Source organism: Diadema antillarum, unplaced genomic scaffold (genome assembly GCF_040938485.1).
Source record: "Diadema antillarum isolate AM-2024a unplaced genomic scaffold, OU_Dant_1.0 seq00000523_RagTag, whole genome shotgun sequence".
NCBI lineage: Eukaryota > Metazoa > Echinodermata > Echinoidea > Diadematoida > Diadematidae > Diadema > Diadema antillarum.
This window is the reverse complement of record NW_027271475.1, coordinates 1,880,492-2,024,670: the sequence shown is the minus strand read 5'-3', so window position 1 is coordinate 2,024,670 and position 144,179 is coordinate 1,880,492. Positions and strand designations below refer to the sequence as shown.

The 144,179-nt window shown below is 37.5% G+C and overlaps 4 protein-coding genes across 4 annotated transcripts; 3 read left to right on the top strand and 1 right to left on the bottom strand.

Annotated features, from left to right (window-relative positions):
• Window positions 1-92,163: 92,163 nt before the first annotated feature.
• On the top strand, window positions 92,164-93,381 carry LOC139734368 (uncharacterized). Its single transcript, XM_071645160.1, has one exon. The coding sequence runs from the start codon at window positions 92,164-92,166 to the stop codon at window positions 93,379-93,381; it is 1,218 nt and encodes a 405-aa protein (XP_071501261.1).
• Window positions 93,382-102,817: 9,436 nt separating this feature from the next.
• On the bottom strand, window positions 102,818-116,190 carry LOC139734316 (S-adenosylmethionine-dependent methyltransferase Rv2258c-like). The gene is made up of 5 exons (XM_071645109.1): window positions 116,008-116,190; window positions 107,805-108,022; window positions 106,381-106,592; window positions 104,991-105,113; window positions 102,818-103,733 (listed from the first exon to the last, which is right to left on the bottom strand). Exons 2-5 carry the CDS (start codon window positions 107,993-107,995, stop codon window positions 103,159-103,161), a joined length of 1,101 nt encoding a protein of 366 aa, XP_071501210.1. The 5' UTR covers window positions 107,996-108,022; window positions 116,008-116,190; the 3' UTR covers window positions 102,818-103,158.
• A 5,663-nt stretch (window positions 116,191-121,853) lies between these two features.
• On the top strand, window positions 121,854-126,919 carry LOC139734315 (GPN-loop GTPase 2-like). Its single transcript, XM_071645108.1, has 5 exons — window positions 121,854-122,317; window positions 122,661-122,817; window positions 123,107-123,267; window positions 123,834-123,964; window positions 125,258-126,919. The coding sequence occupies exons 1-5, from the start codon at window positions 121,928-121,930 to the stop codon at window positions 125,340-125,342; spliced, it is 924 nt and encodes a 307-aa protein (XP_071501209.1). The 5' UTR covers window positions 121,854-121,927; the 3' UTR covers window positions 125,343-126,919.
• A 7,027-nt stretch (window positions 126,920-133,946) lies between these two features.
• LOC139734314 (probable U3 small nucleolar RNA-associated protein 11) lies at window positions 133,947-143,868 on the top strand. The gene is made up of 8 exons (XM_071645107.1): window positions 133,947-134,006; window positions 135,730-135,791; window positions 138,615-138,717; window positions 140,617-140,730; window positions 141,409-141,508; window positions 142,029-142,186; window positions 142,875-142,985; window positions 143,680-143,868. Exons 1-8 carry the CDS (start codon window positions 133,947-133,949, stop codon window positions 143,761-143,763), a joined length of 792 nt encoding a protein of 263 aa, XP_071501208.1. The 3' UTR covers window positions 143,764-143,868.
• The last annotated feature ends 311 nt before the right edge of the window (window positions 143,869-144,179 follow it).

Here is a 144,179-nt window from a genome sequence, read left to right as displayed (position 1 = left end):
AAAGTGCTTTGGTTAAGTTGTGTATTTTATCTTTCTTTCTCCCACCCCTGCCAATTTAACTTACACTTATCTCGAAATACTTCAAAAACAACTCATTATTCTGGCCAGAATCCTTCAACAAGACATTCTTTGCAGATTCGTTCGATGTAATGAAAGCAAATTCTGAATTATGAATGGAAGTTGAATTTCGTATTCAGCAGTTTAATCTGAGTACTATAAATTATTGTTATCTTGTTGTGTCCTCTCAATCTCTTAACGTTCGATATATTCCCTTTGGTAAATCCATAGTGCAATAATATGCATTGAGTGACTCAACAATGATCGTAACATTGGGACATTTGAAATTAAAATTGAAATTGTAAGATGTTTTATAATAAACAATGGAAATACGAACAACAAACCTCAAGGAACTTTTAATTGTGACTAGAAAACAAAAATGCTTAGTTGTCACTAATGTAACCGTAATGACATGACACATATTGAAAATATGCGTGTATACATTCCGATGGTAGTCTAGAGCATAGTTATCTGTGTATCTTCAGGCACAAATTTCATAAGTTTGCATAACAAACATAATAATAGGTCTGATATAAAACTTGCGGTGTGAAATGCTATCATAATGACGGTATAATGGATAGAGTGGAAAACAGACAGACAGACATAGTATACACACAGATATCACTGCAACTGATTGACAAATTGCTTTACTTCGAACAACAAGAGATACTTTCACATCTACAGATTCAAAGATTGTATGCTACACTGAGTGTTCGATCTTTGATAGATTTTAGATGGCCTGTATCATAGTGACAAATGAATGATAAATCGATATATCGATCACTAGAACTCTAGAACTGATTTCTGCTATCAACAAATTCTTAAAGCAATATAGTAAGGACTGAATAAAGATGCCTATTCTTATTGCATGAGGCTTTTATTGAAATATTCATTTGGCGGCGTAATCCATTTCCTCACTGAAACAATGATTGTTTTAGACTACATACATGATTATCCAGATGGGCTTGTCTTTTTTCTGATGAATAAATCATAAATTGAGTTTCCTCCCAGATTTTTTTTTACAAACAGGCAAGATAATCTAGTCTTCCCATTAATTTTATTACTATGATGAATGAGACGTCGGGCTCTTTTCAAATTATACCAGACCAACAGTATCCATCTTGGCAAAACCTTTTTGAATGGGGTTAATCAGAGGGTGGGAAGTGTGGAAAGCTAATTGAATATAAAGGTCATCACTAATCGATTAGATGTACAAGTGTACTTAATTTTAGTCCAATTACCCATGTTTGCGTGTACAATTACATGGATATGAGGTAAAATTAATAGTATTTTTTTCGCAGTTTTCGACGAGTTTCTTTTCTCCAAAGTAAATGTGCAGTGATCATATCATAACATGATTTGAATATTTCTGGATTTCAACAAGTGTAATGATAGGAGAATTCAAAAACAAACCGATAGAAAACAGGCAGAAAAATCAATAAAATCAAACTGATTATAGTTTTTGAGAAAGAATCGTCCAACTTTTTGTTTATAATCGATTTAAATGGAGCAAAATCTTAGCTCGATATAAAAAGTTTGGTCTGTATAATTTTTCATTTTTATTGCAAGGTAATTTACTGTTTAGTTTGAAATCACCAATATGATTACAAAAATATTATTTAAAATTAGTGCAAAAGTATTACTGCTGCTGTTAATTGTCTATTTTCCATCTCAACACCAAATTAAATTCAACTTAATTACTGACCCATGCCATATAACGGTTTTTATAATTATTAAAACATTTGTTATTTAGATACAGTTATCAAAACAACAATGTGATTGGTCAATACCAGCAACGGTATTGGTGTTTACAGATTTTTGAACGTTCTCGGCGATCGCGTGTGTCGAGGACAAATTTGATATATCGATTAGATGACAAGGGTGTTCACTAAAGAAGACGGGAGATAGACTTACATTTGTTGCTGGAAGCAACCTCTCTCTTAACTTCCGGTTATTATTTCATTACATCTGTACTACTTCTCGTGTAAGAGATTCTGGTCAATACCAGTGGTCAATACCAGTGGTCAATCCCAGTGGTCAGTACTGTCATAACCGGTGAAAGCGTGTTATTGCTTGTTGGTCCAGTGTTGACTACTGAAATACGGTACTCAGCCAAAGTAGCACAAAACACAATGATTCCGGAAATTATAAGCTTTATTTCCGGTCTTTCAATTCCGATGGTGGTACAAGAACCAAAACAACACACAGACACGTCATATACGCCCCATGCACACATCTCAGTCAATGCTTATCATGACACCTCAAATCTCACTCTAACGACGTAATACTTAAGCGCCGGCTTCATGTCAATCTAACTATTCATAGTACGTGTATAGAGAAAACTGAACAAATGCTTCGCAATATGGCCATGAATATTGCCTAAACTTTACCCCGGTTACCGATATGGTTTTACATATACTTCTTTGATAAACTCAACACTCACGTTAACTCATCGGTTTTATACTATCTGTGCGCACAGTTTACAATGGGGTTTGATTATTAACAGTCCAAAGTGTTTCTTTCGGGATAAACAAAACCTGGTATTGTCATGCTGAAGTTGCCTCCGTGGTCGTCAAAGTCAAAAGCGAAACAGTTCGCTGCGAAGACGGAGTGCAAGACCTCGTCGAAGGGACGGTTTCCGACTGGACGTGTAATACACGGCGGGATCCTTCCTTGTCCGAAGTGGCCCGAACACATTGTCACGAGCTGGGGTTATCTTTACACGGCGTGCACGGGTTGTCTACGTACACCCGAATGACTCAAGTAAACGCCATAGTTTGACTGGTGACTAAAAGCTGCCGGTATCCGACAAGTATATTGTCAGTTCAAGACTTTTTTCCAGCAGACCCTGCAGTCTAACTGCTGCCCCTGCAACTGCTGCATAGCCACTGAGGTTGCTTCTATGAAGCCAGTATGACATGTGGTTGTATTGCCCCTATGTATTAAATCAGCAAGCATTGTTCTGTGCAAACATCTGTAGCTTCCCCAGCACAGTGCTGCTCCACACTGGCAGCCAGACACTGTATGATTTCAGCAATGTATTGTTGCTAGGCCAGATTTCTATGCACAGGAATGTTCTGTCCACGTGTTCATAACTCCCTTTTGTCTGTCGGTAGTAGCCCAGATTCTTGAGTATAGAGCGTAACAATAACAATAGGAAAATCAGGGGAGAAATGACTTGTAATAAATACCAGTGGTACGTACTGGTATTCAAAAATTTTGAGCGTTCTCGGCGGTCGTTTGTGTCGAGGACAAGATTATCTCGATTAGAAGACAAGGTGTTCACAAAAGAAGAGGGAAGATATTCTTTAGTTTGTTGCGGGATGCAATATAAATAGTTCTCTAATAAAATACGGTGTACTATTTCTCGTGTAAGAGATTCTGATATCCCAACCAGAACATCTCTTTATTTTCACTCTAGCAGCGTGATTCTTTACTTTGTGCAAAGGCTGTGTTCATAGGCAGTTTTCTTCCTTCTTTCACTTTACGCGTATCCTCCGAGCGGAATACACCTTTAGTTGTTAGTTGTCATGTCAACTTGATACTGAAAAAATATGGTCACCTTGTAGCTCTAGTGGAAACGAGCAACATTCCACCAAAATTGATCGTCATACCAATGACTGAAGACACTTTATGCGTGCATATACTTCAGATGACCTATAGTATCGTGACAAATGAATGATAACTTTATATATCAATGACTATAACGCTAGAACTGATATCTACTCTCAATAAACTTTTCAAGCAAACACAGTAGGGACTAGATGAAGATGTTGAGTCTTATTGCATGTGCCTTTTATTGAAATATTCAATTGGCGGTGTAATCCTTTTTCTCAATGAAACAAAGATTTATTTTTTGTACATGATTAATCAGATGACCTTGTCATTGTTTCTGGAAAATAAATCATAACTTGAGTACATATATATTCAGATCAGCACAATTTCAAAAAGTAGAAAGATTTTACACGTAGTAGACAAGTTCATGAACAACTTTAAATGATTCGATATTGAACAGAAAACCAGGGAAGGTCATCTAGTCTTCCCATTTACTTTATTACATTGATGAATGAGCCTTCAGTCTCTTATCAACTATACCAACAACATTCTTCTGATAACATGATTGAAATATTTGTGGTTTTCAGTTCGCGTAATGATAGGAGAATTCAACAGAAAGAAGCCGGAAAAATCAATAAAACTGAATCGATTAATACAGAATCGTCTAACTTTTGTCTATAATCGATTTAAATGGAGCAAATTCTTGCTCGATACAAAAGTTTTTTTCCATATAATTTTTCAATTTTGTCGCAACGGTAGTAAAATATTTAGTTTCAATTACTAAAATGATCATTGAAATATTAATCTTCATTGTTGAAAAATATTAATGTTGTTTATTTTAACTATCTAGCTCAGCATCAACTTAGATTCAACTAAATTACTGATCAAGATCATATCACCAATCGTATAATTTTATTTATTTTTTTCATTAGTTACAGGCTCGCGTTCACGCGTGAGTTTTGCATTAATTAGTATTTTTAAATTTTGGGCGTTCTCTGCAGCTATCGCTGCTGCTGAGAACCAAATTTACAAATAGTGAACTCATACAAATCAGAAACATAGTACTTCCTTCTAGTGACGTGACAGGTTCACGTTTATCTCAAAATACCCAATACAGATTGCCAATTCCTCTCTTGTATGTAACTTATAAGAGAACTCTGATATCTCATATTTATATATTATCTATTACATTTTTAATTTATTATCATTATTATTATTGTTATTATTAATATTATTATTATTATTATTATGATTAATATTATTATTATTATCATTAATAATAATATTATTATTATTATTATTTTCGGAGGTATAGGAGTAGTGTATCAAAATATTACAAGGAGGTCACGGAAAATTACTGCAGATTTACAGAGTGTGTTTTCTGGACCCTCATATCCATTTAGTTGTGGCGGAGGAAGGAAGGCTGCTGGTAGACATTGCAGTATGTTCACTTTGCCTTATATATATATATATATATATATAAACATATATATACATATGTATAATAGAATAGATATATATACAATTTGTATATATATACTAGGTGTTTCTAAGATCCAAAACAACACACAGACACGTCATAATACGCCCATGCACACATCTCAGTCAATGCTTATCATGACACCTCAAATCTCACTCTAACGACGTAATGCTTAAGCGCCGGCTTCATGTCAATCTAACTATTCATAGTACGTGTATAGAGAAAACTGAACAAATGCTTCGCAATATGGCCATGAATATTGCCTAAACTTTACTCCGGTTACCGATATGGTTTTACATATATACTAGGTGTTTCAAAAAACATTTCCCACTTTTGATCATTAATAATTCAAAAACTATTCATTCGATAAAACTATCATTGATATGAGTAATAGCTGGATAGTGTACAATTTGGTTGGAGGTGATTTGCACGTGAAAGCATAAATCAATTTCAATAAATCTAAGATTGATTTTGAAGTAAGGTTTCAGATTTTGGTCAAATTTTAACCCTCTGTACAAAAATTGAACTTTGCACAGGAACCAATGATGTGTATGTGAGTGTGTGCTGACAATGGCCCTGAACAATGGACATGCCTGAACCACCTGTTGACTAGGCGTCAGTCTCGCGCTCCCTGGCCCATGAATGCTTAATCAATAATTCATGTGGATTGCCCTGGGCACTGCTAGTCTGAATTCATGCACGGGTAAAGTGCTTGCAAACACCACATTTTGTTCCAGCTGACAATCGTTTTCAAATTTTGCTTCACATGTCACTAAATTTTGGACATAAATAAGAATAAATTATCTAAAGTTCCTCATTTTGATACAACTGTCTACTGATTAAATAGTCTGACAAATTTTTCGCCTTTTCGATAAAAAGAGATCATTTTTGGTAAAGAGTTCAGCAGCATTTATCATTGGGGCGATTTGTTTCACAGTAGATTAATTTAAGGCTCCATATACACAAGTGTATACTCTTTGCTTCCTGTCACCATGTTTACGACAGAACAGAAGGTATTCATTGTAATTTCGTTTTTCAGAAGTAGGGAGAGCACTGTCACGACTCAGCGACAGTATCGGCAGGTGTTTGACTTTATACAGATACTGCCAGAGGCTGAATAAAGACTAGTTGTGATAGTGGAATTTCTCATGAATAAATAATGAAGCATTCAAACCCTGGCTATTGTTCAGGACCATCGTCAGGGTGTTAACCACACACTCACATAAACACCCATAGACCCCTGTGCAAAGTGAAATTTTGTACAGAGGGTTGAAAATAGAGCAAAATCTGGAATCTAACTGTGAAATTAATCATGGATTTCATGAAACTGATTTATGCTTTCATATTTAAACCACCTTCAACCAAATTGTACACTATTCAGCTATCACTCATATCAATGACAATGCTATCTGATATAATAGTTTTTTAATTATTAAGAATCAAAAGTGGGAAATGTTTTTTGAAACACCTAGTATATATATATATATATATATATATATATAATATATATATATATATATATATATATATATATATATATATATACCGGGTGTCCCAAAAAAAGCGGAACGGTGGGCTTTCAGCACCTTGCGTTCTAAAAGTGATATATTTTTGACATCATCAAAAAGAGCATCTTCTGCAGAAGACAATGATACCAAAATCATTAAATTTGGTTCAGTACTTTTTATTCTAGGCCAATTTCTGAAAATGCAGCCATTGTCAAATTTCACTGGATTTTCACGACTTATGAAATAACAATTTGAGTGCGACACGCGATCCATACGGTGAACATTGTGTAAGCTCGGTGATCCATGTCAACAAAAGATACAGCAGCTTTCACATTGGGACGGGCCAGGAAAAAACAGTGTGTGTGTGCGTCTGTGTGTGTGTGTGTGCGCCGTTCCGCTTTTTTTGGGACACCCGGTATATATATACCGGGTGTCCCACAAAAAGCGGAACGGTGGATTTTTCAGTACCTTGCGTTCTAAAAGTGATATATTTTTTGACATCATTAGAAAGAGCATCTTCCGCAGAAGACCATGATACCAAAATCATTAAATTTGGTTCAGTACTTTTTATTCTACGCCAATTTCTGTAAATGCAGTCATTTTCAATTTTTTGCAACTTTTATGAGATAATAATTTGGGTGCGAAACGCGTTCCATACGGTGAATTGTGTAAGCTCGTTGATCCATGTCAACAAAAGATAACGCTTTCATATTGGGCGCGCGCACACACACACACACACACACACACACACTCAGACACACACACACACACACACACACACTGTTTATTCCTGGCCCGTGCCCAATGTGAAAGCTGTATCTTTTGTTGACATGGATCACCGAGCTTACACAATGTTCACCGTATGGATCGCGTGTCGCGCTCAAATTATTATCTCATAAGTCGCAAAAATCCGGCGAAATTTGACAATGACTGCATTTTCAGAAATTGGCGTAGAATAAAAAGTACTGAACCAAATTTAATGATTTCGGTATCATAGTCTTCTGCGGAAGATGCTCTTTCTAATGATGACAAAAGATATATAACTTTTAGACCGCAAGGTACTTAAAATCCACTGTTCCGCTTTTTTTTGGGACACCCGGAATATATATGTTTATATAATATATATATATACTAGTGCGATGATACTGATACTCGTACCGTATGCCTCTGTCATCTTAAGAAGAATTATAGTCGAGACAATGTAGATGACAAAAGATGTCGCATGAAGCCGGCATGAAGCTGTTAACTCATGCTGAACTTGTACTTAGTGTATTGTGTTCATGACTCCAGATCTGTTATGTTCAAAACATATATTTCATTTCATAAGCAGATAATAAAGCTGAGGAAGACCAAGGTCGAAAGCTTCGTAACAGCCGGCTTCATGTGACATCTTTTGTCATCTACATTTTCTCGACTATGTTTATATATATATATATATATATATATATAATAGGCCTATATATCAAATTATATATAACTACAAAGAGTTCCTTTACAAAAAGTGTTCAATCTAGCAGGATTAAATCAGAAACAAGACAGGTTAGCTAGAAGAGAACCGCTGGACATTGCTGGATGAGGAGACTACTAGAGGTGGTTATGGCGTCATGAGTGAAGAATGATATAACAGAAAATATTAAGGGAATTCCGCAAAGACTCCTTTCTGATGGCAATTTCACACTCCATCAACTTGATACTGACGTACTGTTAAGGGTATATGTAGCAATTATTCCCCACTGCTTTCATAAAGTGGTTAGTCAAGTGTCTTTCATAATGCTAGAAAAGTGAATCTTTAAGTGAAATTTATCAGACCACTGTCCTGTGGGATAATGTGCCCTTGTTTATTTTGAAGTAATGAGAAAAATGATGGCAACTGACCATTATAAGAGCGGAACACAAAGAGTGAGTTTTGCACCAAAAAAGGTCATTTACCTTGAGTGTTTTTTTTTAAATTCTACATATGAATTCTATAATAAATGCATCGATGACTTGAAAGCTAGAATTGATATCTGTTCTCAACAAACTCTGAAAGCATACACAGTATCTACACTGAAGAAACATGGTCACCTCTGGTGGAAACTAACAATGTTCTGCCTAAATCATCAAACCAATTGGTGAAAGACACTTTATTTGTCAGAAGTGGATTATGAGAGAATGATAAACATAACACATTTCTGCTCAATTTGGAATTATTAGTAGCTCATATAGTATGAGTGTGCATTATACAGACATTTTACATCGCGTGTAATTCAACTGCCTTTGTAGAACATATTTACACATGTTGAGGTACCTGTTTGTTTGTGTGAAAAAAAAAACAATGTGAAGAAAATATGAAGGGAATTAAACAAAAAAAAAAACCTTGCATAATGAAAGAGCACTTCACTAACCGCTTTCACAAAGTAGGGGGAAAAATTGCTACCCTTAGTGTATGTCAGTATCAATTTGATGGAATGTGTAATTTTCGTGAAAAATAAACTTTATGGAATTACCTTTTTACGTCCTTTATAATGTTGTCAACACAGACGTCATAATCTCTAGTATAGTCTCTCATCCAGAGGTTCCAACAGCAAAACTCTAAATATTCACATTGCATCGATTATCCGATTTTCCTCAAAAATGTAATGATGTGTTCTACCTCCTGGGTTCTACTTATGTTGCTGTTTTCACTCAATCCACTTTTCTCTTTAGGTTTGGGTGCCCGTTAAATTGGAATGGATCGATTAAAGACGAATATTGTTCCTACCATAAACTGTAGGTTCTTTACAAGATGTGTCATCGATCGATCACACTGCTTCTTTGATTTCTAAACTACTTTTAAAAAAAATGCTACTTTATTGTGGGATACTAGAATAATTTTTTTCCCTTAATTATTTTCATATCGGATAATTCATGTAAATTTAACTGAATTACTGTCCTGTATAAAATAACAAATCTAATATACATTTTTGTCCATTTAAGTATTCACTCTACACCTGCTTATGACGCATGTTTAAATTGATCTAAATGTGCAGTTAATTTAGAAGTCTGCGGTGGAATTGTTACCTCTGTAGAGAACTTACCATCCTCCCAGAACGAACACATTTTGTTCATAATGAGTGCCTTATAATATGTTATTGTTAATATGTGGTGACCCTTATCAGTACAAATGAAAAGGATTTGGGACACCTTGCAAGAAACGCACGATTGGATCTTTTTCCACTCTTAGGAGAGTAGATCCTAAGGGCTAAAGACTTAGTGAAATTGATCGCAGCACTGTTGAAAGACGATCAATGATTTTTGAGAGAATCATATGAATCTTTTTCTAAAGTATGAAAAGATTTGTTTTTATTGGCAATGAAAATGAAAAACTGATGTTTTGGTAGATTAATTTGATTTTTTTTTCTTTTTTTGACTAGTCAGAATATGCTGACGATAAGTTGTTAACATTTTTGTAGCTTTCGACTTTCATTTTTCATGAATCTATTATGATTATGTTAAGGCGTATCTAATGATTTAATTATCTCTGCTTTCTGTCACGTGTAATGATTAGATAATACAGAAATATAAACATCGACAGAAAAGAAAATCAATTAGGATGGATCGATTAAGAGAGAAAAATAATCGATCATGACCAAAAAATTTTCAATATTGATATTATAATTTTCATTCTGACTTATTGCAATGCTAGTGAATAATTCTGTTGATATTGATAGATCAAAAGTAAGAAAATTAATCTTTATTAGCTTTTATTTATAGAACTTTACATTGTATTGATCATATGTACATTGCTTCCTAAATTCTTATTTAAAAATCAGTGCACTACAACCAATGTTACAATTATGTATTTATTATATACAATACGAAAGAAACAAATTAAGGTAAAAACGTTTGAAATTTCAATTTTAAATTTTGAGAGTTCTTAGCGATCGCGTTGAGAACAGATGTGCTAACAAGGAAAAGTACAAATGTCATAAGAACATTGAATTATTGGAAGGTATAAAGGAGGTATGATTCTTACTTCTCGGATGGTATGTCACTGCCCACCGAGTTTGCCGGCATTCCTGGTCATAAAAGAAGTCTGCTCCAACATGATTACATGCGCCAATGACGCTGCAGTTTCTCTTGCTTGGAAAAGCTACTGTGCAGGGCTTATAGGACAGTGCAAGTGATGCACGTTATAATTTTGGTGCAGGCTTTCTTTGTGACCAACAGGTAATGTAATTAAATTCATATTCTATATCTGCAGCTATTCACATTTTTGCCAAACTTTATTTACTGATTTTTAAATTTTTTTTTCATTTATTTTAGTATCTTTGGAACGATTTGGAGATGCGGTCAGGGACATTCATTTTATTTACAGGTGTGAACCCTGTAAATGGGCTCGCAAAGAGATATTAAGGTGCTCCCGTGTGTCCTTCGTGCTGGCGTATACGCAGGAGTACAGACGATCCGTACCAGTTCCACCGTACACACACACACACACACACACACCACAGACACACACACATACTAGGTGTTACTAGTATTACTGACTCGAATTGAACAACTATGAAGAACTGAAAGAACTGTAAGAATCAGCTTCGGTAAGAACCAAAGAGCACTTCACACACATAATCCTTTACACCCAAGGCTAAGCGGCTTGGGGTGCTAGATTCACTGGCATTCACTTCCACATGTGTGTGTACCTACCATGCATAGCTTTCAGTGCAGGGGATTTTGTACTGTCTGCTGCCCTCTATGGCCAATGACCAATTTTGTTTTATTATTGTTCCTATTTTATTGCGTTGCGAGTAAATTCAGTTTGCAATTTATGATCAACAGTCAAAATTTAATTAAAGTTAATTTTTCTTTTAATAGCACAATTTTGATTTGATCCACTTATGATTTGAACTAAATGCTTAGTCATCGCAATATCACCAATTTCATAATTATGTAATTATTATATGTTAATCAAAAACAATTTCTTCATATATTATCCAGTTATGCTCTCTTCAAAGCTGGAATATTTTGGATGTTCTCGGTGACAACCTAACACATCGAGAACAAAATAGTTATAAGGTTAAAGGAAGTTTTGTGGTAAGATATATAACATATTATATACCAAAGAGCATAGAAGCTCCGCGGAGTGGGCATACTCCCTTGAGCTCGATTTCGCGTACTAGTATACTAGCTATAGTACCCTCATGGCATGGGCGAAATACAGACGCCCTTTTCTGCCAAACCGATAGAAGGTGTATACTACATGATCATAACCCTAATTATATAGTAGTGGCCTTACGCAGGCTCCTAATTCAACTCATGCATTGCCTACAGGGAAGGCAGTACAAAGATGAGGTAATGGTATTTTTACCCCCCCCCCCCCCCCCCAAAAAAAAAAATAAAAATAAAAAATAAATAAATAAATGAATAAATAATAATAATAATAAAATAAAAAATGAAATAAAAATCAGTAGATATATGATGTAATTTGCAATTCTTATTGTTCTTGAGAGTGACTGGATGACTAGTCTCGTATGGAGGCTATTAACTCTTCTTAGAGTTGGAGAACATCCCAGAATATGTTGTTTGCTTGAAAGATGAGAAAATTTCGTTTCATCTGCTTCAACTAAATATATATATATGATTATATGATTTTGTATGATTTATGGAATATGCTGCATTTAACACAGGTTTCTATGGGAGCCCGGAAAAGGAGTGTGAGGCCTAGTGCTGTATGTCTGCCTTTCATTTTTCCCCTTTTTAGGGGGCATACAGGGGAAATTAAGACTTCGTTTAAGACTTCGAGTACGCCCTCTTAGCCTAGCTTCTATACTCAAACCTGCATTCGTACAAGCTATTCTGTTGAATACTCCAAAATATAGGAAATATTTTACTCTACATCCTAGTGTTATGTTTGGGTTTCCTTTAATCTCCCCCTACTGTAATATTAGTATAGTGAACACTTCGATGGAATTTAACTATTAATGAAGATTATGTACTAGGGGTCCCCCCCCCAAAAAAAAACAAAAAAAACACAAAAAAAAAAACGGGAAAAACATTTTTATCCTCAATAGTTTAAAACTATCAGATATTACTGCCATTGATACGAACAATAACTGAAAATTGTGTTCACATTAATAGCGTGCTATTTTGCTATCGGGATAATTTCTCAAGTCAGAAAATAGTGCGCTATTTCGAAACATCGGGCTGATGTGAAAACGCCTACTGAACAAGGACGATGGCATAGGGGGTTCACATATTTCAGAAATGTAGCAGTGTAATAACATTCCAGAACAATACCGCTTGCTTGAGAGTTCACCTGTGCATAATCTATGCATACCTTCTTCTTTTGTTCTGCTTCCTTGAGTCCAGCTCATGCATTCTTATGGTGACTCGGCCATGTCATTATCCTTGTTCATTGCAATTTATTCTAAATTTTTAAAATATTCTTATTCTTCATCCCAATTATCACAAATTCTGAAACTTTGTCCTCAGTATAAGTAATTCATAGTTGGTCAAAAAATGTAAAAAATCTAAAAATCATCCAGAGGTCTCCTTTAAGGAGTTGGCGTTCCATGCCAAAGACCTGGGTCCGATTCCCAGCGGAGACCAATTTTTGCAACTCTTGCGCTTTTCCGAAAAGGAGGAACAGTAAGAGGAATAATGATGTCAAAGCCACGCACCAATTTCTCCTTCCTTTCTCATATCTCACATATGCAAAATTATTCAGGAGAAGCCAAAAAGCTGTTTTAGCGGTGATTTCTTTCTCAAATATATATATATATATATATATATATATATAAATATATATATATATAAATATATATATATATATATATATAATATAATATATATATATATATATATATATATATACATATATATTCATGTTGAGAATTCACGTAATGGCTCCACGAAGAAATGAAGAAATAAACTGGAAATGGATTTTTTTTTTCAATAAAGAATGAGTCAAGACTCCCGAAGAAGGCGGAGGTCGTTGAAATTCGAGTCAAATAAACTCAATCTTTGTTGGCCAAAAAAAGAAGAAAAAAGAATGCATTACCAGTTTAATTCTTCATTTACTAACACGCCCATCTTTTTCAACAAATTATTGTGACAGCACTTCTTGACAATGGCTTGATCGTTTTCCACGCCAATTGATAATAATAATGATAATAATAATAATAGTGGCTACTCGTATAGCGCACAGGTCCACTTTTCAGTGCTCATGGCGCTTAAAAAATGAAAAGATATCATATATTTACATGCATATACATATTCAATCATTTCAACAAATAAGAAAATGGTAAACAAATAAAGAATAATAATAAATGATGATAGTGAGACTCCTATAAAGCGCACATTCCTACCTAAAAAAAGATACTCAAGGCGCTATAGAACAGAGTACATATTGTGTCACGTTACCACAGTATCACAAAAAATAATAAGACAACAAACCAACAAACACGTACATACATTACATACAGGTATACAATATTGTCAATTCAAATTAAAAATAAAATATATACAACATATACCAATTAATAATACAATATTGATCCAATATTAATGACATACAGCAATTACAGTCCTCAGTATGAGAGGAACAGATAAGTTTTAAGTTTGGATTTGAATGACTCTGTCGATGACAGTTCCCTTAACTGAAGAGGTAACTGATTCCACAATTTTGGTCCCATAACGGAAAAAGCACGATCACCATACCCATGTTTTACTTTGGGTGTTTGGAGTAAGAATGCATCTGATGATGAACGTAGCCTTCGTGTCGGATTGTATTTTTGAACAGAATTACTTATGTATATTGGGGAAAAAGAATGAACTGAATGATGTACTAATAACAGAATCTTGAAAATAATCCTTTTTTCTACAGGTAACCAATGTAAGGAACGGAGAACTGGTGACATAGAATCAAACTTATTAGTAAAAGTTAACAATCGGGCAGCAGAATTTTGCAACCGTCGAAGTTTTGTGACATCTTTTTTTGAAAGATTACACAACAATGAATTCGAAAAATCCAACCGAGAAGAAATCAAAGCATGAATAAGTATCTCAGCTGCAGATTTTGTAGACAAATATTTCCTTATGAAACTTGAATTACGCAACTGATATCGAACATTCCGCTGAATATGAGTTACATGACTTCGAAATGACATTTCCTGATCAAATATGACACCTAAATTACGGGCTGTTTCCGACGGAATAATGCAAGTGCTACCAATGTTGACATGACATGACTGATAATCAATTTCGCTCAACATATGCTTTGATCCCAATAACAGAAACTCAGATTTATCATCATTTAGTTTGAGGCCATTGGATGTAAGCCAGATTTTCAGGTCTTGCAAACATGCTTCGAGTTTTGCAATGGCGGATGACAATGAAGACACAGTGGGTTTAAAAGACAAATATAGTTGTATATCATCCGCATAACAATGATAACTAATACAATGTTTGCGAAATACTTCACTAATTGGTTGCATATACAGAGAAAAAAGCAGCGGGCCTCCAACAGAACCTTGAGGTACACCAAATTTTGTCAAAGTTTTACAAGAGGTAGAATCACCAATTCTGACATAATGAGATCGATCACATAAGTAGGATATAAACCAATCAAGAACAGTTCCTTTGATGCCCAAATATCTCAGTCGTTGAATCAGAATAGCATGATCGACTGTGTCAAAAGCTGAGCTCATATCAAGCATGATAAGAGCAGTAATGTTACCACTATCTAATTCTTTGAACACAATATCTGATAAGTTAACTAACAGTGTTTCTACACTATGACCAGGTTTGTACGCAGATTGAAATGAATCAAGCAATTCATTATCTTGCAGATACATTGTCAGTTGTGAGAAAACAACCTTTTCAAGCAATTTGCTTAAATAAGGTAAGTTTGAAATTGGGCAGTAATTTTTTAGACACTCCTGATCTAAGCCTGCTTTTTTCAAAGTTGGATGAATAAATGCTTTTTTACACACCTGTGGAACTACACCTAATCTCAGGCTAGCATTTATGATTCTTGTGATAACGGGTGCTAAAACTCTGCCACACTTCTTAACCAAATCTGTTGGGATTGGATCAAGTTCACATGATTTGTTAGGTGAGTTCTTTATAGGCTTTTCTATCTCATTAACAGTGACAGACTGAAACTCACTCAATTCTGACTTGACTTCACGTACAATGTCATTTGGCTGTTCACAACGAGTTGGGAAACTCCGTTGGATTGCCACAATTTTATCAATGAAATATTGGTTAAAACAATTGGCTAACTCAACTTGATCACCATGAGTGAGGTGTTCTGGCAAAGGAGATCGCTGTTTTCGGTAAAGTAAAGCATTAGCAACTTTGTACAACTTCTTTGTATCTTTCCCACAATCCGTAACCTTTTTTGAATGATATTGTAACTTAGCATCTTTAATCAAGGCATTTACACATCGCCTTTACGCATGATACATCTGCTTGTGACTCTCCAGTTTTGTGGACCTTGACTTCCTTTCTAACTGTCTACGAAGCAGTTTTGCTTGAGCTATTTCTGGGGTATACCATTCCGTATTGGGGTGTATTGTGACCTTGATTCGTTTCTCAGGTGCCAACTTATCAAGGGTGGCAGTGAGTAAGGTGTTATACAAATTCACTTTATCATCAACATTATTAACTTGAGATTCAGCTGATGAAAGAGACTTAACATGAGTATCAGCAACAAACTCTTGTGGGTTTACAGATTTCAAATTCTGTGTCACAACAAATGTTTTTTTGATACAACGTTTAGGTTCAATTCACACATTATTGCTAAATGATCTGATATACCTTCCACAACACAGGTATTACAAAGTTGTACAGTGTTACCTTTATGAGTTATAAGCAGATCTAATACATGGCCTCGATTATGAGTTGGCTCATTAATATGTTGAATCATATTAAAGGCTGACAATAATTCAGAGAACAACTTCGAATTCGAAGTTGATGAGTCCACAGGTATATTGAAATCACCTGCAATCAACAAGTCAGACGAGCAGAGAAGCTGTCTATCAAGAACATTAGAAAACTCATCCAAGAAAATCTGAAACTGTACTGAACTAGGTGGACGATATACATTGATGAAATGCAACGATTTCTGCATATAATTCAGAGTCATCTGAATCATTTCAAATGTTGTAACATTTGGGGAATCTACAATTCTGACATCTAATTGACTTTTAAACAACACAGCTATTCCTCCTCCTCGTTTGCCAACTCTGGGAATGTGCTTAAATGTGAAGCCATGTGGTGTCAATTGACCAATCAGAGCAGCATCATTAGGCGTAAGCCATGTTTCACAAATAGCAACAATGTCTTATTCATGATCAAGAATAATTATAATCTACAAATTCAGCGGTCTTGTTCTTCGGCGATCTAGCATTTAACATAGCAAATTTCAAATTCATACATGAAATATCAGAATTCACAAATTTTCTTTCGTGTAAGAACTTCACAGTTTGATCCTTATTTTGTCTTACTACTCTTTTACCTCTGTGAGTCTTTTTCACTCTGTTAATCTGTAGTGCTGTTATTCGTTGCCATGTCACTTCATTAATCCTAAGGCCCTTACAAGAAGGTTTAATGGAGTAAGCATTGTAAGGGTTCAGCTGTAAAAGGTCCGAAATACTATATGCACGTCTTGTATTGTTATCAACAGCATGATCTTTGTTAGCTGACACACTAAATGACGGACCTGGGTTGATTTCAACATCTCCACTGGTAAGCAGTGACATGTGAAAAGTAGAGCTTGCATTCTTATAATACAGAACACATGCTTTTGAGTAGCCTTTTACTCTGATACCGGTACTAGACATGTTCTTATCATTCTTCACAGTTGGTAGTATAGACCTACTAAAGTGCATGTGGCTGTACAACAATACATACATGGCAAAAGAGTCAGTATTAGACTCACAACAAACATATACCTCATTCGTTCCATTATACTGATCATTATCAGGCTATTATCATCACTGCGTTGTGCAAAACGTACATAAAAAATTAAAAAAGCTACAGCTCATTCAAGTACGTACAACAGTTGAGCGCATGAACACATTACGCGTATGACTTCTACGCGCTTAACAGCTCTAGGCTCGCATTAGCGCATAACCACATACCTGAATATGAAGGCTGTAGTGTGGCTCCCGTACAAACGATATCAAACCCAAAATCCAGTTTGCCGATTTTCAGCCAAATCCTCGAATTACTTAACACAAAAATGGTCCAGGAGATTCACAAAGCACATACAATACAGTTGGCACAGTGACACAAAAATAATATCACAAAACAACACAAAAATCATAAACAACTCAGAGCACAGAAAAGAGGCAACCACGCAGGGCGCTCTCTACGCTATAATGTTAACATGAACGTTGGACGACTTGTCTAAGGACTCCTACGAAGCCATCACTGCCAGACTAATCTAGAACGGGGGAAGATTTGATGCACTGCACATATATCGATTCTGTGACGCACTATGTGCATTTTTGGCGCCATAAACGCGGTGTCTTAAGGGCCGTTCACACTGGAGCGGTTTTGCGGCAGCGGCAGCGGCGGCGGTTTGCCGCGCGTAATATGCAAATTAGATTGTTGCCCTTGGGCACCTGCAGTTTGCTTGTAACCAATTACATAATTATCATGCACATGTATACTGTGAATACATTCCCCATGGATCTGAGAATTTACAAAATCACTTTTCCAAAACGAAACAAGGAAATCAAAGATGCGTAACATGCAAGAAGACTATTGGACAATCAGTACTGGAATATCAGCTTTTCAACTTTTTGCAAAAAAGAAAAAAAAAAGAAAAAAAAAACTTTCAACAGACTGTTCGATGAAACTGCAAAATATTCCTTGTGTTACTGATATTGGTATATGCATGCAGAAATTATTGCATCAGACCACTGCCATAAATACTGAGAAGGTGGTACATTAAAATGTGTACATCCCACACCTCAATATCTCAAATATGATCTGCGAATGTCACATTTTCCTTTTTTTTTTAAAAAACAAAATTAATCAGCATCCAAAGTAATGATATCTTATCTTGTTTCGTGTTAATGAGAAAATGACTAGTATTTCTTTTTCTGGTGTCGGCAAAGTAGTCAACTGTATGAAAGATGAGCTCTTAAAAAAAAAAAAAAAAAAAAACAGCAACATACTTCTTTACTTGTCATTCCAATCTTTGCGTGGCTGAAAAAGGGTACCTCACGATCTGCACCCCTTCCCTCCATACATTGTAGGTAATACATGTGAATTTCATAGTCATGCGTTGTTACTGAGTGGATGTGTAATTGAAACGTGTTCAGTTTGTTTTGTTGGCTTGATTTTCGTTTCTTTGTAACTGTTTTCATAGCTATAAAATGGCACTTAATCCCACGCGTACCTATTTGTTCTATACGCAAACAGCCATGATACGCAGGGTGTCGATGTACCCTGCCGATAGCTGGTACCCTTACCATACATTGAAGAAACCATCCAAGTCTATTGATTGTGGGAAATGTGGGCATCTTTGGAAAGGAAATACAAGATAATGCACATGCTTACCAGCTACAGTACAGTTACAGTTAAAGTGATATTTAAAAACATTACCCTTAACTTGGTCAGACTCAGCCTGAGAGGATTTGATTCACTTTCTAACAAGACAAATCAGTCCTACTTCACTGCCTGTCTGATGATGCGAGACTGAACGCGAGTAAATTCAAGTAGATCGTCTTTGTCATGCCAATGCAATGCCAATGGACAAAGTTGTGGTTATGTGTATGCATTTATACCAGTGCGGTGGCGGTATGGCAGTACAAAAACACCTACGTAGTACGTGACCTAGATCTAGGCCTGTACAAACGGCTGTATAGATTAGAAGAGGCAGATCAGTTAATAGTAAATACCCAGAACATACCTTTTAGGGCCTAACGTGCGTTTAGGTCTAGAACTATGTCTAACGTTTAACAGTACTATCAGAGTATCAGGCCTACAGTCTAGGTGTTTCTGTTGTTGTTTTTATTTGAATTTATTTGCCGTTTATCATTGATCATTTTTTCCCCGTATTAATTTATGCCAAATTTTTACTTATGAATTACTTTAATTCCAAAATTTTCCCTAGGCAGGGCCTACATTATTTTAATTGCATTAGAAATAATTCAAAAATACTCTATGATATCAAACATATCTAACGTTAGAGTGTCTAGTCTACTAAGAAGCATATAATAAATACGTTGTATACGCCTACGTAACCAGTACTAACCTTTCTTTCTTTCTTTCTTTCTTTTTTTAAATGAGGCCCTTCCGCCTACCTACCAGTAGTATACAATCGACCATATTGTGGTCCATTGATCATATCAGTTCGGGAAACCCACTCACAAGGGGGGCCCCTCCTTATAAGTAACCCGTCCCCCTTATAAGTAACCCCGTCCCCCTTATAAGTAACCCCCGGGGCACCCCTTATAAGGAGTCTCCACGCTTTTTTGCAATGCAACGCGAAAATGAAAGGACTGCGGCAATTCGCTTGATTATGTCCATAAAGCTTCACAAGTTTCCTAGTTACTCACGAAATTTGAGCAAAATCGGTTTGAGGCATCATATCTAAAATCATGGATTTAAATGCGATGTCAACGACCCATGCGAATGCTGAAATGCGAGCGATTACTGGCGCGAGTGTCGCCAGGCGCGGCGGCGCGGCAATGCTTGAGTGCAGAAGTGGCGACTGAGTACAGAGACCTTTCGTACTCAGTCGCCACTTCTGCACTCAAGCATTGCCGCGCCGCCGTGCCTGGCGACACTCGCGCCAGTAATCGCTCGCATTTCAGCATTCGCATGGGTCGTTTGACATCGCATTTAAATCCATGATTTTAGATATGATGCCTCAAACCGATTTTGCTCAAATTTCGTGAGTAACTAGGAAACTTGTGAAGCTTTATGGACATAATCAAGCGAATTGCCGCAGTCCTTTCATTTTCGCGTTGCATTGCAAAAAAGCGTGGAGACTCCTTATAAGGGGTGCCCCGGGGGTTACTTATAAGGGGGACGGGGTTACTTATAAGGGGGACGGGTTACTTATAAGGAGGGGCCCCCCTTGTGAGTGGGTTTCCCGAACTGATATGAGAAGCTCTTCCCATCTAGAATTCTATGGACCCCATACATTACTGGTAATTAGTAGGTGTGGGACTAGTCGGACAGTAGGAGTGCTCCTACTGCTGGACCTAGTAGATCTCTAGTTCTAGATCTACTCTAGACTTCAAAGGCTTTAGTACCACGTTGGCAGAATACTATATCAGACATAGATAGGCGTATATGGGACTGTGGTATTGATAGACTGCTTTCTTTCGCTGGCGAGTCTGCGTCTATGGCAAAATACGTGGAAAGTTACAATCTGCAATGTAGCCTCTGCAAGAGAGTGACCGCTGTCAAGGGTCGAAACAAATGGCAAAACCTTGAGAAAACCAAACGAGCAACTTACCATTTAGCCCGATTTCATCACCAATGGTCTCCAATTCGATATTTTCCTCAGGAGTGTTTTTGTGAACATAATTGAGTTTATTGTACAAAAGTTGTCTTTTTTGGACGTCTTCGTTCCGCTCTTCGATCGACGTGTTGTACCTTCGCGAGACTCTTTTTCAAGCTAAAGTTTATGACTCCACCCACATAATAACGTCACGAACTATACTCTATTATGATTGGTCAATAGCAACCTCGCCGCAGCGGCAGACTAGAAAAATCGCTCTGCGGAGCGATTCGAGAAAACCGCTTGCGGTTGCCTCTCTGAAAAGTCACCGCTACCGCTCCAGTGTGAACGGTTGTATATGAACAACACGTGAGGGATTTTTGCGGCACGCCGCTGCCGCTGCCGCTGCCGCAAAACCGCTCCAGTGTGAACGGCCCTTTAACCGACCCCCCTCCCCTCTCCCCCACCCCCTTCCGCGCGCGGAATGAAAAACTGATGCATGGTCGTTTTAGCCAATAGGCGTCTCGTACTGAGTGCGCGAATGCTTGCTTAGTGCGCGAAACTTTGTTACAAGTTCGCGGTAAACATGTTGCCCGGGGGTGGGGGAGAGGAGGGGGGGGGGGGGGGAGGTCGGCTAAGACACCTAAAAATGAGCTTATGCGCCCAGTGCCACAAATTGTCTGCTGCCCTCATCGAACCCGAATCGATAATACATATGGAGGAAGAAGACAACATACCGACTCTCTCCAATGGCGTAAATAGTGTGGCTTCACACGCATTTTCCACAAGATCATTGCTGTTCTCGGCAGTATAGTCGCCGGGAACACTGAAAAATTTTGTTGTCAATAATTGGACATACATATTCTGTACGTCTTCAAATTGATTTACAAATATTAGTATCATAGATTCATAAAAATTAATGGTCACATAATGGAAATTGGTTAGATTGCACTAACTAGGTATTTATTCTAAACAACATATGCATTGCATTAAAGCTGTATGATTCTAAAAAAAAAAGATGCCCTACTTTAATTGATAGTTTTATTGGTAATCAAGAATTCCACAATGAATTTGGTAGCATCGCAATAAGAAAGGAATGAAAATCATAATATCAATATTTTTGTTTGAAAGAATAGCTTAAACAAATTCATACAAAACTCTCTGCACTAGTTTCAATATCATTTTCATCAATGGAAACGAAATGTATACCGAAACTTAACATCAATTAACATTTTAATACACTCTTATACATTTTTTCACAATCCATATAGCATCTCTTTAACCATTTTTACACTAACGATACCTCATTCTGTTTTTAATTTCATTCCTTCATTACATTACAAATTTCATTAAATGCATCACTTACTAAAAAATACTTTCTTTTCAACATTCATTCAACCCAACTTTTCTATCCATTGATTGAAGTTTTATTCTTAAACTAGAAATGTCACTATGTGACTGGTATGCCTCCGCCATGATGCATGGTTCTCCTAATAGGTCTACATGTGGACAATGTGTGATTAAATAATAATCACAAAATTGGCAAAATATTACATTACAAGTTTGTCACAAATGTGTTGAATGTTCACCTTCCTTGACCTAGGTTTAATTAGATGAATAGGAGAGCATGTATTTGGAGATTTAAGAACTTTAACCTGACTTTGATCCATTCAGTAGTTTATGCACTGAGTAATTTTCAAGGTATGGAGAAAAAGTGCAATTCCTGTATTGGTAAATTGTTGCCATTTTCATCTGGCCTAGTGACCATAAAATTCATATTGATGCAGAGCGTATAAAAAAAGGTAATCCAAATTCGGAGGGCTGTCATTTCCTAAATGTCAGTTATGAAGAGCAAAATGATAGTTGTAAGGAAAGGGGAACTCTTCCTCTTTATATCGATACCTAATTATGTTGACAATTGCCATGCATGACTGAGCACACGGACTTTAAAGACAACAGTGACAAATTGCATTTTTTCCAAGTTTGCGTGTTGACTGCTATTGTGAAGAAACAATGCATATCTCACTGCATGGATGAGATCTGCCATAATGGAAGTTGCCAAATAGGCCAGCTTGTACGAATGCAGGTTTGTGTTTAGGTTTTGTGTTTAGATTTTCTCCTAACACTTTATGGTCCATAACATTTAACATGGCCTTTGGTCCGATAACTTGATCGCTCCAACAGAGGCCATCTCACATAATCCATTTTCTCTGGTCATATTCAATACATAGCACCCAGTGGCAAACCATGTCTTAAATATGAAGAGAGCAAAATGGATAATGGTTTCGCCTTAATGAGAATTAAGGACCAAATATCGACAACGTGGCCATGTTGAAGGTTATGAACCATGATTAATGTTGGAAGAAACCCTAAAACACGAATTTGCAGTCGTGCAGGCTGGCCCGATGATTTGACCACTTTCATTGACAGATCTCATCCATGCAGTCAGACTTGCATTGCTCCTTCACAATAACACACAAACCTGGAAAAAGTACAATGTTGTTGTCTTTAAAGTCCATGTGCTCAGTCATGCATGACTATTGTCAACATAATTAGGTATCAATCTAAAGAGGAAGCGTTCCTCTTTCCTACCTACCAACCAATATTGTGCTCTTCAAAACTGACAATTAAGAAATGGCAGCCCTCCAAAGTTAGATTACCTTTTATGCTCTGTGTAATCACTGTCAGACAGAACATGCATAAATATGTAGCAAGTTTCAAGATAACTTGAACCATTTCTTAGACCTTTGACCCCTGACCTTCGACCCCACGAACCCTTAATTCTCTAGATAATCGCTGCCAGTCAGTACCTGTATATATACTATGTTCCATGAAGATACCGTGAATAATTTCCAAGGACCAGAGAAAAAAAGTGAAATTTTAATATTTTTACTTGACCTTTTGACCTTTGACCTCATGACCCCAAACTTTCACAAGATAATCTCAATTGGGTAATACATGTATACACTAATAAGTTTCAAGAAAATATCTTCAGGCACTGCATATATATGGAGGAAAAAGTGAAATTGTACGTATTTGACCTTGACCTTTTGACCTTTTGACCTTTTGACCTCTGAGCATGTGCACCCAAAAGTTCATAGGCACTACCCCCAAAACACATACATGACAAGTTTCATTAAGATACCTCAAAAGGTTTCTTAGTTACGCTGTCCACAAATTTCATTACGGACGGACGGAATTTAAGGACGGACGGACAACCCGAAAACACAATAGCCTCCGGCACCACTTCTGGCGGAGGCATAAAAGGAAAAAAAAAAAAAACACAAACAAGCAAACACAAACCACCCCGTCCACTCTCCCCCCACCACCACCACCCCACCCTATTCCCCCTCCTCCCTCCAAATCCCCCTCCCCAACAAGGAAACCTAAAAAACAACTAAAAACACATATGTCCTGACATACATTATAACACACATTTCAATACGAGTGCGAGGAAAAGGCATTCTGGTGGATGTGCACTAGGCCCTTTTCTAACAAAATCAAAACAAATTTTCAATTCCTTTTCCAGTTTTCCCACTTTTGCAAATGTATTGACAACGTATTACATAAAACCACTAACTTTTCTTCTTCTAACTTATCATGCTCAACAAACCTTTTAATAATATATTCCGTTGGGGGTGTTCTGTTTTTCCTTCTTAAAAAAAAAAACAATTTCTTTTCCGAAATTATAACATGGTTAACTAACTGAGCTTTCCTTTATTTGGTAAGTCTATAGCGAATAAAAATCTCTTCCCAACTCAGCTGTTCCAAATTAACAAAATCCAAAAAAAAAAAAGTAATACGTTTTCCCAAAACATTCCTAGCAAATTCACATGAATAAAATAAATGTTTATACGTTGTTCCTCTATATGACAAAAGGAACATAAATTGTAATTTACTTACTTAAACTGAAATAAGTAATGATATTGCTGGAAAATTTGTTTGTTTTAAAGAATATTTTATTCGTCATCAGTGGAACTCACAATGTACAAACAAATTCATACAAAACTCTGCACCAGTTTCATAATCATTTTCATCAATGGAAACGAAATTTATTCCAAAACTTAACATCAATCAACACGTTTCGATACACTCTAATACAAAAGAAGATCTTTTTTTAAAGAATATTTTATTCTTCATCAATAGGAAACTTAATAAAATTACACAAACAAATTTATACAAAATTCTCTGGACCAATTTCATAATCATTTTCCTCAATGGATACAAAATATATACCGAAACTTAACATCAATTTAATATATTTTGATACACTCCGATGCATTTTTTTCACAATCCATATACACATTTCTTCTTTTCTATTTTTACACTGCTAATCCCTCATTCTCTTTTTAATTTTATCCCTTCCTTGCATTACGTTACAAGAAAATGTGTTATGATCGATTATAAAATTTACACGATTTGTATTAATGGAGCTAAGCTTTTATAATCGATCCTTTTTGTGGGTTTATTTTTTCTCTTGCCGTTTTGATATCTGAATTACATATTATCTAATCATCACACCTAACAGAAACCAAATATACTGAAATCATGTACATAGATCTGAACGTAATCATAACAAATTTCACAACAATGAAATTATAACTTAAACCCAGTAAAACGAGAAAAGATCGGAACCAATGAGTATACATGATGTTTACGGCAAGATATCACATTACCCTTGTGATGGTCTTGTTGAGGATCATCATAATCTTTAGATGGAATCTCATGGTAGCCCTAATTTCATTACTGTATTTACTCTCGTAGTAATCTGTAGAGCTAATCGAAGGACTGTAGACGCCATAAGTATCTAAATAATTTTTGAACAATTTGAACATGCGATTTAGGTAATTGTAGAAAACTTGATTAAAGTATATTCGATTACTCATTTCAAAGACCTACCAGTAGCTCTTTGGTTATTCAATACAAGAGAATAATTCACTTAAGTTCAAATCAAATAATGAAGAAGTGACTCCAGTATCCCATAATTATTACCAAATAATAATTGTCTATTCATTCCTTTTTTTTACGGTAGTTTACAAATCATGAAAGCACTTGCGTTGCAATTACTTTGAATGTTCTCAAGAGCAATCATCTTTCTAAAGTTTAAATGGGATCGATTGTAAGCTTATCAAAGTCTATACAGTATGTAGTACATGGTACATACGACATGTAGGGTTGGGGGTACCACCTATCGTCACCCTAAGGATCTGTAGCTTGTTTATTCTAAAAATATAACACAAATCCGCCTAATTCTTACCTCAAATATGCCATAAATACTTCAGTTTTTAACGTCGTGACCGTCTCGTTGATTATGAATCTCCGTTTTGAAATAGCGCAATTTTAGTGCGTGCGTTCCGTTTTCTTCGCGCAGCTAAAAAGGGAACCTTGCGATCGGCACCCCCTCCCCTCCATAGGTATACACGTGAATTTCACAGCATAGGTAATACACGTGAATTTCACAGGCCATAGGTAATACACGTGAATTTCACAGCCATGCGTCGTTACTGAGCGGATGTGTAATTTTTAGCTTGGTTTGTTTGAGTTTGATTTTCGTTTCTTCGTTTTTATTGTCTTTATAGCTAATAACACTTAATCCCGCCTGTACCTTTTCGTTCTATACGCAAACAGCCATGATACGCAGGGTGCCGATGGGAAGGTGCCCTGCCGATAGGTGGTGTCCCAACCATACTACAGTGTGTAGTACATACTACTTTAATCGATTCATTCAAATTTACATGTCGCCAAAGATAGACCGGCAGAACAACGAGGCGGCAGTTGATTACATTATTGCAGGCTCCAATTTCGCGTAGATTCTAAATTTTTGTCTTAGTTTTAAAGAATGTTTTATTCCTCATCAAAGAAAACCATACAGTATTATGACATCATTTTCATGAACAGTACACTCTGATGAATTTCATTTGCAGACACATACCAATTAAGCCGACTGATGGTGCTACCCCGAGAACTACTACCCATTAGAAAGTCCACACAAGCTTTTGGGATGCTGCCATCACTTTGCCTGATACTTATAGTCCGGGAAAATACTTTATGACGTTTAGACATTACACTTATTAATTTTTTTGTAAGTTTGGGTTATATTTTTCATTTTTAAGCATGTGTTATGATTTTGTGAAGATTTGTCTACATGATTTTAGTATCTTTGGTACGGTATCGAGCGATGATTAGCTAATTCAGATACCAAAACAGCAACAGAAAAAAAAAAAACGTAAAAAAAAAGAGAAGTTAAGATCGATTGATGGAGAATATTGATGGAGAATCGTGTAATTTGGTTCTCATAATCGATAAGGACCATAATTCTTTTTTTTTCAAATGTTGATATTATGGTTTTCGTTCCTATCTCGTTGCATTGCCAAAGAATTCAGTTTGCAATTAATGATCAAGAAAAAAAATTAGGTTGAATTATTTTTTTTTAAAGTTTTGATGCAATTTCCAAATTATTTTTTAACCAAATACCATTTTAATGCTATATAACCAATTTCACAATCGTGTACTTTTCTGTTTAATCTTTTCGATTTCACTTATTATTTGTTTGATTTTAAGAGTAAGATGAGTTTTAACCACTCATCAAATTTTGAAAGTTCTCAGTTACTACACTAGCACTGGGAACTAATTAGTATCTTGAAACCAAAGAAAGCGTTTGACTGATGACGTACGTCGAACATGCAACGTATATTGTCATTATTACGACCGTTCATAACCATATTTTTCCCCTCATTATATTGGTATTGTAACGGTTATGGGTTAATGATATTTATGCTGTTGCTGTTGCTGTTTTCAATCATATAATTGACAACTTTTAGACAAGAAAAAGTACCTTTATTGTTCTTATCGGTCTTTAGAAAATTGTTGGATTATTACCTTGTTACAGGGGACGCGGGGGGGGGGGGGGGGGGGGGGGGCAAAAACTCGTTTCGCCCCTCCCCCTCCCCCCCCCCCCCCCCAAAAAAAAAAAAAAATACCCGTCAAGTTGAGTGATAGCGCGACCCCGGGAACTGCTACCCGGAAAGTCCACACAATCTTTCAGAATCCTGCCAGCACTCCATCTTATGCGTAAAGTCATGCAGGGAAAAAAACTTTAAGACGTTTAGACTTTATCATTACTTGTGCATTTTTGTAAGTTTGGAATATATTTTCAATATTGTGCATGTGTTATGATTATGTTAAGATTAATGTACATGATTTTAGTATCTTTGGTTCTGTTACGAGTGGTGATAAAATATATTAGTTGCTGTCTATATCAAGACAGCAACAGAACCCCCCCCCCCAAAAAAAAAAGAATAGATCGATTAATGGAGAATCGTGTAATTTGGTTCTTATAATCGATAATTGCATTAATTCTTTTCTCCAAATGTTGATATTATGATTTTTATTCCTGTCTCGTTACATTGCCATGAATTTAGTTTGCAATTGACGGCCTACAAAAAAAAAAGATATTGAAGTTAGATTCTTTGTAATAAATTTTGTGCAAATCCCATATGATTTTCAACTAGAAGCCATTTTAATCGTATATAACCAGTTTCATAATGTGTGCCTTTTTTATATCAATCCTTCACTATCAGTATCTACTTTGCTATCAGTATTGAAATTTACGTAATGTAATTACCTAAACTCATCAAATTTTGGAGTGTTCTTAGTGACTACATTGAGAACACGTGATACGAAATATAAGACAAGGATCTGTAGTTATTACATGTCACACAAGTACTAGGTGTTTCAAAAAACATTTCCCACTTCTGAATCTTAATAATTCAAAAATTATATATCAGATAACATTGTCACTGATATGAGTAATAGCTGAATAGTGTACAATTTGGTTGAAGGTGGTTTAGATATGAAAGCATAAATCAATTTCATGAAATGCATGATTAATTTCACAGCTAGGTTCCAGACTTTGCTCTATTTTCAACCGTCTGTACAAAATTTCACTTTGCACAGGGGTCAATGGGTGTGTATAGGAGTGTGTGGTTAACACCCTGACAATGGTCCTGAACAATGGCCAGGGTTTGAATGCTTCATTATCTATTCATGAGAAAATCCACTATCACAGCTAGTCTTTATTCAGCCTCTGGCAGTATCTGTGTAAAGTGAAACGCCTGTCGATACTGTTGTTGAGTCGCGACAGTGCTCTCCCTACTTCTGAAGAACGAAATTACAGTGAATACCTTCTGTTCTATCGTAAACGTGGTGACAGGAAGCAAAGAAAATCAATTAGAGTATATATACACTTGTGTATATGGAGCCTTAAATAAATCTACTGTGAAACAAATCGCCCCAATGATAAATGCTGCTGAACTCTTGACCAAAAGCCTGATCTCTTTTTATCGAAAAAGCGAAAAATTTGTTAGACTATTTAATTAGTAGACAGTTGTATCAAAATGAGGAACTGAAGATCATTTATGCTTATTTATATCCCACATTTAGTGATATGTGAAGCAAAATTTGAAAATGATTGCCAGCTGGAATGAAATGTGGTGTTTGCAAGCACTTTACCGTGCATGAATTCAGACTAGCAGTGCCCAGGGCAATCCACATGAATTATTGATTAAGCATTCATGTGCCTGGGAGCAGAGACTGACGCCTAGTCAACAGGTGGTTCAGGCATGTCCATTGTTCAGGGCCATTGTCAGCACACACTCACATACACATCATTGGTTCCTGTGCGAAGTTCAATTTTTGTACAGAGGGTTAAAATTTGACCAAAATCTGAAACCTTACTTCAAAATCAATCTTAGATTTGATGAAACTGATCGATGCTTTCACGTCCAAATCACCTTCAACCAAATTGCACACTATCCAGCTATTACTCATATCAATGACAATTTTATCGGATGAATACTTTTTGAACTATTAATGATCAAAAGTGGGAAATGTTTTTTGAAACACCTAGTATAATGTTGTACTTATGATCGGTCATAACCGCTACTTCTTTCCCCCTTAATTACTATTATTTTATGCTATGCTGCTAGTCGCTGGAATAATTAGTTGGCTCCGACTCACCTCTCATAATCCCACGCACGCACGCACTTCACTTCAGGTTCATTGCTGACCTACAAAACAATGAACTCTTCACATGCATTCAGGCACACAATGATCAGAGAATGCTTCACAATAAGAATCCAAACCAGAAGTAACTGATATGTACCTTCTCAAACGTTGACCTTCTTCAGGTTGGTGGTAGCAATCAGACCAAGTGGTAACAATACATGTATAATAAGAACAATCGTATAGCTGGAGGCTGCCTGTCTGATCCGCCTCCAGTCGGTCGGCACCAAACAGCGCAGAAACGTCGGCACTGAGTGCCCCATTCCTAGCAGGCACAGCAGCTCAGCTGGCCGCACCGCTGTTGAACGCCTAAACTCCACTGCATGAACGATTGTCTCAAACTGAACAAAGAGAACTCTAAGAGCTGAAGAACTGTAAGAACCGATATAGAAACATCTTTGGTAAGACTCACTTCACATCCATGACCCTTTAAACCCCAGGCCAAAGTGGCTAGGAGTGCTAGAACACACTGACATTCACTTACACATTTATGTGTGCCCTACCCTGCATAGGTTTGGTGTGTGCCTACCTAGGTGTGTGCCAACCACCCCTACCCCTGCATCCCACTGTACAGGGCCATCACGCGGGTAAATAATTCCCAATAGAGACGTGTTGTTAAAAATTCCAATTAAAAAAAAAAAAAAAAATCTGTAAAATAGCTGGGAGAAATGAGGTGTTTTCATCTTCACTAACCTGGAATAGTGAGATATCCTTTTCATCCATCAAATTTTCCAGGGTGCGTTCTTCTGCTGAAATTTCTGTCAAAGGGTCCGCAAAAGCCAGATTACGAGTTCTCGTCACTCAAAAAAAAAAAAAAAAATCAACCTATTTTTCCGTACACGTATATACCCCAATGAAATATAGTCCCCCCTTCAAATATCCATCAAGAAAAAGCTTTCATCTTCCAAACCAAAAATGCAGTTTGTAGAGGAATTCATACTCTCAATATATCTACAGCTAGTTTTCCAGTTTTTTTGCCAAACTGCAATCATTTAATTTTTTAATCATTTTTTTTTTTTCATTTTATTTTGGTATCATTGGTACGAATTTGTGAAGGGGGTCTGGGACAGTCCATTTTTATATATTTACATGTGTGAGCCCCTGCAGTGCATGGGATTTTCTTATTGTACTGCTGCCCTCTATGGCCAATGGTCAATTTTCAATACTAAGTACTGTAGTACATTGTATTATGATTTTTATTCCTCATTGTTATGAAGAAAAGAAGTTTGCAATTTCATGATAAACAGTAAATAAAATAAATCAATTAAAATAATTTTTTTTCTTTTCGGTAATCGCATATTTTGATGTTATCCACATACTACTTTTTATGCTTAGCATTGCATCATAGCCAATTTCATGATTATACATATTCTTTGAAAAGCACACCTATTTATTTAATCAGTTACGGTCCCTTAGAAACTGGTATATTTTGGATGTTTCGCTCGGTGACAAACCTGACACTACCCGAGAGCAAAAAATAATAAAAAAAAGAAAGTAAGAAATAAAGTGTATTATGAATAGATATATTAGTTTCAAACGCCAGGTTTTCTTAGAATCTGAAGGCTCTGTGGACTGTTAATAAGTATATTCACAATCCTCCACTGCACATGTTTGAATTTCAAAGGGGGATGGCTAGTAAAAATGATAAGTTGGGAATCAATGGGAATGCTGGGGATTGATCGTTTCGATCCTTGTGGGATTCATTTAAGAATACATTATATATATGAAGAGTTTTGTTTGCAAAAAACCGATAAGTCCATTTTTTAAAAGATTTTTGAAGTACCGTCACTGTCATAAAAGTACAAAATAATACCTTTTAAATGATATATTGGTCACTACATATGAAGGTATATTTTTGAAGTTATGGTCAAAAGAAGCACAAATTTTTCTTATTATTCTCTTTATTTTTTCCTGACCTTTTCATGGCAAAAAATCTCCATTTGACAAATATGGACTTATCGGTTTTTGCAAAACAAAACTCTTCATATATTGTTGTGTGAAAATTGTTTGCTTAAGAATAGTCTCCATATTCAAGTAATGTGCAGTTTTCATGTTTCCAGATTAGTATGCCCTGTACAATGACGGGGAAGAACTTGGATCATTGTTGGTTGTTCAAAAAATGTTTTCCATTCAGTGGCCATTTTTTATGTGGTGGAAAGTGCTTTTGTGTGGGGACTTCTGATTCAGTTACCAAGATGCTGTGCATTTTACGTTCTTTTTTTGTTATGAAGAAATTCATTTTGCTTATGTGCATGTGATTATTGAGGAGCATTGTAGTAAATCTTTGTACAAAATTTTTATTTCTAGGGGGTAAGCTTTTGTGTGCGGCCTTTGACAGAAGTGGGTACTTTCTTTTAATGTCCAGTGTAGTTTATTTCCAGGTGGTGAATATTTGTGTGCAGCCCTTTGACAGAAGTCGGTACTTTTCTTTTGCCGTCCAGTGTATACACTTATATCTCTATATTTAATTTTTGGTTTCCCCTTGCCAAATAAATTCCCAAACAACCAATTCCAATTCATTATATACCCAATCTGGCAAAGGGGTAAGAGACCCCACATATATCAACTTAGAAACAAATAGAAGTCTTCAATAACTGAATTTTTACCAACTAATGTCAAATCTCGTTGCTTCCACCATATCAATAATTTCTTTATTTCATTAAGTATTTTTTTTATAATTCAATTTTTCTTTTCACCTCTGGATCCAAAGTGAAATATACCCCTTACAATCTTTAACTCCGTCACTTTTTGTCCAAAAGAAAAAATCATAAGCACTATCTTCACTACTTCCCAAATTCTAACACTTTTATCTCATCTTTATTAAGTTTAAGTCCAGAGACCTGTTGAAAAACAATCAAAAATAAATTCAATCCTCTTGATTGAGTCAAAAATCTTGTACCAAAAGTGTAATATCATCCGCATAAAGCACTTGTCTAACTTCATTCCCTCCAAAACATATCCCTGAAATCTCCTTGTCTTTTCTTATCGAATGCGCTAACACTTCTATACACAAAATAAACAGATAGAGTGACAGTGGATCCCCTTGTCGAACCACCCTTTTTCTATCTTAAAATACCCTGTCGATTTTACCCCCCGTTAAAAAAAATCTGCGTTATCTTTTTTTTTTGTTTTAAAGAATATTTTATTCTTCATCAATGGAAACATAATATACAAATAAATTGATACAGAAATCTCCGGACCAATTTTATAGTCCCTTTTCATCAATGGATGCAAAACTGATATCAAAACTTAACATTGATTTAGCATGTTTTGATACACTCTGGTACATTTTTTTCACAATCAATATACACAATCCATATATAAACATCTCTTCTTTTCTAATTTTACATTATTAATTCCTCAATCTCTTAACAATTTTTTTTCTTTCATTACATAATAAATTCTATTAACTGAATCACTTACCCCCAAAAATAATTTCTTTTCAGCTTTCATACCATCCAATCTAAAATTTCAATATCCATTGATTGAAGTTTTTTGTTAAAAAAAAACCAAAACAAAAACAAACCCCCCTCGCCATCCCCCCACTACTCAATACCCCCCGTCCATTCTCCCTCTTATACTACCCCACCCCCATCCCCCCCTCCCCCTTCCAAAACCCCCCATCACAACAAAACCTCAAAAGCAACTGAAACCTGTGTGTCCTGACTTACATTATAACACTTAATACGAGTGCGTGGAAAAAGGCATTTTCCTGGTGGATGTACGGCAGACCATACTCTGTTAAATAAACGCAAAGCAAATTCTCAATTCTTTTTCCAGTTTTTCCCACTTCTTTTTTCCAGTTATCTGCGTTTATGATCGATTATAAGCACACACAGAAAATTACTGTACACGATTTTCCATTAATCGATCTAAGTTACTATGATTACAAAAAGTGGGGAAAACTAGAATTTATTTGGTTTCTGTTTGATAGAGTTTGTTTTTGGAACACTTTTCAACATGCGATTTAGATAATTGTAGAATACTTTGAATTAATTGAATAAATGTATATTCGATAAGTCATTTAGAAAACCTACTAGTAGCTCGTTGGTTATTTAATACAAGAGAAAAATTCACTTTCAGTTCAAATCAATATTCCAAGAAAAGAATAAGTAATGAGGAAGTGATTCCATCAGTATCCCATAATTATTACCAAAAAAATAATCGTCCATTTATTACTTTCTTTTTCAACGGTAGTTCACAAATTAATAAAGCACTTGCGTTGCATTTACTTGGAATATTCTCAAGAATAATAATCTTTTTACAAAGTTTAAATGTGATCGATGATAAGCTGAGTAAAGACTATACAGTCTGTAACAGCGCCGTATATATACAGCACTGGTCTGGTATTACTCTTTAATCGATTCATTCCAATTTACGTGTCGCCAAAGATAGACCTGCAAAACACGCAGTAAGCTTACATTATTGCAGGCTCCAATTTCGGGTACATCCTAATTTTTTGTCTTTGTTCTAAAGAATTTTTTTTTTCCTCATCAAAGAAACCCATTTGTATAACACATTATTCAATATTATGACATCATTTTCATAAACAGTACACGCTGATGAATTTCATTTGAAATCGTGTGATTTGGTTCTTATAATCGAAAATGGCTTTTTTTTTTTCAAGTCATAGCATTATGTTTTTTATTCCTATCTCGCTACATTGCCAGGGAATTTAGTTTGCAGTTGATAGTAAACAAAAAAAAAAATTAGGTTAGATTCTTTGTTATAAGTTTTGATGCAATTTCCATATGATTTTCACTAAATGCCATTTTAATAATAGATAACGAATTTCATAATCTTATAATTTTTATTTAAAATAATTTTGTCCCATTCTGTAAATAATTGTCGTAATCTATGATAATCAATCAAATTTTGAATGTTCTCAGTGACCACACTCAGAACAGGTGATGCGATGTCAAGGGAAGGCTGCACCGTAGGCCAGCGAAGACGAATTTTTTTGTCCCCGCCGAACGAGTTCAAGCAGGGGACTATGAACGGGCTCCGTACGTGTGTGTGTCTGTGTGTCCGTCCGTCTGTCTGTCTGTCCGTCCGCCTATGCGTCCGTGTGTGATAAAAATGTTCAAAATGCCACTCCTTCGCCATAATTTCTACTTTTCCTAGTTTTTTTTTTTTTTTAGTTTGGATTGCAAAACTTGTCAATTCTAAGTTTCCCAGCTGAAAGTCCTGCAAAAATATGGAAGTTTAGCGTACGGCCAGATGTCAAGCGCGTTTTTGCCGAAAAATGCCTTTTTTAGCCCAAAAGTTGAAAGAATGTCAAAAATCACGATTTTTATTTTTTTTTATCGAAATAAGTAATGGTTTATAAGTACCTTTCAAACTAGAAATGTGTTATCTTCCATTTCAAGTTTAAAACCCGACTAATATACATTTGAATGTAGAATATTACACGCTCATATATGGCGCAATGAAACATAGAACCGTGATTTACTCAAAATTGTACTTTGTAAAATCTACCAATATTTCAAAGTTTTTTTAAACTACCTAAATCAATCTATTCAAAAGTTTTTATTTTTTCGAAATATAATATAAAATGTTCTGATATCTTATGCAGCAAAGAAATTATAAGATAAGGCGAAAGATAACTAGTTTTATGTTATCCTAAATGGGACGATGTATTTTTACTGGACGCGCATTTTGAATGAAAAATCGAATGTATAGCATAGGCCCATATATATTGTACATGGTATAGTGCGTGTAGGTATTTATCTTACATAATCGGCGAAGTCAATGGGCAGGTTGGATAGCTGACTGCAAAAACCCTTTTGTGGCACCTTGATATGACTGAAATGTGCTTATTTGCAACAACAACAAAAAAATACAAAGAGGCGTGGTCAGTAGTGTTACCATGGCAACTGATCATTATTAGGTCACTCCCTGAAAATTTCAAATGTTCATGATTGTAAACGTACAAGTGTTTAAACATGTTTTTTTGTGTGTGTGTGTGTGTGAAAAATGTATCAATCTAACTAATCTATGTTTAACAATGAAACCAATGAGTTATATATAAATTGTTTACTATATTTGGAAATGGTTGTCATGGAAACCGTGATAACGAATCACGTTTTACTGGGAAAAATTACGATACCAAATCTCCCATTCTGCATACTCACCCCTTCCCCCGAGAATGCTTGGGAATTCATGGTTATCAATACACTGCTATATAGTTTGCGTTCTCAGGCCCTGAAACGCAGCCCTGCAAGGGATAGGCACGAAATCACTTTTGCTTTTGTAATGTTCTATTAAAGGCGAGGTGTTTGCATTTCATTTTGATCTATCCTCCCGCAGAAGACTTACTAAATGTTTCTTTTATGATGGTTGATTGTTTACATGAACGTTGTTTGAAACGCACACTTATTCGGCGACATAAGAATATCATATATGTATCCCAGATATTTGTGTGAAAAAGTAAGGCAAATATCACCCTCAAAAAAGAAAACAAAAAGTAAAAAGGAAGTAGAATTGAAATGCGTGCAATGCAATAACAACCTCATTTCTCCTTCCCATCATTAAGTCGGTTAAATCATCGAGTCTATAATGCAGATTATATTTATCCTTGGCCAAGTTCTATGTCCTTGGAGCAGACATGTAACAAATTGTTTGTTTGCCATTCGATTTTTTTTTGTTCTATATTATCACATCTTTGTGGGAAAAAAAAAATCATTTCAGTTATCACCAACACTCTAAATTCCCAGTCAACCATGACGTACTACACAATGTGCACACGCCCGCAACCACCGTCTCAAACTGCGTTCATCGCACGGACTACATCAACACACAATAAAATACAGTAAACAGTAAACGAGGCAATTTCTCTTTTTAAAATAATGATTTGCCATTAGCGTACATTTACTAGAATAGCAGCACTTGACATCTATGTTGCTGGTTACCAAAATGCTGATGAAAATACCATACACAGTAAGAACATGCTTGAATCCTGCAAAATATAAATAATTATTTGTCTTCAACAGTATTTCGTTTTGAAAGGTAAAGAACCTCAGTCTCGATTTGTGGACATCTAAAAACAATAACAAAAATTCCATCAGAAAGCAATCTTCTTAAATGATTAAAAGCATTAAAAAAAAAATTAGTCCTCAGCAGGGGCGGCGCAGCCGTGGGGGCCGTGGGGCCGTGGGGGCTCGGGCCCCCACACTTTTTGTGCACCATACAAAGGAATACATAGAAGGTGTCATCACTTTGGGCCCCCACACTTTTTTCAACCCGGAAGTACGTAAGTGGCACTAAAATGGGAGGGGAGAGAATGAGCTGAGGACCTTTTTTTTTTTTTTTTTTTTTTTTTTTTGCTTGTTAGCTCATGAAACCCGGAAGTGGGCCCCCACACTTTTAAAAACAGTGCGCCGGCCCTGCTCAGTGAAAATTATTTTTAGCATGGACAAATCTCAGTGACATACATCCAAAGACTTTGAAAATCAATAATACAAATTGCGCTGACTACATTAAGTGCATTGATAAACTCATTTTTTTTTTTAAATGTGACATATACTATGTGTCCACCATCACAAACGTTACACCAGTTAGAAAAACAAAATTGTCTCTTTTGGCAATATTTTAATATCTCTGTCTTTTTCACACTTTGTGGTTACATGTCCTAGCTAATTATGACCGTACGCTGTTGCATTGAACTTTCGTCACTGTACAACTTAAGTAGAATGGTGGCTGCCAAATTTTTGTAATTGTGCTTTTAGTCTGATATTATTTTTGTGTTCTGCAGACCAGTGTGATAAGATATCTGTACTGAGTATTTGTCTCTCAGTGAAGAAGAAAAAAAAAGAAATCACCTCTCCAAAATGCGTGGGTAAGGCATCCTTCTAATACTTTCCCTTATTCCAATTACAGAATACATTACTAGGGTCCTGAATAGCTAACATATATTACAGTATTACCAACATGCATGACAATTATGGCACATGTGAAAAAAGAAAAACACTGGCAAAACATACATCTTGACCAGATCATATTCTTTTCACTACTTCTTGTACTTGGCGTTTGGATTGGAACCTTTTATTTATGTCTTTCATATCTTGAAAAACATAACTAGAAAAAAACAATAACTAGAAAAAACATGCTCTGTGCTATTTCCCTTCAGATTCACCAACTGTTCCTTTGTAAAGTATCCTCTTTTTAAGCACATCTACGTGTAGTTTTCTCTCTTTTTTTCTCTTTTTTTTCTGACCAACATGTCATATATTTTCCTCCATCTGATGAAGAAAGGAAAAGTTCACTTCCCTTTTGTTGACCCCCTAAAAATAAAAACAAAAGACATTCCAATCTGACAGGATTAAAATGTTGGCGCTTGGGCTTCAATGGAAATAACAGGATCAATTTCCATGAACTACTAGCATGCGGCTTGTAACTGTGAGTCTCAAAGGCATGGTATAGTTTTGGTTGTGATGGAAATTCAGACTTTAACTTTTTGCAAGCAAATTTAAAAAAAAAAACTTATGAAATATGAAAGAGCATCAAATTTGAAGTTTGTTTGATTAAAGTTGTGGTTTTTAAACGCCAAGAAACTTTTAAAAAAGTGACACAGAATGATAATAATTAAAAGTGGGTGCCACCTTTTATTAGGACCTCTTTGTTTTTGTACATCTCAGCCTTTTCAAAACCAATTTTTAACAAATAAATTTGGAATTCCTCTTGGTATTGGTTACTCTTTAATATTTCATAACAGGTTTTTCATTATTTCACAAAATCTCCATCTCAGCCCCCATCTCAACCAAAAGTAGACCATCCTTCATCCCTTTACTGCTGCAATCAAATTTGGAAGTAGATCTATATCAAATCATATTGTAAATTCTGTTTGCCAAGTAATGTTGTGCACATTTTGATATCAGACCTTGTTTTACTTCATCACTAAAGAAAAAAAGAAAAAAAGATTAGAAAAGAAGCATTTAATCTGGATTAGTAGAAATTCCTAATATACACACATGCCTTTCATATATATATATATATATATATATATATATATATAATACACAGCTGTATTCAACTTCTATAATAGTCCTGAAAGCACATTGTTATCACATTTGAGAAGTTTAGATGGATGCATTCCACGTGTAAGTTCAGGTTCTAATGGCATCCTTCATACGGAATCTGGATGCGAACTGGATAGCCTGGCAGGGTTGTTTCTGGAGAGAGAGAGAGAGAGAGAGAGAGAGGAAAAAAAAAGGAATGGTGTACTAGTATCTGTCTTTACTTGATGAGGAAAGTGACATGGGCATTCTAATCTTTGGTGACAGTGACATATACGCTAAAGATATACGGTTACTTGATTTCCTCTATATGTAGTGTTTCCTTAAAACGGTAAAGTATGTTATACAGTAGATCCTCATTGTAGCAATTTAACTGTGAGTACACAATGAAATATAAAATGTAGGAAACTTTCATGATCCAAATATCCAATTCTTTCCATTAAGCTTTTTATTCCATTCAGAAGTATGTCAAGGTAGTGCTTGCCTGATACTGCAACTGGATACATTCAACACTTTCGTGCATATAATAACCCCATGACCTTTCACATCAATACCCTCATAACTAATCAAAGTCAAATTGCTTAGAGGTTATGGTAACTTTACCATCCAAAGGTAAATACAATACCATGGTAGCAATGCTCTACAGTCAATAGAAATCAGGGTTTCCATGTAATTTACAATCAGCAGCAAAAAAAAAAAAAAAAAAAAAAAATCACAACAGAAACTAAAATGCTACAGGACCCAGGTAATCATCTCTTCTGTATAAAACCAAATTTGAAGATGATCTGCTGAGTGAATGTTAAGTTATTGCAAGATGAGAATAGGACAGATGTGCGTGTGAATGGATGTGATGGTCTTGTTGAGGATCACCATAACCTGTAGAAGGAATTTCATGGTACTAGTAATCCTCATTACATTACTGTGTTTACTCTAGTTTAGCATTACTAATCTGCAGAGCTAATCGAACGACTTTTGACGCCATAAGTATCTCAATAATTTTTAATCAGTTTCAACGTGCGATTTAAGTAATTATAGAATGCTCTGAATAAAATTGATGAATGTAAATCTGGTTGGTTGATTCAAAGAGATACTGTATAGTAGCTCTCATTTATCTAATGCAAGATAATGATTTATTTAAGTTCAAATCAATAGTCCAAGAAGAAATAAGTAATGAAGAAATTGTTATTACTAAATAACAATCGTCCATTTCATTACTTTCTTCTTTTTTTTTACGGTAGTCTACAAAGCACTTGAGTTGCAATTACTTGGGATATTCTTAACAATAATAATCTTTTCAAAAAAGTTTAGTGATCGATGAAAAGCTGAGTAAAGAATATACAGTGGGGTCTGTAGTACAAAGTATATTCCTCTTTAATCGATTTCATTCCAATTTACGTCGCCAAAGAATAGACCTGCAGAATACTGTATGCCGTGCGATTACATTATTGTAATTGTTACTGTACATCACAATCTTTAGAGGGAATCTCATGGTAGCCCTCATTTCATTACTGTATTTACCCTCGTGAAATCTGCAGAGCTAATCGAAGGACTGTAGACGCCATAAGTCTCTAAATATTTTTCGAACAGTTTGAACATGCGATTTAGGTAATTGTAGAAAACTTGATTAAATTTTTCAAAGACCAACCAGTAGCTCTTTGGTTATTCAATACAAGAGATAATTCACGTAAGTTCACATCAAGTAATGAAGAAGTGATTCCAGTATCCCATAATTATTACCAAAATGATAATTGTCCATTCATTCCTTTTTTTACGGTAGTTTAAAAATCATGAAAGCACTTGCGTTGCAATTACTTTGAATGTTCTCTAGAGTAATCATCTTTCTAAAGTTTAAATGGGATCGATTATGAGCTTAGTAAAGTCTATACAGTAAGTATGTACTACATACTACAATTTACTACAGTATGTACTAGTAGTACATACGACATGTACTACAGTGTGTAGTACATACTACTTTAATCGATTCATTCCAATTTACGTGTCGCCAAAGATAGACCGGCAGAACAAACGCCGCGGCAGTAAGATTACATTATATCAGGCTCCAATTTTTGCATAGATTCTAAATTTTTGTCTTTGTTCTAAAGAATGTTTTATTCCTCATCAAAGAAAACCATCTGTGTAACACATTATACAGTATTATGACATCATTTTCATGAACAGAACACTCTGATGAATTTCATTTGCAGACACATACCAATTAAGCCGACTGATGGTGCGACCCCAAGAACTGCTACCCATTAGAAAGTCCACACAAGCTTTTGGGATCCTGCCATCACTTTGCCTGATGCTTATAGTCCGGGAAAATACTTTATGACGTTTAGACATACACTTATTAATGTTTAGTAAGTTTGGGTTATATTTTCATTTTTGAGCATGTGTTATGATTTTGTGAAGATTTATTTACATGATTTTAGTATCTTTGGTACGGTATCGAGCGATGATCAGCTAATTCAGATATCAAAATAGCAACAGAAAAAAAAAGGCAAAAGAGAGAAGTTGAGATCGATTGACAGAGAATCGTGTAATTTGGTGCGTATAATCGATAAGGGCCATAATTCTTTTTTTTTTTCAAATGTTGATATTATGATTTTCATTCCTATCTCGTTACATTGCCAAAGAATTCAGTTTGCAATTGATCATAAAAGAAATAGGTTAAATTTTTTACCAAGTTTTGATGCCATTCCCGAATTAGGAATAACCAAATACCATTTTAATGCTATATAACCAATTTTTACAATCACGTGCTTTTTTAGTTATACTTTTCGACTTTCTGCAACAATTTGTATGATTTTAAGAGTAATGTTGATTTTCAACACTTACCAAATTTTGTAAGTTCTCAGGTATTGCACTGGGAACTAATAATGTGAATCCAATGAAAGTGTCCGATTGGATGGTACCTGTATACGTCGCACATGAAACGTGTAATGTCATTATTACAACCGTTTTTCAACCATATTTTTTCCCCTCAATTACTGGTATTGTAACGGTTATGGGTTAATGATATTTATGCTGTTGCTGTAAGTCGCAGGAATACTTAGTTGGCTCCAACTTACTAAGTACCACTCATAAACCCATGCACGCATACTCTTCACTTCAGGTTCATTGCTGACCAACAAAACAATGAACTCTTCACATGCATTCAGGCACACTGATCAAAGATTACGAAAGTCGCGATTATAGAACATTTAAAAGCAAATTTCTAGGAAATTACACATAGTGTAAAAAAAAAGAATGACCTATGATTATAACGAATGACTATGATTATAACGTACAGGGTATACTTATGTGACGGTGTGAGATCCTCGGCGAGGGAGAGTAGCTACAAAGCAGGGGGGAGGATGTTGGAGGGGGTATCACGGTAGGAATTTTTGTTGTTGTTGCTGTTATAAAAACAAAGTGTGAAAGTCACGTTTTTCTATTCAAATTTCTAGGGAATTAAACGTAGTAAAACAAACATCACTGTGAAGGACTATCATTATAAATTATGGCAACTGTTCATTTTACTATTATGTACGGGCAGAGTGAGCGAGCCACTCTGTCACTTTGCCCTTCGCCTGAAATGTATTAATTTAAAATCTGATTGCATTGTTCGAGCAATAAAAATTATTCTTATATTGCTCAAAAGCATAGAATAAACTAAATAAATAATAAACTTCACTCATGGACGTGAGGCTACCATCCATACACTTAATCTACTCACAAGTATACATTAGTATACATATATCATAATGTTTATCAATAATGGATTCTGATTTTCGCTCCGTTGGGGGTGAAAATGTTGCATTTTCAGTCATAACATAATTGACAACTTTTAGACAAGAAAAAGTACCATTATTGTTCTTATTGGTATTTTAGATAATTGTTGGGTTACAGGGGGCACGGGGGGGGGGGGGGCTCGTTTTGCCCTTCCCCCCCCCCCCCAAAAAAAAAAAAAAAATACCCGTCAAGTTGAGTGATAATGCGACCCCAGGAACTGCTACCCATAAGAAAGCCCAGACAAGCTTTCCTGTCAGCCCTCCATCTTATGCGTAAAGTCATGCAGGAAAAAAAAAAAACTTTAAGAAGTTTAGACTTTATCATTACTTGTGCATTTTTGTAAGTTTGGAATATATTTTTCAATATTGTGCATGTGTTATGATTATGTTAAGATTAATGTACATGATCTTAATAGTATCTTTGGTTCTGTTACGAGTGGTGATTAGATATATTAGTTGCCTGTCTATATCAAGACAGCAACAGGAAAAAAAAATGCCCAAAAAAAAAAGAATAGATCGATTAATAGAGAATCGTGTAATTTGGTTCTTATAATCGATAATGGCATAAATTCTTTTTCTCCAAATGTTGATATTATGATTTTTATTCCTGTCTTGTTACATTGCCAAGGAATTTAGTTTGCAATTGACTGCCACTGAAAAATACATTGAAGTTAGATTCTTTGTAATAAGTTTTGTGCAAATCCCATATGATTTTCAACTAAAAGCCATTTTAATTTTATATAAACCAGTTTCATAATGTGTGCCTTTTTATATTAACTCTACACTATACCTTGGTTGTTATCGGTATGCGATTTTTTGTTTAGCGTCTAAGGACTAAACTCATCAAATTTTGAATGTTCTCGGTGACTTCACTGAGAACACGTAAACTGCAACATAAGACAATTATCAGTATGTATAATTATAACACGTCACACACAGAGTGTAATATTGTACTTATAACCGGTCATAATCATTAATGTGTCTTTCCCCCTTAACATTGGTACTGTAATGGTTATGAGTTATTGCTATTGTAACACTTAATAATTTAGAGTTAGCGTGGTAGAGTGTTAACAACAGCAGTTCAATGATGAAGCGTAACACATTTATTTGAAGTCCACCAGCAGGTTTATTGAACTCAAAATGCTTCGAACATGGAAACAAGTTCACAATACCCAGTCAAGTATAAGTGCGATATAACCCCATAATATAAAAGCCGTAACCCAACGGAAGGGGTGGCTAGGGTTTTTAGCTTATCCAGGGAGATGATTGTCTCACCTCCCTGGCTTATCTGAGGTCCTCACCTGAAGAAGGTGGGAATCCAGACTGCCCTGTTCTCTTAATCACACTGTATATACACTGTATCTATGTTTATGCTTATTAGTCTGGTGACTGTGACTACAGACATGTTAATTAATAGCTGTACCAGTGTATGTTACAAGTGAACAATATACTGCTTTAATATAAAAGAGTGACTCACTTGGGGAGTAGAGATAGGGCTATACATGCTGTGCCCTGTATTATATTCTTAATCCTAGTGCTATATTGTTAATCCAAAGCCTATTCAATTGGGCTCTATTCATTCCGTTGTGACACACAGTTTCTTACTGCTGGGCACACTGTTTATACATACAGTGTTACAACATTTATCAAACTTACATAGAAACCCCTTGCTGGTGTTATAACCTTTCAACCATACATAAAACTACCTTACACTATGTTTATGCTGTGCTGCTAGTCGCTGGTATTATTAATTGGCTCCAACTCACCTCTCATAATCCCACGCACGCACGCACTTCACTTCAGGTTCATTGCTGACCTACAAAACAATGAACTCTTCACATGCATTCAGGCACACAATGATCAGAGAATGCTTCACAATAATAATCCAAACCAGAAGTAACTGATATGTACCTTCTCAAACGTTGACCTTCTTCAGGTTGGTGGTAGCAATCAGACCAAGTGGTAACGATACATGTATAAAAAGAACAATCGTATAGCTGGAGGCTGCCTGTCTGATCCGCCTCCAATCGGTCGGCACCAAACATGTTGTTGTTGTTATTGTTATTTTGATTTTTGTAGTTGGCGTGTATCATTCATTTATGAATATTTACGCCTAATACCTGTTAAAATTTATACAAATATCTTTATAATTATTATTATTCATCACTAATTCAATAATTTCCGCTGCATTATCGCTGCAATTGTGGAGATTTTATAAACAGACTGTCACCCACCCACCATTGGCCGTTTTTGTGTATTTTCTGGCCAGCCCGGTTCGTCGTGAACAGGCTTCTCAGCTTGCGCATGCGCGCGTGCAAGCCTAGGCCCCTCCAATACCGGCCAAGACTGGGATGATGTCTGTTAATGTCAATGTCTCCTTTTCCGATCGAATCACTGAAACCAAAAAACAAAAAATATAATAATTTTGAAACCATTATAACATAAAATCAAAGCAGACATTCTGGGCTTCTGGTGAGGTGCAGATGATCATAATCTGCTTCTTACGTACATTTTTGTTTTACATATAAACATACACACACTTGCACTTACACAATATAAAATACATACGTACATAATCTTCAACGATTTATTGTATATAATAATTATAGGAAGGAGAATCTCTGTGTCCTTCTTACGAAGGCCACCAATGCTTTTTGGTTTGAATATTCTGATGAATTTAAAAGTCTTAAAATTTTCTTTACTTCCTTACAATCTGTTTCAGCTAACAACATTGTCCTTTTTTATTGTAAATCTAGGGCATTCGATTAGAAAATGTTTCGTGGTTTCTGGTACTCCACATCTTTCACATAACCCGGTATCATGCTTCTGCAATAAAAAAAAAAAGATTATAATTTAAGCCAATATTATCCATTCTTAAACAGTGCAATATTGTCTCACTGTTTGTTTTTTTTTGCTTTAATACACATTTGAATGTCACTGATACATAATTTTGTATGTTTTTTTAGGGGAGAGATTGTTTCTTCCCATCTTTTTTGCCATTTCTCATACAATACAATCGAATAATACTATTTGACTCACTCTTGTTTATTTGGTTTTGAACTTCTACTTGATTGTGTGTTAAGGCTTGTTTAGCCGCTCTATCTACCACCTCATTTGGATGGATCTCGCAGTGACCTGGGATCCACTCGAAATATACCTGAGTTCCTTCATGGCGTAGATTTGTAACAACATCAATATTTCGTAGATGATCTGTTCTTCCCGATCATTTTTTATTGCTTGCATAGCACTAAGAGAATCGGAGAATATCACTGCTCCCGTATATGCAAACATGGCAGTTGGTTTAGCCAGTGTAGAGTGAGCACAATAGCTATTAATTCAGCTCTGTAAGAAGAAGTCGTCTGTTGAGAATGAGAAGGGCGTTAAGTTGTCCCGAACACTATGGGTTTATAGAGGCAACTTAACGCCCTTATCATTCTCAACCGACGAAGTATTGTCTTGCATGGAGTCTTTTAGATTCTACGTAATTATAATGTGGGACATAAAAAGCCGCAGCTACTTTTCCTTGGTCTGGAGACTTGGAACCGTCCGTGTATACATGGAGATATTTCGCCCATTTTTGATTAATCAGTTCTAAACTTCGCTGTCTTTGATACAAAATATGATCACTCTTTGAAATATAAACAGCGCAGAAACGTCGTAGTCAAGGCGCAGGGACCCAGAAAAAATGACTTCGTTCAACCCACCCGCAGAAAAGGTTTGACTGCATGGTGGTCGGTTGGACCCTCTGGAACACCCCTAGGTATAGTATGTGATTCCAAATTGTGGTATTAATAAAATTTTACAGGCTACTTTAGTTGCGACAAGATTTTATTATTCGAAAAAGAGTCGAAATCACTGGGTATGCGCCGTCACTATAGGCTTAGTGCAGAAAGCGAAGCGCCCTTCAAAACCCAAGGATGGCAAACCAGCGAACAGGCCACGTCCTATTGTTGTGAAATTTACCACATACAGACAACGTCACGCGGTCATCTCACATCGTCGTCTACTTAAAGGTTCAAACATCGTGGTACAAGAACAGTTAACTAAAGCGAACTTGCAGTTGCTCAACAGCGCAAGAAGGAAACAAAGTGTCCTCTCTGTGTGGTCAAGTGATGGTCGTGTCATTGTGAAAATGAAGGCAACAAACGGAAAGACAATGAACAGAGTCATTCGAACTCAGAGTGACTTGAATGCCCTGTAACCCTATCGTGTGAAGCTAAAAGCCGATCTATTGTTTGCTTTTTCATATATTCCAATTCATATAATACCCATATACTTGAAATTGGGATGTTCTGCACTGTTTTTATTTTACCCTGATTTATTTGTAATGTGAGTTTTTTTTTCTTTTTTTCTTCTTTTGCTATGCCTCCTAGATATCCTTGTATTTTCTGTAAAAAATCAGTGAAAAATAACCAAAATGCTATGTTGTGTACTCTTTGCAATTGTTGGGGTCACTTTGAATGTTCTAGCGAATCACGATCTTTTTTTGAGTCAAATGATGATTGGACATGCAATGTATGTCTCTGGAAAATGTTGCCGTTTGGTGACTCTCTTAGCTCTTGTATTGAAGTAGAATCCACAAACACGGTCGCTGAGCCAATTGCAGTGACAACTGAAGAATTAGATAAAGTAAAGAGTAAGATTAGTAATTTACAATCTCAAAAGGGCCTAAAGATTGTTCATTTGAATTGTGCATCGTTGATGAAACATATCGATGAAGTTAGAAATTTTGCTCTTGCATCTGATATGGATATAATAACTCTCAGTGAAACTCACTTATCTCCTGTGGTTGATGATGGTGAAATTAGTATACCTGGGCCCCGTTGCAAGAAAGTTGCAATCAATTGCAAATAATTGCTAATTTTGAAACAATCATTCTGATTGGCTCAGGGTCTGCCCTATTAAGAAGACATGCATTGAACAATGATTTTGATTGGCCAGTGACAATCAGTTGCAAGTTGCGTTTAAACGCAAAGTTTCTAGCAACGGGGCCCTGGTTACACATTATTACGGCGTGATAGAAATAGACAAGGCGGTGGCGTTGCTGTATTCATAAAAGACAATATAATTTTTGTACATAAGGATGAATTTGACATATATGATGAGTTGGAATTGATTGTAATAGAAGTAAAACTTGAGTTGCAAAAATCGTTTTATGTAATGTGTTGGTACAGACCTCCCAATTCGAGTAATGATTTGTTTGTGAAATTTGAAAAAGTAATGATGAAAGTTGATGATTTGAAAATGTCCTATTATTTATTGGGAGATTTGAATTGTGACGTGAAGAGTATATGTATACCCTGGCACACGAGAAAACTTGTGGACATCATGGAGTCCTTTAATGCTACACAGTTCATTCATGAGCCCACAAGAGTAACTCAAAGTACTACGACAACAGTTGATCTTATATTTAGTAATAGTGACGACAAAATATGTGACAGTGGAGTAATTGAAACGTCTATAAGTGATCATTATATGATATACTGTGTTGTTGGAAGGTCCAAATGTCGTAGTATTGGGCAGCATAAATATAAAACCGGAAGAAGTTTTAAACATTTTGATGAAGAACTTTTCTTTAATGATGTTAATAATATTGATTTTGATTGTGTATTTCAATCGAACGATCCGGAAAAGGCCTGTTCTATTTTCTCTTCTGCGATCATGACTGTGGCTGATAAACATGCACCACTACGGAAAAGGCGTATTAAGCAAAGAGATTCACCTTGGATGACCGACAGTATTTTGAGATTGATGCAAGAAAGAGATAAACTGAAAGCCCGGGCCAGAAGATCTACATTAAAGTGTGACTGGGATAATTATAAGAAGAACAGAAACTTGGTTACAAGCAAAATTCGTCAAGCAAAATGCAATTTTATTTCGACTAAGATTGAAACGGCTGCTAATGTGAAAAATGTATGGAAAACCCTACGATACTTAGCACCTGAAAAAAAGAAGGAAAGTCAAACCATTTTTGTTGTTCATAATGATAAGCATTTAACTGGACAAGAATTATCAGATGTATTTAACGATTATTTTTGTACCATATAGGTACTAATCTACACAGTGCATCTGACTCTGCGGAGAAGGAAATAAGGTATCCCCAAACACCAAAACTGTTTACCAATAAGTTCCTTTTTGACAAGGTATTGCCCAAAGACACTGAGGAAGTACTACGGAACCTCCCATACTTGAATAAATCTACTGGACCAGACAATTTCCCCGCAAAGCTCCTGAAACCAATAGCCTCCATTATTGCACCGCCACTGACACACATTCTTAACCAGTCACTGCAACTTGGTATTATACCTAGTCAGTGGAAGTGCGCACGCATCACTCCAATTCACAAAGGCGGCGACAAATCAGACATTGAAAATTATCGCCCTATATCTGTTATTTCGATTTTGGGCAAAGTAATGGAAAAGGTTGTATATAATCAAGTTAATAATTTTTTGAATGAAAATAAGATATTAACAGAATGTCAATCAGGTTTTAGACCAATGCACTCAACACAAACTGCATTATTAAACGTAACAGAAAAATGGTTGGATGCGATTGATAAAGGTAATATTGTTGGTCTTGTAACAATCGACCTCAAGAAAGCGTTCGATACCGTCGACCATTGTATATTATTGCAGAAGTTAGAAATGTATGGATTTGGCCAACATGCACTGAGGTGGTTCAGAAATTATTTTGAAGATAGAAAACAATATACGTCTGTGAATGGTTATATATCTACTGAATCTGATTTGAAATGTGGTGTACCCCAGGGCTCACTTCTAGGCCCTTTATTATTTTCTATTTTTGTTAATGATATGCCATACAATGTAAATCATTGCGAGCTATCTTTGTACGCAGACGATACCTGCTTGTTTACTGCATCGAAAGAGCCAACTGATATTACCAGGAAATTGAATATTGATTTGCTTATAGGTTATCCAGCTGGTTTAAACAAAATAAACTCACCGTGAATGCAAAGAAATGTGAAGTAATGTTTCTCGGTACACATCAGCGATTGAAAAAGTGCCAAACAGTACTTAACAGTTGTCATATTTATATAGATGATAATGAAATAAAGAGAAATGAATGTTGTAAATACTTAGGTGTTATTATTGATCAGAATTTATGTTGGAAACAACATGCTGATTATGTGAAGAAAAAAGTGTTAAAGTTGTTATATCTATTTCGTAGAATAAGATTGTATATTGATAGACGCACGGCATTATTGTTTTACAAATCAATTATTCAGCCTAATTTTGATTACTGCGATGTAGTTTGGGCAAACACATACAAGTCCTATCTTAATGAATTACAAGTATTACAAAATCGGGCACTTCGGATTGTACTGAATGTGGATTATTTATTTCCTTCGCAAAATTTGTATGATGTACTTAAACTAGAAAGACTTAGTGTGCGTTGGAGAAAACACTCAGCATGCGTTATGTATACTAAATAACCCATAATTTTTGTCCGTCATATTTAAGCAGTATGTTTCATGTGCGTGAAACCCCATATGTAACGAGATCTGGCAAACATAAACTCAAACTCTCCCAACCCAAAACTAATTATGGTATACGATCTTTGATCTATCGTGGCGCAAAATTATGGAATGACCTAGATATAATATATGGTAAATTTGTTTCAGTTGAGAGTTTTAAACGTTATTTGAAGGCTATCCAATTGCATTGAATACTTTATATTATTGAGTTTATGGCATTTTGATTTGGTATAATGTATGAGATATTATTTTTGTTTAGCTCTTTTTTTTTTCTCTCTCTCTCTCTTCTTTTTTTCCTCCTCCTACCATGGTAATCGGATGCCTACAGGTGATTGGTAGATATTTTCCTGTAGCTTGTAATGTATCGGTTCCTGTATAGATGAAAGTGTTGGTCTTCTTAAACAACCTAGTAACGAAAACTATGAAAGGAAGGAAAGGGACATAAGAGAAAAGACAGCAGTAAGAGAAGAGAGAGCAGAAAAGAGAGCACTATTCGTCAAACAGGGTCTAGGGCAATTACCCCCTGGGCAATTACCCCGCACCCTTCCCTTGGCCCTAATCCTAATCCTAATCCTGAACCTAACCCTAACCCTAACCCAAACTCCTAACCCTAAACCTAACCCTAACCCCAATCTTTACTCTAACCTTACCACCAACCAGTATTTGGCCGGGGGGTAATTGCCCTCTGGGGGTACTTGCCCGGATACGCGTCAAACAATGACTAGTCCATTTTTGTGCTCAAGAACTGCACAGTGACCATCAGTTATTACAACTCTCCAAATTGAAGCAGAAGCAAAAATAAAGTGTAAAAGCGTTCAGGTGTTTGAAGTTCGCCTGTTACAACTACATAATAGGTATCTTTGAAGTTGAATGACATACATTGATGAACAATCTTTTTTATTATTAGACATCTTGACATATCATCTTGATTAAATCAAGCATGTGGAAATATGTGCCTACTTTTTTTTCATGTGCATGCATGCATTTCATCCTTTGCCATGAATTCAGACTAGCAATGCTCGGGCAATATCCATCATTTATAAGTAATAAAGCATCCATGTGCCTTGGAGCAGAGCTCTGAACAGGTGGTATCCATGTCCATTGTTCAGGCTCATTGTAAAGTGCACGCTGAGATACACATCATTAGTTTCTGTGCAAAATTCAAGTTTTGTACAGAGGGTTAGAATTTGACCAAAATCTAGAACCTAACTTTGAAATTAATCATGGATTTCATGAAACTGATATAGTTATTCATATTCAAATCACCTTCAACTAAACTGTACACTATTCAGCTATTACTCATATCGATGACAGTTTTATGTAATATGTAGTTTTTCGAACTACATGTATTACGCGTCGAAGAAGAAATGAAGAAATAAACTGATAATGTATTGTTTTGCTAATAATAGGGAGCTTTAGATTTTAGACGCGCGGACGTTCAAAGGAAAAAAACATGTTCTGAGCTTGCGCAGTAGCGCGCGTAAAGTCAATCTATTTTTAGCTTGCGTCGCCTGAGTTGTTTACTACGCGTACTGGGCTATTTTCACGTCCGCACAGTTTGCGACGTATACTTGGGTGACCCGCACCTCGTCATAGTTAATGTTTGCCCATGATTGAATCACATTTCGCCACTGAAATTCTTTGAAATCCAACTCACATACAGGAAAAATGCTGAAAATTCCAATGGAATCACAAGTTCACTGATCGATATTGAAAATTTGCAGCTATCGTCGTCAAAGGCGAACGATGCGAAAAAGTTGCGCGCTAAGGAAGGGGCCCGCAACTCGTCACCCGCTCTCCCATAGACTTAGCACGTAAAAGACGTGTGCGGGTGACCGTGATGTTCCCATAGACATACACGTAAAAGATGCGTGCGGGTGATATAACACGTATTCCTATAGCCCTATTAAAATTTCAGATTTTCGCGAAAAACTGTTCGGTTTTCACCACAATTTGCTTGGTTGTGGTAGTCCTGCCAAGTTTCAAGCGTACAGAACACAGTCCCGGGCATACATTTTTGTTCAGTGCGCTCAAAACGATTTTGAGCGGGGTGACGGTATTCGGGCCCCTGACGAGGTGCGGGCACCTGACTATACATAGAGAGCTTCTTCATGCACTGATCATATGGGGGCGCGATTTTATTTTTTATAAGCTGCGTCCCAGCGTAATCTAAAGCTACTTTTCCACACGACGCAGGGAGAGGAGAATGTCCAGCGCAAGCGTCGGCTCAAACGTCCGCGCGTCAAAATCTAAAGCTCCCTAATGACTGATTCAAGACGCCTGAAGAAGGCAGAGGCCGCTGAAAATTCGAGTCAAATAAAATCATTCTTTGTTGGCAAAAAAGAAAATGTATTACCAGTTTATTTCTCCATTTCTATGTATATATACGTAGGTGCTGTTCGTTATTCCGAAGGTTCGTTAACCTGAAACACGCAAATTTCCTATACCTATAGAGTTTTGTGAATCCTAGAATGAAAAAGGGTTCGTTAATCCGAACATTAATGTGGTGTTGTTCCGAAGGTTCGTTACTCTGAAGGTTCGTTAATCTGAAAATGAAACACGATTCGCTATTTCGAAGGCTCGTTGATCCGAAGATGATATTGGGTTCGTTACTCCGAAGGTTCGTTAATCCGAAAATGAAATAGGGTTCTTTATTCGGAATGTTCGTTGATGTGAAGTGATATAGGGTCTCTAACGAACCTTCGGAACAACAAGCTTTGTTTCATTTTCGGATTAATGAACCTTTGGAATAACAAACCTTATTTCATTTTCGGATTAACGAACCTTAGGAGTAAAGGAGCTTTGGAATAACTACTAAGTAACCTTTGGAATAACGAGCTGTGATCACACACACACACACACACACACACATATATACATGTATATATATGTATATATATATATATATATATATATATATATATATATATTGAACCATGTACAATTGAGCCAAAACAAGGCAAAATTTATAAAGTAGGAAATTATCCAAATTATTCATCTTACCTGAAAGAGTATAACTCAAGCTTTAATATGAACCCAATTATACTAGGATTTGCCCAGAGGAACAAGTTTTTATTCACCGCTGAAGTTTACCATGTCCAGAGCAGCGAACGTCCGTGAGGAATAGTACAGCACATACACTTGAATACCATTTAACATAGTTTGCAATGATCTGATTCAGTTCAAAATCCTAACAAAATATCTTAAGGGACATGTGTACGTGCTTGCAGAATATTAAGCTTGTACTCTTAACCTGTACGTAATGGTAGACAACTGATGATTTAACTAAATTCGTCGTTTCTGTTGAAATATTGCTCTTCCGCTTAACACTTTCTCCACTTTACGCGCATTTTACAGAAACTCAATATTTTGACCTCTTATTTCACTATCCTATACATCAATCCCCACTCCCAAATAATAACATACCTTTTTAAGATGTATCTGATCTAGGCAGTCTCTATAACCCAACGAACATAGCATAGTTTTCATCACGGAGGTTCGCATGTAGCTCACGGACGTTCGGAACAAACAAGATGCAGCTCTCCTGAGTTGGAAACGCATTCTACTTACAACAAACAGCAATTTCATGTCGAGAACAAACTCCTCTGCAAAATCCTGAACAGATATTGTAAATTCTCAATTACATAAGCTTGTTTATCTTCTCATACTGAGGAATCAAAGAAAACAATTTTCCATCTCTAATAAATGAACGTACAAACGTACGTGTAATCTCAGTGACGTAGTCCATCCTTGAGAACGAATATATTTATCAAAATTTCTTTATCATGAAGTAAAGATTCAGGTCCTAAATTTGTTATCTAAAGTCTACAATACAAAATTTGCTTATAACGAACATGGTCACAGCTAAAATTATGACAAAGAATTAACATAGAAAGACAACAGAAATGTGCTACGTTATAGAAATATGTTGTTTAGCTGCATGGGGAGGACAAACGAATACGTTGGGAAGAAATCCCTCTATGTTTGCTCCTTGTGTTACACACAGTTACCGAGGAGAATTGTTATTATTATATTAGTCAGAAATGATAATAGGTTCGATACTGCGAAGTTTCGTCATAACAAGACACAGTAAGTCCATATTACATGGATGGATGTTTGTGACTTCGATATTATGCATTATGGTTTGTTATAACAAACATGTTGTAGCGCGTCATTTCGGAGGCTCGTTATTCATACAGTTTGTCAATTCGAAAATTGATAGAGTTCGTATAATTATGAAGCTTTTTTATTCGATAAATGATAGGAATCTCCGAAGGTTAATCAAAAGGTTTATTAATCGGAGCATGAAAAATCATGTTCGCTTATCCAAATGTGGAGAAACAAGTTAACAACTAAAATCCTCCAAATTTCAAAACCTCATAATAACCGTTTTTACCTAAACGAATATCAGGCCCTTTCCACTTTTATAGAAGAACGGACCTAAAGATAATGATCATTAATATTTATTTTTCGAACTAACAAACTTTCGGAATAAGACAATTTTTAATAACAAACCTCCTTAATTAACTACAAACTTTTTTTTTCATTTTCGGAATAACAAACCTTTGGACATCGGAGTAACGAATCTTAGGAAGAGCGAACGTATCAAAGTGTAACCTTAAACCTATTCTTGATCATTACTTTTTTTAACTTGTGTTTTCAAAGTAAGCACAAAAGCACAAACAAATTGACGATCTCTCTGTCTCTTAAATGTAAAATGAAAAAAAAAAATCTTGGAAAGAATTACAAATGAACATTGCTTTTCATTGATGAGTATAAAACAACACCATGTGATGATAAGCGGAGGATTTGTTTGTTTTCATCCCACAATAATTGTAAACTGCATTATTTTTGTTCGCTTGTGACGGCATTTTGATGAATAAAAAACCTAAACAAACAAACAAAAACTTCTCCAGAGGAAATTGGTTCGACGGGAGTGCACTGGCAATTCTTTTCTCTGTGTGTTGGAGCTCGATCCCTTCTCTGTTTCTCAGTCATTTTTATTCAACTGCTTACACGTCCTTTTGAAACTTTTCCATTTTTTATTCAACACATGCCCATTACAGACTTCTTCCGTCATTATCCTGCATGTGATTACGTAGCACTTTTCGGATTTATTTTGGTTTGTTTTGTTTTGTTTCTGTTTTCTGTTTGGTCGCAGCATGTCCAGGCTATTGAGGGAATGAGAGAAAAATCGTCATGAAGAGAAAAATAAGAATGAATTAAGGCATTTAATATCATGACAATTACAGCGAACGTCCGTTATGGAGACCAAACCTGGATGTGTTCTGTTTGAGACGGCAGCTACCATACTCAAAAGATAAACACTTGGCGCACCTGTCACTAAAAAGTGGCACTGATCCTCTTTCTCCTACTATGTAATCCATTGACTTATTCTACCAACGAACATCCGTGACCAAAATGTTTTCCTTTTGTTATTACAAGTAAATTGAGAGCTGAACATTATTCACTTTTGGGTATGAGTGGCTCTGTGATTTGGTAATATTTTCAACTAACATTAACTTTATGTGCAGTGATATATTTGTAATTATCAGCAATTTCCTTTCTCGGACAGAACGTCCGTGAGCGAAACTTTCAGAACCTGTGACAGTACAAATTGTCTCCAGATCCTCATTAGAAAGAAATTTAAATGCACAGAAATTACAGATTACGCAAAATTCCATTTTCCTATAACTTTGTTTTCAGTGTTTAGCTGTTTTTGTATAATTAGAGGGAAAACAAGCGTAAAATTGTGAGTAAATTTTCAACTGTTTCTTCATCATGATCACATAACGCCTTAAAAATTCTGAAACTACTGCCCTAAACTCATTGTTTACTTTGTAAAACTTTATTTGTGACTGTTGGAGCTAAAAGTTTTAAAGAATACAGGACACTTTTGGGACAAGTTATCCCTATCGAAGGGATTGCATACGTCACGGACGTTCGCTGGAATTGTCACGGACGTTCGTTCTACTGATAGGGTCATGTTCCCGGACGGATAACTAATCGGCAGAGAGTACCTAGCCTTCCTAACTCTGTCAAAAATTTGAAAAGGTATTGTCAATGCAAATTATAAGAAATTTGACATCCTTACAACATATGTATTGCTCAGAGGGGGATCAGGAGGTGAATTTTCAGAGGAAATATTAATCATTTGCTTGGTTTTCGGTGAATTGCATGGTCCAAAAACTGCGGACAAGCCTCAGTCCGCTCCAAAAATAACGTACAGCTCCTCGGCTAGAGAGCCAAAGGTAAAATGCACCTTCGTCATCAAAGCAAGATGGTGTCCCACTCGAAAACGTTTTAATCATCACGGACGTTCTTTTTTTCTCGGAGGTTCGTCTAAAAATATAATTTCGGCTCCTATTTGACAAAGGAAGGACAGAAACTCAAAACAAACATATTATCGTGTGGCTAGATCTTAGTTGATTACGACTCAGAACAATATCACCAATAGCGTTTAATGGGATACGATCTTTATTAGAAAATAGCGGAAGCACGTCCGTGACGAAAACTGAGTATAATTTTGCATAAAAGAATATTACGTCCCATGTACAGCCAGCAGACGTACAATTTTTGCAGGATATGTTCATTAGGTGGAACACCAAATTTTTGTATACATTACAGTTGGGACAACAAAGTAGAATTTGCAGCAGCGATAGAAATAAAAGCACCACGGACGTTCGCCTGTTTAGGACTTTGATATTTCAATTGTTCTCTGTGATTTTATACGTGCTCATATAGTTCTTATAATGTTGTGGTTCATACCCATGATATGTCAGATCCAGAACATGGTCCGATATTAGATGCCACGTATGCTTAAATATGCACATCCTTACTTTGAAAAACAAAAATTATTGTGAAAATAGCGTTTTTACCGTATTTTTATGCTTTAAGTCCTTGTCAAATGAAAAATATCAGGCAAAAGTCAACCAAACCATATAATTATTTCCTGAAAGGAAATTTACCAATCTTTGAGATGACATGAAAAAATCTGGTTTCTTAGTCATCCTGGCGTGTTCTAAGGGAAAGAATGTCATAAGGTGCGAAAATGGGCAATTGTACATCGTTCAAAATTCTCACCCATATATATATATATATATATATATATATATATATATATATATATATATATATAATATACGTGTCGCACCTTTTTTTAACAAATTGTGACAGCACTTCTTGACAATGCATGGCTTGATCGTTTTCCACGCCAATTGATATGTTAACATGGACGTTGGACGACTTGTCTCAGGGCTTCAACGAATCAATCACCGTGCTCCTGACTCGAGCGGGGAAGGTGATGCAGATTACGATTCTTCGATAACCTGCGCATGTCTATTTGGAAGGAAACTACATGGACGCTGTCTATCTCCAATGTGACAGAAGCGTAAACAGTCATGCTCTACCTTTGAAATCAAACTGTTCCTCGGAAGTAGAATTACCGGGAACATTCAAAATTTGTTTTATTGGAATATAAATGAACTTTCGTCACCTATGTGTCAGAAGGCCCTCTTACACTATAATCACATAATTGTGAAATCGGTTACATTGTACTAACTAAGCATATAGTAAAAAAATAAATGTGTATAGCATTGAAAATGCACTATTCTAAAAAAAAGTCCCTAACTTTGTTAATAGTTTTATTGGTAATCAGGAAATGCACAATGAATTTAGTAGCATTGCAATAAGGTAGGAATTAAAAATATTATAATATCAATATGGGGATGGGATTGCAGTCATGATCGATTATAAGCAACAAATTATTGACTGATATCAAAAGTTCGTGTAGTGAAGGGAGGGATTAAATGAGAAGATGTTTAGGATTATTTTGGGTTTTAAAAGGTCGGCATTTGGTCCCGGGCAACTTCGTACTTTTTCATGTTGGGTTTGTTTTTTGTTATATTTCGGATATTTTTTACAACTACGTAATACAAACGAATCTGAAAATAGTTTATTGATTGTAAAATGTATTTACTTAACGTTAAGGGAATTAGAGATATTGAGAAAAGGGATAACTGTTTTTTTCAAGGTGTAAAGATTAAGGTCCAGACATGTTGTTACAGGAAACATTTAGTACCAGAGATATAGAGGACAGATGGAGTTCAATGTGGGAAGGCCCCTATTATGTTAGTCATGGTTCACAGTAGAGGGGTGCTTGTGTTAATCTCGCCAATGGTGAATATTGATGTGTTTCAGGTTTTTTCAAGACAATAAAGGTAGGTATATATAAATTATAAGGTATCAGATTGATACTAGGTAATGTTTATTTTCCCCATAAGAAATCATGAAAGTAATCAATTGATATTTTGGAAAAAGGTTTGTAAAACTCTTGCTAAAAATTGATAAGAAAGGGTATCTGGTGATAGTAGGCAGTGATTTTAATATGATTAGGGATATTGAATTAGATTATGTTGGTTATTCTGTTGATAGGACTTCAAATAGCATTAATCAAGCAATTGAGGAATTTATGTCTGATTTTTTTTTTTTGGGGGGGGGGGAATTTGGAGAATTAGGCATCCTTTCAAAAGGCAATTTACGTATACAAATGTACTAAAAAGAAATCCTTTTATGCAAAGTAGATTGGATTATGGATGATATCCCATAGTTGGGATGAAGTAGGCATAACATCATCATGCAAATAGTTTTGCATTATATAACAAAACAGGAAATAGATTGGAAAAAGAAGAAGATCATATTGGAAATTTGATAATAGTCTTTGTGAAAATCAACTGTATGTAGCAGAGATGAAAAGGAAATATTGAATTTAAAAAAGGAAAAAAGGTTGCAAATACAAAATAAAAGGTTGTTATGGGATTTTATGAAGATGAAGATCCGTACTTTTACACAAAAATTTTCTAAAAGATTGGCAAAAGAAAAGAGTATGTTAAGAAAGCGATTGCAAAAATACAAGCGGATGTGAAATACAAACAGAAAATCGTACATGATCTAAAAATTGTGGTGATTCCAGGTATATGCTGCTGGTTGCCAGGGGAGGAAAAGGCAAACTTAATCACCGAGGCTCGAGACCTTCCTCCCCGACTAGTGCATGCACCCAGAATCAGCTATATCATGTAAAACAGATACAAACATTTAATAATACATTATTACACAAAAATGCGCCGAATTCAAACACAAATAAGACTAAAATCATAACTGAATATGGCCAATGCCCTACCCCGACCTGATCTTGTTAGCTCGTCCAGCAAAACTGGTGATTTGATATTCTTTCAACAACAAAAAAACAAAAAACAAACAAACAAAAACAAACAAACAAACAAATGTATCATTGTGATACCATGGCAGCACATTTCCCAAGGATGATTAAAAAAATATTCCGCTCATTCTAAAACTCAACATTCCTCCCAAAATCTGTATGCAGAAACCCAACTAGTGAGCAAGACGGTTGCCTTGACAACATATTCATTGTCTAACGCCGACATGTGACAAAAGTTACACTGTTGTAGGGAAACAGCCACATAATAAATCAAACCTAAGCTCAAAGGCCTGAATTCACGAAGGAGGTACAAATGAAACCATGGTTTAAACCATGGACAAAAACCATGGAGCGCCAAGTGTCTCATGAAATATTTCGTTACGAAATTGGTCATTTCGTCAACATGGAGACATGGAGTTACAACTGACTATAATTATTCAATCAGCTGTCAGTTTCCTATGGATGGACAAAAGAATTCCACAGGTGCATTTGTGCCTTGATGTTCGATGCTTGAAGCCGTCATCCTTCTGAGCGATCTGAAGATTTCTAACGCTAACATGATATCGGGTATATTCTGCTCGGTTATATATCAAATGCAATGAAATTTCACCTAATAATAAAGTATATAAAACAAAAGTCAATTCCGTTCGAAAATATGTGCAAAAGTGTAAATCTGAGCTGTATTTTGTGAAAGTATTTGAGATTTTACCCTCATGGAAAGCCGGTTTTATCACTTTTCTCCTTATTTGCGCAAAATGAAACTGATATGGTACCATCTTCAAGTATAATTCGTTATAAATCAATATGTCAAATCAGCGTACAATCACGTACATTCAAGTAATTTTGATACTTATTTCAGCAATATAATTGAGCAATTTCTATTCGCGCACCCCCGTGCCTTTATTGTTTGTTTGTTTGTTTGTTTGATTTATTTTTCTTCCAACACAATTTCATACATAAATCAAAATTATTTTCCGTAATATCACATGGAATATCAGTAAGCAGATTACAAGTACATGATTCAAAGAAGGAAAATCGATGTGTAAATTAATTTCATTAACAAATTATAAATCGTATTACCAATTTTCCAAATAATTATCTGAGGAATTATGCGGAAGAAGGACTGCCACTATAAGCAAAAGCTTGAGCACGTGGCAGCCCAGGGACCTATCTACATAATACACAAAAATTATATTGTTTGCGGAATGGAGAAATACTACAAAATATAAAACACTGTAAATACATTGTTTCTTACATATGTATAGTGCATAGGTACGAATAAGAGTAACGTGAAATATGATGATGATGATGATGATGATGGTGATGTATGATGATGTTGACAGGTTAATGATGAAGAAAAATGTGATAATGAAGATGAAAGTGATAGTGGTGATGCTGAAGATAATGAGAATGAAATGAAATGATAGACACAGAAACATTGCGTATATTTATTGTAGTTTTAAATCCAATTTACAGGAAAAGAAATGTGATCATACAAAAAATATATATATATATATTCAAATGCTATATTCATAGATTGTAATCTGACAGTAATGTAGTTTTCAATCTAGCCTTGAAAGAATATAAAGTTTTACACGATTTAACATAATCTGGGAGTGTATTCCAAAGATTTGGTCCATTGTGTCTTATAGATTTTTGTGCAATTAATAATCTGGGATTTACTAAATGAAAATTTTGCGAATTACGAGTGGGATATGAATGAACGGTATAATTCAGTTTAAAGAAATCGTGAAAAATGTTTGGAAGTAAGTTGTTCAAATACTTATACATAAAAAGCAAAGAATGTAATGTATTTATATCAAATATATTCAGTGTTTTTATAACTGATAAAAAAGTGAACTGGTGTGGGCTAAGTATTGTGATCCAGTACAGATGCGAATGGCTTTCTTTTGCAGTAAATAAATAGGGTTGAGTTTAGTTTTTGAACTTGTAGCCCACACTAGATTACAATTGTCTATTCATCGTTTGCAAGTAGGGATAGCGAAAAGTAATTACCGTCACAAAGACATAATATTATATTCCTTGTAGTGGCTGGTGATTATGCAATAGGCGTTTTCACATCAGCCCGATAAAAAATCAAAGCTCGAGATATTTTTTCGCGATTGCGTATTAGAGCGCTATTTCATTCTTATTCACATCAGCCCGAAGAGTTGGCGTTTTCACATCAGCCCGATGTTTCGAAATAGTGCGCTATTTTCTGACTTGGGAAATTGGAAAATATCTCGAGTTTGGATTTTTTATCGCGCTGATGTGAAATCGCCTACTTAGCCCGATTTTTTTTTTCGAGCTAATTCGACAGCTAAGTATGTGCAAACAACATCAGTAATGTGTGTGCCCTCTCAAAAATTCCTTGTGATTTGTTTGCCAGTTTGCCTCGATCGATCGAGTCACACACGCTAGGCATGATGGGATGCATCGCGCTAATTTCTGGAGTCGTTTTCACGTTATCAAATAGCGCGCTACCATCCCGCTATTTCAGAAATTTCCCGAGTTGGACTCGAGAAATTTTCTCGGTCAGAGCGATACAGTTAGCGCGCTAATATGTGTTCACATTATCAAATACTGTAGCGGGCTATTTCGCTATCGGGAAAGTTTCCAAAGTCAGAAAATAGCGCGCTATTTCGAAACATCGGGCTGATTGTGAAAACGCCTATTGAGACACGAGTCTGTTGTCTACGCATCTGAGCGTCAGATCCAAGTTGACACGTACTGAGCACTCTAAGTATTTTGTGAGTGGCGTCCACAAAAGAGTTCTGTGGTCGCTCCGCGCCTTCAAGCAAGGGATCAAGGCGAATGAGATTATCGTGAGTATCTGCAAGCTGTATTGAGGTAGTCTGTTTTATTCTGTCATTAAGCTCTTTCTGCTCGCGGTAGTAAAGTCACCGTGAGCATCCAAAATTGCTTATCTTCGGACTATCTCTTGATTTCCGAGTTCGAGTGCGCTTATGATAAGTGTGTTTTTAGTACTTATATGATAATCAAATAATTATGAAATCGGTTACATTGCAATAATTAAGCATTTAGTAAAAATTACTTGAGCATCTCATTAGAATTGCTCGGTAATTGATGAATTTTAAACCCTAAATAATAATTTTATTGTTAACTAAGAATTGCACAATGACTTTCCTTCCAAACCTAATAAGATAGAAATGAAAGTCAAAATATCCATATGGAAAATGGGTTTATGATCGATTATAAGCAACAAATTACACGATTTTCCATTAATCGATCTAAGTTACTGTGATTGATTGTGGGTTAAAAGGTTATTTCATGGTAAACAAGTAATGGAAACAATATTTTCACTTTCTTACTAAACATATTGGAGGTAAATCTATATTCTGTTGTAATTTTTTTTATTTATCTGTTGAATTTGTCTATACCGGAATTTTCCAGGGATCTGCTGAAAACATGGCTGAAAACAAGGGAATTTAGGAGTAATGATAACTAAATAAGGAAGGAAGCATTGTTTAATAATAAAATGATTCGTACTGAAGGAATATGCAGTTTTGCTGAAAATCTGTTTTTCAAAAAATATGTTAGATTGGAACATATAATGGATAGGAATGGAAAATTAATTTTATGTTGAATACTAGTATTTCTATGATAAAGGATTTAATTATTCAAATATTTTGAGTATTCAGAAAATATCTGAAATGTTTCCAATTGGTTGGAAAAGGAATATAGAGAACACAGAGGTAGAGAAGGATACAAGTGTTGATGAAATGATTTTTGCAAGAAAAGGGAAGGAAATTCCTTTGGAAAAGATAACCTCCAAAGATATTTATGTTGAATTAGTGAAGAAAGTAAGTGATGATTCTTTGGTGATAGAAAAAAAAGAGAAATTTATATTTTTGTGATTTTTCTAATAAAGATATAAAATGCATTTTTAGTAGGGAAAGAAGTAGCACTTTGAGTTCTGTTTTGAAGGATTTTCAAGATAGATTATTGCATGGAACAGTATACACAAATCATCAATTATTTCAGTTTAAGTTCGTAAATGATAATTTATGTTCTTTTTGTCATAAAGAGGAACATATAAACATATATTTTATACATGTGAGTTTGCTAGGCTAGTTTGGGGAAAATGTAGTACTTTTTTTTTAATATGTTGATTTGCAACAGTTGAGTGGGGAAGAGTTTTTTTTTTTTTTTTTTTTTTTTTTTTGTAAAGAGCTACCAGATAAAGGAAAAGCCCAGTTAGTCATATATATAGTTAATCATATAATTTTGGTGAAGAAATACGTTGTCAATACATTTACAAGAGTGGGAAAACGGGAAAAAGAATTGAGAATTTGTTTTGCTTTTATTTAATAGAGTAGGGTCTGCAGCATATCCACAAGGAAATGCCTTTTCCACGCACTCGTATTGAAATATGTGTTATCATATAAGTCAGGACACACAGGTTTCAGTTGCCTTTGGGGTTTTGTTTGTAATGGGGGTTTTGGAAGGGGGAGGGGGAAGGAATAGGGTAGTAAGAGGGAGAGTGGACGGGGGCATAGAGTGGCGTGGGGGTTTGGTGTGGGTTTTTTTAACACCATACTTTAATCAATGGATATTGATATTTTAGGTTGGATTGAATTAATGCTGAAAAGGAATTATTTTTGGGGTAAGTGATTTAGTTTTAAAAATTTATAATGTAATGAAAGAATAACATTAAAAAGAGACCGAGGGATTAGTAGTGTAAAAATAGAAAAGAAGAGATGTGTATAATATGGATTGTGTGTATGGATTGTAAAAAAAAAAAAATGTTTAAGAGTGTATCAAAATGTATAAAATTGATGGCATAAATTTTGTATCCATAGACGAAAACGATTATGAAATTGGTCCAGAGAATTTTGTATAAATATGTTTGTATATTATGTTTCCCATTGATGAAGAATAAAATATTCTTTAAAAAATGATTGACCCCATTTTTTCTGTTGCCGTTTTGATTTCTGGATTACGTTTTTTTTTTTCTTCATCCCGAACAGAAACCAAAGACACAGAAGACTGTATATACATCTGAACATAATCATAAAAGATACAAAAACCACGATAACAATGAAAATATAACTCAAACCGTTCAAAATGTTTATACATTGTGACTTCATTACCGTCGCAAGCGTATTTTGACTGGTATAAATATAAAAGTAATGATATCTTACTGAGAACATTAGTTTTTCACTTTCATTGTGAAACGAAACAAATTCACATTGCTTTGTGAAAATTCGTAAGATAACAATCTATTCGACTCCCTCACATATCTTTGTGCATCTTTTCACATTGCTGCCATCATTAACTCATAAGAATTTCTTATAGTCTACTCAATTGATAATAGTGAGGAAAGATGGGAACGAACGAGTATACATGTTTACGGCAAGATAATCACATTACCGTTGTGATGGTCTTGTTGAGGATCACCATAACCAATAGATGGAATATCATGGTACTAGTAATCCTCATTACATTACTGTGTTTACTATAGTTTAGCATTACTAATCTGCAGAGCTAGTCTAACGACTTTTGATGTCATAAGTATCTCAAACATTCTTAATCAGTTTCAACGCGCGATTTAAGTACATGTAATTGTAGAATACTCTGAATAAAATTGATGAATGTAAATCTGGTTGGTTATTTGAAAGAGCTACTGCATAGTAGCTCTTAAGTTATTTAATGCAAGAGAATGATTTACTTATGTTCAAATCAGTAGTTCAAATAGAAATAAGTAATGAAGAAATTATTATTACCAAATAACAATCGTCCATTCATTCCTTTCTCTTTTTTTTTTTTTGCGGTATATAGTCTACAAAGCACTTGAGTTGCAATTACTTGGGATATTCTTAAGAATAATAATCTTTTCAAAAAGTTTAGTGATCGATGATAAGCTGAGAAAAGAATATACAGTCGGGTCTGTAGTACAGTGTACATAGTATATCATACGAATAATTTATGAGTTGTGAGTGCATAGGGCACGAATATCGCACGAGACGCGAGATAAGCCACTGGTCTATTCAACAAGGCGCGTAGCGCCGCGTTGAATAGACCAGTGGCGAATCTCGCGCCGAGTGCGGTATTACGTGCCCAAATGCACGAACAAAATCATACATTATTCGTATAATATACTATGTACACTGTACTACAGACCCCACTGTACTAGTATATTCTTTACTCAGCTTATCATCGATCACTAAACTTTTTGAAAAGATTCCTCTTTAATCGATTCCTTCCAAAGTACGTCGCCAAAGATAGACCTGCAGAACATGCCGTAGGATTACAATACATTATTGTAGGCTCCAATTTCGCAGAGATTCTATAATTTTTGTCTTTGTTCTAAAGAATGATTTATTCCTCATCAAAGAAACCCATGTATATAACACATTATACGGCATTATGACCTCGTTTTCATAAACAGTACACTCTGATGAAATTCATTTGCAGACATATACCATACTGTATACCTTAAGCCGAGTGATGGTGCGACCCCGAGAACTACTACCCATTAGAAAGTCCACATACGCTTTCGGGGTCCTGCCATCTGTCTGCCTCATGTGTATAGTCAGGGTAAGATTACTCTATGACTTTCAGACATTATGATTACTTGTGCATTTTTGTAAGTTTGGGTTATATTTATCATTATTGTGCATGTGTTATGATTATATTAAGATTTATCTACTGCACGATTTTAATATCTTTGGTTTTGTTACGAGTGATGATTAGATAATTTTGATATGTAAGCAGCAACAGAAGAAAAGAGCAAAAAAAAAAAAAACTTAATTGGAATAGATCGATTAATGAAAAATCGTGTAATTTGGTCCCTTTATAATTGACAATGACTATGATTTTTTTTCCAAATATTGATATTATGATTTTTTTTTTCTATCTCGTTTCATTGCAAGGGAATTTACTTTGCAATTGCTGGTAAAAAAAAAATAATCTAGATTCTTTTTGTTAAGTTTTGATGGGATTCCCACATGATTTTTATCTACATGCTATATAACCACTTTTATAATTATTTGTTTTTTTTGTATAAAATATTGATTTATCACTCTTTCTTACCTACCGAAATCTATAATTATTTTTATTTTGGATGTTCTCAGTGACTACACTGAGAACAGGTAAAGCTTTTAATAGATGGACAGAGAGCAACTTCCAAGTGGCCGAGATCATGTGTGATCGGTGTTGAAATAATGATTCTACCGTGCTGCTAGTCGCTGAAGTAATTTAGTCGGCTCCAACTCGCATCTCTTAATCCCCTTTTTAAATTTGCTCTATAGGAACCGAAGCGAGGAGCCATCCTAAATATTGCCATGAACAGCTTATATTCCTCATCTATAACGGTATCTACATGTATGAAATATGCCTTTTTTCCCTTCCCCAAACCCAACCCCTTAGAGATGATCCGCACCAAGTTTGACTGAAATTCGCCCTCTGCTGGTTCTGCATGCAGGAGATGAAAATGTGTTTTTCCCCTTGGCCCCAACTCCTCAAACTTGCACCCCCATCTAGAGGCCCAAGGGGCCATCTTGAGTCTTGCCATGAACAAATTATATTCTTCAAAATCATGTAAAGGTCTCTTCATACAGCATACCTGGACTGTATTGCTCTTAGGTATGGAAAGAAGATTTTTCTTTTTAAGTTTTAAGTTTACTCCTTGTTCCCCCTTAAGGGCTCTCTTCCTGGGAACCCCTGGGGGCTACATGCTCCACATGAACAACTTTGGGTCCCTACCCCGTTAAAATAATCCCCGCCAAGTTTGACTGAAATTTTCCCACTGGTTCTGAAGGAGAAGATAAACTTGTATGTTTCCCCTTGGCCCCACCCCTCAAATAATAATAATAATAAAATAATAATAATGTCTTATTTTTCCAGGTAGCCTCTTCAGTGTTGCCACTGCTCTACCAGAGGGCCCTGCCATTATTATTACCCCAGCGTTGCCAGGTACCCATTTATACACCTGGGTCGAGAGGGACATTGCGGGTAAAAACATCTTGTCCAAGGACGTAAGCACTGGGCGGGAATCGAACTCGGGTCCTCCGATCGGGAGTCGGGAGTCTTATCCATATGCCACAGCGCCCCCTATAGGTCCCAGGGGGCCATCTCGGGTCTTGCCATAAACAAACTTCATTTTTCATATTATAAATGTATCTATATACAACATATCTTTACAGTACTGCTTCTGGGTTTGGAGAAGAAGATTTTTAAAGGTTACCCCTTTTTTCCTTGGGGGCCCTCCCCTGGGCCCCCTAGGCCCCCGAGGGCCACATACTCCACGTGAACAACTTAATTTGGGTCCCTATACCCCCCTAAGGATGATTCCCATAAATTTGGTTAGAAGTCTGCCCACCGGTTCTCGAAGAGAAGATGATACTGTACATAATTTATGCACGACGCTCGAAGGACGACGACAGACGGCGGCCGAAAAGTGATCGCAAGAGTGAGCTTAAAAAAAAATATTAAAAAAAAAGTTTCTTGCCTGTTTTTACCGCAGGACCATTACCTTACCTCATTGACCGTATAATAACTCTCAAGCCCATCCATGTATTTTTAGTTCAGTTACCAAAATGTGCAGATTGTCCAAAATGTGCCGGCAAATCCACTTTTAACTGCACATTATTTTTTATAACAGTTGATTCCGTCAGGTATAGATGCATTATCGGCACATTTTGGTCACAAATTCCTTTTACCAAGATGTGCAGTTAATGCGCCATAACATCCCTGCATTTAATACCCCCCAGTGCTCCCCCCCCCCCATAACAAAAGCGCTTTTATGATTTGATGGAGCCCTGCCTAAACATAATTATAGTTATCCAGCGTGCTAACATAATAATTGGCGTGGGAACGTTTAAGCCAATGAAGAAATACAGAGACAATCTGTTCAATAAGGCTGGACAAAAATAGTAAATAAATAAATAAATAAAATGAAATATTGCTTCTATGATTTTCAAGCGAGATGCGATCAAAATAGAAACCATGGAAGATTCCTTACCTCGTTGTCTGCTCGCCCGACCATAAATGCATTGTACAAAGATATTGCACATTTTGTGAATGAGAAGGTATCAAATTTCTAAAATTTGAATGATACACGTACTATTATAGTTCTTGACCCCTCTTTATCCACCACCCCTTCCCTCCTCCCCCCCCCCCCCCCCCCCGTCCGACTCCCAGCAGTTCTCGTGATCGCGCCATCACTCGGCCTTGAAACCCTAATAGTCGACAAATCAAATTCATCAGAGTAAGATACTGATCATGGAAATGATGTGACAATACTGTTTATCATTTTGTGCAAATGGTTTTAAGTATATAATGAAATGTAAAGTATATACTGAGATAAAATCTATGTACGTGAAAATAGAGCCTACAATACTATACGCCTACTGCGTGTGCTGCAGGTCTATCTCTGGTGATACGTAAATTGGACTGAATCGAATAACATGATTAAAGAGGAATGTTGGTACTTTTGTATACGTACAAACAGTATAGTATTTACTCAGCGTATCATCGATCACAGTTACATTTTCGTTTGAATATTGTTATTCTTGAGACCATCACAGGTAAATGCAGCACAACTGCTATATCAACTTCAATACTACTGTAAAAGAAAAACTAGGAATGAAAACGCAACCATATTTCTATGATTTTATGTGTGTTTTGATTACACTGAGATATATCTACATGATTTCCTTATCTGTGGTTTCTGTTATATCATGAAGATTCAGCTATGGTCCTAGTCACGGATCCTCATGGATGTACATGGTGATCCGCGGGATCCGGGGAGTCCTGGGAAAACCTTGGAGATCCGTTGATATCGGACTTTACACAAGGTATCAACACGGCAGCTACACGGATAAGGCCGGAAAAGTGCGGCGTCTACACGGACAAACACGGCATCTGCCCGGATCAACACGGCAGCGACACGGCAGCGACACGGCAGCCACTCAGACCATCCCGAAATGCTCTGCCAACATGGCAATCCCTGGATGACGTCGGATGTTTTTGACCCCCCAAAATTGCCGTGTTTGCATCCCGGTTCTACATGGACATACATGCATGTCCAAGGATGTCCAAAGGATCACCCCGGATCAGATCGGGCTGGTCCGGGGTGGTCGAGGTGATCTGGGATGCCTATGTAAATTGTGATAGCAGAGCAATCCGGGACGGTCAGTGTGGCTGTCGTGTAACTGCCGTGTTGATCCGTGCAGATGCCGTTTTGGTCCGTGTAGACTCCGCGCTCTTCTGGCCTTATAGCTGTCATGTTGATACCGTGTGAACAGTAATATCAACACTCGTCGAAGCTATCCCGGAACTCCCCTGATCATCGTGTAGATCGTTGAGGATCCGCGTTGATGTGACTGGCCTGGGGCCTTAACGCGTATAGCAATAATGAAATTCAAAATGGCGTACTGATTGTGAAAATGATGTCAAAATGCTGTAGGCCTACATAGTTTTGTACAAATTGATTTCTTTCTTGAAGGATAAAACATTCTTTATAACAAAGACAAACATTTTTAGAATCTACGCGAAAAGAGAGCCTACAATGATGTAAGCCTACTCAAACGTTCACGTCGCAAATCTAAAGGCTAACTAACCCGCCCTTACGCTGTCAATCAAATAAGGTTGCCCCCCCCCCCCCCCACACACACACACATACACACACACATATATACACACACAACAGATACTGCATTGGGTAGTGTAGGGAACAAGTTTATCCATGGACCTCCTAGACATTAATAACGTTGGTCTTTTTGTATCCCACTCGATTATGTGTATCTTAATGAATACATTAAGATGTTCGGACAATAATGATTGTGTAATCGTGCATCGTCAGTGACAAATAATGATACTGGTGATGATGATGATGATGATGATGATGATGATGATAATTATTATAATCATCATGATCATCATCACCATAATGATAATAATAAAAATAATAAAAATAATAATACAAGTAATTACTTTATTTCAGACTTACTAGTTTAGTAGTACTTTGGCTGCGGTGTGGTTTTTTTTTCAGACTCAACTACTTGAAGAGATAACGTTTCGACGGCTTATATAGATATCAGATGTGTATAAAAATTGTCTGGATTATTCTATCATCCAAAATTGCTATCTTTCAGACGAAATCTTTCACAACCCTCTGAGGGTGAGGCCAGGCCTATCACAGTTTAACCAGCGGGGCACCCATGGTTTAACAAAGATATCCACACCCTTCCTAAATCTCGGTGTATGGTTGTCCACCACGAACACACACCCAGCATTTGAGTGTGTATTGAAATCAAGATGAAGGTGACAATCGTATAGTTGAGTTGGCGAATGGCTTATACTGGCATAACTGGGATGAGGCTGGTGTGAACCAACTCAACAACAATCCTCCTCCTCCTCCTCCTCCTCCTTCTCCTTCTCCTCCTTATCATCATCATCATCATCACCTTCATAATAATAATAATGTGGGTTGAGAGGGACATGGTGGGTGAAAATATCTTGTCCAAAGAAGTAAGCAAGGGGCGGGATTCGAACTCGGGTCTTCGGGAGATGGGAGTCTTATCCATCGGCAGCCTTTTATTACAGAGTTTGGACAGCTTAAACACAGACGCCATTTTGTGCTCATCTTGCGACCACCAAAGAGGTTCTATAATAAAATAGAGTGCGCACTCGCATATACAAGCGGGGCCAATTGAACGACCCGCCCCCTTTAGCAAAGTGGTCGAGAAGTCGAGCATTAGCGAGGGTACCACACATTTCTAGTAGTCGACCTCTTTCGTGCGCACGCGTCACTGTTCAATTGGCCCCGTTTTCATTTGTGTGCACTGAATGGTCAGGGCTTATTAGTACTCTATTACATAATAGAACCTCTTTGCACGAAATGAGCACCGTAGATCGAAAAACTCATCACAGGGTTGGCCAAATTCTGTAATAGAAGGCTCTGTTATCCATTATGCTACAGCGCCCCCTTTGAAGAAAAATGAAGAAATTAAGAAATAAAAGTGTTAATGTATCTTTTATTTATCTATTTATATTTTTAGCCAACAAAGAATGAGGTTTTTCGACTCGAATTTTCAGAGGCCTCTGCCTTTTTCAGGAGACTTAATTGACTCATTCTTTATTGTCAAAAAATGCTTCGTGGAGACAAACGAGAATTCTCAACGTGTTTATACATATACTGTACAATTGTTTATATACGTGTATATGTATATTATATATATATTGTATATATAATATAATATATATATGTATATATATATATATATATATATATATATATATACAGTCGCGCCATTTTTTCAACAAATTGTGACAGCACTTTTTGACACTGCAGGGCTTTATCGTTTTCCACGCCAATTGATATGTTAAGATGGGCGTTGGACGACTTGTGTCAAGGCTCCAGCGAAGCAATGACTGTCCTACTGACTAACTTAGAGCGGGAAAAGATTGGATCAACGATCGTGCACTGAATTAAATCTGATGCAGATTAAGATTCTGGGATTTCATTCTTATTCACATCAGCCCGAAGAGAATTAACCCGATTTTTTTTTTTCCGAGCTAATTCGACAGCTGAGTACGTGCAAACAGCATCAGTATACATAATGTGTGTGCCCTCTCAAAATTTCTCATGATTTGTGTACAGTTTGCCTCGATCGATCGGGTCAGGCACGATGGATGCATCGCGCTAATTTCTCGAGTCGTTTTCACATGAATGGAGACACGAGTCAATTGTCTTCACATGAGAGGGGCAGATCCTGTTTGACGCATACTTCAAACATTTTTGAGTGGCGGCTTCGAACATATGATCGAAGAGAATAAGATTGTTATGAATCCACATTTATTCGCACTTCCGTGATGAAGACTGTTATGAGCTGTTATTAGCGTCTATCTGTTTGCGGTCGTAAAGTCACCGCAAACATTCAAAATTTCTTAACTTTCATTAAGATAATTATGGACTTATCGCAAGAGATCTCAATTCTATACGTCGTTTTTGTAAATTTTATAAAAATCAAATAATTTAGAAATCGGTTACATTGCACTAATCAAGCATTTAGTAAAAAATTACTTAAGCATCTCATTAAAATTGTTCGATTCTTTAAAAATTCCCAACTTTAATTAATGATTTTATTTTTTAATCAAGAATTGCACAATGAATTTCCTTGCATCGCACTAAGATAGGAATAAAAATGATAATATCATTATTAAAAATACATTCGTGATCGATTTTTTGCAACAAATTACACGATTTCCCATTAATCGATCTAAGTTACTATGATTTTGGTATCAGTTTTGTCTTCATCGATGTAAAGGATTATAAAATTGGTCAGGAGAATTTTGTATAAATGTATTTGTATATTATGTTTCCATTGATGAAGAATAAAATATTCTTTAAAACAAAAAAAAAAATGATTGACCCCATTTTGTCTGTTGTTGATGATGATGATGAAACAGCATTTGTAAGGCGCCATTTATATGTAGAAACATTCAAAGGCGCCCAGCTCCCAAAAAGTGTCACACATCATTCACAAAGTTGCTGGAAAAGATAAGTCTTCAGTGCAGACTTGAATGTATTGAGGCTGCTGCAATTCCGAAGCTGGACTGGTAGAGAGTTCCACAGACGTGGTGCAACAGAAGAGAAGGCTCTATCCCCATACACCTTTAGGCGGGTATTGGGAACATGGAGAGTCAGTCCAGTACAACGTAGTCCTGGTCTTGGTCGTTTGCCGTTTGATTTCTGAATTACGTTTTTTTTTTTTTCGTTTTTTTTTTTCATCATCCCTAACAGAAACCAAAGACACAGAAGACTGTATATACATCTGAACATAATCATAAAAAATACAAAAACCACAATAACAATGACAATATAACTCAAACCGTTCAAAATGTTTATACATTGTGACTTGATTACCGTCGCAAGCGTATTTTGACTAGAGTAAAATATCCCGTTTGCGGCAGTTTAAGCATTGTTAGGGGTTTTTCCAACTTGTAAACAAATCAGGCAAATTATTTTCAACCATTTCATATATCATAGACAAGATTATTCATTAACGCAATTGTTTTCGTAAAAGAAATTAACCATTGACCAACGCAGTTTTCATGATTTACCAGGGCAAAACCCGGCACAATTTTCGCCGATAAGGGCGATATGCGACGTAGTATTTCTGCTTGCGGCACGATGTACAATCCCTATGCAATACGCGCGTGCTCCGCGATCTTTAGCTGAAACGCCTTCACATGTCTCGCGAACATTGCGTAAGCGCCAATTCCCATTGCGAAAGCACGTGAAAATAGCGTGCGCACATGCATTGGCCGCAAACAAGATCGCAATTCTGGCGGTGTTGTTGACGTCTTTCTCGTGTTTTTCCCGTTTTTTTTTTTTTTCGATGGTAACATCCACTTTCCGAAAAAAAAAAATGGCGGCCCACATCGGCTCGCGAAAGTTCTATTTTACGTGAGGATGTGTTTTCAAAATCCATGAACATCGAGAAAACGACAAAAAATCCAGTTTCTTGGACCATTGTTTCTTAACTGTTATGTTAAGAAGTACCGAAAATTTCATTTTGGATGCGATATGTTGTCATTTCGGTGAGAAAATTTCACTTTCGTCAGAGATTGTGCCCATTTTATCGATTGGTTTTTGTTGATTGCCAGTGTGTTAGTATATGTGTAGTGTGCATGTAATTGCAGTGCTGTGTTTAGCGGTATATTACCGTGTATGTTGTACCTGCCGCGAACGGCTGCACGGCCGCTTACTGACGCAGTTACTCTAGTATAAATATAAAAATATCTCACTGAGAACATTAGTTTTTCACTTTCATTGTCAAACGAAACAAATTCGCATTGCTTTGTGAAAATTCGTAAGGTAACAATCTATTCGACTCCCTCACATAACTTTGAGCTTATTTTCACATTGCTGCCATCATTGATTCATAAGAATTTCTTATATTCTACTCTCTTGATAATAGTGAGGAAAGATGGGAACGAGCGAGTATACATGATGTTTACGGCAAGATAATCACTTTACCGTTGTGATGGTCTTGTTGAGGATCACCATAACCTACAGATGGAATTTCATGGTACAGTATTCATCGCATAATCGGGACAGGTTGGGAGTAGCAAACACAGCCCCTTTAAGCGGGTGCCCGATTTCGCGATGAGCACTCACCATACACTAAAGGCATACGACATGTACATGTAGTGCACACACACACACACACACACACACACACACACGCATACTGACGTACTGTACATGTACATGAATACACAACCACGCTACCCCTCGGCGCGACCCTCTGAGCTCATTCACAACTGAGGAAGATTGTGACGTACACACAGATCACAGTGTATTGAAAGTTGAAACACTCAGAGACGAGGAATTTGGACTTTGCCCTCAAAGTGTATGACTGCGATTAAACAACGTACACAGCCTGAGCTGTGTGAGCGAGGCATGTTTTTTATTGGATGTGAGTAGGAATTGCAAGCGAGCACATGGCTTTGCTTATGTAGGGGAGAAGAATGTTCGCGAAAGCATGTGTTTCGCAATGGCATGGATACTTATACACGGCGCTTTCGTGGCTATGCATTTACGTGTACTGGATGGACAGAGGTCAAAACACACCAGTCCGAAGCTTGCTTTGTAAGTTCGATGTAAACGACAACTGATAGGGAATCTTTGAAATATTGTTGTGGTATTTTGGTAGCTTTTTGTGTAAAATATCAACCAAATCAAAGATCGCTTGAAGAAAAATTGTCCCGTTTATCTGAGGTCCCCGCCCGATTATCCAGTGAAAATAACATGCATTGGAAATGTTTCTGGGAAGCATATGTCATTTAAGCAAGGTTCCCGATTATCAGATGCCCGATTATGCGATGAATACTGTACTAGTAATCACCATTACATTACTGTCTTTACTCTAGATTAGCGTTCCTAATAGTCTGCAGAGCTAATCGAACGACTTTTGACGCTACAAGTACCTCAATAATTCTTCAGCACTTTCAGTGTGCGATTTAAGTAATTGTAGAATAAAATTGATGAATGTAAATGTGGTTGGTTATTTCAAAGAGCTACTGTATAGTAGCTCTTAAGTTATTTAATGCAAGAGAATGATTCACTTAAGTTCAAATCAATAGTCCAAGAAGAAATAAGTAATGAAGAAATTATTATTACCAAATAACAATCGTCCATTCATTCCTTTCTTTTTTTTACGGTAGTAAAAAATTGGAATAGATCGATTAATAGAGAATCGTGTAATTTGGCTCTTACACTCGATAATGACTATGATTTTTTTTTCCAAATATTGATATCATGATTTTTTTTTCTATCTCGTTACATTGCAAGGGAATTTAGTTTGCAATTGCTGGACAGAAAAAAAAAATGAAGTTAAATTCTTTGTTATAAGATTTGGTGCGATTCCCATATGATTTTTATCTAAATGCCATTTTAATGCTATACAACCACTTTTGTAATTACGTGCTTTTTTGAAATTGTTCATTATTTTGACATAATTCATCATTGACATACATATTTCACAATTATCGAAAATGATGATTAATTAAATTTTGAATGTTCTCAGTGATTACACTGAGAACAGGTGATTCAAATTGAAGAACAGAGTACTAATTCCAAACAATACATGTGATACGTGATCGCAAGTCTTAGTGTGTAAATGAAAATTATACTGAGCTGCTAGTCGCTGACTAGCTGGCTGCAACTCACATCTCTTAATCCCATGCACGCATGCACTTCACTTCAGGTTCATCGCTGACCAAGAAAACAATGATCTTTTCACATGCATTCAGGCACACCATGATCAAAGAATGCTTCACAATAATAATCCAAACCAGAAGCAACTGATGTACCTTCTCAAACCGTGACTTTATTCAGGCTGGTGGTAGTCTATGTGTGCTCGAAATGATAAGATTTGATAAGGATGATAAGAATTCTGAAATTAATTAATGATGCAAATTTATGCAAATGTATGAAATTTTCTCAGAAATTCACGGTAATGATACATCTCCTTCATTAAACAATGGATTTTTATTCTGGTTGTTTTATCTGATGGGGCTTAGTTGGGACTATCAAACTTCAACACAGAATTCTGCAATTACATCCTAATTGATTATGCCCAGACCATGTGACCAAGTGTCACTCATGAGCTCGATGAAGACTTCTCAACGTTCCCCTGGAGAGATTGATCCAAAAGATTTGTTTTACTCATGGGCAACGCTACAGTTGGCAGGGGCGTTTATATACTGCTTGTCAAACAAAACAGGGGAGGAAAAAAAAGGAGAAAAAGGAAAAACGGAGAGGGTTGGGAAAGAAACGCCTGTTCATTAAATGCTTCAATAAATTCACTTATGAGTCATTTTGCCCCGCCTCTCATCAAAATACATTGGTGCCGTCCCCTTTTTAAATTTCACCTCTCTAGGAACCCATGCGAGGAGCCATCCTAAATATTGCCATGAACAGCTTATATTCCTCATCTATAACGGTATCTACCTGTATGAAATATGCCTTTTTCCCTTCCCCAAACCCAACTCCTTAGAGATGATCCCCACTAAGTTTGATTGAAATTCACCCACTGCTGGTTCTGCAGGAGATGAAAATGTGTTTTTCCCCCTGGCCCCAACCCCTCAAACTTGCACCCCCATCTAGAGGCCCAAGGGGCCATCTTGAGTCTTGCCATGAACAAACTATATTCTTCAAAATCATGTAAAGGTCTCTACATACAGCATACCTTGACTGTATTGCTCTTAGGTCTGGAAAGATTTTTTTTTTTTTTTAAGTTTACTACTTTTTCCCCCTTTAGGGCTCTCTTCCTGGGAACCCCTGGGGGCCACATGCTCCACATGAAAAACTTTGGGTTCCTACCCCGTTAGAATGATCCCCACCAAGTTTGACTTAAAATTTCCCACTGGTTCTGAAGGAGAAGATAAACTTGCATGTTTCCCCCTTGGCCCCCACCCCTCAAACTTCACCATCTCGGGTCTTGCCATAAACAAACTTCATTTTTCATATTATAAATGTATCTATACAACATATCTTTACAGTACTGCTTCTGGGTTTGGAGAAGAATTTTTTGAAGGTTACCCCTTTTTTCCTTGGGGGCCCTCCCCTGGGCCCCCTAGGCCCCCGAGGGCCACATACTCCACATGAACAACTTAATTTGGGTCCCTATACGCCCTAAGGGTGATTCCCATAAATTTTTGTAGAAATCTGCCCACCGGTTCTCGAAGAGAAGATGATAATGTAAATAATTTATGCACGAGGCACGACGGACGACGACGACGGACGACGACGACAGACGGCGGCCGAAAAGTGATCACAAGAGTGAGCTTTAAAAAAAAAGTTTCTTGACTGTTTTTACCACAGGACCATATTACCTTAACTCCTTGACCGTATTAACTCTCAAGCCCATCCATGGGCTTTTAGTTCAGTTACCAACTTGAAATGTGCAGATTGTCCAAAATGTGCAGGCAAATCCACACTTATCTGCACATTTTGGTAACAGTTGATCCCGTCAGGTACAGGTGCATCATCGGCACATTTTCGTAACAAATTTCTTTTACCAAAATGTGCAGTTACCACAATGTGCCGTAACACCCCTGTATTAAATTTTATCCCCCCCCCTACAAAAGCGCTGTGATGTTTTGATGAAGCCCTAAGCCTATAGTTGTCCAGCGTGCTAACATGATAATTGGCTTTAGAACGTTTAAGCCAATGAGGAAATACAGTCACAATCTGTTGAATAGGGCAGGACGAAAATAGTTAATAAATAAATAAAATGAAATATTGCTTGTATGATCTTCATGCGAGATGCGATCAAAATAGAAACCATGGAAGATTCCTTTCCTCGTTGTCTGCTCGCCTGACCATAAATGCATTGTACAAAGATATTGCATATTTTGTGAATGAGAAGGTATCAAATTTCATAAATTTGAATGAGACGTAAGTATTATTCTATAGTTCTTGACCCCTTTTTAGCCACCCCCCCCCCCCGCAAAGTCCAAGGGATCACCCCGGATCAGATCCCGGGTGGTCCGAGGTGAGGGATGTCTGTGAACCGTGATGGCAGAGCAATCCGGGATGGTCAGTGTGGCTGTCGTGTAACTGCCGTATTGATCCGTGTAGATGCCGTGTTGGTCCGTGTAGACTCCGCGCTCTTCTGGCCTTATAGCTGCCATGTTGATACCGTGTGAACATTGATATCAACACTCGTCGAAGCTATCCCGGAACTCCCCCGATCATCGTGTAGATCCTTGAGGATCCGTGTTCATGTGACTGGCCAGGGGCCTTAACGCGTATAGCAAATGAAATTCAAAATGGCGTACTGATTGTGAAATTGATGTCAAAATACTGTAGGCCTACATAGTTTTGTCCAAATTGATTGCTTTCTTGAAGAATAAAACATTCTTTATAACAAAGACAAACATTTAGAATCTACGTGAAAATAGAGCCTACAATAATGTAAGCTTACTGCGTGCTCTGCAGATCTTTGGCGACACGTAAATTGGAAAGAATCTATTGGGAAGGGAAATTGGTGCTTCAGTGATATTATACGTGTACAAACGTTAGCGAGTATAGTCTTTACTCAGCTATCATCGATCACAGTTTAACTTTTTTAAAGATTATTCTTGAGACTATTCCAATGCAACTCAAGTGTATTATCAATTCTGATCTACCGTAAAAGGAAAGAAATGAGAACAAGATTATTAATTGCCTGAAATCACTTCTTCATTACTTACTTTCTTATTGGATTACTGAGTATTGACTAAAACTTAAGTGAATTACTCTCCGGTATGAAATAACTAATCCAATATATATTTGTCCATTTAATTTTAAGTATTCTACAAGCAGTAAAATCGCAAGTTAAGATTATTCAAAGGTCGTTGAGATACCTATAGCGTCCACAATGGATCGATTAGCATCGCAAATTACTAACGCTTCTTTAGAAATACCGTAATACATGTATAATATATATGAAGATATATAACTCCAAAAATAAAATAATATTCCATCTATAGGTAATAGGTAACAATCATGAAAATAAAGACCAAATACTTCCTGTGAGTTATTGATTGTAGGAATGTATAAAGATGATAAACGATGAGCATCTTTATACATTCCTACAATCAATAACTCATAGAAGTATTTGGTCTTTACTTTCCTGATCACATTTTTTGTTTCAAACAATTTTTTTTTAAAGAATATTTTATTCTTCATCAATGGAAACATATACAAATAAATTTATATAAAATTCTCCGGACCAATTTTATAATCCCTTACATCAGTGAATACAAAACTGATACCAAAACTTTACATCAGTTTAACGTGTTTTGATACACTCTGGTACATTTTTTCACAATCCATATACACAATCCATATATAAACATTTCTTCTTTTCTAATTTTACATTACTAATTCCTCAATCTCTTAACAATTTCATTCTTTCATTACATAATAAATTCTATTAACTAAATCACTTACCCAAAAAATAATTTCTTTTCAGCTTTCATTCAATCCAACCTAAAATATCAATATCCATTGATTAAAGTTTATTGTTAAAAAAACAACCCCCCTCGCAACCCCCCCCCCACTCTATACCCCCGTCCATTATCCCTCTTACTACCCAACCCCATCCCCCTCCCCCTTCCAAAACCCCCATCACAACAAAGGTGATTGCAATCGATCTTCCTATAATTTGGTGAGTACAATCGATCATAACCTCAATTTTTTTTTTCTCAATAATGTCTTTTATTTCCATCTTTATTGCAGTGCAAGTTAGTTCAGTTTGCAACTGATGATTACTAATATCAGCCTTTAGCCTTTTTTATAGAATCTTATAGTTTTAAAGCAATGTACATTATAATCTTACTAAATGCTTACTCAGTGCAATGCAACCAATTTCAAAATCAATAGATCATTCCTTATATATTGAGAGCTACCATCAGGTTAGCGAGATCGTCTGCGGGATACTCTCCGTATGATGAAATAAGTAAAACCATTATTGTTGAATTATATTTTGGATGTTCTCGGTAGCAATACCGAGGACAGACAGTAACAGTGGAAAGAAGTGAATACTGCGGTATTTCACTACTGGCCATACTCACCTCCCTGGTGATATCCAGACGAATGCAAGTGATAACGTACGACATCTCCGATATCGAAGCTCTTCGGCCTCAGTATAGTGACATCCGGTTACTGAATTGCGTTTGTGCTTTTCGATTCACGAACTTGCCAGCTGTGTTTTGGATCCAAAGAACAATATCTGTTTAGATTTTAAGTTGTTTATTTCCCCAATATAACAACCCACTACACCATGTTTGTTTGTTTTTGTTTTTTTTATGTGAGGCAGCAGAGTGTATTTCCGATGAAGCTAAAAGGGAAAAAAATTGACAAAAATCGACATTGTCGAGCCGAGCGGCGCTCAACAGCAGTCATCCCCGTGACACTGCGGACGCTGCATGCTGCTAGTACTACTGGGAGTGGAACTACAGTATTGTTGCTGGGACGCACTCGTCTCAGAACTTCGACGTGGCCAAGAACAGATTCTGCCATCACCTCAGCCTTGGATGTTGGCTGCGAAGTTACTGTTTTCCCCCAATGCAAAGCGGAAGAGGACCAATAATAAAATAAGGAGTAATCTATCCTTGACTCACTTGACGCGTGATTGTGATTTTTTTTTTTTTTTTTTTTTTTTTTTTTTTTTTTTTGCATAGACAACATCGATTAATGGACATGTGTAGGCCTATATGCAAACGGGATTCATATATTTACGCACTAATTATGCCTTACAAAGAGCGCGTTAATACTTCGGCAAAGGGTTTGAGACGGGTAGAACCGAGCAGTAGATGTGCACTACATGCACAGGCCGTACATCGAGCTCTTCGCGGAGAACCAACAGTGGAAGAACGAACCATAGAGATCGATCAATCTCTATGGGAAGAACCCGAAATGCATGAAACCGGAAGTTACTGCCCGGCCTGAGAGGTTTGATATCGGATGTATCATACGACAATTTAGATTATTGCATGGAATAGTGTACACAAATCATCATTTATTTCAGTTTAATTTCGTAAATGATAATTTATGTTCCTTTTGTCATAAAGAGGAAGAGACGTCTAAACATACTTTTTATACATGTGAATTTGCTAGGAATGTTTGGGGAAAATGAAGTACTTTTTTTTTATTATGTTGACTTGCAACAGTTGAGTTGGGAAATGATTTTTTTTTTTTTTTTTTGTATAGAGCTACCAGATAAAGGAAAAGCTCAGTTAGTTTCAATAACCATGTTATAATTTTGGTGAAGAAATTGTTTTTTTTTTAGGAAGGAAAAATTAAACACCCTCAACGGAACATTTATTAAAAGGTCTGTAGAGCAGGATAAGTAAGAAGAAGAAAAGTTAGCAGTTATACGCAATACGTTGTCAATACATTTGCAAAAGTGGGAAAACTGGAAAAAGAATTGAGAATTTGTTTTGCACTTTATTCAATAGAGTATGGTCTGCTGCACATCCACCAGGAAATGCCTTTCCACGCACCCGTATTGAAGTATGTGTTATAATGTATGTCAGGACACACAGGTTTCAGTTGCCTTTGAGGTTTTGTTGTGAGGGGGGGGGGGGGCTTGGAAGGGGGAGGGGGAATGGGTAGGGTAGTAAGAGGGAGAATGGACGGGGGTATAGGGTGGTCATGGGGGTGGTTGTGTGTGGGTGTTTTTTTTTTTTTGGCAATAAACTTCAATCACTGGATATTGATATTTTAAGGTGGATTGATTGAATGTTGAAAAGAAATTATTTTTGGGTTAGTGATTTAGTCAATAAAATATGTAAGGTAATGAGGAATGAAATCAAAAAGAGAATGAAGGATTAGTAGTGTAAAAATAGAAAAGAAGAGAGGTGTATGTGGATTGTGTATAAGGGTTGTGAAAAAAATGTATCAGTGTATCAAAAGGTATTAAATTGATGTTAAATTTCGGTATAAATTTTGTATCCATTGATGAAAATGATTATGAAATTGGTCTTGAGAATTTTGTATAACTTTGTTTGTATATTATGTTTCCCATTGATGAAGAATAAAATGTAATTTAAACAAAATAAAAAAAAGATATCAATTGATATCGCCTATGGTCGGTGGCGAGAATTGTTTTCACACAACATAAGTGTCGTGATAGTACTATGTGGTTCACGTGGGTAAAGATTTCCCTGTAGGAACGTGCTTTTAAATTTAAGTAGAGGAATTCATACTTAATATCTGCAGCTATTCAATTTTTTTTGGGGGGCAGACTGCATTATTGATTTTTAATTACGTTTTCATTTATTTTGGTACATTTGGTACGAATTTTTGAAGGGGTATGGGACATTCCATTTTATTCACAAGTGTGAGTCATATGGTTTGCTTCTTGAATGGCCAATGCGTGGTATCCCTTTAATAAGTAAAAAATGTCTTAATAGGTTTATTTTTCCATAATCTTTTACTGATTCCATATTAAAAACAAATTCTTATAAAAATCAAATCACATGTATTACAAAATCCACGATTCAGCATAACACAATTATAGAAATAAAGCCAAGCTGTGCTTTAAGCAAAACAGTACCTTCGTAAAGAATATACAATGCACTGAAAAAAATACACTGACCACTTACTTTTGTTAAAATCAAATCGAGCTGTACTTTCAGCATGACAGAACATTCAGAAAAAAAAGAACAAAAATACTTGACATGTCATCAATCTATACACACACCAAAGTTACTCGCAACAAAACCTAACCGATGATGATTTGAATAAACAATACCATGTACCAGTTTAAATTGAAACTCTCGTAATCAGTCATTCAATGTACATTGTCTTAGCCTTAAAAATAGGCTTTCTATCTCCTTAACAGAAACCCATAATTTCGTTTAATTCTATCAAAAAACGGGTACTGCACTTTCTTTTTCCGTAAGAAATTGCAAATACATTTTTTAAACTTAAATAACTAATGTAAATTGTATCCCTCCTACAAAAAAAAAAAAAATAAAATCAGTTTCCAAAATATCTTTTTCTTTTCCTCCCATATTTCTCCTCGCAAATACTGGTTTATTTTCATAAATACATCTTAACAAAAAAAACAAAACAAAAAAAACACTCTTTCACTCCTAAGCCTAAATCTCTAAAATATCTATCACATTTCAATTCACTGTTATTTCCTATTATATGTCTTAATCTATAAACTCCTTTTTAGGCATATTTTCATCATATATACAATTTCTATTCAATCGCTTACATATACTATTGAATACTACACTGTATAACATTACCAATATACGAATATATTCCTTACATCACTTGTTATTTGTCTCGTATTCACCCACACTTCTAATAAATCCCTGTAAAATTGTGCAGCTTTCACTTTCAACAATACTGGTAAATAATCACACAAAAATACAAATTCTCCGCCTATGTCTCCAGTAACAAAATTAAAATATCGCTTCCATTTCTTAACCAACATAACTCTCTGTGATTTAACTGAATCAACAAAATTCATAATTTTTAACCCGCCTTGTTTATAATCTAAAAATATTATTTCTTATAATTTTATCTCTTTTTCCTTTCCATATAAAATCAAAAACTAATTTATCTAATGAATCCAAAATTTCTTCCCTCAATGATAATAATCTACTTGATCTCCCAAAATAGCTTCATTTAAAACTTCCTCTATCCATTGCAATCTACAATAACCACATTCATTCTTAGTAGCATGAATCGATTACTCGAGAATCGTATAACTGCGTGCATATAATCGATCACTGCAGCAATTTTTGAAAACAATATCTGTTATTCCATTCTTTTGTAATGATATTTAATCATGCAGTTCTACACTACTAGAAAAAATTCAAACATTTTTTGCAGTTGCTTGTATTTTTTGTCATGCTTTTTTTAATTTCAGCGCCCATGCAAACTTTATCAAATGACTGACAAGTATAACATAACCAATGCAAAAAAGATATGATATTTTAATATATGCCCGTCGCATAACATCATTGGTATAATTCTTCACATAATTATCTCTCTACGAGAATAATTGCATGTTTTTAGAAGTTCTCAGTTAGTCGTCCGGACGCTGAGAACACAAGTACTTTTGAAGGTAAGGCTTGCTGGCAGCAGGGAGGTGAGACACTGGCAGTCACAAACCCTTGTTGGTCGCATTAGAGGTCTGCATGTGCCAAGACCAATTCACGCTCCACTGCACTGCGTACTGCAGCTTCTCCCGCCAGCCGGTCACATAATTTTGGTGCCGAAACCCGTGACTACTGAAAGGAAGGAAGCTCGCATAGACTTAAACTCTAAATTGATTAATAAATTGATAAAGCGGGGTTCCCAATATCACGATTGGCGCCACGATTGAAATCGTGGTCTTAATCGTGCAGGCAATCGCGCTATTCGTATATAGAGAAATTTTTAACGGTTCAAAAATTTTCTACGATTAACACGATTAGTTTTTGATCGTGATATGATCATCGCATCAGATCGTCTAGGATCGTATCCAAACGCAGCAAATCTCTTCTAATCGTGCTTCTTAATCGTGTTGATCGGGATCGACTTTTTCACTTCACTTCCCCTTATTATCATTATTATTTTTTGCCCATTTGCCCTTATTTTACTCATAAATTAATTTATTTTGTATTCTGATAGGTGGTAGCCTGCATCTTTGGATTATTATTTCTAAACGGTAAATTGTATTACGGTGTGGGGTTTCATTGTCGTAATTTTTAAGGTACATCATCAAAATCATTTTGTAATGATTTCATAAAATGAAAGTTGTATTACAGATTTTTAGATGTTTTCATACATTATGTTAATGATGTTTACATTAATGAGTTGTTATTACCATTATACAGACACACAAAACAGGATATGGGATAACTTTTGCAACGAAAACAAAAAAATGAGCAAAAATAAAATGGCAATTGTATGTCTCCACGTATTGACTAACGTCAGTACAAAGATGAGAATAATTCAATGAATCGTGCTTGAATGGGTACATATCAAAGGCAAATGGTTAGTTTTTAAGTATATTACAGAGTATTTTGGGGGGAGGGGTGCAGTATCCTGCTGTTTGTGTATTGTACTTAGTAATTAGAGTTGTTGTTTCATCAGCCATCGTTTGACCCCTTTGCATATATTTTGACACTTTTCAATGTCTTTTTTGTATGTTTGGTAGAGCATAATTTTAGAAGAGAATGGTTATTTTCAACTCTTATTATTACTGCAAATGTAAAAGTGACCATTGCCGTGGATGTGAGATCACCCGTATGATTATGACAATAAAGATCACTCTTATTATTTTTCACAGTTAGTTATTCAATAAGTGTAGCAATATATCCCAGCGAAATAATTTTGCGTAAAACATTCTTTTTTGTTAGAAAGTGACATTTTGATTAGGGAGTCACTTTTCTGTTATGTGTGTGTATCAGTTGTGTTAAACATTGTTAAACATTTATAACATTTAAACAGTTAAACATTGGACCCGAATGGGAATATTTTACTCCGGCTGACGATGGATTTCATTGTTTCCCTTAAATTATGCAAAGTGATTAGGCCTATTAATTTTATCCACAACCATTGATGGTGGCAAGGCTTGACAGGTTGACGATGATGACAACGTAACCTTTGCAGTATTGCTAATGACGATTATGTTATCAGAGAGAAAGCAGCACCCAGGCCAGCCGTAACCTCAGATATTCCCTCGTCTAATATTAAACGTAAAGAAATTAATAGATTATTAAAACGATATGCTCACCCCCCCCCCCTCACAAAAAAAATGAAATAGCGAACCCAAATACATAAGATCAGATGATTGCCCCTCTTCCCCAGAAAAAAAACAACAACAGCAAGACAAAATGACCTTTCTCTCCAATACATGAAGAAAATAATTATATGATGAAATGGAAGCTAAGAAAGAGGATGGAATCATTTTGAATGTTACGTAACATAGTAGTATGTGTTATATACGCTCGATATAAGAAAGTTGGCCGAATGGATAGTATTGCTTATGTGTTCGATTTCATAAAAATTATTCGCAAAGTGTATGTATCATATGCCTTTTTATTTCAAAATGTCGTTATCTCATGGGTTATTAAAAGTTTGGTTTATTCGGCTTGAGTTAGTGTTTTACTTAACAATGTTTAACATAACTGATACACACACATAACAGAAAAGTGACTCCTTAATCAAAATGATGTCACTTTTTAACAAAAAAGGAGGCTTTACGCAAAATTATTTCGCAGGGGTATAATGCTACACTTATTGAATAACTGTCAACATCTGTTGACATTTGTGCACTTAGTGAGGTGCGTCGTCCAGGTACTGGAAACGTAAAGGAAAGAAAGTCATACAATATATTGGAGTGAGGCAAAGACAAAACTGCAGGAGTGGGATTTGCTGTTTCTAACAATTTAGTCACATCAACCCAGTACCCATCTCCGATAGGATCATGACAGCTCATGTCGAGCTGAAGAACAATGCCCATCTCACATTAATCAGCGTCTATGGACCTACAATGCAACGACCAGACTCGAGAAAGAACAATTTTATGAGCAGCTCGGCGAGTGTATCACCAGTGCCAAAGGAGATGGCATTATTGTGCTTGGTGACTTCAATGCTCGTGTTGGTAAAGACTGGGAGTCCTGGCCAACAGTCATAGGCAGGCATGGAGTAGGACCACATGAACTCTAACGGCCTTATGCTATTAGAGTTCTGCACCCGGATGAAGCTTTCAATAATCCAGCTGAAAAATCGGCTCAAAAACACTTGGCAACACCACGCTCGAAACATTGGCATCAGTTGGACCATGTTCTTGCCAATTCACAAGCAAGACAGTTCATCAGGGTCACCAAGGTCAATCCTTCTGCAGACTGCTTTACGGATCACAGGCTATTGCTGTGTAAATGCAGTATAGTGATTAAGTCAAGGAAGAAATGTGCAAGACCCCCCTGCAAACTTGATACCCACCTAACTAACAAAAAGAAAAAATCCCTGACTGTGAATCATCCTGGGATGACTTGAAAGAACTACTTCAGAATGCTGCAGATCACATCTTTGAAAAGAAAAAGAGGAAGAGTGAAGACTGGTTTGATGATCAAGAGCAAGTGATTCAGAAACTCTTGAAGGAAAAACGGAAAACTGGTGATGTAAAAGGGCTAAGAGAAGAAATTCGAAGAATGAAAAATAAGTGGTTTCAACAGAAAGCAGAGGAGGCTGAGAGATAATATGTTCAGGAAAGAATCACAGAGAGTTTTACGCAACTCTTAATGCTGTGTATGGTCCCAAATCGAAGAATGTTCATCCGGTCAAGTCAAAGCAGGATGAGCTCCTGTCTGCTCCTGAAGACATCAAAGACAGATGGGGTGAACACTTTGATGAGCTTCTTAATCAACCGACAAATGTCGACTGGGAGATTCTCAATGAAGTCGATCAACTTCCAACCATTGATGAGTTTGATGATCCTATCTCAATGGATGAACTTGAAACAGCACTCAAGAACACAAAACTGAGAAAGAGTCCGGGCCCAGATGGAATTATTCCAGAGGTCATAGTCCATAATGGTAGAGTTTTGTGGACTTTCCTGCTGACTCTATTCAATCTGTTCTGGTTTACCGAGAGATTACCTTCTGATCTGACAGATGCAAATATTTCTATCCTTTTAAGAAGGTGATCGCAGCTTGTGTGAGAACTATCGTGGCATATCTCTGCTCAGTGTGGTAGGGAAGATTTTTGCAGATGTTATACTTCACAGACTTCAACGCCTAGCAGAGAAGATTTATCCCGAGTCACAATCTGGCTACAGGAGTAGCAGAAGTACGATTGATGGCATCTTTACACTACGGCAAATAATGGAAAAATGTAAGGAGCAGCGTTTGTAACCTACACATTGCTTTTATAGATTTTACCAAAGCTTTTGACTGTGTTAACCGAGAGCTTCTTTATGCAATATTACAGAAGCTGGGATGTCCAAAGAAATTTGTACGCATTATCAAGAAACCAATGGAAACTGTATTCTAATGTACATGCCAGACTCCTCATTAATGGTGAACTTTCGGACTCAATAAACTACAATAGTGGAGTAAAACAAGGTTGTAAATTAGCTCATACACTTTTTGGAATGTATGCCGCTGTACTCCTCCATCTAGGCCTTTAAAGATGTTGATCCTTTCTGCAGTATCAAAGTGCGTTTCAGATATGATGGAGATATTTTTGATCTGCGTCGCCTAAAAGCGAAAACTAAGATACTCACAGATTATATAAGAGAAGCTCAATATGCTGATGATATTGCCATTTTCTGCAATGAGTCTTCTGCATTACAGACTCTTTTATCTGCATACAACACATTATCCCTAAAGATGGGTCTACGAATCAACATTAAGAAGACAGAGACAATGAGTGTGGGAGAGCAAGTTGATTTCTACATTGATGGAAATAAACTTTGTAGAGTTGACCGTTTCAAATACCTTGGCAGTTACATTACAAAAGACTGTAAAGTAGATGAAGAACTCAAGGCACGCATTCAAGCCGCATCATGTGCAATGGGAAGATTGAGGCAAAGAGTATTTCAGTGCCGGGATCTGACTTCTGAAACAAAACTCAAAGTGTATAACCAATGTGTGACCCCTTATACTGCTATATGGGAGTGAAACATGGACACTCTATCGGCGCCATATAAAGCAGCTCAGGACCATTCAACAACGACACCTTAGGTCTATTCTCCACATCAAGTGGGACCACTTTGTCACAAATGATGAAGTATTGGAACAGGCAAAAACACTTGACATTGAAACCACCCTTGTTAAAAATCGACTACGATGGGTTGGTCATGTTGTGCGAATGGAAGCTGCCAGACCTGTCAAGGAGCTCTTTTTTGGAGAGCTTGATGATGGCTCTCGCAATATAGAACGCCCTCATCTGAGATACAAAGATACAATCAAAGACATTCTGAGGAGAGCCGATGTCCTTCACAACTGGAGAGACCATGTTGATGACAGACATGAATGGCGGAAATTCACTCATGATGACGTCAGCATGAAAATTGATCATCAGAGGAAGGAGGTTAAAAAGAGAAAAGCGTCACCAACAAGAGTCAAGATGAAAAAAATGGACTTTTGTTTTGATGTTTCTTTTGAATTTTTGGTAATCTCATCTTGTAAATTGTACTTTGCCCGTGTCGGGATTTAGGCATATATATATATATATATTGAATAACTAACTGTGAAAAATAATAAGAGTGATCTTCATTGTCATAATCATTCGAGTGATCTCACATCCACGACAATGGTCACTTTTACATTTGCAGTAATAATGAGAGTTGAAAATCCCCATTTTCCTCTAAAATTGTGCTTTACCAAACATACCAACAAAAAAGACATTGAAAAGTGTCAAAATAGATGTAAAGGGGTCAAACGATGGCTGATGAAACAACAACTCTAATTACTATGTACAATACACAAACAGCAGGATACTGCACCCCCCCCCCCAAAAAAAATACTCTGTAATATACTTTTAAAAATTAACCATTTGCCTTTGATATGTACCCATTCAAGCACGATTCATTGAATTATTCTCATCTTTGTACTGACGTTAGTCAATACGTGCAGACATACAATAGCCATTTTATTTTTGCTCATTTTTTTTTTTGTTTTCGTTTAATACAAAAGTTATCCCATATCCTGTTTTGTGTGTCTGTATAATGGTAATAACAACTCATTAATGAAAACATCATTAACATAATGTATGAAAACATCTAAAAATCTGTAATACAACTTCCATTTTATGAAATCATTACAAAATGATTTTGATGATGTACCTTAAAAATTACGACAATGAAACCCCACACCGTCATACAATTTACCGTTTGGAAATAATAATCCAAAGATGCAGGCTACCACCTATCAGAATACAAAATAAATTAATTTATGAGTAAAATAAGGGCAAATGGGCAAAAAATAATAATGATAATAAGGGGAAGTGAAGTGAAAAAGTCGATCCCGATCAACACGTTTAAGAAGCACGATTAGAAGAGATTTGCTGCGTTTGGATACGATCCTAGACGATCTGATGCGATGATCACGATCAAAAACTAATCGTGTTAATCGTAGAAAATTTTTGAACCGTCCAAAATTTCCTACGATTAACGCGATTGCCACGATTGACCTTATAAGATCTGATACAATCTGATAAGACCATCACGCTTGCTGCACGATTAAGACCACGATTTCAAACGAGGCGCCAATCGTGATAGTGGGAACCCCGCTTAAGGTTTAAAGAAATAGCAACGCAACACTGTCTAATTAGTTGTCAAGATGGCCTCTCCTATTCCACCGAGTGATGTGAGAACTCCAGCAGACGATCCCCGCAGCATGCCGAGAGCGACGTCGACGCCGGACCAGATGACTTCAGCTACGCGGCAGTACCCGAGACCAGCTGTAGCCCCGCTTCAGATGGCAGGATTCGACCCCGTTCCAGAGCCGACGCAGAGACAGGACCAGTTCATTTCTCCGAGGCTCGTGGTGTCACATCAAGTCAAGGGTGTCAATGTCTTCACAGGTAAGGGGGAATCAAAGTAGAGGACTGGGTGCGTGATATGAAGTGTAAAGGGGCCAATGCCACCACAAATGCAGTTCAATGAAATTGTCAGGCATACAGGGGGAAGAGCGCGGGACCTCATCCTGAATTTGGAGCTCCGTGGTGACGAGGAGATGACGCCTGCCCTGGCTTTCCGAGAGCTTCTCGACGAGTATGGGGACCGTGACTGGACGACGTCACCCATGGCAAGCTTCTACGCCCGAACTCAGCAGGCCAGCGAAACTCCATCCGAGTACGCCGTCGCACTGGAAGCAAAGCTGAGGGTCGAACGAGATAAAGGGGACCAAGCGGCCATGGTTGAAAAGACCGTGCGGGACGCTATGCTTACCATATTCTTACTGCGCAATTCATGTTCGGCTTGATGGACCAGAAGGTCAGGGTTCGTCTAGCCCCAATGAGGCCGAGGGAAATGACATTTCGAGAAGTTCGGCGGGAATTGCATGTAATAGCTAAGTCTGAGGAGCGTCTAGCATCTGCGCAAGTGTACAGGCAGGATGTGAAGGAGGCGTCGAGGGAGACGCAGATAATAGAACAGCTGACTAGAGTATGCAGGAACTGGCCTCTACTCAGAAGTAGCAGATGGATCTGTTTCACAAGGCCATGGAGGACCAGCAGAGGAGGCTTGCAGAGTTTGAGAGCCGACTGCAGCAACCGTGGATCCCCCAAGGCGGCAACGGGGGAAGAAGAGAGAGAGGTGGCAGGCAACCACGGCAGAGGGACGCGTGCTACACGTGTGGACAGCCGGGACACTTCGCACGGTCATGTCCAAATCGACAGAAATCGCAGGACCACAGCAGCAGCAGCAGCCTTTAAACTAGCCCAACCTGCAGATGAGGGGCAATCTGTGGGTTCATTTAACCAATGCAACCCTGACAGGAAGAGAACCGACTACGAGACACAGGTGACAAGAGGAAATGAAACTGGTGGGGAGCTCGTGGGCCCAGTCAATCACACAAAGATCATTGTCATGGCCAGGAGTGTGAGGCATTGTCATGGCCAGGAGTGTGAGGCGATTTTGGATACTGGGTCCCAAGTCACAACCATCACGTCTGATTATGTGGCACGACATCCCTTCCTCAGCAAGCAGGACATTAAGCCGACCGAGATCAGAATAGAGGGCGCGAACGGGCAGGAACTCCCTCATAGAGGCTTTATCTCGTTCAATGTCGAGATCGAGGGGATAGAGGTGAAGTCAGTCCCAGCTTTGGTAGTCCCTGCGATCGGAAAGGGAGGTCACATATCGTGTTTGCTTGGGACTGATGCTTTGCGTGCTTCTCGGGATCGCCTGCACTCAAAGTATGGACGTGACTTCATGGAGAGAGTGAAGTCCATGTCGTCTGCCTGCTTCAACGCATTCCAGGCACTAAATTGCGATGGTTTGGATCTCGCTGACCGGTCGGGAGATGTCGGAGTCGCAAGAGTCAAGAGCAGGAAGCCATTACTCATCAACCCCGATGAACACGTACAAATTACGGCAAGAGCTCCCAGACACACGCATAGTCGCTCGTTTATGGCCTTGGTTGGTGAATGCAGCGAGTCAGAGGGAATAAGCGTTGAATCTGCCTTCACTCCTGTTGAAGATGGTGACCTAAAATTGGTAATTACCAACAGGTTGACACAACCAGTGACCCTGCGTAAGCATCAGCCAATTGCGAAGCTAGAAGTTGGCAGCCTAGTGCTAGACTCACCGTGGACTGCAGAGGCTTCTAATAACAAAAGCAAGGATTCAACTTCCCCGCACACTGCTGCAAACATTCTACATCAAGATGTCAGTTCGCTGCCCCCGGAGCTGGACTTGCCCACGGAAGAGTTAACTCCACCTGAATTGGATGCACTACAAGAGCTGCTACGAAGGAACGCAGATGTATTCTCCCAGGGGCTGGAAGACTTTGGCTGTACTGACACCATTGTTCACGAAATCCCCCTCATAGACCTGACACCGTTCCGAATGCCATATAGACGAATTGCACCATCAGATTTCAAAGAGGTAAAGAACCACCTGAGTGAGCTGCAGTCTGCTGGCATCATCAAGCCAAGTAAGAGCCCATTTGCGTCCCCTATCTTCATTGTGCGGAAGAAGGATGGGAAGATTCGTCTATGTGTCGATTACAGGAAGCGTAATACTCGCACCACCCGTGACGTCTTCCCTCAGGCAAGGCCAAGTTTTACACCAGTCTCGACTTGACGGCGGGCTACTTACAGGTGCAAATGGCTGAAGAAGACCAGCAGAAGACGGCGTTTACCACGCCGATGGGATTGTTTGAGTACACGAGGATGCCGTTCGGTCTGATGAACGCACCGGTCACTTTTCAACGCTTGATGAGCACGGTGTTCGGAGACATGAATCTGAGTGAGGTACTTATCTATCTAGATGACGTCATCATATTCAGTTCAACGTTACAAGACGTAATCACACTATTCTACCAAAAATGTTCGAGATAAACTGCTAAAAAACACACTTTCCTGCCCCTTTTATGACACCAAATTTTAGCATAATGTAAAAGAAGACCCGCTCTTTCAGAAAATATAAAAAAAAATCAAGTTCGGCTAGGTTGACCCATTCCACTATTTTCAGTCCTCACGAAAACTCAGTGTGTGCTACTTTATGTCGTTTTGAGGTGCACGGTCACAATTTTTTCTGCTCGGAGGTCCCCGGATTGAGCCGCACACAGTACCTAACATGTATCTCACCCGTAGTCACCTGCGGAGGCGCGCACGCAATTTTTTTTTACCCGCAACCATGTTTAGGCCCTGTCACACCTTTCCGGGCAAGCTACGCAGGCTCGTTGTGTGTAGGGATTTTCCAGCATATCGGCAATTTCTGAGGGCGAACAAGGATTTGGGCGAGTCAATGCATGTGTCTTACTTGCTGGACGTTTTCTACTTAAATTCTACGTGCGAGCATACTATGTGACCTTTGTACCAGTCGCATGGGGGCTGACAACTCAGTGAAGGGATTCCTCTGAAGGAATGGCAAAGTCCCACGGAATATTATTATCTTGGCTGCATATAATGGGGACTGCGAAGTACCTGCGTTGGAGTTGCATGCGAAGTGTTGCCGCTAAGGGCCTCCTACAGGCGGTCTGCGTGGACTTCTCCGGGCATCCCCGCGGTTCACCCGGAAAAATTTTGGTCATGCTCAAAACTTGGTTGCGGTTGCAACTACAGGCGAGATACGCGCTAGGTACTGTGAGGTGCGGATCAACTGCGGAGAGCTCCGGGTAGCAATTTTTTCCCCGCAAGTCAAGCCGCAAAACTTCCCCAGATACGGTATGACAAGGCCTTGAGCATGCTCAAAACTTGTTCCGAGTGAGTCGTGGGGGTTCGCTCGCAGAGGTACACGCAGAACACCAGTAGGAGACCCTCACCGGCAGCACCGCCCAGGCAACTCCAACGCAGGTACTTCTCAGTACCCATAAGTCGCTCGTAACAGAAAATGGATCGGTTTCAAAGCTCTCACGCAGGTCACACGGAATGCACGCAAGTAGAAGCTAAGTAGCACGCGTCTAGAAGGTAAGAAACAAGTGCGAAAATTGCAAACATTCTTGTTCGCCCGCGGAAAATCTTCTATGTGCTGGAAGCTACCTCCTCGCCACAAGCCCGCGTAGCTTACCTGGAAAGATGTGACACGGCCTTAATAACAGAAGATTCGGGCAAGGTACAATTCTGCACAATACACGCTACTGAGCTCGCCTGATTGTGCACGGTCGGTTCTGGGCTTTTATTTGTTTACATGGCCCATCATTTTTGCGTCCGCACAATTCACGCCGCAGAGAGCTACTTGAGACACTGAGCATGAGGTAGCCATGTTACTTTGTATAGGCTGGCGTTCTCGCGCACTCAATAGGCCTGAATAAATCCAAGGCTACTTGTAACAAGATGCAGGGAGAGAGGAGAAAGACCAACGCAATCGTCTCAAACGTCGCAAATGTAAAGCTCCCTATTACTACACGTATATTCATAGATGCCAAGTTCAAAAAATTTTTATGAATGAGATTTTCATGACTCAGCATCTCGGCGCGCGCGCATGTGCATAAACGAGGGAGCGAAGCGACTGAGCGAGGGGAGGGGATTGGGAGGGGGGCGGGGTGTCCGCCCTCCCACGGTAGGGAGCTTTTTCAATCTTTGGCTCTTATTGGTGCAAGCTGGTGCATACTTAAGTGACTATTTTTTACTTATTTTGAAAGACAAAAGGGAAATATGCCTTCAATTGCAACTCTCACTTTAATCCTTTAAGCTATGCTCCCAATGCGTGAGAAAAATGGGTGTCGTGCGTGAGATCGTGAGACAGACCCTAAATGCTTGAGTCTCACTCACGATGCGTGAGACTTGGTAGCTCTGGTATATTATGAGCGCATTACAATAAAGAACACTTAAGTTGTTTTGGGATATCTCAGCCATGTCAAAACCTATATTCCTCAAATAAACCATGAATTCCTATTCGAATGGTAATGCTCTCCAACATTTCATTTTCCTTTCATATCTTTGTTTATGCAAGTCAAACGACTCTGTTTTGAATTTACTTTGTATATTTCCCACATGCTCATGATTATGTGCCTTATGTATATTGAATTGTTGATTGATTTATTGATTTGCAGAAAATAAAGTATCTATTTAAAAAAAGCGTGCCATGGTAACCGCTTTAATGTAACCGTGGACCTATTTGTAAGTCTCCATACATGGTGGAACTCACCTCTCACGGAGATTGTAATACGCAAAGTTGCTTGTAAAAATCGACCTGGCATCGCCTGACTGTGCACGGTCGGTTCTAGGCTTTTATTTGGTTAAATGGCCCGTCATTTTTGTCATTTTTTAGTCCGCTCAATTCACGCCGCAGAGAGCTACTTAACACACTGAGCATGAGGGCGCTATGTTACTTTGTTTAGGAGGTGGGCCTACCTCCATGCGCGTACTCAGTAATCAGGAGGTCACCTCCCTGGCCTAATCCAAGGCTACTTATAACAAGATGCAGGGAGAAAGGACCAACGCAACGTTCACGTAGTCTAGCTTCTGGACTCTTTTTACTCGTAGCAGTGATCGTGTACACGTCAAGCCGTATGAGGGCGTGACACCCGAGGATTGCGATACGCCGAGAACTGCGATACCCGAGAAAAAATATGTATTTCGTTGGGCGCGCAGTCTCTCGAATATCGCAATCAGAAAGTTTGCGCCCTCTCTTGGCACCAAGGAAAAGGGGACGGATGTTAAGGTCTTAAAGTGTAACCCGGTGTTAAAGTGTAACTCGGTGCCTAGGCTTCTGAAAATGTGTCTCGCATATAGAGCGCCACCTGTGGTTTGGGATAAGTTTATAGGCCAGTTCTTTCTGTCGTCTGCTCACACACCATCCGTGGTTTTGAGTACGTTATCAGCCAGTTCTTTCCGTCTTTCGCTCGCTTGCTATAAGAATTGCACTTTGAAAGTTTCGAAAATGAATTGCAGAGTATTGCTATTGTGGTGTTTGTTCCTGTTTATACATCGCTATTTGAGTGTCAGTGTCAACCACGTCCAGGCAGAAAATCAGATGATGATGGCGAAGAAAGGCTCGGCGAATGACAAGAAGATGGACAGTCATTTGTGTGTCGAGGCAGTGGTGATGCTGGCATTCCAGCTGCAGTATTTCAAATCCAACCTACTCGGCGTTAGCATTCCAGACTCATTTTTGTACTTGTTGTAGTAGTGTGTGATGATATAAAAAGCAATGGATTGTACATAGGACTATAATCATATCGATGATTGTTCAACTTGAGTTGTTTTCAGTTGCCAAATAACCTCTGTGACTTGGAAGTCATTCTGACTGGGACTGTAACAAGTCTCCCAATCTTGCCATTTCTGATGTATACATGCATTAATTATGTTAATTACATTCCAGCTATTCCACTGCCAGTTGACCTATTCAGCATTCTGGTATTCCAAGCTGTAGTATCGTATTTGTTGTAGTAGTGTGTGACGGTATCTAAATAAACTAATAATCTGTACATATTCTATGATCGTCAATATTTACAATGTAAGTTGCATTCAGTTGCCAAAGTATCCTCTATGAAAAGTTCTCTATCTAAACATTTGTTGCATAAGTTGCATTCAGTTGCCAAAGTATCCTCTATGAAAAGTTTTCTGTTTAAACATTTGTTAAATATCTACTTTGGAGAGTCATTGGGAGTGTGACAAGGTTTCAATCTTGCCATTTCTATAGTCGTTTATTTCACGATTTCACGGGTATTTCAGCTTTTTATCAGCAAGTATTTGTTAATCCATATAATTCTTTTTTTTTATTTGGTGCATCAGTGTGCAAAAATATTGTATGTAAATGTTCACTGTTACCATTAGACACAAGCAAATTCGGAATTTGTAATAGACTGAGTTTTTGCTCTTTGTTCTCAGTGTCTTAATAAATATTCGCTGAAGATATTTTCTCAGCTTTTGAGTAATCATAATGGAATCTTACACATTAGAGCCTTTGAGGGCAGATTTAGAAATATATAATATGCATTGCATTGTCGAAAAGGGCATTATCAGTGATGGCATTAACGATATGACGCAATACTGTCGATGTGTAATTCAAAAGAATAGTGTGGCAATCCTCCCCTCCCATTAAACAGTGCTCAGGAGGGGACTGTGAAATGGGCTCCATAACATACGTGTGTGCAATGTTTCCCTTGAACTATCAAAGTAGATTATTGCACACTGTATAACGTACATACACATTTCATGTATTGTCACTCTGAGGTGACCAACCTTATTTATGTATGATGCACGTCATGTCAAGATACATTTTAATATTGTATTGCTCGGAAAAGATTTGGTATACTGTGCAGTGTGTATAAGCGACTGTCAGCAGAATCACGAATATATATTGTCATAGCTTTCCAACTCATTTATATCAGAACTTTTATATTTACTATGGTTTTAGAATAGAAAAGTACATTTATTTTGCATGCCTATATTTCAACATGTCATAAATAAAGAAATATTATAATTTTCTTCCTTACTTACAAGATTCCATCATTATATGAAGTACGCTTATTTCTTAAGAGGCGTTATAGATGAAGAGGTGGATGACAGATGAGGAGATGACGGATTAAATAGCACTGAAAGGGGGGGGGGGGTGGAATGACAGGTATATGTGCAAACCATCATACTGGCAACCTAAATTTAAGAAGTGAAAATTGCCATCTTTTCACAATTTGGTTTGGTAGCTAATCTATGTATCACTTGATATATGTGAGTGTCTCGTGTCAATGTGTTGTTAACGCGTGATGTGCGAGTGTCTTGTATGACTTTAAGCAGCAATATGATACGTGTAGATGTTAAAACCTCTACAATAGTATTTGATACACCAAGCAACTTTTCCTTATCATAGTGACTTGTAAAATGTTTGTACACTTAATAATCACAATAGGGATGATCATTTCTGTATGCAGGATATTTTATGGGGTGTTTTCGAGAACAATCATGTGCAATAAACCGCACATTACGTGGAGCAGACACCAATATGTAGGCCTACACGTCAGGTCCTATGTGAGCAGTTCTTTTCATTATTATCATTTATAGTTGTTTCTGTTTGGTATAATGTATCAACAAACACCTTCGAAAACATACTTATTTGTTCACCATTAATCATGGCTAACTTTGCAAATGAGAAATAAGGAAATCATCAAGAAAGAAAGCAGAGATAAAATAAAAAGAAAAGATAATAGAATTATTGTGCACATTCATTCTTTTTTTCCTTTAAATCATGTACATAGTAATCTGATATTTTCTGAGATTTCGCTGAACGCTGAAAATGATTTTGATTCATAATAGCAAAATATGTTGAAGAAAAATTAAATCTTACAAACAAAATAAGAAATACATTATGAAAAAATCGTAATTGTTCTATTTATCGTTGATTTTGCTCTTTTTTCTTCATTTTGTTCTTTTTCTTTTAATGTATCAAACCTATAACTCATGTCTGCATCCCCCTTCCTATTATAATAATTATTCTGAAGTACAGGCATCTTGTCCTAATATTGTCCGTGCTCGTATGTCTCGAGATGTGGTGTGCTGCGTTGTATATAACTATTTTCTTTCCTTAGTTCTTTGTCCAAAAAAAAAGAAAGAAGTTTGTTTCCTTTCTTTTCCTCTCTCCAGTTGCCCTCTATAATCTATTTCTTTAGAAAGGTTATACTCTGAGGAGTAAATGTCAAGCTATTGCTTTCTAGTGAACTCCTACGTTCTTCAGTACGTGTTATTAATCTGTGATAGTTTGACATGAATTTTGTTATTTCGTTGGTGACAAGGTAAGGTCCTTTGCCTTTAAGTAGTTTGTATTCTTTAAAGATTTCATTTATATCATGTTGAAGAACAAGTGAATTCAATTGAATTGAATTGAAATGAACGTGCTTGACTATGACAAATGTATTATTTATCATGATATACCGCTAGTTTGCAGGCAGACACCCTTGTTGGTCGTAAATGAGTCTGTACCACAGGACCGCTGGCCCTGAGCCTCTCTCCCATGGGAGATTGGCACAACGAAATGTGTGCTCGACCGCTGCCTACGCATCGCTCTGACACATTTTCAGAAGCCTAGGCATCGAGTTACACTTTAAGACCGGGTTACACTTTAAGACCGTAACAGACGGAGCCCAGACTACGTTCACGTCGCAAATCTAAACCTACGCTGTCGATCAAATAACGTTGCCCCCCCCCCCGCACGCACACACACACACACACACACACACACACACAACAAATATTGCATTGGGTAGTGTAAGGAGCAAGTTTATCCATGGACCTCCTAGACATCACACATTGGCTAATAACGATGGTCTTTTTGTATCCCATTTATCATCACTGAAGCCACTCGGTTATGTGTATCTTAATCAGATGTTGGGACAATGATGATTGTGTAATCGTGCATCGTAACTGACAAATAATACTGATGATGAAGTTGATGATAATAATAATGATAATAATAATAATAATAATAATAATAACAATGATAATAATAATAATCATCATCATCCTCATCATTATCATAATAATAATAACAATAATAATAATAATAATAATAAAAATAATAACCTTATTTCAAAATTACTAATATAATAGTATACTTTGGCTGCGGTGTGGGTTTTTTTTTTCCGACTCAACTATTTGAAGAGATAGACGTTTCGACGGCTTTTATGAATATCAGATGTGCATAAAAATTGTCTGGATTATTCTATTATCCAGAGTTGCTATATCTTTCATACGAAATCTTTCACGCCCCTCTGTGGGTTAGGCCAGGCCTATCACAGTTTAACCAGGGAGGTGCCCTGGTTTATCAAAGATATCCACACCCTCCCTAAATCTCGGTGTATGGTTGTCCACCACGAACACACACCCAGCATTATTTGAGTGTGTATTGAAATCAAGATGATGGTGACAATCGTATAGTTGAGTTGGCGAATGGCTTATAAAACTGGCATAAGATGGGGTGAGGCTGGTGTAAACCAACTCAACAACAATCCTCCACCTCCTCCTCCTCCTCCTCCTCCTTCTCCTTCTCCTCCTTATCATCGTCATCATCATCATCATCATTTCGAACTCATCTAAATATCTCTCACGACATTTCGTTTGCTCCATATCTTTCCATTCTTCACTTCATATATTAAAAAAAACCCACACACGTCGGATAAACAATTATCATTCCAAAGAAAGCGTTCGACTGATTTAATCAAGAAATTGGATAACAGTTTATACACGACGGATCGTATTAATAGACAAGACATGAAATATAAGTAGCACGAGGTAACATTCTCGCCGATGTACAGGCTGTATCAACTGAAGAGTAGAAAATGAGAAACAACATACCGAAAAGAAAATAACTGGTTGTCTCAGACCATTCTATGGCATGAGATTAGGTGTTTTTAAAATATCTTGTTTTGTTTTGTTTTGTTTAGTTTTGTTTTGTTTAGTTTTGTTTTGTTTTGTTAATCATAAAATTATGGGTGAAGCTAAACTAGGAAAAGAAAAATACAAGCACGCATTTGGTATTCTTAACCCTAAAAGGGCCGTGGGGGGGGGGGGGGGGTGAATCAACCCGCCCGATGTTTTTTGACCGCGCCGCTCGCTGACTTTTTACTTTCAAGTCTCACACATCCTATGACACCATTTTCTCGAAAATCGAACATCCCGTTACGATGCTGCACGACCTTTTATACATGCTTGTCAGACAAAAAAAAAATGGCTCAAAATAGTTATTTTGTGTACAAAGTCTATGCAAATAGAGTTTTCTCATCTTATTCAAAAAGATATTATTTTCACTTTCAATGGCTAAAATCAATTAATTTTTGCATAAGAATGCTTAATAGGTTCTGTAATAAATTATGTGGAAAAAGTCGAAAAACAAAGGAATACATAAGAAATTCATTAATCAATAGAATACATAAGAAATTCATTTTGATACCAGAATTTTTTCAAGTACCCTGTTTGGAATGCTATACAAGGAATAATGTCACTAAAAATTAGTCTGCAATTTGCTTTATTTTCTGAATTGGAGCAAAATTTAGGATTTCACGCATATGAATTAATATAAAATTAGAAAAATGAAAAATTCCATTTTTGGTTTCATAATTTTGTAGATTATGCAACAAGTAATGAGTGTGCCAATTTTCAGGGCGATTGCGCAATCGACTGCCGAGATCTCGGAGGGGGGGGGGGGGTTGAATCAATCCTCCCCTGGCCACAGAACAGGCCAAAAAGCCTGGCCTGTTTAGGGCTAAAGTGAAAACATAGGTATCAAATAATTTACGTCTACCGAACTGTCGATATTTGCTCTGAAATGTACACAGTTGGATGGAAGTGTGTGAAATACCGCTGTATAACACAGTTTCCAGTTGGGTAACGACGAAATACAAAGTACGAAATATTAGCCAAAAAGGTTTGCCAGAAGTATTACATTTACAGCGCATAGTGTATCGTGGTTGCTCAGTATTTATTTTTTTAAATAATGGAATATCGATAACTGACAATTCTGACAACGGCAGTACACTCTCCAATCTTTCGCGTTGGAGTCAATCGCATGGAAATACGATTGCTGGGGCACGATCGATCATCACGTAAAGTTTTACCTAAAGGACCATGCACCTATCATAGGGATTTGGAGGGGGAGGGGGAATGGGGTGGGGTGGTCGGGGTGGTTTGTGTTTGTTTGTGTGTTTTTTTTTAGAATGAAACTTCAATCAATCGATATTGATACTTAAAGTTGGATTGAATGAATGTTGAAAAGAAAGTATTTTGGGGTTAATAATGTATTTAATGAAATTTGTAATGTAATGAAGGAATGAAATTAAAAAGAGAATGAGGGATTAGAAGTGTAATAATGGTTTAAAAAGAGATGTTACATGGATTGTGAAAATAAAAATGTATTAGAGTGTATTAAAGCTTATTAATTGATGTTAAGTTTTGGTATAAATTTCGTTTCCATTGATGAAAATGATTATGAAACTGGTGCAGAGAGTATAAATTTGTTTGTACATTGTGATTTCCATTGATGGAAAATAAAATAATCTTTAAAACAAAAACAAAAAAACAACGCTGGACAGTGAGCGCTTTTCTTGAATAAATTCGAATACTACAAACAAAATTACTCTATACTTTTAATCTCAAAATACTCCAAAACAGCTCATCATCCTGGCAAATTGCGTCGGCAAGGGTAAATTTCTTGTTAGCCCATGTCGATGTATAGCAAGCAAAGTCCAAATGGTGGAAGATGAATTTCAAGCCCATCCGAGAACTGTTTTTTAGCTTTAATGATGACAGTCTGAGCGGGAATTATGCTTGTATCACTGTATTGCCGTTGTATTGGAAAAGTCTGTTGCCATTAGTCGATGTAATGTTTTTTAAAGATTTATTCTTTTAAATCTAGATTTCTCAAATAACTTTCAGATGACGAAGACGGTTGAAGGTGTGTCTGATGATCAACGGTGAGGGCTTTTGACTACTTCTGGGCAACTTCGCACAGGAAGTGAGCCTCGGGAAGCATGGGGACTTCGCTGACGGACTTGACGACGAAGCCGCACTGCTTCAGGAACTCAACCACTTTGTCCTTGCCCCAGAGCGTGCCCAGCCCAAGGCTGTCTTCCTCTTGGTACGACACGGGCAGGCAGTGGAACAGACTGACAGTGTACAGCATGCCGGCGGAAGGGTAGCTGTCGATGTTCTTGGCGTGCTCGGAGTGCGAGCCGAACTCGACGACGGACAGTCGGCCGCCATCTTTCTTCAGCACCCGCCGGACGTCGGCCAGTATGGTGTCCGGGCGAGGTGTGTCGTGCAGGACGTTGAAAGTGAACACGTAGTCGAACTTGTCGGTCCAATCCGCCGACATGCCGGTGGCGTCGCACGTCACATACTCCACGTTCTTCAGTCCCATTGCCTCGGCAGCTTCAGTGGCCTCCTTAACGTTTTCCTCTCGGATGTCTAGCCCTGTAAAGTGACTGTTGGGGAACTGCTTGGCCAGAGTGCGAGTCGCAACCCCACGTCCGCACCCCAAGTCCAGCATTTGAATTCCGCGTTCTGCACGACATTTACAGCATAATCACATTATAAAACAATATAACTATACAAAATTGCTTTTTGGAATACACGGTATATGGATACAAAAATACACAGAGGCACGACCACGTACAGACCTATCATAATTTGTATTGCCACATTCTACGTAATTTTATGGATAAAATTTGCCACTCTGCTACTTACTACCAAAGGTAAGTAGAAAGTTAAAAAGGGTAAAGAACAGTGTTAGTCGAACGAAGTCATTAAACAGGACTTAGTCAATGTAGACACAGCAGCATGAGATGGAAAGAAAGGTTTGGGTGAAAACTGATTTGAGTAACCCGATCGTAAAGGTTTAGTGATGCGTTGAAAATAATACATGTACTGGCTGTCTGCACCACACCCGTCTCTCGCCCCCCCCCCCCCCCCCCTCTCTCTCTCTCTATATATATATATATAGCTCTCTCTTTCCCTCTCTTTCTGAATGTAGTACTGTGTTATTTCCTTTATCTATAATTATGTTCCTGTAAAAACACATTTTGATACGTGTATTTGAAATGCAAATTATGGAGCAGTGGATAATACGACAAGTCTCGGGTAAAGCTTCTGGATTGCCAGGAGCTGCTTTTGACATTAAAGGACAAGTTCACCTTCATAAACATAAGGATTGAGAGAATGTAGCAATATTAGTAGAACACATCATTGAAATTTTGAGGAAAATCAAACAATCCGTTCAAAAGTTATGAATTTTTGAAGTTTTTGTGCAGTACCCGCTGGATGAGAAGACTACTGCAGTGTATGAATAACTTAGATGTCACATGCGTACAACAATATAAGGAAAATATAAAGAGAATTTCACGAAATTCCATCTTTTGAAAAAAGTACACATTCCCCTGCCTCGTTACCGACAAATGTTATGGGTAATATTATTCCCCCTGCCTTTAGAAAGAGGCAAGTCAAGTGCTCTTTTATTATGCGAAAAAAAGTGAAAATATGTTGAATTTTCTTTTACATTTTCTTTATACTGTTGTACGCATATGACTCACAAGCTGTAGTAGTCTCCTCATCCAGCGGTTCCAACACAAAAATTTAAAAAATTCATAACTTTTGCATCGATTGTCCAATTTTCCTCAAACTTTCACTGATGTGCTCTACTAATATTGTTGCATTTTCTCAATCCTTATGTTTATGAAGGTGAACTTGTCCTTTAAAAAAATACATAATACATACACATGGAAAATAATGGAACAGTTTATCAAATGATGAGGCTGTCCTTACCTAACATCCCCTGGATCTCTGGGTAGGAGGGGATGAACTGTTGGCAGAGGCAGTCCTGGTACCACTTCACCGAAAATTTTTCGTCGACTTCGTTGAACGATTTGGAGGCTTCGAACGTCAAACCTGTCACAAGCGTGCGTTTTGAGCAGGGACACACACATCAGTTCCAGTTTTTAGTCTTAGTTTGTTATCACAGGTTATACAGTATTTGTTAATGAAATTATTATGTCAAATTGAAAAATTTTCGCATCAAAATTACAAACAAGTGTACTCGATAAAAAGAAATAGACAATTTACTCCACGTGCAACGATGACGTGCATAACATCAAATTCATTGTATCTTATTATACAAACAATGACAAAGGTGGAGGATATCGTGATCGACATCGTGAAGAAAAATCTTCCTCATCTTTCACCAGCTCTATACTCACTTTGTCTTCTTGTCCTTTCATCGATGAGTTTGTCTGGCAGACAATGTTTGTTTCCCTCTGTCATGGGGTGTTTTATGCGCATCAGTTTGCTAGTCTCTCCGAAGAGGTATGTACCCCCTTAGTCTCTCACTGTGCAAGTCTCGTCGTGTGTCTTTCTACTAACTCCATGGTTTGCCCGTCAAAATGAATGTTTGTTTGCTTGTTTGTTTGTGTGTGTGTGTGTGTGTGTGTGTGTTTCATTTCCATCTGAAAAGATGGCTGGATAGCCCATATTCAGGTGCAATAGCTGGTCTTCCATGGGGTCCAGTTGGATGTAAGGCGGGACCACTCCACCTGGTCAAACGCCCTGCTCTTTGCGATGATAATGTGCATTAGTTGTGACTCTCTCACACAAGGCGTGGGGGAGGGGCTCCATTTTATGTCCTATCAGAGGGACAGAATGTTTTGCATTTTACTAGAGGGGACAGTCAAATTATACACAACACTGCTCAGTGGGACTCGGGAATAGAACCGGGGTCCTTTTGGATCGTGAGGCAGACGCGCTATGTATACCGACTGATCAAACTCACCGCCATCATGTATGACAGTATGGCAGGTTGTGGCCTGTCTGTCAAACTGTTCCTACTTAAGTCAGTCTTCGATGAATCTATCTGAAGTTTGCTTCTGTCAGCAAGTTTATATTTCAAACACTTCCCAGGTAAACCCTTCTTTCTTTCTTTCTGTCTGTCTGTCTGTCTGTCTGCCTATCTGCCTGACTCTCAGTCAGTCTGTATGTTTGTCGATCAGTCTGTCTGTCAAGTCTGTCTGAACACTACTCCGGAAGTTTGCCTGTCAATCAGTATATCAATCTATGTCACGTCTGCCTGTCTGTCTGTCTGTCTTTCAGTATAGTCCGCCTGTTTGCTTGTCAGTCAGTAAGTCTGTCTATATCAGTCTGTCTGTCCCATTAGCCATCTCACCTCGTGGGCCGTCAGCCTTGATTGATTCAGACATGTTGTTGAAGACCTCGCTCAAGATCGGGACGCTCAGGGAGAACTGAGTGGTGCCGTAAGCTGGGTTCCCATCCTCGAAACATCCGGCTCGACGGGCCGGCAGGTGGTAACGTCGCCCCGTCGCGTCCAGATCGACGATGTGGGAACACGTCATGGCGCCTAACCACTCGCGGACGTACCTTAGCAGAATCACGACATCAACGACCAGGGAAGGAAGATGATTGTGGAACGACAAAGTTAGATTTTTCACCTCGACTCACTGTATTATGCACAATTCAAAGTTTGTTTACTACAAAGGAGCCAGATTTCCATAGTGCAATATCTCGTGGAAGGATTATAGCGTGTCCTGTATTATCACGTCATTGTGAATGACATATAATTTCTTGAACTATGATAATGATATGAAAATGGGTCTTATATGTTAGAGACAATCATAATCAGGTCAGTATCACCAAGTAACACCAGAAACGTATTTTAACAAAGACCTGGAAAGATGATTTTATTATATGGCTTTTTTGTATCCAACAGTGAGCGACACCCAGACTCCCCCCCCCCCCCGGGGGGGGGGGGGACATCAAAGTCAATCTGATACCGTAACAAAAATGGAATATTCAAACAGAAACTTTGATAATATAAATTCAACAATTCTAAAGCAGAAGCATGAAGCGAATCAAATGAATCCCTTCGTATCTTAACGTTGAGAAAAGCAGGCACTGTGGTAGTGAGGTATATCCGCCGATCCACAGTCTGTAAAGAATTTCTTCTGCTTTTCGTCTCCTACATTTTCATCTTCACGATTTGGATTCGATGTACATCGACGTAAATAAGCACTGAATTGATCAGTGTTTTAGTAGTAGCCATGATAAAAAAAAAATCATGGGCGTACATACGCGAGCAGGATTCGAACCTACGACCTCCTGATCTCCGGTGACCAGGAGGTGATCAGAAGGTCGTAGGTTCGAATCCTGCTTGAGTATGTACGCCCATGATTATTTTATCATGGCTACTACTAAAACACTGATCAATTCAGTGCTTATTTACGTCGATGTAGGGAAATTTGTCAATCAGTTGCAATGAAAACATCTCGACGGAAGAATTTCATGAATTTGAATAACAAAGCAGTACCCGCTGCATGCTATAGGGATTTGAACCAACACTTGCTGTCGGGCGAAAGCTCGGTGGTCTAGTGGAGATGACGCCTGTCCGGTGATCAGGAGGTCGTAGGTTCGAATCCGGCTTGAGTATAGTACGCCCATGACTTTTTATCATGGCTACTACTAAAACACTGATCAATTCAGTGCTTATTTACGTCGATGTATAGGGCAATTTGTCAATCAGAAATCCCCAGGGAGGTGAGAACCCTGACATTTCGCAGTATGATATAGGCCTACCTCTCTTTCAAGCCTGCGGCCTTGGCCAATTCTTCCGAAGTCATGGGGTTTCCCTGATGTTTGACCAACACGTCGAAGAGACCACTCCTCACGCCGAGTGCTATGCACAGAGACAGGTGACCGTCGGAGATAATACCTCCCAAGCGGCCGCAGAACTCCTCGAAAGTTTCGTTGGCGTACTTTCCAGACATTTTCCTTTGCTTGGTAGGTCAGAGCGCCTAGTAACGCAAGCCCACGTGAATGAAAAAAAAATAGTATATGATTATGCACCATCACACTATCTTATCGTGATGAAAATTCAAGCACGCATGGGCAGTGCATTCGCTCACATAATAATAATTATAAATAACGCTTATACATAGCTCTACAAAGGATAGTATAGTTTTGATTGAGATGAGGCTTCAGATTTCCAACTTTTTTAGACATTGAGATACCTCTGACAAAACATGAACAAGCGTACAGTTCTAGGAGAAATTCAAGTTTATTTGATGAAAGTCTGTTTTAAAATGACTTAAATATCAAGAAACAAACAGGTCTTTCATAAAAAGTTCGACCATGTTTTTTTGGAACCACTTTGTGTAACTTGTTTGTTTGTTTGTTTGTTTGTTTGTTTGTTTGTTTGTTTTGATATCTCCACGATCTCAGCCATTTCAAGACCGATTTCGAAATGTACGTGTTCAAATTATTCCATAAGTATTTATCTCGCAGAATTAAAATCAGCTGAATACCCCATCTCAAAGAATATCTATGTACCATCCCTTCAAAGGAGCAATGTGGATTGAGTGATATCAGCAACATTAGTAGAACACATCAGTGAAAGTTTAAGAGGAAGATCGGTGCAAAAGTTAGTGAATTTGTAAAGGTTTGGTGTTGTAATGGCTGGATAAGGAGACTACTAGAGTTTATGAAGTAATATGTGGACAACAATACAAAGAAAATTAAAGAAGAATTCCACACACACACACACGCACACACACAGAAAATCATTTTCTCGACAAAGGTTGAGGGTAATATCATTCCTCCTGCTTTCTGGAAAGGGTTAGTCAAGTGCTCTTTCATTTAGCTAAAAAAAGCGAAAATATGTTGAATTTCTTTTCTTTATATTGTTGTCAGGACTCACATGATGTCATACTAGTTAGTAAACTGAAGTAAGTCTCCTTATCCAGTCATTACAACACAAAAACTAAAAAAAAAATTCATACCTTTCACAAACATATTATGTTTCCTTAAATAGGTTAGTTACCGGAGGGTAAGCAATGCTTTAAACTTGTCTGCACTTTCAGCGTTTTCAAGGCCTACATACATACTCATTATCAGAATACCGTCATATCAGGATAATGTATGGATGCTTTCATTCATGTCTCTATATCTACTCGTTACCTTGTATAATATTTTCATAATTATCCATGAATTAGGCACACACACAAACACTTACCAAATCATTGTTATATATATATATCTATATATATATATATATATATATATATATATATATATATACCTGTGTTTTGGTGCCTTATCTGCTACCGGCGGTTTCACGCTGTCGCGATCTTCAGGCAGACTGACAAAGTGGTGTGTTTCTGTGCCAAAACACAGGTACGCCTAATATGCTCTGCTTTACAGCATTGAGCACATTTCAATTCTCAACAAACTATTTTCTCGACGGATATAACTGTCCCAATGGATATACAAATTTGAACATTGATTATGCTAATTCTCAGAATAAAATCGGTTAGCTCTTCAGACTGGACGTTACTTTCCTCTGGTCTAAGCAAGCTTCCATCAGGTAAATTACACGTCTTGTAAGGCTTGTAAGGCTCATTCTGTTACATTTTGTGACTTTTGATTCAATGACCAAGATGCTGTGCAAGTCATTTTTTCTTTGTAATAAAGATAATCACTTGCTATTGGGTGTGTGATTACTAATGGATATTGCAGCATACATGTAAAAAAAATGTTTATTTTTAGGTGGTGAATTTTTGTGTGCAGCCTTTGACAGAAGTGGGTACTTTCTTTTGCTGTCCAGTGTATGTATGTATATATGAATATACAAATAAATTAATACATACATATAAAGAGATAGAGAGAGAGTTAGAGATAGATTATGATATAAAATACATACTGTACAACGAACCTATAATGTCTATAACAAGAGAAGCACTCCGAGAGCGGAGACCTCCGCCAAGCAATTAATTTCCATCCATACATGCTGAAAATCGTCCATTTTCCCAACACTAGTACATACATAGAAACCTTTTCGTTTCGTCGTCATCTTCCCAGCACTGCAGCTGCGCGCCGTCTCGCCCGAGCAGAGCATGCGCTTTCTTATAGAGTATAAACTTATGCAAACCTCAAATACGCGCAGCTTGAACTCCCAAGTTTATTGACCGCATCTGTAAAACAAATAAATAAATAAATAAATAATCAAATAAATAAATACATTAATAAGAAATAAATAAATACAAAATAAATGATAATGACAATTATAATAACATCAATAAATATTTTTGTAATCCTTCAAAATTCCATAAATATTCCCGAATTACTACCAAAATATGTAATTCTGTTCCTCTTGTCATTATCAACTTTTCATGCAAATCCGTCCACAACTTTTTGAGTTATTTACACAAACAAACAACACAGACGCCAGTGAAATGATAACCTCCTTCCTCTCCGGACGTAATAAAAATGTCTCACAGAGCTAAGAAATATATATATATATATATATATATATATATATACATATATATATATATATTATATATATATATATATATAATTATTATTCAGGAGAAACCAAAAAGCTATAGGAGTGCTATACTTACATTAGAATTTCAATAATTCAGCACAAGAACTGATCACCAGTCGCTCGCAAGTCGTTCGTAACGTTACGAACAGCTTTATGAAACACCCCCAGCCTGATGAAGGGCGAGGAGCCCGATAATTTGTGTGTCAAAAATAAACTGCTGGTATTGACAAGAACGTACTATAGACGAGCTTGCCTATAAAGTACCTGCCTTGGTGTTGACAGCATGCATGACCTTGAGTTATGTTATAATATATAGGCCCTAATTATATACATACATAACGTATGGGCCTTTAAATATATATATATATATATATATATATATGCCTATATATATTGTGCGATGATGCTGATACTCGTACCGTACGCCTCTGTCATCTTAGGAAGATAGTCGAGACAATGTAATGATGACAAAAACAATAGATGTCGCATGAAGCCGGCTGTTACGAAGCTTTTGACCTTGGCTTCCTCATATTATCTGCTAAGCAGACGTGTGAGTTACTTGGGTGTCTTGTGGCTGTCTTGTGGCGGGAAATCATTGTCTCGACTATGTATATATATATATATATATATATATATATATATATATATATACATACATATATATATACATGTATATAAAACATATCTATATGTATGTGTGTGTGTGTGTGTTTGTATAGTCTATTCATATTCATATTACTTAGTATTCATTATATATAGAGAGAGGACACAGTGGAAGGAGAGGGAGAGAGGAGAAAATCTATAGACTATAGTCGATTTAACAAGTGGGAAGGATACAGTTTCGTACACGATACATTTAGCATGTAATTACACCTGGCGCTGTAATTATTTTGTCTCGCGCAGTCTTCTGGGCTGCTCTGTTAAAGCTGCAAAAATAATGTCTCGATCAATCTATACTGTCGCTATGATAGCTGTGGCGAGTCACAGTGGGAGTGTCCTCGTAGAACATTGCTGTCATCTTGCCTCGTTGTCATCTCCATACAAAAAGAGTGCTCGTATATTAAGGACACATAACAAAGAGCTATTACGTAACTAGTGTACATTGACTGTCTTGCACGGAGCAAAACAAAAAACTCCCGAAAGTGTGTTCATGAACACGGGTTGAAGAGAAATACAGGCCTAATACAATATTGTACATGGAGTTGTAACTGCGTACAGAACAGTTGGACAATCGCGGCCCAAATAAAAAAAGCGCAAGTACCGATTTCTACTTCCACGCAGCTATTTATAACGAAATGCTGTTATACTATAGTTGTTGTGACGACGTATTTGTGGCCTTTCATTCTGGCTGCAAACAAGGCCAATTTTCCTAGTGCAGACTAGGGAAGTAGAGATTTTTATACTTCCATACCAGACAATGGACATTCCCAGGGCAATGATAGAACTACTGACCTGAAAAGCTGGAAAAAAAAATCAGAGCGACGCGTGGTAGTGTGTGCGGTACATAAAATACAGAAATCACACGTTTTGAAAGTGCTCACAAAAGCAGGAAAAATCTTAATTCTCTTCAGAACTCTGTTTCTTTCATTCAAACGAAGGTGCTAGTGTGTATGTTTGTGTGTGCGTGCGTGTGTGTGTATGTTATTGTTAAAAGAATAATAGGGAGAAGAATAAAGCTCCTTAATTTTGTTCATATTAATTACATCGTAAACATGGACCTTATAATCGATGAAATTCAAATAAAGAATATCATAAAACCAAAAAATGTGTGTGTGTACAGGTTTGTTGTGTAAGGGTGGTGTTTTGTGGTATGTTCGCGGGTGTGTGGAGTGTGTGTTTGTGGTTGAGGAACAAGAATAGGACCAGACTATTATAGTTCAAAGGAGTAATATTGTAGGAGGTAAACGGATGGAGGAAAAAGGGGTGCACGGGGGTTCGGGAGGAGGGCCAATTATTATAGTGGGTAAAAAAAAAAGCAATTATACATAAAGGGAATTAATATAGGGAAAGATTATTGTTTGTTTCATACCATTGATTCTTATTCAATGTGCGTAATGCATATCGATTGAGTATATATAGGAATGTTTCATTCATATCCTTATTAGTATCGACGCAATCACACATTATCGTTAATTGGAAAATGATCTAAAAGCATTTGAATAATAACTAGGCCTATACCTAAAGTTGGGCGGGGCAGGGTGGCAGTTTCATTTTTTTTTAAATATCTTCATTTTGATGATAGCACTCTTTGATACAATGTCATGAAGTGTCACGTTTCGTATAGTATTTGTTTTGTAAACAATTAACACATTCAGGTAGAATGCATATCAATAATGAATACCGAGGGGAAAAAAAAGGACATGGCTGCAAATGGAGCCTCTGTCAAAAGATGCATAATGGTCATACCATGGAGCTAACTAACAGAGAATATTAGTAGCTCCATGGTCATATTGTACGCTGCCTCAACATTGGGCACAATGTAACAGGGGACTTGGCCTTCCACCTCCTTGATGTAACCGTTCCTACATCTAGTATGTACAATGTATCGCTATCTATGTGTTTACAATGTTTGTCTCTGTCTTCAGCAACAGAACAATGGGCTGCCAAAGTACCATTCTTCAATTCGTTCTCCATTAACATAGATCTTTAGAATCAATTAACTATGTTGTCGCTGTTGATTAGACAGACAAGCAAGACACTTGGGATAACCCATAGTCTATACTGTACCTAGATATACGCTTGTTGTATCTTCGGTGGGTTTGATATAAATTCATCATTATTTCAATTTCTTAAAAATTACCTTTGGAACTGTGTGTCGAATTTTTTTAAGTAAAAAAGGAATAATGGTATATAAAAGACAGAACGCTACTTCCTTAACAGTTCCTGCCAGCGGGTGATACAGTCAAGGTGCTCTACTAAAAATAGAGAAAGATTTGGAGATATCCGCTGTTCGAAAGGGGAAGGGAAGTACCAACCTAACACTGAACAGACTGCGTTTGGAAGAATGTTTTTAGAACTAAATTATAATGTAATGCAAATGCCCATTGATTTGTATTGACTCATAGTACCCTGATCATTACTCATGATGTGACCCCCCAAAAAATATCTCAATATTACATGCCATTATAATTCTACGATATTTTTTTCTAATACTTGGATACACAGAAAACCTTCCAGACCAACATTCTGTCGACGACATCATACTCTGCTCTGTCTACTGGCAAAGTACCTAAAGATATATAATTATGACTGAAAAAATGAACAGGAATGCACCTTCCCCTAGCAGTGCCTATATCTATTGAACATGCAACTTGCACGTTTTCTTGTAATGTCCTTTGTTAATCATAACAACATGGAAGCGTGAAAGTTTTCATCAGTCTAAGGGGAAGGTGCCTTTGTTAATCGTAAATCAGTATACTTCAGTAATGATTGACCGAGTACGTCATTTACTGAATCTTGATCAGAATGTTTTTGTGGGTGTCTTCAAGTAATCTGAAGAGAAATACATTAGACAAATTATTATAAACTTTATATATGACACCCGTATTCAAGATTGTCATGCGGCCACGCATAGCGATGTTGAGAATGCCATGAATGAACAAAATGTATTAAAGCGTGCCTTTGCACTGCACAGTTCAAATAAAAACTTTGCCCTTTGTATACGTACTATGAGGCACATGGAACATACTACAATACAGGATGCCTATTATGTATATGACATGCACACATACTCGCACCACTGCCATAATCAGCGCGGGCACTCACATGTATTACACACGCATATATACACACGCGGAGAAAAGTGAAAAGAATGAAACATTGATTTGATAATTACTTTGATTCAAATCAAATACATGTAGGAAAAAGACAGGTTAAACGAATAGCGATAGCCTGCATGCATTTATAGCGAAGTGCGACACAGTATGGGAAAAGTAGTAACGGTGGATATTTACTACGCCGGGAAGAAAAGATAATTATAAATCTATGGGACAGATCAAGTATACTGCACATGAATTTTACTATCTACAAATTGGTGTAGTCTTGAAATTCGCCACTTGGAGAAATTAGAAATTTAGTATAATGGTGGGGCTGAGGGGATATTGATATCATCATTAATTTTGATTGGACATCGGACAATAAGACTATACAGACTAATTATTCCATCATCAATGTGTCATTGCCGTCCAAACATGTTTACATTAATTTTTATGTGTTTCTCTCTGTTCACTTTTTTTTTCGCAAAGTTCATTGGGCTATCCATGACTCGTGGTGACGGAGAGACTGCAAACAGTATCTCCATGCATGGTAAGGCCCTATGCCACTGTTTCTTAGTGGGCTGCTAAACTTTTTATGCCAAACTTTTCGTGCTGCTTTGTTGCTATATTCAGTCAAATTTTGCATCGAGTTTTTAATACAAGAGGGGCCCACAATCTACAAGCATTAATTGTCTTTTTAGTGAGTGTCTCCGTTTTTTCACACAGTGCATATTGACAATTCTTTCACTTTCGTTATACCTCGGCAACAATTGCAATGTATTGATACTGTTAGTTTTTCCTATTATTGTTGTTTTCTTTGTGCAAATTAACATGCATCATTTCTGTCACTCAAGAAAGTGAGATTTATGTTTATATTACTTTATAGTGGAAAAACGAAAAATTCGAACTTAAACTTGAACTTGAACTATTAATGATAATCGATATCTCTCGCTTCGTGTGGCGACAGTCCCAGTGTTCAATAAAACGCCACGATGCTTTCTCTCTGGAAATAAAAGTCAAATTAACAGCTAAACTATACCAAAAAAAAAAAAAAAAAACAGGAGACAGATTGAGAGAAAAGGGGATCAAAGGAACAGGGTGTATGGCGTATCGTTTATACATTCCCGTTATTTATACAATGTATCAGTTGTGTCAGGTGGACAAAATAAATTTTCGGCATCGTTCGTAAGAAAGTTACAAAATCTCACAATTTCGAGGCTTTTCATGAAAGAGACACTTTGGATGTAAAAACTTGGTTAGCTTAATGCTAATATCTCTATACTGTAGGGCCCCCTTCCTTTGCGTTTGAAAAAAAAAAGCACTATATACACACATTAGCTCCACGGTATACAATTTTTTTGTGTGTATTTAAATTGTCGTCAGGAGTGAGTCTCACCTCCCGATCAACGCTTCAAGCTACCTCTCTGCTCCCAGGGACCAACCTTAGCGTAAAAATGATCAAGCACCACATGTGATAAAAGCATAATGTACTGTTCGCCGCGCCGCGAGCTGTTGCGGCCGACGCGACGGCGATAGCAACTTGTCAAAATAATGAAATGCGATTCATTCAACGCAGTTTTGTCGTGGAGGCTCACAATCGTCTCAGCGAAAAGAACTACCTTGCATTTAATGATATGTTTTATCAGAACGAGTAGTAGAAGGGCAAATACAAGTCGAGGGCTCGAAGCTTACCTCTCACCTTTGTTCTGCAGCGGAATTATTGGAACTATGCCTTGGATCTGTCGGAAGGTGCACGTGAGAGCAGGAGACTGCAAATTCTGCAAGCGGGAACTATCGGGAGTCTGCTCTGCATCGCATAACAGCAGGGAGGTGGTCAAACCAGGTGGTCAAACACACAGCACAGCTGCACATCTTCCTGCTATCATGGCCCTTTCTTGAATCGTCGTTGAAAATACCTTGCTGTCTACCTGGCCTGGTTTCCAGTCTTATCTCGTCGTTCTTCCAATAACTATATGACATCACAACGAATATTCGCACACGAAAGAGGGAGCTGTTTTGATTTTCGTATCCCGTCTCGGACAAAAATTAGGTGTGAACAGTTCAACAAGGCGAGGCCGATGGGACTAAGTGAGTGCCTAGATTTTATGCCATATGGAAATGGTTAGAGTAGGAAGATATACTGCTCCCTTGCACTTCCCTCGTCCGAGGTCAAGGATGCACGGGCGAACCCCATAGCATGCGACACTCTTGTAAGTAGTATTCTTCATCAATGAGATTTGTGTACCACCAATGATGCTTCGGAATAATAATTGTCTTCACAAAGTACAAAAGACAAAGTACAGTTGTTGTACTGCTGGCCATAAGTTTAGAAGGTTAAAATACCAGACTCAAGCCCTATCGATCGTTGATATTTATTATGCAGGCCCTTGTATATCGACTGAAAGTTTGGTGGACTTTGGTACGTGAGAAAGCAAACAATGATAACAGAATGTAAACTACAACCTGGTCCAAATTACACAAGCTCCAAAAGAAGTCAAGCAACCGCTTAAAATGACAGTCATTTTGTCATGTTCGTATATATATATATATATATATATATTTTTTTTTTTTTTGGGGGGGGGGGGTGAATTTTAAATTGCTTTTTTTTTTTTTTGTTAGAACAATATTCATTTAATTCGTAAATGACGTTATACGTATGTATTTTCTTTTTTCGATTCATGTACACGTTATACATTGTAATCCAGATGTTGTTACGGAGTTTAAATTGGACTATAGATTTAAGACCGTGCACCACCAATTACCCAGATTCTTAATAGGGTGTATGATCGGTTCAAAATTGAATCGATTTTGTTGAACTTCCCTTTATTTCAATCTTCCATGAAGTGCCAATACAATATACATAACAATATATTCTTTGATGTTATTGAAAGATGTTTTGTGCAAGAAAATATGAATTTTGTGTCATTAATTGTTTATAATGTTGAACCATTGATCACTGCTATTGATGCGGACCATGTGAAGACATTGTGAACACACTATTGTTGTTGTTGTTGTTGTTGTTGTTGTTGTTGTCGCTGTTGTTGTTGTTATTTTTCTTCCAGCAGAGTTTGATCATCGATATAGGACCTTATTTTTCTGATCTGCAAACAAACCCCCTTTGGTATTCTCTATGCAACTATACTTCAAAGAGATAAAACGTTGATCATCGTATTTAACTTTTTCGGGTTGCTATCTTCCAAAATGAAGTAAACAGGCAAACTTCTCAATAGGTTAGCCGAATGAATTATTTTGGTCTGAAAAGTCTAATGATCACAGGTTACATTCTTGAATCCTACAATATTTCGACATGATACTTGAAGGGGAAACTGCGGCATATAACGATCGTCTTCAAGTTGATACTTGAGGATGATTGTATATTCATAGATTTCACGTCAACAATATCATAATCTTATACAAATTTTTTACATATAGGTCACCTGTGTAATAACCTTTATCTAGGAACGAACTATATACGATTGTCAAGTTGCCTATATGAAATAAGTTTGTTATCCTCCCCCCCCCCCCAAAAAAAAAAAACAGAGTGCAGTGCTACTTAATAATATTCTTTGAATCAAATGGTGAGAACAAGTTACACGCGTTTTCTCAGTTAAGAGGTGAATATGTACATATTTGTCAGTCTGGGCGTAATAAAATGATGATGTTCATTGAATACCCCGATTATCTCACTGCGCGGGAATTTTGTGAACGTAGGATATTCTGGGTTTCTCCGGGGTTTGTAACAGTTGCAAAGTAATTTAATTTGAACACTTGAAAAAAAAAATGTTAACGACAACGAAAACTGTTTGCGAACTTGATTGCAACTATTTACGAATGTTACAAACCGCCCCGACGAAACCACTTCGTTTGCACACATTTTTGCTGCTTAGTGAGATGACAAGTTTTCGATTCGATTGTAAGAAATTTTGACAATTTTTTGTATTTTAAATCCTTCCTTTTGTCGAAGTTGGTATACCTCCATTCCACACAAGACAAAAACATGTGACACGAGCAAAAAAAAAAAAAAAAAAATATCCGTATGATAATATTATTGTGAAAAGCATGGCCAACAATAAGTATTTGTGATAGCATCCCCGCATCCATGCCATATAAACAAATAGGCAAAAACTACATTTTGAAACTGCCTGTGTCACTGAGTTGCACGGGAGTTATCCCTCCCTTGCTCTCTCTCTCTCTCTCTCTCACATATCATCTCTCACTCCATCCCCTCCCCCTCCCCCCCCCCCCCTCAAGTATCCGGTTTATTTTATCTTTGTGATCTACTTATGTTATATTTGCACTATAATGTTTGATTTGCAGAAGATAATCGCGTTATTTGAAGTCTAGCTGATTAACTTTGTGCAGAAAATTATGTAATCGATTTTTTCCACATTTCGATTACCGTGCATAGCACGTGTGTATAGGCCTCATATTATGATAGTGAATAGCTTGCTTCCAAAAGGTGCACAATTCATCATTTTCGATGGATTTAGCGTCTTTTTGTTAAAAGCTTCATATCATATGATTCTTTCACAGAGCCAGACACGACAGTGATTTAGGGACATAAGAGAGCGATAAAGATTTTTTTCCTTTGGTTTTGTTGTGTATGTTTCTGTTTGTGTGTTTTAGTTTTAGTTTTTATTTTGTTTTATTTTGTAAATACCTGTAACACCTGTATATGTAATGGAGTAACCGTGCACCGCTTCACAAAGTCGTACTAAAGTTGCTAAATTATATATGAAGAAAAAATAGTTAAAAATCAGATATGCGGTTTGGGGTAATACTGAATAGCTGCAGATATTAAGTTTGAATTCCTTTATAGACTGCAGTTTGGTTGGAAGATAGAAGCTTTCCTCACTGAATTAAGGAACAGTTACTATATCATTTTGTTTGGGTTCCGGATGTACAGAAAATAAATGTGATTTTTTTTTTTTTTTTTTCAGTCAAAAGAACCCGTAGTCTGGCTTTGCGAACCCTTAGACAGAGTTTGAGCAGAGCAACCCCCTCGAAAATTTGATGAATGAAAGGGTAGACCTATATCTCATTTTTTTTTTTTCCAGGTTACCGAAGATGAAACACCTCATTTCTCCCAGTTTATGATACTACTAACTACCCGTATGAGCTCAGCAGCAGCTGCCCACCGGCGTGAGCCCACAGAACTCTTTGAGTTCTGTGCGTGAGCCCTGCATACACACAATCGCCAATTGAGACTGTTGTGGACGTGGAGTCCCGGTAAATAAACCGCACATCCACAATGAGTAGTTACCTCTTTCCGTGGTATTGTCCTTCCTCTGTCTTGTATAAAGTTGAGTTGGCACTGGTTATAATCTTATCCGTATCAATGTATATCACTAGTCTTTCTGAAATCCTGAGCACCAACTGGCGATGCTAGAAAATGTGCCCCCTTATATATGGGTAGGCTCCCATAAGGGGTATATGGGAAGCCATAGCGGGTTTGCGATGTGCCCCCGCTAGCGTTTTTTTTTAAGACGGCACAGATTGGGGCATGGCGCGTGTTAAACCTATGGGAAAAACGTTGGGTTAGGGTTTTTGGTTATGGTTATGGTTAGGGTTAGGGTTAGGGTTAGGGTTGGGGTTAGGGTTAGGGTTAGGGTTAGGGTTTGATGGTTAGGGTTAGGATTAGGATTAGGGTTAGGTTTAGGGATAGGGTCCCCGATAGATTTTTAGTTTCCCCAATCTGTGCCGTCTAAAAAAACACGCGCCCCTCCCCGCTATAGCCATAGCCACAGAACTCTTTCTGTGGCCATAGCGGGTGTATGGTACGCCCCGCTATTCCCCACAGGGGTGCTCCTACTATAAGACAAAGAGGGCGTAAGACCTATTTGCTGCACGGCCGTTCCACCTTGGCACTGGTAAAAGTCAAAGATATTTCTACTCTCTTTACTAATTTATGTTATAAAATGATCTTTAGATGTCCATCATTAGTAAAGGCAATGAATGCGTTGCGGCATTATGTCTAGACTATTTAGTTTGTATTTCAGACAGTTGTTTTCTTTTCGTTAGGGAATTTCGATCAAAGGACGAGTGGATCCTCAGTCCCACATGTAGTCTTTCGTGCACAGTTGTACTAAATTTCGTGGGAGTTGTGTCAGGGCCATGCAAGCAAAAAGTATTGATTGCCAGGCATGGGCACAGTTGATCATAGCTGAGTAGGGTATTCCTATTCTTCGAATAGTTTGCGAATTGAGATCCGTCAAGATTTCAACCTTCTAATCCAACTTCTAAGTAAGAACTCTTCAACAAACACCTTCCTGTCCGGTTGGCCCCCACGGTGTTGGACAGTAATTTAATAGTACATACGAAGAAGAAGAAGTTCAACCTCTTTCTTTCAGAGGCGCTCTCAAAAAGAATTGTCGAATGTATCATTCATACTCTTAACATCCTAAACTCATATACATTTATAATGGTATTGATCCAAATTACGTTGTATGTTCAATAGCAGTCAGGAAAAAAAAAGTGCAGTTTCATCTGTGTCAAATTTCGAGACTTTTCGTTTTTGGATTGATTTTAGTGTTGTGTAGCGGATGTTTAGCTACTTGGGATCGGTTGATAATTTTGAGAGGTACACACAGTAGAAATGAGTGGCGACACAGTTCAGTTAAGTTTCCATGTGCACTTTATTTGAGAGGCGTTTCAGAGCGATCCTCTCTCTTAGAGCGTCAGAATCCAAGTCCTCTTCTCTGCTTGTTATTCAACTTGTAATTCACTTCATACATTCAGTCACGAGGATTACACATTGGTCACTGGTTACACTGTTGTAACCATTAGAGCTGTGGGTTGTAACACACTATGAATGGGTGAATGGGGGTGGAGTCTTAATGTTAAAGAGGGGTTTTAATTGGGCAAAACTTTGGTTGTTATAGGAACAAAGGCGGGACTAGTTTTATAAAGGAGGTAGTATTCTTGGATTTGGATTTAACAACAATTCTAAGTAATCAATGGGGGAACGGCAGGATGTTTAGGTTTGGCGTAGCCTGGTCGTAAATTAGATGGGGCTAGAAGTACTCAAGGGATGATAAATGTCGATGACTCACTGGATGAGGTGGAGAGTATTGGTAGGGGTCATTGACTGGCGGAGGTGAACTGGTAGTGTATATCCAGTCATCAATGTAGAATGGGAGGGGGTAGTGATTACTTTGTGTATCATTACACAACATTAGGCTTAAATAACGCTTCAAACATCTTTTGAAATCATAATCAGTTAAAACAAACCTCGTTCATCTTACAAGTCCATTCTTCATCCTGTGCAGCCATCCTTGAATAAGGCTCGGGGGGGGGGGGGGGGGGGGGGGGGGGGGGGGGGCGGGGGGGGGGGAATAATGTTATTATACTGTACAGTTGTTGTAAGGATGTGAGATAGTAAACATAGGTAAACAGAAAAACTAGCCAGAAATGAATATTATTTACAGTGTATTATTAGCACTTGGAAAATTGAGCAAAGAAAATGGTATTCCATCGGGATAGTAGTAACTTGTGATGATTATGACTTCATCGGAGTGTATATGATGATATTGCTATTCCCGGCTTTCTTTTCTTTTAATGATCATTCTCTTCAGCTGCAGGAATAAGTCACTAGAAAAAAAAAAAAGAATAAAATCAAGATGGCATTTGCCCAGCTAGTAATAGGTCCACCTGGCTCGGGCAAGACCACTTACTGCACGGGGATGAAGGAGTTTCTGTCGCAGACGGGACGGAAGGTGGCAATAGTGAACCTGGACCCGGCCAACGACTTCCTCCCGTACCAGGCCAGTGTCGATATCTCGGACCTCGTCACTCTAGCGGACGTCATGGAGAAGCTGAGACTGGGACCAAACGGGGGCCTGGTCTACTGCATGGAGTACCTGGAGAAGAACCTGGACTGGCTCAAGAGCCAGCTGGATGCCCTCAAAGACCACTACCTCCTGTTTGACTGCCCAGGCCAGGTGGAGCTGTATACGCACCACAACTCAGTCAGGAACATTGTAACACAACTCCAGAAGTGGCAATTCAAGGTAAAGGGCGCTCTTGTTATAACAAACACAGTTATAATGAAATTTTGTGAGTACAATTTCGCATCCCCAAATTATCTTTATACCTTTATATACATTTAACAGTTAGATGTTAGCCCATAACAAAATTTTGTCATATATAACAAAAGAAAACTGCTGGTCCTGAGGACTTCGACTTATTATAAGTATATAACAGGAGTCGCCTGTGACTATGATATCAATTTCATCTTTCTTCATTGATTTTTGTCTAATGGCGTGTTGGTAATGAACATTTAAAAAAAACAGAACAGAACAGAGTGTGTAATTGGACATATCCTCTTTTTTGTTTGAACTTTTTCTCACTCAGCTGGTCTCAGTCCATCTCGTGGACTCACACTACTGCAGCGACCCAGCCAAGTTCATCAGTGTCCTCTTCACCTCCCTCTCAACCATGCTGCAGTTGGAGCTTCCTCACGTCAACGTCCTGTCCAAGATAGACCTGGTCGAGCAATATGGCAGACTAGGTGAGACACATGTTGGAATGCATTGTTGTTGGGTCCTTCACTGCTGCCACATAAGAAAATATCCTGTTCCTATCTGTCAATTCCACATGAGAAATACAAAATTAATTTATTGATTTGATTATAAATATGAATGAATAAGTCATGAATGAATTTCAGTTGATCTCGCATTTAATATCTGAGACCAGAATTCATCTGGCAAATTATCTCTACTCTACCACTTGCAGGTTGCCGATCCATTGTTAGTGATATCTATCGTTTGTTTTGCTTCATTTCATTCCTGTTGTGGCAGCTTTCAACTTGGACTTTTACACAGAGGTCCTGGACCTGGGCTACCTGCTGTCCCACCTGGAGGCGGACCCGTTCCTGAAGCGGTTCAAGAAACTGAATGAAGCCCTCATAGGTGTGGTGGAGGACTACAGTCTGGTCTCCTTCCTAACTCTCAACATACAGGTTGGTTTTACAGAGGGACATGCTGTCTTGGTTAGCTTGGTGTGTGTGTGTTGGAAGTGTAGATGGAAGGATGGGTAGATTGTTGCCAAGGTGAGTGCATTTTTTTAAGTATTTGAGGATGATGATGATTATTATTATTAATATCAATATCATTATAATCATCATTGTATTGTTATTATTATTGTTATCATTATTATTATCTTTATTATTATTATTATTATTATTATAACTGCTACTACTACTACTACTACTACTACTATTACTATTATTATTATTATTATCATAATCATTAGTTTTCGTAATTGTAACATAGCAGATAGCTTCAACTTTGTGTAGTTTACCAATTAGATTCCATTACAGCTGTATGCCAAATCATAAGAAAGGAACTCATCTTGCTATTGGGTGTGCATGAATGATGAAAGTGTACTGTACACCATTCCATCAATGTGTTATGATAGTGGAGATACGCACGATTGCAATTTCCAGCTCAGTTAATCCTGCTGTTTCTTCATAATTTTGTTTTTACGTTTGTACACGTGTATTTGTTATTTTTGTCTCCCAAACAGGACAAGGAGAGTGTCCTGCACGTTGTGAAGACCATCGACAAGGCCAATGGGTATGTCTTTGGGGATCTGGAGGAGCGTAACTTGCAGACGCTGATGTCGTGTGCAGTGGGAGCCGACTTTGAGTTCTTCAAGTATCCTTTGTATGAAGCGGCTTGTTGCATGTGTGTTGCTGTAGATATCTGGAATCTCTCCTCTTTTCCTCATCTCCAGAGTAATGAATTCTGTTTCCAGTGGTCACGAAAACCAGAACCAAAACGGGCCAGGTATCCAGGAGAGCTTAGAACCCTTGCACCCCCTTTTGTGATATTCATTAAAGGTCAGACTCAGTGCAAGATTTTCTGCAGAACAAAATTTTGGAAAACCTGGAGACTCGGAGCGGATAGGTATTAATTCTGCTATTTTATTATATTTTTAGAGCTGTTATTGGTAGTGATACTGAAAGTTTCATTGTCTGTTACCAGATTTGGCATTTATTATTCTAGTTCATTTTACGGCCACCTCACACAGCACAACTTTTCCATGATATATGCAGGTTGTAAGACTTAGGAACCAGAAGTGTGATGTCACCAGCCTTGCCATTTTCCAGTCCTGCTGCTGGGTTGCAATGCCAGTCTTGAAGATTTCAAATTTCAAATTTTCAAGATCGGTGTGGGAACTTTCAGCCAATCACACACAAGAGGAAAAGTACTGACATCTTGCTATGATACAAGTAAAGTGTGCATGTTATGTGGTCTGATCACATAGTGTGTGGTGTTGTTGAGTCGCGCAACTGGTGGTGCAGGTGGTCAGATTGTGTAGTGTGTGTTGGACTTTAGTCACTGGTATTCCAGTCACGTACAACAGTTTAGGTATAATAGCTATAATCTGGGGGAGGGAAGATGTATTGTGTACACCTACACATAAGTTGCAGGGGTTTTCAGCATTTTCAATTACAGTCAACCTTGCTTAAGTTGACCTCGCATAAGTCGAAGGTCTTTTCAAGTCCCCAAGCTTTTTATGCTATTGAATTTAATCCCTCATAAGTCAAATTTTCTCTAAGTCAAAGCTATTTCTTCAGTCCAAATAGATTCGACTTATGTGAGGTTGACTGTATTTTCATATTGTATCATTACCAGATTACTCAAATTTCACCTTTCAAACAGTGTGGAGAAGGGTGTCAAAAGGTGACATTATGATGCATTGACCCATTTTTAAAGTCAATGTTGTGATTTTTACAGAAACATAAATCTATCAAATTGAGAGAAAAAAAAAAAATTGGCATGTACCAGACTTGATAAGTGACATGATCTTGAGACAACAAATATTAAATCTCTTTTTGCTGTGTCAATTTGTATTTCTTGTTCAATTGTGTATGCAAGTTTGTAGTACATTTAATCTGAATCCCAGAGTGAAGAGAATTTTCCTTAACAGGTATGATACAACAGGACTGCCAGTGTTCAGGAGAAGTACATGGAGAAACCTGCAGCAAGCGCAGCCCCAAGAACAAGTCAAGATCAGATGGATACGTGACAGCATATTGAGCGGATGTACTTGTTCAGAATTGTGCATGCGCTTGTTTGGAACTGTGCTGCAATCGAGAGCAACTTGACTGAAATGCAAAGAACCATAATGTGACGTCGGCAGTAATGTCTCAACGGAATTAAAATGTCCATTGATACTTTATACTGTGCATCGAACTGCAGCAAGTGGCAAATATTCTGAGCATATTTGCTTTCTTGTGCTCCAAGGGCATTCCAGGAATGCTTGAGAGGATTGCATTGTGATGGATTCTTCATGATGATGACAGAGAGGGTGGACAGGAGTATTCCTTCCAATATTTGAATCCAAACGATGTCTGGTATTAGTAGATCTTAATGCATTTGTGCCTGGAGATTTTTTTCCATGTCAACCTCTCCTCACAGAAAGGAAGCCATCAGTTTCACACAATTTTTATGGAGATAAGACTTGCAGAGAAGGGTGTTAGCCCGTTGAGGATGAGTCCCGAGTGTACTCGCTAAGTGTCTATGGGAAATGTGTTTTATAGCAAAATCAGTCAGTCCTCAATGGGTTAATAGGATGATTCACGCCAGGTGTAGAAACGCATTCTTATCTTGACACTCCTATCAAGAGGAACAGTGCGCACAATGCATACGTACATCAACTCATTATAAATACACACATGATATCCACACCTCTGTGTACCTACACCCTTTAGTGGAGAAATATCTGTAGAATTTAATACATTGGTAAGCCAGTGTATTGTGGCAGTAAGGCAGACCGGCTCCTTAGGGAAGCTCAACAGGGAAAGCCCGACACTTTGTTTTCTTGTGTTATGTTTGTTTATTTTGTTTCTCTGTTATCACTTGTATTGTTTTGCAAATGCCGAATAAATAATAATAATAATAATAATAATGATAATAAGCATCTGTCTGATGGTAGGCCTTATTGATGTTCATGACAGGTGAATGATGAGAGCAATGCAAACTTAGGAGCCAACTAGCAAACCACAGGAAAGTATAGGTGCCTGTTCATAATTGTCTGTTGTGCATCAGTGAATGTGTCATTCTACAATCTTGCCAAGTTTTTCCATAGATGTGTATATTGAAAGACTGCAGATTTGATGCCGTCATTTGTTTTTCTGTTGCACTTCTTCGCTTTGATCCCATTGCCAATGTAAAAAAACAGAACAAAAACAAAAACAAAACCAAAACCAAAGCAAAAAAGAATAATTTTTCGTCTCTTTATTATTGTTTGGCAGACACTTCACAGGAATTATGACCTCAATCATCTTCAAAAGAGAAAGAAGACTTAGATTGAATTTGCACAAAGTGCAAATTATCAGTGTTTGCAGCTGGTATTGGGGAGAAGGAGAGTAAAGGATTTTCTTGTGCCTGCAAATATCTTGATAATCCTTGTGTTTCATGCATTCTTAGGAAAAGATACATGGGTCTACTTTGAGGTTTCAGTAGTTCAGCAGAAGCACATTTTCATTGTTGCTCTTGATGTGTTCTAGCTTTGTTCACACACATGCATAATCATCACTTTCTTTAAAGGAGACATCCGGATGATTTTCAGATTTTTACATTTGAACAACAATGAATTAGATATACTTGGTACAGAGTTTCAGATTTTATAGTGATTAGGATAAGGAATAAAAGTGTTTTCAAAATTTATAACAAATTGCAATGAACAAGGATGATGACATGGCAGCCTCATCATAAGAATGCATGACTTGCGGCTCAAGGAAGCAGAACAAAAGAAGGCATGCATACAGATTCTACACAGGTGAACCTAGCAAGCAGTATTGTAATGGAATTACACTACTACATTTCTGAAATATGTGACGCTCCTATGTCATCAACACTGATCAGTGTAATTTGTTTTAGATCTTTAGAGTATTGGTTTCTCTGCTCAAGGACCACAATAAATTCCACAAATCTATACATGGAGCTGGCGATTTATGTACTACATGATGTGAAATTATGAAAATCGTGTGGAATGCCCCTTTTAGAGTGTGGCTGGACCTGGAGGATAACCATAAGTTTATAATACCTCTTTTTACCTGTATGATTCAGGTGAAATGTGGATTGGACTACTGAGTATGTGTAAAAGGATTTGAAAAAATAAAAACAGTGAAATATGTTATGAAAAGTGCATGGAAGAATTGTACTTTGTGTAAGTGTCTGTGTGAAAAGTTGTCTATTGAACTTGATGTCACATGTAGTGTACCTAGCAAGCATACCAATTAGAAGAATTTTTGATTTTTAAATGGATGACATGGATATGAATCAACATACACATACACTCTGATTAATCCAATTGGACAGATTGAACTCAAAACACAAATGTATTACAATGTATGTACAAATCACAACTGTTGATATCAGTACAAGAAACTGAATACAATGTACCGGTAGCCCATACCTAGCTGATAGACCACATACCAATGCACATCATAGCTCAACATCTGCTTCAATACATTTACATATGCAATGATTCCATTTGGGCAGGGCAATCGATAATTATGTCAAACATACACCGGTACCTGTGTCTGATTGTGCAGTCTTTGTCTTCAATGTCTGTTTTTCCTCTGGTCTCCCTGAATCATGTTTATATAATGATTTAATTTTACTGCTTGTATGAAAATGTGTATTTACAGTATGCTGAATCTGCCTCTAGCTGTTTCTGTACACTTCCATTATTGTTCTTGTATTGTTTGTCATGCCATAAATGATACAATAATGGAAGTTATTTTTAAGACGAGAATCAGCACCCCTCATTCACACATGCAGCCAGGTGGTTAAACATTACTTGATGGGGAAAGATACATTTTCATATTTGAACATTTCAATACTCCCACTATCATGTCGTCTTACCATTTAGTCACTTGAGAGACCATGTGTAAGTGGAAATAGTTCAGCCATTACACATGACTAATATAATATATATCAGTAAGTAAGCAAAAGTTGTAATGCAAAGTACAGAAAATGTATTCTTCTGTTAGCCCTAGATATGATAGGCCTATGTATCATCCCGAAGAGAAAAAAAAGTAAAGTATATTTTTGCATTCTTACTCTGTATCTATCATTTCTTTAACCAATGCATGGCACATGGAAATACAATATGATAGACATATGAAGAGTTTGTTCGCAAAAACCGATAAGTCCATTTTTGCAGTTTTTGAAGTACAGTCTCTGTCGTAAAGTACAAAATAATACCTTTTAAATGACATATTTACATATAAAGGCACATTTTTTAAGTTATGGTCAAAAGAAGCGAAATTGTCTTATTATTCTCTCTATTTTTCTTGACCTTTAATCGCAAGTATCTCCATTTGGCAAATATGAACTTCATATTCTTCAAACTCTTCATACATGGGCGTAAATCCCGGGGGGGATGGGGGGGATATATCCCCCCTGAAATGGAGGAGGGGGGGATGGCCTGTACAATCATCCCCCCTGAATTTTGAGGAAAAAAATTGAGGAAGCAGAAATGTGATTGTATCAATTTTGGCATATTGCATGACGTTTGTATGCCGGCCTTCAGACAGGTAACAGAGCTGAACAGTATTCTATCTTGTAGGAAAATGTATAATTTTCTCAAGCGCTCGCTCGCTTCGCTCGCTCGCGAAGAAAGTAAAATCGACATACACTGTAAGGTATGGCTCAGACGTTGACAACGTCAAATAGTATAGGCCTACATGTAAACATGCTATGACGCGAGTAACTGGGGACCATCTGCAAAATATGTACGAAAAGAAACAAAAAAAAAAAAACAATAACAAAAACTATATCGCCATAATTGAACCCCCTCCATTTCGTGAATCATTCCTGAGAAACGACAGTGACTGATGACTCAGTCAGGATACATCTATGGGCATACCCAGGAAAGATCATTGGCGTCGAATCTATGGGGGGGGGGGGGGGGGCAAAGGGGCATTTGCCCCACCCCTACGGAAGTGTTTAGGCAGACAAATCATTTATCCCCCAAGCAATTCCCGAGATGAGGACAAATCTCGAACTTTCTAAATGGAAAATTGTCCAAGTATCGCCAGAACTATGCACCAGATCGTTGCATTGCAATCATAAACATGCAAAAGCTCCGCTATACAGGATCCCTTTCGATAAACTTTGCACACTTTTGACATTGACGTATATTTCCCTAATTTATCAAAGGGTGTGTAGCAGATCTTTCGCTTAACAAAAGCACCCTCATATGCAGAGGCGTCGATGGGGGGGAGGGGGGATGGTTCCCCCATAAAAGTGGGACAAACGAAAGCGAAAAATATAGCTACAAACGGCAGTTTTTTGAGTGTAAAATGTCAAAATTTTAAAGCTCGCTCGCTCCGCTTGCTCGCATTTAACCGCTATGCCGTTCTCCTAATGTTGCTGCCACTGACTGACAGCAGGTGCGCCCGGTGCGCCCCCTTAATTTCCAAAGCGAAAAAAAAAAAAAAAACAGCCACAAACGACAGTTTTGGGACTGTAAAATGTCAAAATTTTTAAGCTCACTCGCTTCGCTCCCTCGCATTTAATCATTATGCCATTCTCCTGATGTTGCTGCCAGTAATTGCCAGCAGTTTTCGCCCGATGCGCCCCCCTTAATTTCCAAAGCAAATATATATATATATATATATATATACAGCCACAAAGGACAGTTTTTGGGACTGTAAAATATCAAAATTTTCAAGCTCACTCGCTTCGCTCGCTCGCATTTAATCATTATGCCATTCTCCTGATGTTGCTGCCAGTAATTGCCGGCAGTTGCGCCCGGTGTGCCCCCCTTAATTTCCAAAGCGAAAAAAAAAATACAGCGACAAACGGCAGTCTTTGGACTGTAAAATGTCAAAATTTTGAAGCTCGCTCGCTTCGCTCGCTCGCATTTGATCATTATTCCATTCTATTGATTTTGCTGCCAGTAATTGCCAGCAGTTTTCACCCGGTGCGCCCCCCTTAATTTCCAAAGCGAAAATATGCCTACAAACGGCAGTTTTTGGGACTGTAAAATGTCAACATTTTGAAGCTCGCTCGCTTCGCTCGCTTGCAATTAATCATTATTCCATTCTCCTGATCTTGTTGCCAGTAATTGCCAGCAGTTTTCGCCCGGTGCGTCCCCCTTAGTTTCCAAAGCGAAAAATATAGCTACAAACGGCAGTTTTTGGACTGTAAAATGTCAAAATTTTGAAGCTCGCTCGCTTCGCTCGCTCGCATTCAATTATTATGCCATCTCCTGATGCTGCTGCCAGTAATTGCCACCAGTTTGCGCCCGGTGCGTCCCCCTTAATTTCCAAGGCGAAAAAAAAAAAAAAATACAGCGACAAACGGCAGTCTTTGGACTGTAAAATGTCAAAATTTTGAAGCTCGCTCGCTTCGCTCGCTCGCATTCATTTATTATGCCATCTCCTGATGCTGCTGCGAGTAATTGCCAGTAGTTTTCGCCCTGTGCGCCCCCTTAATTTCCAAAGCAAAAAAAAAAAAAACAGCCACAAACGACAGTTTGAGGGACTGTAAAATGTCAAAAATTTTAAGCTCACTCGCTTCGCTCGCTCGCATTTACTCATTATGCCATTCTCCTGATGTTGCTGCCAGTAATTGCCAGTAATTTTCGCCCCTTGCGCCCTCCTTAATTTCCAAAGCGAAAAAATACAGCCACAAAGGACAGTTTTGGGGACTGTAAAATATCAAAATTTTCAAGCTCACTCGCTTCGCTCGCTCGCATTTAATCATTATGCCATTCTCCTGATGTTGCTGCCAGTAATTGCCGGCAGTTGCGCCCGGTGTGCCCCCCTTAATTTCCAAAGCGAAAAAAAAAAAATACAGCGACAAACGGCAGTCTTTGGACTGTAAAATGTCAAAATTTTGAAGCTCGCTCGCTTCGCTCGCTCGCATTTGATCATTATTCCATTCTATTGATTTTGCTGCCAGTAATTGCCAGCAGTTTTCACCCGGTGCGCCCCCCTTAATTTCCAAAGCGAAAATATGCCTACAAACGGCAGTTTTGGGACTGTAAAATGTCAACATTTTGAAGCTCGCTCGCTTCGCTCGCTTGCAATTAATCATTATTCCATTCTCCTGATCTTGTTGCCAGTAATTGCCAGCAGTTTTCGCCCGGTGCGTCCCCCTTAGTTTCCAAAGCGAAAAATATAGCTACAAACGGCAGTTTTTGGACTGTAAAATGTCAAAATTTTGAAGCTCGCTCGCTTCGCTCGCTCGCATTCAATTATTATGCCATCTCCTGATGCTGCTGCCAGTAATTGCCACCAGTTTGCGCCCGGTGCGTCCCCCTTAATTTCCAAGGCGAAAAAAAAAAAAATACAGCGACAAACGGCAGTCTTTGGACTGTAAAATGTCAAAATTTTGAAGCTCGCTCGCTTCGCTCGCTCGCATTCATTTATTATGCCATCTCCTGATGCTGCTGCGAGTAATTGCCAGTAGTTTTCGCCCTGTGCGCCCCCTTAATTTCCAAAGCAAAAAAAAAAAAAAAAAAAAACAGCCACAAACGACAGTTTGAGGGACTGTAAAATGTCAAAAATTTTAAGCTCACTCGCTTCGCTCGCTCGCATTTACTCATTATGCCATTCTCCTGATGTTGCTGCCAGTAATTGCCAGTAATTTTCGCCCCTTGCGCCCTCCTTAATTTCCAAAGCGAAAAAATACAGCCACAAAGGACAGTTTTGGGGACTGTAAAATATCAAAATTTTCAAGCTCACTCGCTTCGCTCGCTCGCATTTAATCGTTATGCCATTCTCCTGATGTTGCTGCCAGAAATTGCCGGCAGCTGCGCCCGGTGTGTCCCCCTTAATTACCAAAGCGAAAAAAATACAGCGACAAACGGCAGTCTTTGGACTGTAAAATGTCAAAATTTCACAGTGATGTCGCACATGCGGAGCAAGAGCTGAAATACCACGATTTAGTCATTCAATAATATATTGTGAATATTTCATTTTCTTATTGTTTTTTTAAAGAAAAGAAAACAAAATTTTCACCAAAAGTGTGCACCAGATCGCTGAATTTCAGGGCTGAAAATGCAAAATCTTCCTCGTGTAGGAGAAGGCTACCACCCCCATACACACCCTCTCCCCGTTCGGTCGTTCCGCTCCCTCTCACATATATTTAAAAAAAAAAATGTTTTCATACTTTTAAGGTCTGATTTTCCACCGAAAGTCATCTGATAAGCAAAAAAAAAAAAAAAAAAGGCAACAAGAACAAAAAGTCTTCATATTTTTGCTGCCACTTTCCTCCCACATTATATTTCATGTAAAAGAGTGGGACATCCGATCCCTGTATAAAGTGTGTGTGTGTGGGGGGGGGGGGGGGGGGCACCAAGCTTCTCCCCCCCCCCCCCCCCCCCCCCCCCCCCCCCCCAAGGCTGCGCCGGTCCAGTGGGCTTGTAATCGTGGTGATGGTTACCATCCCCCCCACTCCTCAGGACGGATTTACGCCGTTGTCTTCATATATTCATTGAAATCTACATTGAATCATAACTTCGTGACAGACACACGCAACACCAAAAAACATAACAAAATTGAAAACAAGAACTAAACTCAATTACTCAGAAGTAGAATCTTCCTTGTGACGAGGACAATGTATCATTATGAGCTATCCATAGACGTAGAGCATTCAGCCACAAGAAATTTGTGAGCCCGGGGTTGTTGTTGTTGTTGTTGTTGTTGAGTTTATTGGCGTTTTTCAGTCAGACTTGACTATTTACGCCACTCTGTACGGTGCGTTTGCAGCTGTACTTGTACAGTGGCTAACTGACTGGGCTGAGGCTGGGGGTGGTGGGTGTATGGGTTGGCTTGTCGAGTCCTGGTTCGTGTGTGTCACGTCGTCACTGCTGGTTGAAGTCGTTTGATGGCGCTCTTTATTCTGTGTCCTTGCTGCGCAACAGCTCCCGGCAAATATTTTATTTCTTTGTATTAGCATAAATAACTTTATTTTTGTGGTTAATTAAAACAAATTGCTGTCAACCTGAAACAGATTTTGGTTTTGAGGCATACACACCGGGCACTTTTATCATTATGTATGCTATTCCATAATCAACTAGTGTTAACATATCAATACAAACTATAATATCCAATATTTACCAGTGCATCTAACAAAACATATGATATATTTTTGTTGAGGATGATTCAATATATTACCTATAGTAAGATTACTTACTCCTAGATAACTTTGCAACTGATTTCTGTATTCTTTATAACCCGGACATTCTAAGAGGAAATGTTGCACCGTTTCTAATGTACCGCACTGAGAACATTTACCATCAATATGTTTTCCTAATTTAAACAATGTTTCATTCAGTAAACAGCTTCCTACTCTTAATCTGTGAAGAATGTTCTCATCACGTCTGCAGTACAGATTGCTTTTACATGTTTGCGTTATGCAAACGCCCGGGGGGGCGCAGGGAATGTTTATAATGGTGGGCGAGGTTTCTTATGCCGAGATTACTCCGTCTTTACACCTTGTTTACGTACAGCGACGGACGCGTAGCGCGTGTGTCGCGTGTTGTTGTAATTGTTGCGCTATTTCGTAAATATCTTTTGCCATGCGCGCGCCATCATTGCATGTCGCGTGCGAAAGGCATCAAAGACGAATGTATGTCTTCTGAATTTACCAGAAATTAGTAATAGCCATGTCATCTTACCGGAAAGCACAAAAATCGGCTCAGAAGAGCCATCGGGAGAGATCGCAGGTGAGTTACGTTATTTTGTTTGAGCAGCAAGCAAATGCAGACGTTTTATTCGTGATTGGAAAACTATTCTGCTAATCGTAGTCCCACACGTTTAATTTACCGTTTTGTACCAACCTTGCACTGGTACAGTGGTGCATGATGGTGGTCATATCAGGTCACATACATGTATGGTGTAGACTAACCGCAGCAGCGACCCCATACTATGTTACATACAGCGCCCCGCGCCGGGGTTAGTAGTTCTAGGGGTAGATCTAGTAGAAATTTACTTCTTCCTCCTCAGCTTGCCATAATCATAATGTCAACATGGTCAATGTAATTTACCGGTACGTAGCCGGTATATTCTTGATAATAAATACTTCAACTCGAGTAACGTTAAACCTGTGCACGTGGGCAGCGTGGCTGTGCTTTTTTTATGATTAACCGTTACAATGATGATAAGACCATTCATTTATTGAAATTTTCATTTTTGAAATATTATGTCAAGCTGCGAAGAGAGTTTGATAGTTTAATTTAAATGATCAGTGCTGATACTGAGAGCCTAAATCTAGTAGAAGGTCTAGAAATCTACTAATTATTATGATATGTTGGTATAGCATTTAATCATCTCATCTGGAATTGAGAGGTCTAGCTACACTGCCAATGATGGCACCACCACACCACCTGTTCTGTGCTGTAGCCTGTACCTTCCTCATTGAATTATATATTTTGTGTCACTTGTGTCACGTTGTGAAGTTGTGTAAGAAACATGTGAAAGTATGGGAATTAGTTTTATCTGTGCTTTAATTATGCATCACTGGGTATCAAACCACACTGCACATGTGCATAGTGGTTGGTCTTTCTGCTTTTTGTTGTTGAAAAATGCCTTACGAATGAGTTAAAGTCTTCAACTGGCATAAAAAGTCAAAAGATGACATAAAACTCCTCTGGACAGATGGATTTTTCAGTTTATGTTCAGACTTGATGCTGCATGTGGTAGGATAGGCTCATCATGACAGAAATATTCATGGCATGAAATTTTGGCAAATTTGCCACTGGCATTATTTAATGCATGAATTCTAGAGTAAACAACCCAGCCCTGATATGTTGGCGGCAGGTTTGTACAGAGTGCCGATTTGTGGCAGGGCCCATTTTATTCATTGATGAAAAGGCCTAATCAGATGTCACTTCACATAACAGGATTAACTCCTGCTTGTGTTCTAAAGTGGGACTAATAAACACACATGATATACATTAGTTGTTTTATTGCTAAAATGAAAGTGCCCCTGCCAGAAATAGGCACCCTGCTGCAAACAGGGTTAGTTCCTCTATATTGTAAAATGTAAAATGTTCATGTACATTTTAATTCTGCAAGAGCCAAGATTAGCATAATTAAAATGCACACAAAAGTTCTTGTCTACACTACATACGTTGAGTGCCAAGTGACATTTTGCGAAAATTTCATGCCACTAAACAGGCCATTGGCTCCTATTCACAAAAATTCCATGTCAGGAAAATATCTTACTTTAACAGTAGTGTACAAGAACTTCCACATGCATTTTGATTTTGCAAATCTTGGCTCCTTCAATATTCGCAAAATTGAAATGTTCATGAAAATTTTTTGTTTTCCAGTACTCCGTTTCACAGTTAAATTAGCCATAAATCCATTCTTTTAATTTAACCTTGTTTTTGCAATGTCCCTGTCAGTCAAATGCAGCCTTCACTAAATTATGTTCTCTCCTTGTAGCCAGCAAGTCGTGCAAGACTTGGATTGCTTGAGAAGAGGAAGGACTACAGACTTCGTGCAAAGTAAGATGGGATATGATTGATATGTTTGCTTTTTGTTTGGTGCTAATATTGCTTGTTTTGTCGAGACCCTTATTTTTTTTTTTTCATTAGTTGTTAATACTTCTACCATTATGTTGTTTTGAAGAAATTAAATGTTGTTTACAAATGATTCTGTGTACTGGTAACAAGTATTTTCTGCCATCATCACTCATATGGCAGTGGAGAAACAAAAATGACTGATAATCTCAGTTACCCCTGTACACGTTTTCATGGAGTTCTTTATGGATGCAATCATGCAAAGAGTTGATTTTGGTATATAGTGCTACATTGTGTGTCTGTCAATTTTTCATACTAGTTCTATGTGTGCCAAACAATTACTAGTACCATGTGCAGTTATAGTGCAGTGAAGTTAAGCAACAAAAGCAATGTTGTTTCATGTCACGTAGGTATGCCTGTGCCTCAAGATAAAATTTCACATTGGAAGTCCTGCCATGTAAGATGATTCAAGATTTTTCCTGGCATTATAACATACCTTGGATAACATACCTTGGATGTGGGCGTTAAGTTATACTGAACTTATTTGCCCCTCGGTGTCGTCATTACATGACATTAATAACTTTTGGTTAGGCGCTGTGCAGTGTAACATGGACAAAAAAATATCCCATCGGGGTTGTATTTGTTCTTGTCTTGACTCCAAAACCTCTCTAGGTTAGACTTGAAACTATTCACGGATGGGCTGTCGATTACAAATGATGGCAACTTATTCCACTCACTAATAACTCTTTGAGAAAAAGAGCACTGTCTCACTTTGGACTTTACATGTTTCTTCATCATCTTAAACTTATGACCACGCGTCCTTCCTCCAACTGAAAACTCAAAAAAATCTGAGGACTTCATATCATCAATCCCATTCACAATCTTAAAAATCTGTATCATATCGACTCTATGCCGTCTGTATGCCAATGAAGGCAATTTCAAATGTTCAAGTCTTGCTTCATAACTCAAAGGTCTAATTGACCACCACACGTTGTGATCTTTCACTTAAAAAAGACTTAATCCACTTCAAGAGATTCCCAGTGATCCCATACGTTTCTACTTTCCTAATCAGTCGTTCGTGAGGTACACTGTCAAACGCCTTACTATAATCTAAATATATGCAATCAACGTTTCCACCATTGTCTAATACTTTAGTCCATGTTTCTGATACAGATAATAACTGTGCACCACAGCTTCTTCCTTTCCTAAAACCATATTGCTCCTCTGTAAATAACAGATTTGAGTCCATGTGTTGTACAATCTTATCTCTGACAATGGTTTCCATTAACTTACAAATATTACTAGTCAAACTCACCGGCCGATAATTATTTGGTTTCTTCTTATCTCCTTGCTTGTAAATTGGAGAAACATTAGCATTCTTCCATGCCTTTGGAAGTTCACCTTTTGACATTGACATAGTAAATAAGTCTGCAAGTGGTTTCGAGACGCAATCTACAATTTCTTTCAATATACGATTCTGCACATTATCTGGACCGGGGGATTTAGTTTGATCCAGTTTCAATATAACATCTTTCACAACTTGTTCTGTAAAAATGACTGTATCTAACTGTACATCATGAATTCTAGTATCCAGAACTGGAACATTTGATAAGTCTTCATGTGTAAAAACAGAGGCAAAAAAGTTGTTCAGTGTTTCTGCCTTTTCTGCATCACTTACTGCTATACCTCCATCTGGTTTCTCCAGAGAACTTAAACAGGGCTTGAATTTGGTTTTGCTTTGCACATACCTCCAAAAACTTTTGGGGTTACAACTCAATTCAGATATCAGTTTGCATTCAAAATCCCTTTTTGCTCCAGATACCACTCTAGTTACTTCATTTCTAGCTTTTCTGTAGCAATCTCTGTCTTTCTGACTTCTTGTCTTTTGATAACGATTCCAAGCTTTATGTTTTTTAACAATTGCTTGCTTAACAGAACTATTCAACCATAGAGGTTTCTCCTTCACTCTTGGTTTGACTTTCGGTACGAACTTATCAGTAAGCATTCCAAGTACATTCACAAAAACATCATTTGCAGAGTTAATATCTCCTTCTGTATCCAACACATCAAAAGGTTCATTGACACACACATATTTCCTCATACCATCATAATTTCCTCTGAAAAATGCATAACGTTCAGGTTTCTCAGTAGATAAGTAGCAACCTGGCAAATAGAGTTCAAATTCAAGAACTAAATGATCGCTCTTGCCCACTGGGGAAGATGTGTGTAAAGATTCCACCATATCTTCTTGGTTAGTAAAAACAAGATCCAAGATGTTTGACCTCTGCCCATCTCTTAATCGAGTAGGCTCATTTACTAACTGCAACAGAAATAGATCCTGAATAACTTGAACAAATGCATTTGCAAAGTCATTAGCACCTGTTCCCTGTACAGCAGGGATCTCCCAATCGATATTTGGCAGGTTAAAATCACCCACGATAAGCAAATTCTTGTACTGAGAATTCTCAACTTCTCGAAAGAGTTGTAACAACGCTATATTATTCGTTTCAAGGCTATTTGGACTTCTGTAAATGCAACCAAACAATAACTCTTCATTGTTGTCCTTCACGGAGCACCAGACACTTTCTTCAAAATCAGTTGCTGTGTTGCTGTTTAATATGAACATGTGCTATGACTTCATTCATACAATTCATCTCTCCAACTGTGAACTACTGATTGTACCAAGTCAAAAGACAAAAACAAAGAAAAGGATTCCTCCAAAGTATAAAGTAAACTGTACTGAATTTCTCGGAATTAAAATGGCTGTAATAGTTTACAGTTAAAAAGCAAACTCCGCTCATATTCCAGGGACTATCACCGCAAGCAGGATGCTCTGAAAGTGCTGAAACGGAAGGCTCTGAACAAAAATCCAGATGAATTCTACTACAAGATGATCAGCTCACAAATGGTGGTAGGTACACTTGTATCTAAGACAGTAGTTTATTATTTTTTTCATCTCTTAAACATTAATTGTATTGATCTGTTCATGAATGGATGTACAATGTGTATTTTGTGCACATATATCATAAAAGAAATAACCGAAACAAGTATCGAACCAATTTATACAGGGATGCTAGTGTTTAGGCGAAAGCCTGAATTCGAGTCCTGACAGTCTCAAAGTTCAGGCTTTTTCATGTACAAAGTATTTTTATGTCGTGGTATTTCAGGCCCTCTCTTTAATTCTAACTGGCATCTCTGAATTTAGAGTCATACCGTGAAGTTTTGTCTGTTGTGTTTGGCAACCTGCATTAGCATGCTGCTTTGACATTTGTGTAGGAGTAAGGCACAATTTGTTGATCCAGCAACCAGCAATGTGTAAAGGTGTAATTGTAATCAGTGTAATTGATCACTTGCCACCGTTAAGTTTCAATATCATGATGTACAGGGCATAATTTCTTTGGTCACAAAAGTTTGTGGGAAAGGGAATTATTGTATTGGCAATACTACAATTTTCTTTTTGGGTCATTACATTTGTGTGCTTGTCATCCCTCTGTCTTTGTTGGATGACAGAGGCATAAAATTTATACTTTCTGAATTTTTATTCCCCTTAACCCTAAAAAGGCCGGGGGGGGGGGGGGGGGGGGGTTGAATCACCCCCCCCTCGACATTTTTCGCGACTACGGCACCGCGCGAAATTTTTTGACCGCGCCGTTCACTGACTTTTTACTTTCAAGTCTCGCGCATCTTTTGACACCATTTTCGCCAAAATCGCGCATACCGTTACGACGCTGCATTACCTTTTATACATGCCTGTCAGACCGAAAATGGCTCAAAAACGTGATTTTGTGTATAAAGTCTATGCAAATGGAGTTTTCTCTTCTTATTCATAAAGATATGATTATTTTCACTTTCATAGGCTGAAACTAATTGATTTTAGCATAATTATGCTTGAAATAGGTTTTGTCATAAGTTTTGCGAAAAAAAATGATAAAACAAAAGTCGAAAAACAATGAAATACATAAGAAATTAATAAAACAATGAAATATATAAGAAATTGATTTTGATACCAGATTTTTTTTCAAGCACATTGTTAGGAATGCTACAAAGAATGTTATCACCAAAAATTAGGATTCTAGGAGCTTTAATTTCTGATTTAGAGCAAAAAGTATGATTTTACGCATATTAGCATAATTAATCATTATGACAAAAATTTCCATTTCTTTTTGTATAGTTTGGTAGATTACGCCACAGGTAATGTATGTGCCAATTTTCATGGTGATTGCGCTAGTGACGGCCGAGATCTCGGGGGGGGGGGGGGGGGGGGGTTGAATCAACCCCTCTGCGGCCACAGAACACCCAAAAAAGCTCGGCCTGGTTAGGGTTAAGCCATAGATGTCACCAAACAGTTATCACTGCAAATGATTCATTGAACTAAATCATTATTTTTGTCAATCACAATACATTACATGTCATAGAGATGCCAACTGCTACTTTTGCTGACTACTGCAGTAATTGATCTGTCCCCCCCCCCCCAAAAAAAAAAAGCAAAACAAAACAAAACAAAACAAAAAACGAACTTTGCTGGTTTCACAGAAAATACCATACTCTGTCTCTTTCCAAAATTGTATTACAACACAGGAAAGGTATATACACAATGTTTTTTCACCAAAAATATGCCTTTTCAGCCCTTAGAATGCTGCAATGCTTTTTATAAGGTTGACATCACTGATGCAGGTATGAAAAGCAGTTCAAACTAGGTTGCATTTATAAACTAACTCTGTGCATGTGTTCCCTCTGAAAGATGTGTTTGATATTTCTGTAAGTGTGACATGAAGGTGACTGAACTTTACTCTCCTTGTGTGTTTCCAAGGATGGTGTTCACACAAAGCGGAGGAAAGCATCAGCAGTGACAGAGGAGCAGATGAAGATGATGGAAACGCAAGACCTGAGATATGTCAACCATAAGCTTAACATCGAGTCAAAGGTAAGAAGGCAGTACTTTGTGATGCGGGAAGGTTCACTCACTTCTTACTATGGTGTCACAGACTTAGCTCATTTATAAGTTTGAATATGAGCACCTTCTATTGTAGTATATGTTTGTTGAATTTGAACTTAAATGTAATTATGTCAGATGTATTGGCAACTCTGACCCTTTATGTACGTGAAGAAATTGTTATTTTAGAGTAGGGCCTAATATATTGTATTTGGTAAATTGTAATTTTTGTTATGTTTTGTATTATGGTATGATTTGTTTGTAAAGCACACTGAAATTCTTTTCAAGTCTGAAATGTGCTATATATGAGAATTTGCTATTATTATTATTATTATTATTATTATTATTATTATTATTGTTATTATTATCATCATCATTAGATGCCTTCTTGGTGAAAATATGATTTCTGATGATCCTGATCTCCTTGTATGTCAAGTTGTTACAGATATTTGAAAGTGGATGACAACCTTCATTTCTTTCTTATTCTGTGAGTTGACTATCAAACACGTTGTCTTCATTAGCAGAGAAGGACCAAACAGATGTGAAAGTTGCTCTGTATCATAAATTGAATGAGGATCATCCAATGCTTCTGCTGTGCCCAACAACCTATTTTCCTCCTGACAGTACGTCTGTTTGATATTTTTAATCTCATTCTTATTTTTTCCTCAGAAAATCGAGAAGTTGAAATCCGGTCTACATATGTTGGGAGGAGAAGCTGAAGCCAAGCCACGCAACAAGCACATATTTTTTCTGGACTCTGGAAAAGAAGGTAGGCAGTTTAGCCAATATATGTGAACATTTCCTCCTTTTCGGATTTTCATACCAAGACGTACAGTTTGGACACTCATCATTCAATCAATCTTTTAGTGGAAGAGAAAAATGCATGCAATGACTTTGAATGTCAACTCTGGTCAATCATAATTGTTTAAAGCTATTGAGATGTTTAAGGTAATTTCATTATCCATGATGCTGAAGTTCCTTTTTTAGACGCAAGCCTCTTTCAGAATAGAGTCAATGTTTTTGTTATTGGTTTTTTATTTATTTTATTGGGAGGGGGGATGGGGATAGCCCTTTGAAAGATTGAAAGCAATTCTTTCTCATTCCTCCCATCCAAGTTGTTATTATATTCCCTTCATAATGTCATATTAAAAGCATGTTCAAGGAAAAGGCTGAATTTTGTACTACAATCTTTGTTTTTCTCTCTCTGTTTACTCGTGATAGCATCTCAGCCATTTCATAGTCATTTATGAATGTACATGTATGTCATCTCCTTTGCCTCCAACTGGCAGCTACAGACATCGACCTCGCCAAACGCCTGGACACCCATCCAGCCCTCCTGCACCGCACCCACAATCGCCCCACCACCAGCATGCTGTCCGACCCTGCCATGATAGCGGCCATGGCGGGCAGCACGGGGGAGGGGCCGAGCTCATCAGGCAGTTTCCAGGTAATTTTCTGGCCAGAAGATGCCCTAGTGCCAGCAGTAAAGAGCGTTGCAGCACCTCATCTTTTTCATGAGGATATGTGTAGGAATACTTACAGCAATTATGATTGCCTATTCACATAGGGCCTTTGGTTTTGTCAGAGAAATAAAAAAAAAATAACCAAGATTGGTAGTGTTCCTTTGTGTAGTAGTAAAATTTACAGATGGTTACAAGAAACCTCTCTAGTTTTCTATATGATATCTGAAAATAGAATATTTGGTTATGTGATTTTTTATAAAAATGCAAACGATATCTCAGTTGTAAAAGACAAAGAAAGAGAAGAAGCTATTGAATGGAAATTCTAAATGGGGAATCTTTTTGTCTCAGTGCATTAGAGTCTTCTTTACATCAATGATGGGATGGGATATGGTGCAATGAGGAGGACTGTACAAGTAAAACCACAAACTTTTTGCAAATTGTCTGGCATTGAATTAACTTTTTATGTGCAATTTACGTGGGTGATTCTTGGCTCCCAGCAAAATTCACGAAAATTTCATGCACACAAAGATTTGTGGTTTTACAGTACCAGGTATATACTGTCTGATAGATGGGTGTGTGGAGGTCAGTATTTAATCTGTTCATAGAAGCATTGCCTATTGCCTGTCTGTATACCATGCTCACTGTCGACTTGATCTGGCTTTGTTGTTTCAGGTCCTTGGCCGAGAGAAGAGTAAGCAGTACCAGGAGTTGGGCCAGAGGATCGAGAGGGAGAAGCAACTCAGAATCATCGCCGACAAGATGGCTGCCAAGAAACACAGCAAGGTGAGCTAGTTTTGTATGATTGTCCTTAAAACTGGAGCTGCACTTACTGGGAAACCTAGTATCGGTAATGGCAAAATTCTGCATAAGGTAGTTTCTTTACTTATTTTTTTGAGTCAGGAGATTAGTGTTTCACTGTGGATTATATAATATCTGGTGCTGAGTGGTCAATTGCGTGTTGTCTATGACAACGTCATGCAAGGAGGAGGGAAAAACACAAACAAATTGAATATGAAGAAATATAACCAAGAGATCAGGAGAATCAGAAATATGAGTAATGATGACTGTGTTTATCGAGTAGCATCCTTTGAATGTTGCAGCTCATTGTTTAAATTTTTACATGGAATAAAGTCTACTGCACATATGGCGGTGTGATTGATGCAATGTTCAGTTAACCTCCTTACTTCACACACTATGAAAATTGTTCATACTTTACTTTTGCAGGAGCTTGTTCAAAATCATACTGTAAATGTTCAGAGAAGTGTAGAGCGTTATAAGCCACATAAACCTGATATTAAATGTCAGAACAGAGTGAAAATTCTGTCTACTTATCACAAAGTAGAAATTCTCTCTACTTATCACTCTCACGCAGCTGTGTTAAGTTTGCATGTTGTGTATAACCATTATTGATTTCTTTTTAAAAGCCATTCGGAGAGTATATGGTATTCGATATTGATTTTTTTGTTTTCCTTCGCAGGAAAAAGCTCGCAAGGAACTTATCAAAGAGGAGACACCAGAATCAGCACCTGTCTACAAATTCCACTCCCAGCGGAAGAGATGACACAGCTCAGAGGGATTTTTTGTTTTTCCTTTTGATGAACATTTAGACATCATAGTCATATGGACACTTGCTTGAATTCAGCAGGAAGGACTTGTTGACAGCATTGCTAGGATGACTACTTATATGCTGTGGGAAAATGTTTTACAGTATGAAAGCTTGGAGATACAAATATCAGTAAAGATTTCAGGAATATGTCATGCAGCATTATTCCCTAATGCAAATTCAAGGCAAATCATTTCTGAAAATCTTTTGTTCCACATGCTACTGTTAAAGTATATTGCACAAGTGTGACCAGGATGGCTACTTCAAGCCCACCCCCATGTCCCATAAGATCCTCTTTTTTCTCTTTCCTTTCAAATGTCTTCACTTTCTATACACTAAAACTTCGCAGCGGTTATATTTCAAGAATTTCACAA

Bases quoted from the DNA above. Each gene is read 5' to 3' on its own strand.
- LOC139734316 (XM_071645109.1), bottom strand. From the start codon at position 107,995: ATGTCTGGAAAGTACGCCAACGAAACTTTCGAGGAGTTCTGCGGCCGC. The intron at 105,114-106,380 runs GTGAGATGGCTA...CGCTTGTGACAG, and splicing joins CAAGGCTGACGGCCCACGAG to GTTTGACGTTCGAAGCCTCC. The intron at 103,734-104,990 runs GTAAGGACAGCC...AATGTCGTGCAG, and splicing joins AGAGATCCAGGGGATGTTAG to AACGCGGAATTCAAATGCTG.
- LOC139734314 (XM_071645107.1), top strand. From the start codon at position 133,947: ATGTCATCTTACCGGAAAGCACAAAAATCGGCTCAGAAGAGCCATCGG. The intron at 140,731-141,408 runs GTAAGAAGGCAG...TTTTTTCCTCAG, and splicing joins AGCTTAACATCGAGTCAAAG to AAAATCGAGAAGTTGAAATC. The intron at 141,509-142,028 runs GTAGGCAGTTTA...TCCAACTGGCAG, and splicing joins TCTGGACTCTGGAAAAGAAG to CTACAGACATCGACCTCGCC.
- LOC139734368 (XM_071645160.1), top strand. From the start codon at position 92,164: ATGGCCAGGAGTGTGAGGCATTGTCATGGCCAGGAGTGTGAGGCGATT.
- LOC139734315 (XM_071645108.1), top strand. From the start codon at position 121,928: ATGGCATTTGCCCAGCTAGTAATAGGTCCACCTGGCTCGGGCAAGACC. The intron at 122,318-122,660 runs GTAAAGGGCGCT...TTTCTCACTCAG, and splicing joins TCCAGAAGTGGCAATTCAAG to CTGGTCTCAGTCCATCTCGT. The intron at 123,965-125,257 runs GTATCCTTTGTA...ATGATACAACAG, and splicing joins GCCGACTTTGAGTTCTTCAA to GACTGCCAGTGTTCAGGAGA.